Source organism: Stenella coeruleoalba (assembly GCF_951394435.1).
Source record: "Stenella coeruleoalba genome assembly, chromosome: 2".
Classification (NCBI taxonomy): domain Eukaryota; kingdom Metazoa; phylum Chordata; class Mammalia; order Artiodactyla; family Delphinidae; genus Stenella; species Stenella coeruleoalba.
In genome coordinates this window covers 72732813-72871843 of record NC_137147.1, presented here as the reverse complement: position 1 = coordinate 72871843, position 139031 = coordinate 72732813, and the positions used below count along the sequence as shown (strand labels likewise).

At 48.2% G+C, this 139031-nt stretch overlaps 8 protein-coding genes, 1 long non-coding RNA gene and 1 pseudogene across 18 annotated transcripts in view; 5 read left to right on the top strand and 5 right to left on the bottom strand.

Annotated features, from left to right (window-relative positions):
* The window catches only part of NFATC4 (nuclear factor of activated T cells 4), an 8840-nt gene extending 866 nt beyond the window's left edge, over positions 1-7974 (top strand). The window contains exons 2-10 of the mRNA XM_079912769.1: positions 401-1496; positions 2833-2995; positions 3591-3790; positions 4074-4246; positions 4725-4865; positions 5771-5826; positions 6108-6234; positions 6420-7001; positions 7736-7974. Of these exons, the coding sequence (XP_079768895.1) occupies positions 401-1496; positions 2833-2995; positions 3591-3790; positions 4074-4246; positions 4725-4865; positions 5771-5826; positions 6108-6234; positions 6420-7001; positions 7736-7803 (2606 nt within the window). The 3' untranslated portion in view covers positions 7804-7974. The remainder of the gene's footprint in view (positions 1-400; positions 1497-2832; positions 2996-3590; positions 3791-4073; positions 4247-4724; positions 4866-5770; positions 5827-6107; positions 6235-6419; positions 7002-7735) is intronic.
* An 18974-nt stretch (positions 7975-26948) lies between these two features.
* Positions 26949-48890, top strand: NYNRIN (NYN domain and retroviral integrase containing). 4 transcript variants are annotated; one of them, XM_079913975.1, is made up of 9 exons: positions 26949-27394; positions 35333-35976; positions 36081-37559; positions 38509-38639; positions 38780-38876; positions 40487-40588; positions 40810-40911; positions 42127-44202; positions 46998-48890. In XM_079913975.1, exons 1-9 carry the CDS (start codon positions 27197-27199, stop codon positions 47242-47244), a joined length of 5076 nt encoding a protein of 1691 aa, XP_079770101.1. In that variant the 5' UTR covers positions 26949-27196; the 3' UTR covers positions 47245-48890. The 4 variants fall into 4 exon arrangements, with proteins under 4 accessions (XP_079770101.1, XP_079770103.1, XP_079770100.1 ...); XM_079913977.1 differs by having other exon boundaries at positions 42127-42766; positions 46998-48888; XM_079913974.1 differs by lacking the exon at positions 46998-48890 and having other exon boundaries at positions 42127-46931.
* A 126-nt stretch (positions 48891-49016) lies between these two features.
* KHNYN (KH and NYN domain containing) lies at positions 49017-66216 on the top strand. 5 transcript variants are annotated; one of them, XM_079913982.1, is made up of 8 exons: positions 49017-49046; positions 59426-59646; positions 60464-61584; positions 61743-61873; positions 61958-62054; positions 64667-64774; positions 64983-65084; positions 65624-66216. In XM_079913982.1, exons 2-8 carry the CDS (start codon positions 59446-59448, stop codon positions 65874-65876), a joined length of 2013 nt encoding a protein of 670 aa, XP_079770108.1. In that variant the 5' UTR covers positions 49017-49046; positions 59426-59445; the 3' UTR covers positions 65877-66216. The 5 variants fall into 5 exon arrangements, with proteins under 5 accessions (XP_079770108.1, XP_079770106.1, XP_079770105.1 ...); XM_079913980.1 differs by lacking the exon at positions 49017-49046 and adding an exon at positions 58422-58628; XM_079913979.1 differs by lacking the exon at positions 49017-49046 and adding an exon at positions 58422-58763.
* On the bottom strand, positions 52302-58418 carry CBLN3 (cerebellin 3 precursor). The gene is made up of 3 exons (XM_079913983.1): positions 57267-58418; positions 56854-56973; positions 52302-56514 (listed from the first exon to the last, which is right to left on the bottom strand). The coding sequence occupies exons 1-3, from the start codon at positions 57564-57566 to the stop codon at positions 56317-56319; spliced, it is 618 nt and encodes a 205-aa protein (XP_079770109.1). The 5' UTR covers positions 57567-58418; the 3' UTR covers positions 52302-56316.
* Positions 66217-68458: 2242 nt separating the features above from the next.
* Positions 68459-71496, bottom strand: SDR39U1 (short chain dehydrogenase/reductase family 39U member 1). The gene is made up of 6 exons (XM_079911933.1): positions 71477-71496; positions 71063-71169; positions 70878-70960; positions 70384-70505; positions 69490-69633; positions 68459-69215 (listed from the first exon to the last, which is right to left on the bottom strand). The coding sequence occupies exons 1-6, from the start codon at positions 71490-71492 to the stop codon at positions 68803-68805; spliced, it is 885 nt and encodes a 294-aa protein (XP_079768059.1). The 5' UTR covers positions 71493-71496; the 3' UTR covers positions 68459-68802.
* Positions 71497-71740: 244 nt separating this feature from the next.
* On the top strand, positions 71741-114769 carry LOC307179475. 2 transcript variants are annotated; one of them, XR_013825392.1, is made up of 3 exons: positions 71741-71872; positions 75593-75783; positions 114617-114769. It is a non-coding gene; the product is annotated as an uncharacterized lncRNA (long non-coding RNA). The 2 variants fall into 2 exon arrangements; XR_013825393.1 differs by lacking the exon at positions 114617-114769 and adding an exon at positions 86312-86868.
* LOC307179467 (chymase-like) lies at positions 84065-86868 on the bottom strand (the record flags this gene model as incomplete). The annotated part of the gene is given in 6 exon segments (XM_079908661.1): positions 84065-84208; positions 84675-84739; positions 84742-84928; positions 85141-85276; positions 86015-86165; positions 86778-86868. Coding segments are annotated over 6 exon segments (741 nt in total). The 5' UTR covers positions 86836-86868.
* Positions 90850-92086, bottom strand: LOC307182213 (ras-related protein Rap-1b-like protein; annotated as a pseudogene). The gene has a single exon. The product of its transcript is annotated as a ras-related protein Rap-1b-like protein (transcript).
* CMA1 (chymase 1) lies at positions 99038-102530 on the bottom strand (the record flags this gene model as incomplete). Its single annotated transcript, XM_079912754.1, is given in 8 exon segments — positions 99038-99475; positions 99478-99514; positions 99952-100104; positions 100108-100154; positions 100157-100171; positions 100534-100537; positions 101779-101921; positions 102455-102530. Coding segments are annotated over 8 exon segments (579 nt in total). The 3' UTR covers positions 99038-99371.
* Positions 114770-135713: 20944 nt separating the features above from the next.
* LOC307179456 (cathepsin G-like) lies at positions 135714-138564 on the top strand. Its single transcript, XM_079908635.1, has 5 exons — positions 135714-135810; positions 136548-136695; positions 137143-137278; positions 137427-137681; positions 138129-138564. The coding sequence occupies exons 1-5, from the start codon at positions 135756-135758 to the stop codon at positions 138288-138290; spliced, it is 756 nt and encodes a 251-aa protein (XP_079764761.1). The 5' UTR covers positions 135714-135755; the 3' UTR covers positions 138291-138564.
* Positions 138565-139031: the final 467 nt, after the last annotated feature.

Sequence of the window (139031 nt, the reverse complement as noted above, 5' to 3'; positions counted from 1 at the left end):
GGTTCATGTGTGAGTCGCCCCCAGCTCAGCCCAATGCTTCCTTAAACACGCCTCCAGGCCCAGCTCCAGCCCCTCTCGACCCGCCTCCCTTACCTTGAGACCCGCCCCGTCTGGTACCCCAGGTCCCAGGGCCAGGAGCTCAGAGTGTGATGTTCTCTGCGTAGGAAAAGACCTGACACGTCTGGCTCCATCCATCTCCTCCACCTTCCCAAGGCCAACTTTGCTTTTGTCTTTGTGGCTCTGAAGGGCATCTCAGAGACCTCTCTTTACTGAGGAGGGGGCAGCATACCAGACTTGGGAGGCTGCCCGCTCAAGGAACCTAGACATCTCACCTGCTTCTCTCTCTCCCCATCTCCTGTGACGTCCCTCTCTCTGTCTCCTTCCCTTCCCATTTTGACAGAACTGGACTCAGAGGACACCCCACCATGCTGCCGTCTGGGCCTGGGGGAGCCCCCTCCCTATGGTGCTGCCCCTATTGGCATTCCCCGGCCCCCACCCCCTCGGCCTGGCATGCACTCCCCACCACCCCGCCCGGCCCCCTCACCTGGCACTTGGGAGAGCCAGCCAGCCCGGTCAGTGAGGCTGGGGGGGCCGGGAGGGGGCTCCGGGGGGGCTGGGGGAGGCCGTGTTCTTGAGTGTCCCAGCATCCGCATCACCTCTATCTCTCCCACTCCCGACCCGCCAGCTGCGCTGGAGGACAACCCAGATGCCTGGGGGGAAGGATCCCCCAGGGATTACCCCCCACCAGAAGGCTTTGGAGGCTACCGAGAGGCGGGGGGCCAGGGCGGGGGTCCCTTCTTCAGCCCGAGCCCTGGCAGCAGCAGCCTGTCTTCCTGGAGCTTCTTCTCAGATGCCTCTGACGAGGCAGCCTTGTATGCAGCCTGTGACGAGGTGGAGTCTGAGCTAAATGAGGCGGCCTCCCGCTTTGGCCTAGGCTCCCCACTGCCCTCACCCCGGGCCTCCCCTAGGCCGTGGACCCCCGATGACCCCTGGAGCCTGTATGGTCCGAGCCCTGGAGGCCGGGGTCCAGAGGATAGCTGGCTACTCCTCAGCGCTCCTGGGCCCACCCCAGCTTCCCCACGACCTGCCTCTCCATGTGGCAAGCGGCGCTATTCCAGCTCAGGAACCCCATCTTCGGCCTCCCCAGCTCTGTCCCGCCGAGGCAGTCTAGGGGAGGAGGGGCCTGAGCCACCTCCAGCACCCCCATTGCCTCTGGTCCGGGACCCGGGCTCCCCTGGCCCCTTTGACTACACGGGGGCCCCACCAGCCGAGAGCATCCCTCAGAAGACCCGGAGGACTTCCAGCGAGCAGGCGGTGGCCCTGCCTCGGTCTGAGGAGCCTGCCCCGTGCAATGGGAAGCTGCCTTCGGGAGTAGAGGAGGCTGGGGCTCCTCCCGGGGGTCCTCGGAAGGAGGTTGCCGGCATGGACTACCTGGCGGTGCCTTCCCCACTGGCTTGGTCCAAGGCCCGGACTGGGGGACACAGCCCCATCTTCAGGTGAGGGTTGTGTCTGACACCACTGCAGTCTCCAGTCATCTCACCCAGGAAGCAGGAGGGCCAAGGGATGGGTTCGAAGAAAGGTCCTAGTTCTGTGTCCTTGGCATTTCAAAAGAGAATCTGCTACCAGCTTGGCTGCTGGTAAACTACTCAGTTTTAGGGAGAATTTAAAAAACGCACCCCCTTTGGACAGATGATTTGCAAAAGGACAGTCACTCCCTGTGGATCAATTAGAAAAAGCGCCTCCAGCCCCAGAAGGACCATGTGGGTAAAGGAGGAATTCCTCTAGGGTGTCCTCCACCCCCAGCTCGGTGCTGGAACGTGGGCTGGATTTCAGCCCTACATTGGGCAGCAGCAAGTCTCCCTTCTCTAACTCAGTTTCTAGGGCCTGACTTGTGGCTTAAAAGTGTACCTGCTAGATTTGAATAAAGTAGCATGTATTTGCAAGTCAAAGGATTCATATTAAACCAAGCAGTTCTTGCTGTTCTTCTACACCTTCCACCCTCAAAGAACCTTGTCCATTTCAATAATCCTAAACCTTTGATGTCAGATCAAGCTGGCTCCATCCAGAAAAGTTTCCCTTAGTTGTTTCCAGACATTGCCAAGTATCACCTGGGGGCAATTACCGGTTGAGACTCCCTGGCCTAGGGTATCTGGGCGCTCACTACAGGAAAGTTGCAGATCCGTAACCCCCAGCTTTCTGGAACCCACCTGTCCAGCCCCAGCTAGTGGGAAGGGCGCTGGCCTGGGAACGGATGTGCTCAGTCCCGGCTCTGTCAGTTGCTGGCTTGCTTAGCCCTCTACGTTCCACCCTCAGTTTCTTTATTTGGGCTTAACAAATTAACAAAGGGGTTAATTTCTGAGACCTTTTCTGGTCTGAAGTTGTGCTTCTTTTTTTTTTAAATGTGGGATCTTAGTTCCCCGACCAGGGATCAAACCCATGACCCCTGCAGTGGAAGGGCAGAGTCCGAACCACTGGACCACCAGGGAAGTCCCTGAAGTTGTGCTTCTTTACTTGACTCTTCCTATCCAGGCTTGGGGGTTAAACTGGGCTTGGGGTTCCTCTGTATCCAGACCCTGTGTTCAGAGCTGGGAAGAAGGGGGTCTCAGTCCTGGTGCCCATTTACATACCCTCAACTCAAGGGGCTCTGAGGGGTCTGTCCCCCATCTCCCCTGCTTCTGGACTTGTGGACTGTTTTACTTCGGCTATAATTTTCTTTCTCCCATACCCACTGCCGCTTCCTCCTTCACATCCTGGGGAGCTGGGACCCAGGGCTGCCCTGATTGGGGTGTGAGGCTGCGGGTGATCAGTGCTCTTCTCTCTGTCTCTGTCCAGGACCTCTGCCCTCCCCCCGCTGGACTGGCCTCTGCCCAGCCAGTATGAGCAGCTGGAGCTGAGGATCGAGGTGCAGCCCAGAGCCCACCACCGGGCCCACTATGAGACAGAGGGCAGCCGGGGAGCTGTCAAAGCTGCCCCTGGTGGTCACCCCATTGTCAAGGTAAGGGGCAGAAGCCAGGCCTGGTAGCCTTTCTCCTCTCCAGTCCCAGATCCCTGCAGATGGGCTCCAGCTGTGCAGACCCATGGCACTGCCCTTTCCCACACTCCCTCTCAGCAATGACCCTGCAGGCGGCCTGGGGGAGGGACTGGTGTTAGGGGAGGAAGGGTGCACTTCAAGGACCCGGATGTACTTTCTACTCCTCTGTCCCTCCACCCCCGCTCCACGCATCCCATGGGACACCAGCCTTATGTCTACTCTGGAAAATGGTGGCCTGCCAGATGTGGGGGAGGGGTCAGGCTGAGGCCAAAGTTCACTGGGAGTTAGGTTGTCTCTGTTGAGTTGAGCCAGTCTCCCTTGGAAGATTTTCCCCTTTGCCCAGCCCAGTTTGGGCCTCATTCCAAGAATAACACTGAACTCCAGGCCACGTTTTCGCCACAACTGGTGGAGAAACTAGTGCCCAATCTCCCCCTGGAAATCCCTTCCAGGATATCCTTTATCTTTCACTCCTCTCCAGGGGTGGACTGAAAACTTAGGGATGGATGAAGGATGAGACAGTGGGGATTTCAACTGGGTGGCCTTTGTCTCCCTCTGCCAGCTCCTAGGCTACAGTGAGAAGCCACTGACCCTACAGATGTTCATCGGCACCGCAGATGAGAGGAACCTGCGACCTCACGCTTTCTATCAGGTGCACCGTATCACGGGCAAGATGGTGGCCACGGCCAGCTACGAAGCTGTAGTCAGTGGTACCAAGGTGTTGGAGATGACCCTGCTCCCTGAGAACAACATGGCAGCCAAGTAGGTTCCAGCTCCCCTTCCCTTTATTCTGCGGGCTTGAGGACTAGCCTTTTCCATGGGGTCTAAGCTAGGTCCACTCTTCCTCTCTCCAGAAGAGTTAGACGTCATCCCTAGGAGGTGTCAGGCATTCTCACCATCTAGAAGAGGACTTTGGGGCTGGGGAGAGGCCACCTCTGGGTTCCGATAGCCCCCCATCGTCTCCCAGAGAAGGTCATTTAGGGCTTTGGATGGAGGGTGATTCTGGCATCAGCTGGGAGGGCTTGCCTTCCGTTCTTGGCTTCAGCATTGACTGTGCCGGAATCCTGAAGCTTCGGAATTCAGACATTGAGCTGCGGAAGGGTGAGACTGACATCGGGCGCAAGAACACACGCGTGCGGCTGGTATTCAGGGTACACGTGCCCCAAGGCAGCGGGAAGGTCATCTCGGTGCAGACAGCATCGGTGCCCATCGAGTGCTGTGAGCAAAGAAGCCCTGTAGCATCTCTCTGTCTCTGGCTAACTTCTTGTCTGTGTGTCTGTCTGCCCATCTCCTCTGCAGAATGTGCGGTGCCCTGCTGGTCCTGGGGACACCTGTAAAGGACCCAGCCCTTATTTCTATCATGGATGGGCTGGGGGAAGTGTTCTACTCTGCCCCTGCTCCAGATTGTGCCTCTGGGTTGGACCAGAGCAACCCTGTCCTCCATCTGCCCCTGGGTATCCCCCATGTATTTGTTTGCATAGATCTCAGGCCTACCCTGTTCATCTCTGTCTTTCTGCCCAGGAGTGGTTCCTTACATGGTCTGTGTGACCCCAGAGAGACCATTGTTTTTCTTGTGTGTCTGCTTCTGAGGAGGGCTCCTCCAGGGCCCTGTGACAGTTATTCTAGGGAGGGTTGGGGCGCAGGAGGCTGTCCTCTCCATACCAGCCAGCCAGGCCTTTCCTGCACTGCTCTGCAGCCCAGCGCTCAGCTCAGGAGCTGCCCCAGGTGGAGGCCTACAGCCCCAGTGCCTGCTCCGTGACGGGAGGGGAGGAACTAGTGCTGACTGGCTCCAACTTCCTGCCTGACTCCAAGGTGGTGTTCATCGAGAGGGGCCCTGGTGAGTATCTATGGGGAGGCGGGGAGGGCAGGCAGGAAGAGCTTGGAACGGGAGGGTGAATGATTTCTGGCACTGTCTCTAAACTAGCAAGTTGAGCCTCAATTTCCTTATCTGTAAAATGGGGCAGATAGACTGCCCGTCCTGTTATACTGTCTCCTCCCCATGTGTACTCTAGGCATCTGAAATGCTCAGGATGGCAAATAAATGTAAGAAATACACATTCTTTTATTGAGGAGTCAGCTTTGAGCTAATTTACCCCCATGTGGCTGGGGAAGATGAGAAGGAAAGAGGTGACTCGGACCCTGAGCCCCTCCTGAGTTATGGGACTGGCAGCACAGCTGTGATTACAGGAGGCTGTGAGGTGCCCCAGAATAGAGCTGCCGGGGTGGAGAAGGGAAGACTGAGGGGCCCAGGTATACTCACCAACCTGAGGCCTCTGCTCTCCCCAACCCTGCCCACCCAAAGCCCCAGCCCTATCCTCAAGTTTAGCGCCCTAGGACCATATCAGAGCAGAGTCAGAGGTTCTGGGTCATGAGACTTGGGGTCTCATAGCCTCCCTTCAAGCTGAGACCCTTTCCTACCCTTGAACTTCTTTCCGGCTCTGTCATGGGAGGGGATGTTTAGAGCTGCATGAGAGGGTTCCAGAGTTGTTTCTGGTCCCTGGACTGGCCCTGCCATTTCTCTTGGCCCCAGCTTGTGGCTCTAGATCTTGGAGACCGCTTTAAACCCTGCCTGTCCTATTGGGTTGAGTAAACATGCAGCGGGCTCCCTGTGAGCTAGGCCTTGTCAGGACCTTCTGAGTCTGGCCGTGGCTGCAGCAGGAGGGGAAATGGCGGAGGCCTGGGCACGGGGCAAGGGGTAGGGGCCGTGCGGCTGGGCTGGAGCTCCCTGTTCTTCCTGCACAGACGGAAAGCTGCAATGGGAGGAGGAGGCCACAGTGAACCGGTTGCAGAGCAATGAGGTACCCGTGTTACTAGGGTCCCCCCTGTGGGTGGGAGTAGGGTGGGAGAAGTCAGGAGATTCTCAGCCGGCTCCCTTGTGCTTGGGAGTGGACTCCAGCAGCTACCTGTCCTTTTCTAGAGGAAGCAACCTGGCCACTCTGGAAGCAGGGACACCTCTAGGGAATGAACTTTGCTCCTTTGTAAATGGAAAAAGCCAGGAGGTGGAGTTAGGGTACTTGGAAGGGCTGGGCTGAGCCTAGATCCCTGAGGGCCCCCTGCCTCATCCTCTGCTCTTCCCCAGGTGACGCTGACCTTGACCATCCCTGAGTACAGCAACAAGCGGGTGTCCCGGCCAGTCCAGGTCTACTTTTACGTCTCCAACGGGCGGAGGAAGCGCAGTCCTACCCAGAGTTTCAAGTTCCTGCCTGGTGCGCTCCGGAACAGCCCATGGTGGGGGGATGCGGACGTGGGGACTGATGCAGGGGCACAGGGATGCAGTGAGAGGTCAAGGGAGGGATGAGACCTAGGGATAGAAGAGACCTAGGGTTGGAGAGTGCGCTTCGGGGAGACTGCCAGCCCTCTCACCAGCGTGTCCTCCTTCCCATCCGTCCAGTGATCTTCAAGGAGGAGCCTCTACCGGATGCATCTCTCCGGGGCTTCCCTTCAGCATCGGGCCCCCACTTTGGCTCTGACATGGACTTCTCACCACCCAGGCCCCCCTACCCCTCCTATCCCCATGAAGACCCTGCTTATGAAACTCCTTACCTGTCAGAAGGCTTCAGCTATGGCACGCCCCCTCTGTACCCCCAGACGGGGCCCCCGCCATCCTACAGACCTGGCCCGCGGATGTTCCCTGAGACTGGGGGTACCACAGGTTGCGCCCGCCCACCTCCAGTCTCATTCCTTCCCCGGCCCTTCCCTAGCGACCCCTATGGAGGACGGGGCTCCCCCTTTCCCCTGGGGCTGCCGTTCCCTCCTCCAGCCCCCTTCCGGCCTCCACTACCTGCATCCCCACCACTTGAAGGCCCCTTCGCTCCCCAGAGCAGTGTTCACCCCCCACCTGCTGAGGGTTACAGTGAGGTAGGGCCGAGCTATGGCCCTGGGGAGGGGGCTCCGGAGCAGGAGAAGTCCAGGGGTGGCTACGGCGGCAGCTTCCGAGACAGTGTCCCTATCCAGGGTATCACGCTGGAGGAAGGTGGGTGTGGGACCAGGGGCTGCGAGTGTGAGTGTGTGCAAGAGATTGCTCTGCATGTTTGCTGAGGGCTGGAGCTTGGCCTCGCAGAGGCTGGGCCTCCGTGGTCCCTCAGGGCCAGCTGGAGGGCCTCAGGAGGCCAGTGCGTGGTGCGTGTGGCCAGTTGAATCCAGTTGAATTCTGAAGGGGGCACGGAGTACCTGCCTAACCTTTCTGCTGCCTCGGCCCTTGGCCCCAGATCACTGAATCTCAGGGCTAGAAGTACTTGCAAGATCATTCAGTCTAGCTCCCTCATCTGCAGACCCAGGCAGTGAATTTCAGAGACGGGCAGTGGCTTGCTGGTGCCCCAGCCGAGCACGTTTTCCCTTGCCTCAGCTTCTCCCCCTAAACCTGGTGACAGTGGTCTGGATTGGTGATGAGGGGCCTTCCTATTTCGCCTCTCTTTCCTCCCACTGGCTACACCCACCTCCGGCCCTGCTGACAGCGACTGCCCTGACGCTGCAGGCCAAGCCAGCAGGAAGGGGGCCTGAGAACCCACGTGGATGGAGTTCAGCAAGATTTGATTGAGAGCAGGGGTCAGGACACAGTGGGGAAACTGAGGCCCAGTGGTAGAGAAGCCAGTGCAGGAGGAGCCTGGAGGCGTCCTAGACGGAGGCCTGCCTGGAATGGATTGGGGGTCTCTGGAAAAGGAGGCGACCTGACCCTTGCCCAGTCTCTCAACTGCCCCTCCTTTACAGTGAGTGAGATCATTGGCCGAGACCTGAGTGGCTTCCCTGCACCTCCTGGAGAAGAGCCTCCCGCCTGAACCATCGCCTGGCCCCCGCTCCCCCCTGCCCTGCCCACTTTCCCTTCATCCTGGGATGGCGGTTCCAGAGGCTTGGGGGCCAATCTGGTTCCTCTTTCCCCAGTTTCTTGCCTGCTCTCCCCTACCCTCCCTTCCCTCCCCTAGCTGAGGTGTGGCCCCCGGGGCCTGGTGCTGCCTTGGAGGGCTGGGGGTGGGGGAATGTGGAGGCCTGGGATGGGGGTGGACCCTGGGGGGGTACTGGGAGCGAGGACTGGAGGACTGCCAGGAGTGAAGGCCGTGTCTAGATTGTGTACAGCCCACGGTGCTGGGAGGCTGGGGCCAGGTTGATGGGTAATAAACTGCTCGCTGACTAGTGTTTCAGGCTCCAAAACTCTTTGGAGAGAGACATGGGGCAGCTTACTCTAGCCCTGGCCAGAGGAGGCTTAGAACCTGGGAAGGGATGGGATGTGGCTGGGAAGATTGCATCCCAAAGAGTATCAGTGCGAGGGGGTGGGGAGGGTTTGAAGGGTCGCAGAGGCTCCCTAACCCGGGTGAGGTCGGGAGCCAGGGTTTGTAGACCTCTCCTCCCTGGGGATTCAGTTTCCTTTAGGAGCTTTGGGAAGATCTGTGTATTTTCAAGTTACTTTCTCTTGCTACCACCGAGATTCTGATTCATAGTCAAGGTCAGGAAACACCAGTCTAGTCCCTCTCCCTCATTTACAAAGGAGGCGTCTATGGCTCAGAGAGGGAAGGGGGCTTGCCCTATGTCACACAGCTAATCAATAGCAGGTTGAACGCTGCACTTCTGGGCTCCTGCCCCCAGCCCACCCTCAGATATCCTAACCCATGGAGGTCAGGCCCCTGAAGCTTATCTCCTTGGAGCAGGGTAGGAGATGAGGGAGGGCTGGCATGGGTCCATCCACACTCTGGATTCTCCACCCTTTGGGGTCTGTGAAGACATTCTGGAAAGATCTATGTTTCAGAGGTAGACTGCAGGAAGCCAAGCAGCTCCCCAGATGCCCTGACATTGCCTGAGCTCCGGCCTTTCCCACAGGTATACCCACATATCACCACTGACAGGCCCGGCCTGGAAACCTGGTTTGCCCCATGTCTTGACAGCCTAGGGGGCCAAGTCCCCAGTGGGTTGGGGAGAGCCTGGCATACAGGAGGCACTGACGACCACTGGCCCAGCTGCAGGGGGCCGTACCCCAAAGATATTCCGGGTGTTAGCACTCGGGAGACTTGCCTCCCCTCAAGGCTGGTATGTCCAGTGCGTCTAGACAGGCCTGGCAAGTGCCCATGTGTTCAGCTGTGGGTGTGACAGAAGCTGGCTCTGGAATGGAGGACAGGAGAACGAGGATGACCCCTGGTCTTGTCACTGCTGCTTTGCAATGAATTTCCTTTATCTTCCTGAACACAAACTGCTGCGAACCAGACTGATATCAGGTGATTGGCTCACTGGGCCATGGCTGCTTCTCAAAGGTACCCTCCAGCAGGACTAGAGTCATCACCCACAGCAGGAGGGACCCAGGGCACACATGTCCTGGCCAGCACCCTTCAGCTCCCCCTCCAAGATCTCTGACAGGCGGCGAGTCAGCCTCCGTGAATGAAAAGCTATAGTGATGGGGACTCGCTGCCTCCCAGGGCAGACCGTTTCACTCTCTGCAATAGCACTGCCACTCATTCATTGCCGGGCATTTATTGAGCAGCTACTAAGTGCCAGCCAATGCGTCCTGGAGGACCTCATAGCCTCATGGGGCGACAGTAAGTAAACACACATTATAACTCAACAATTCAACTCAGTAAATGTTTCTTGTACAGAAAATATGTCAGGTCTTGGGCGGGGGGAGTAAACAATTTTAATATGGGGAAGGAGCAGAGCACAGGGGCACTCCATCCAGCTGTGGGGGTCAGAGGGAACTTCAGGGGTGACTTCTAGACTGGGATCTGAAGCATGACTGGGAACTGACTGGGCTGAGAGTAGGGGAAGGGCAGGCCAGGCAGAGCCACCAGATGGGCCATGTCTTGGAGGAGAGAGGCAAACAGGGAGGGCCAGCAGATGGAGGGCTTGGCACGCTCGTGGGACTGGTGAAGTTCTGGAAGTGGGGGCGCTGTGAGTGGGGACCAGAGAGGGAAGCAGGGGCTGGGTTCTGCGGAGCCTTGTAGCCATGCTAGGAAGCTTAGTTATCCAAGGATAATGGGCGCTTTCCCACTAGATGGTAGGGCTTAAGCTGGGGTTGATACAATAGATTTGCCTCACAGCTCTTCCTTGGGTAGAGCTTCCATCTGCTTCCCTGTGACTGCTCTTCCAGCACAGTGTTCTGCCCTGTGGGCCCATACTTCACACGCCTAATCCCTCTTCCCATTAGAATCCTGAGGTGGGCAGGTCAACTCCCAAGGTCATTGTCTCTTCCCAGGTTCCTACAGACATCCAGCTCCCTGAGGCTGGAGTTGGGAGAGGGAAGAGAAGGAGGCTGGATCTTCGGTCGGTGCCAGAAAAGACTTTCTTGGCCACGGTTTCTCAAAGTGTGGTCTGAAGATAACTTGCATTTGAGTCAGTAGGGAGGTTTTTTGGTTTTATTTTATTTTATTGTTTGTTTTTGTTTTTAATACAGATTTCTAGGCAACCCCTGACCCACTCAATTGTATTCTCTGGGGGCAGGCATAGGTTTCTGCATTTTAAACAGCACCCTAGGTCAGGGGTCCCCAACCCCCGGAACGTGGACCGCTACCAGTTCATGTCCTATTAGGAACCAGGCCACACAGCAGGAGGTGAGCAGTGGGCGGGCGGGCGAGCGAGCAAAGCTTCAGCTGCCGCTCCCCATTGCTCCCCATCACTTGCTCACTGCCTGAACCACCCGCCTCCGCCCCCAGCCATTGAAAAATTGTCTTCCATGAAACTGGTCCCTGGTGCCAAAAAGGTTGCGAACCGCTGCCTTAGGTGATTCTCCGGCACAGGAAAGTTTGAGAACTAGAGTCATCTGTCAATTAAAGGTCTTTCCTTCCCACTCCAGACTCTAAAACAGCTCCCTGCCCCCTTCTCATAGATCTAGTCTGGGCTGCTCTGGGTGGAAGGTCACCTGCAAAAGTGCACTTAAGGGAGGGGAAAGGCACACACATTCCTGACATTGCAGCTCACCTCTCCCCTCTCCTTGGCTCGGTCTTGCTCCATGGACAATCTGAGATGGTCTCGGGGCAGCCTGGAGCTCTGGTGCAGCAGCAGCTGCCCCAGAACTTTTGAGTCTCCTTCTCTGGCTGGGTCTCTGACCTCTGAGACACCTGGGGAGGGCACACTGGGTAGCCTTCCAGGTGAATCTGGGCTCTGCCTGGAGCAGTTCTGTGATGCCTTGGTGCACCCCCTGCCAGACTTTCTAAGTGTCGGGAAGAAGGCTGCAGAGGAGTGGCATCTCATGGACCCCCTGGAAACTCCAGATGTGGGAAGCGCGCAGGGGTTTGGTGCTTTTTTGGGAGCTGGTTTTAGTGGCCTCAGCATCTGGTTGCTTCCACAAAACATCCCAAGAAAAGAAAAGGGAAAAAAAAAGGAGATGGGGAAGGAACCTCTAAACTCTAAGAGACTTAAGGACATATCAACAGTTTGGCTATTCCTTACCACATTAAGCATAGACTTGTCATGTGATACCACCAGCAATCTCTCCCCTACGTATTGACCCTGGTGAATAAAAAATTATGTCCACACAAAAACCTGTTCCCAAATGTTTACAGCAGTTTTATTCATAATCAACCCAAACTGGAAACAACCAAGATGTTCTTCGGTAGGTGAACAGATTAACTGTAGTACATCCAAGCAGTGGAATACTACGTAGCAATAAAAATTAATGAAATATTGATGCATGCAACAATATAAATAAATATTAAATGCACTTTGTTAAGTGAAAGAAGCTAGACTCAAGTGGCTACATTTTGTGTGATTCTATTTACACGACATTCTGGAAGAGGCACTGTGGTAGAGACGCAAAACAGATCAGTGGCTGCGGGGGGAATGCTTAGAGAACAAGGAGTAGTTGACTGCAAAGGGATAGCACATGGGAATGTTCAGGGTGATGGGACTGTTTTGTGTGATCTCACGGTGGTGAACACGTGACTCTGTCCCACTGTCAAAATCTATAGAACTCTACACAGATGGAAATTAATTATATACAAAATTTTAAAGAGTCATTCAATCCTAGGATAGAATGTAAAGTGTGATATATGAATCTAAATGTATTATGAATATATATGGAAAAGGTGGTGGTGGGTGGGAAGGAGCTAAAATCAGTAATTTGGGGAAACAATGTTTTGACTGGGTACTGTAAGGCTAAAGACAAAAGGAATCATACGTACAGATTATAGTTGGTAAATTTGTTACAGGTTAATGATTCTGAAGCTACTTAACCTATATACTAGTGTTGAACAGTAAGTAAATACATTGTAGTGAGGTAGGTTTCTCACTGTCAGAGAAAGCAGGGGCTGGTTATCATGGTGTGGGCTGGAAGGCTAGGAGAAACCCTGTGGTGCCGGATTCAGATTGGAGATATCAGTATGAACTCATGCTCGTTTTACATATATCTATATCCATGTCTATATCTACATAATATTATATATAGAATATTATAGAATATATACTAGAGCTATATAAATATCTATATAGATAGATCTATAATCCATAGATATCTGTTTTATATAAGTATATATAAAATACATGCACATACACACAAATAGATACAGAGACAAATATAGATATGGTGTGTATAGGGGTTAATATACATACGTATATTTGCTAGCTTTTTCTGCTAAGAGAGCCTAAAATGAGTGGCACCCCATTATCAATGAAGACACCTAGCATCCAGATGTTGGCTTCTAAAAACCATTCTCCAATAAAAAGAACCAGGGTTCCTTGGAAAAATGGCTAATTCTAGAGCTAGCGCAGGGAAAATACAAGGTAATCCTGGAGCAACTTGCATTACCAGAAAGTAAGTGCAAAAAAAGGGGAGGGGTGCATATCAAAAGGACACAAGAGACAACTCAAAAGATGTTCCAATGGCCAAAGCTGAAACAATACGAGCAATGTAATAAATAATGATAATATTAGACTGTAATTCAAAGAATAAAATAAATCTCTGTTAAGTCCACACTGCTGCAAATAAATGATTGAATAAATAACTAACTGGGGGAGAGGGACAGATCTTTACAGAAGAATTCCTGTTAATAAATGTAGAAGGAATGAGGGAACTAGAAAATCTACTATGGTAGATGGTCTACTATAAGACCATCATAGTAATAATTGCTATAGGCAAGATGCATTGATGAATGCTAAAATCAGTAGGTAAAACTTTAAGGAAGAACAGGGTATTTGCAAAGCCTCAAAGTGTCTGCTCCAAAATTAGCCCTACTAATTACTGTGAGGGTTTTAATGAACTGCCCCAAATCCTTTGCTACCCCTTGCTCTAGAAGATGGAGCTTAATTCCTTTTGTCTTGAATGTGGTCTGGACTTAGAGACTTGCTTCTAACAAATAGAGTATGGAAACGGGAAAATTAGCAACTTTACCCTAGAGAAGCAGGCAAACACCACCTTAACCAAGCGATCAAGGTTAACATCACCAGCAATAAGTCATTTGATATCAGGTGTTCCCTGATATGATGCATTAAGAATCTCACATAAGCTCTGTGATATTCTTCCCCCAAACCCATAACCTCAGTTTATTCATAAGAAAGCAACAAACAACACTTGGCAAACGTTCTACAAAATACAGACCACGAATCTTGAAAAGGGTTGAGATGTTTATTTTTGTTATAAGGAAAAACACAAGCATATTTAGGTACTGATGCCAGTGAGGGAGTGAAGCTGAAGCTAGTAGGGGGAGGGGCAATCCGTGCTAAAGCTCCGTGATCTTGTAACTTTTGGAGACACAGCCTCTGCATCTACTGCTCTCAGGCCCTGCATCCATTTGGATGTGTCACAGGCACTTTGGATGCACTTTCCACCGTACAATAAATTCCTGGTTTTTTCCCTTCCTTCCATCTAGGCAGTTGCTGTTTGTGTCCTTGTCCAGGCTGCAGAATCTGAGGAAAAGAGACCCCTTCCTTCCCAGCAGAACCTAGCTGAGTTTCAATCACGCTTGGCAGTGTCCTGGGGTAGGTGGGAGCCCCTCCCTCCAGAGCGTCCCAGGAGTGAACAGCGCCTGGGTTATCACCCAGGAGTGCTAGGAAGGTGACGGACACCAGGGGGCAGCAGTAACAAGGTGAAGGGTGGGGTGGGCAGGTGGGAGGAGGAAGAAGGTTAAGAAAAGCAAGACCCTGTTCCTGCTCCTGTGAGCTGTACATCCCATATCCTCTTCTGCAATTTCACACACCACCCCTTGAAGATCAGTTCCCCCTTCTCAGGATTATCAGTCATGTGGCCTCTAGTAATCATAGATTTATTTTTAGGGAGCTTTCCCTGTCTCCTCTACTAGATTCTAAGATCCTAAAGACAAGGGTCAGTGTTTATAACTCTTTGTCTCTCCTTGTGCAGTGAATGATAAAAGCTGCCAGTTTTTTGTGTGATGTGTATTAGGGGCATGCTTTATGTGTTTTAACTCCAAGTTTTCTGCAACCCCAAACCAAGGCTCAGAAATATGTGCTAAGAACAGCAGCAACAGAAGTAGATAACACTTGGGTCCAGCTCACCTTGATCCAAGCGCCTCATCAAGCCCTTCGCAAAGCCCATCTCATTTAATCCTCTCCCGACAATCCTGGGAAGTTGTTCCTGTTACTCTTTCCCTTTTCATAGATGAGGAAACTGAAGCACAGAGGGCTTAAGTAATGCCAGGAGTCACACAGCTCCCCAGGGACAGAGCTGGGATTCTAAGGCTATCTCCTAACTCCAGGTCAAGCAATCTTTTCCACGGTACTGCAGCCAATTCCTTATCACATGGGTGAAATCAGACAAAAAGTAAACATGCAGGGTTGCCTTCAAATGAGGCAGAGAGACAGTCCGGAGATTGAACTTCAGACTTGGAATCGAAGGCCCTGGGATTCATGCTCCCGTTTGGATATCGCTCACTTCTTAAGTAGTAAAATGCAGGGGTTGGGCTGGTCCAAACAGTGTCTGAGGTCGCTTCCAATTCTAACGTGCCAGGGGGTTATGTAACAAATGGCAGCATAAAGAGGAGACTGCAGAAGGTGACCTTCCTTCTCAAGGTTGCTAGATAAAATACGGGATACAAGGGTCCAAGCCCTCAGTCCCTCCCTGATAGGGTGGCGTGGAGATGCGATACGGGCTGGGTGTCTGTACAGACTAGGGGTAGAACTTGTTTTGAGCTCCCACTGTGCCCCCTCCCCCTCCATTCTTAGGCCCTTTAAGGACGTTGCTCAGTCTCAGAGAAGTCTCCTTTGTACCTTGTCCCTCATGGTGGCAACAGACAGAGGAAGAAGGCTGGCCAAGGCCTTGGCCTGCCCTCGTACTTGGCCAGCCCCCCATGCCCTGGCTGTGCAGAAGAAGTCATAGTACTTAGATTCAACCAGGCGCTGAAACGTTTTATTACCCTTGACGTGAGTCAAGATATAGAGCATGAAATGTTTTTCCAAGGCAGAGGAGATTAAGTTCCAATTCCATTTTGGGTTGTTTTGGTATTATTTTCTCCATCCTGAAAATTTTAGCCCTTCCTAACTTAGCACCCCATTGGCTACTGACCACAGTCTCACCTGGTTTTGGGGTCTCCCAGTTTTGGGTGGCTCTGGCTATGCTCCATCTCCTGTCTCCATCAAGACTCCTCATTTTTTTCTCTAGGGTTGTAGTCGGTCAGGGTGACCTCTTGTTCTCCCATATGTAACACTGTCACCAAAATCTGCTCTGGCTTCATGGCTCATCAGCCATTCCCAAATTCCATTCTATTATGCAATTTGCATTACTAATTCATTATCTAACAATCACTCTTTTTGTAAGGAATATAGAACTGCAGGGGAAAGTGTTGGTCTCTGCTGGGATTGAAAAAGCATGTACAGGGGCTTCCCTGGTGGCGCAGTGGTTGAGAGTCCGCCTGCCGATGCAGGGGACACGGGTTCGTGCCCCGGTCCGGGAAGATCCCACATGACGCGGAGCGGCTGGGCCCGTGAGCCATGGCCGCTGAGCCTGAGCGTCCGGAGCCTGTGCTCCGCAACGGGAGAGGCCACAACAGTGAGGGGCCCACGTACCTCAAGGAAGAAGGAAAAAAAAAGAAAAGGCATGTACAGCAAAGACCTATCCTCACAGATACTGCAGCTGTGCAGGAGTTTGCCACATAGCTGTATTTATTGTTCTCAAAGCAGTGATTAAATAGTATCAGGTAATGGTAGGCACTGAGGACATCGAGATGGTTAAGATATGATTTCTGTCTTCCACGGGTTCACGTTTAAGAGATCATTAACTGGTGACGGAGGTATTTGTTTGGTTGGCATGGTGCTTTAATAATCCTGCCTGTTTAATATAGGGATGAGAGGAATGTGTGGCCATTGCAGTCTACCAGAGTTGCCAAAATAAAAAAAATTCTATTTCACATAAAGATCAGCTTTACTATTTTTTTTTTCTTGAAATATAGGCAGATTTGGGCTTCCCTGGTGGTCCAGTGGTTAAGACTCTGCCCTTCTACTGCAGGGGGTGCGGGTTCGATCCCTGGTCAGGGAACTAAGATCCCACACGCCGCACGGCAAAAAGGGGAGATTTGGCAGCAAGCCGCGAGAGCTGAGTACCGACTGGCCCATTTAGACTAGACATTCCATCTCCAGCTCATCAGAGCCCCCACCACTCTCTATTGCTTATCCCAGGCTCTGCTCAGCCAGTAGGTCTCCTGCTGACCACTGTTTGTGACTGCTGTCTCCTAGAATTTTAGGCGATAACCCTGGAAGACGGTATGTGATGAGGTCAAATGCATCCTATAGATCATTCGACCACTTGCCACGGTGGGGAGACCTGAGGCCTTATAAAGGGGCACACAAATTTTTTTTGTTACTAAAAGTAGTTTAAATGTTGAAGCTAGTTGCATTAGTTAGTTCCCTGTGGCTGCCTTGACAAATTACCACCAACCGAGTGGCTTAAAACAACACAGATGTATTCTTTTACAGTTCTGGAGGCCAGAATTTCACGGTGTCAGCAGGGCCATGCTCTTCTGAAGGCTCTAGGGAAGAATCTTCTCCTCCACGTGTCTCCTCTGTGTCTCTGTGTGTCCTCTCCTCTTCTTACAAGGACACCAGCCGTTGGATTCAGAGCCCACTCTAATCCAGTAAGACCTCATCTTAATTGATGATGTCTGCAAATAATTTCAGACGTCATTTCCAAATAATATCATATTCTGAGGCTCCAGGTAGGCATGAATTTTGGTGGGACACTATTCAACCCACTACACGAGTGAATAATGCTTCTTGATGAAACAGAGCATCTTTACGTGTATGCCTGTAAAAACTGCCACTCCCACTCACTTGCATTCTAATATACCTTACTGAGTGAGAGACCAGTAGCAGTGAGAGACCAGTGAGAGACCAGACCATTCCTATCGTAACTAGGAACTTTGCACAACTGTGGTCATACTCAGAGTGTATATCTGGCATGTGAATTCTCCAGGGTGGGAGGAAGAAGAACAAGAAGGGAAAGGTTGGAAACAGCTGGTAAAGATAGTGAGTGCTACTTGGTCAGAGAAGAGGTTGGAATGGCCAAGAGAGTCTTCAGAAGGAAGTGGGAAGTAGTATTTGATTGAGACCTCAGATTGTAGATAGGGTTTTGATGGGTAGAGAGGAAGTGAAAGAACAGCATGGACCAAAGTTCAAAGAGTCTATGACATAACTGTGCAAAGTGAATGGATCAGTATGGTATGAATGTTTTAAAGGCGAACAGTGAATTTGGGGATGGAGGGGTATCAGACTGGGCTGAGAGATTAGTCCTGCAGGCTGGGTAGAACCATGGTGTTCAAATCATATGCACTGATTTTTATATCTCATATTTTAGACTTCCTTTAAGATTTCCTATGAGCAGTAGTAATAACAACAACACTAAGAGCTAATATTATCAAGTGTTTATTCCATACTGTAGTAAGCACTTTGTGTTTTTTTTTTTTTTTTTTTTGCGGTATGTGGGCCTCACTGTTGTGGCCTCTCCCGTAGCGGAGCACAGGCTCCGGACGCTCAGGCTCAGCGGCCATGGCTCATGGGCCCAGCCGCTCTGCGGCATGTGGGATCTTCCCGGACCAGGGCACGAACCCATGTCCCCTGCATCAGCAGACGGACTCTCAACCACTGCGCCACCAGGGAAGCCCACTTTGCGTGTTTTATCTCACTTAATGCCCCACAATCTCCCCTCTCCTTGACCAGGTAGTATTATAATCCTCTCTTTAAAGATGAAGAAATTGGGATTCTTCAAGCTAGAATGTCATCTCTGGGCTACAGATATCAGAGCCTATGCTTTTAATCACTATATTCTACTGTCATCGCCAAATGGGTTCCACAGATAAGAATATTGGAAAACCACTGGTAAAGAGTTATTGAAAACGTCTGAGCAAACTCACGCCACAGAGAAAGTGGTATTCTTCTGTTACCTGGGGAATCTGGATTCTGAGTCAAATCAGGGGTGAAGGTCGGGGGGATGGTCTGGTGACCGGCGGACTACTTTAAAAGTCATTGCAGTAGCCTGGGCAAATGTAGTCTGCGGCATCTAAACCAAATAAATCTCAGAAGATAAGGACACATTCATGGGTGAGACAAGAAGAAGCAGTGAACGAATTGTTCGTGCAAAACAGTAATCTAAGCATACCACTTCCTTCTTAGAAAGTGCTTAGGCTTCCTACTGCCTGCAGCTGTGAGTCTCAGTGTTATTGCATTGTTATATCTATATTTTAAAATAGGGCCCTAATGTAAACTATGGACTTTGGTTGGCAATGATGTGTCCATGTTGATTCATCTATTGTTACAAAAGTACCATGTGGGATGTTGACAGTGAGGCAGGCAGTGCATATGTGAAGAGAGGTGACGTGGGAACTCTGTACTTTCCACTCAACTTTGCTGAGAGCCTAAAACTGCTCTAAAAATAAAGTCTATATGTACAAAATAAGGGGAAGTGGTAATTTCTGAGGTCAGTTTAGGAAACACAGGCAAATAAGTTAATTAAAAAAAACCTGCAGGACTTTTAGTACTCCTTTAGTTTCATAACACTTAATACAGTTACAATGAAATCATTATGTCTTTTTGTTGTTGTTGTTGTTGATCTCTAGAAACAGGTTCCATGAGAGCAGGGACCACGACCACTGATGTACCTCCAGCACCCAGAACACAGTGTGGCACACGGTAGGCACTCAATACTTACTGGTTGAAGAAAAGAGAAATCAATCTACAAGACTTGATGATGGATTGGTTGGGAGAGGCCAGGAACTGGGAGGTGGTCATAGCTTCAGAGTGGTTTTAATTAGTCATAGCCTTGTTAGAGACCCCGCCTCAAAGCTCCCCACAGCCTATCCTGTTTTGCTTGACTTGTGATGGCCTCTGACCACTGGAGTCCCGCTTGACCAGCTGTGCCCCCCGCCATCAGTGGCCTCCAGGCAAGTCTGCATTTGCCCCAGCACACACTGTGCTGTTTCCCCCGCCAGACCTCCAGCCTCTCTATAGCTGCTCACCCTAAAAATCCTTCCACCAGCCTCAAAGCCATAGCCTCACACCCACAGAGCTCTTGGTATTTTGCAACAATTACCAAAAGTGCACCAGTGTCTCATGGCCATAAATATGGGGAAAACGTGGTAGCCACCAGGGTCCACCCGTGTCCCTGGGAAGCTAGGGAGCAGATCCCCAGGAGCCCCGCCCCGGCCTTGTTGTAGGAAGGGCTGGAAACATGCCAGGATCGAGGCAGGCAGAAATTGCCGTATCTGGAATGATGTCGGGGACAGAGACTCTCTTTGCCAGCTCAAGCCAAGATAAACAGTAATCCTAAAATCTTAGGGATGATCTCTGTTTCAGAAGTGAGTTTGAGAGCGAGATGTCCTATAGAACATTCTTAATAACAGAAGGAAGATTCTCCTCCTTAGGGAGTGATATATTTGTATAACAACAGATATGCCTTCATCCAGTTAATATTTTAAAAATTATAAAGGCAGTACCTGCTCATTAAAAAATATTTTAAAATATTGAAAAGAGGTAATGGACTCTGAAGCAGAAAGTGGACATTTTCTGCCTGCCTGCCCTCACCCACCCTCATTTTAAAATCATGCTCTATGTTTTGTTTCGCAGCCTGTGCCCTGCTTCCCGACTTTGAGGAATTGGTCAATCATCTACCTCATTATTTTTCTTGGCCACATAATTTTCCATGGTTTGAGTGCACCATAATTCTGGAGAACAATGTAAGCAAGCACAGCCTTTAGTGTAGCAATTCTGTTTCCAGGAATCTGTCCCACAGAAATACCAGCACCCGCTGAAGGGTTGCATTACCTGAGTGTTTGCCAACAGTGAAACACGGGAGATAGTCTGTTAATTTGTAATGTAATTGAGGAGAGACAGGGAGCAAATGCTTTAGGTATGAGAAGCTTGGCTTTGGGGAATCTGCAGGGGAGACAAAGGGCCGTTATCAAATAGAGGACATATGTTTCCTGCTGATAGAAGTTTCCTTTTGGGGGGTCCAAACAGGTGGTATCAGGCTACCTCGACTCCTGAGGTCTAAGCCAATAGAAAGGACACTCCGGACAGTAGACTTTTTCCCCCTAAAAATAGAGGTTAGCAAGGGATTCAGCATTTTGCTTTTAATTTTGGTACAAAACATAGAAAAATCAAGCTAAATTGCGCATTTTAAAAAACATAAATATCACAAACGCTGTGATATTCAGAAAAATATGGTATTTTAAAATTCTTACTAATTGCTTTATGTGCAGTTTGTGTGACCTATACCTTGGTGTGACCATCCTAGATGAGGTGACACAGCGGGCAATAGGAATACTTCTGGAGGCCATTTCAACACTGGGACAGCAAGCAATAATTTGACTCTGTGGGGAAGTTACTGCAAGCCACATAAATCTGTCCCATCAACCTGAAATTAATGTGTCTCCAGCCGACCTTCCCCTTAGCCAGATCCCCCAAATGCCCTTGGCTGTACCAATGTCACCTGACTCAAGGGGAAGTGTGACAGAGGGAAGTGTGAAAGGAGAGACACAGTGGTCTTATCAGCTGGGGTTAAAATATTTTTGCAGATTTTACAAAAACACAGGACTGTGTGAGCACGTGGCCAGGGCCCCTCCCAGGGCCTTGGCAGGGGCCTACGTGAGGGAAGAGCCCAGAAGCCTCAGCTTCCTTAGGGACACGGTGAATGTACGTCTGGGTGTGGGTGCTGGCTGGTAGACTGGGGCAGCCAGCATCTGATGGTTCCCTCAGCCCTCCTTCCCTTGCACTTGGCTTTATAAGTTCACCCTTATACGTCTTAGACATAGTTCCATATTAGGACAAATAGAGGAACTTAATTCTACCCCCTGCTTTTCTGAATGACAGTATTCCATTGTGTGAGTCCACATTTAGATTATTTCTGATCTGCCATGACACTGCTGCAGAGTATCTTTGCTCATATATATATTTTTAAGCACATGTGAGCGTATATTTGTAAATTACGATCTTAGAGTGCGATTGTTTGGCCACAGAGTATATCCAGTTAAAATATTGCCAGTTGGGCTTCCCTGGTGGCGCAGTGGTTGAGAGTCCGCCTACCGATGCAGGGGACATGGGTTCGTGCCCTGGTCTGGGAAGATCCCACATGCTGTGGAGCGGCTGGGCCCGTGAACCATGGCCACTGAGCCTGCTTGTCCGGAGCCTGTGCTCCGCAACGGGAGAGGCCACAACAGTGAGAGGCCCGCACACCGCAAAAAAAAAAAAAATTGCCAGTTGATGGATTTTACCAATTGTTCTCTCTGGGGGTTGTGTGGACATGCCAGCAGGATAAGAGAGTGGCTAACACCGCGTGTTAGCAAACACTGCTGATCCTTGCCACCCTGTATGTGAAAAATGCTGTCTTGCTATAGTTTTAATTTGCATTTCTCTTGTTAAGAGTGAAGAGAAGCATCTTTTTATATGTTTAAGAACCATTTATATTTCCTCTTTTGTGGACTGTTTACAGCCTTTTCCACTTTTCTGTTGAATTAGTCTTTTTCTTATTAATTTGTGAGAGCTGTTTTAATATTAAGGGAATTAGCTCTTGGTCTGTGATATAATTGACAGATATATTATCCCAGCTTCTCATTTGTCTGTTGACTCTGCTTATGGTGTTTATTTTCCCATGGGAAAAAAAATTCTATATTTATGTAACTGAACATATTAAGCAAGTTTTTAATGACTTCTGCTACGGTGTCATTCTTAGAAAGGCCTGCCTCTCCCAAATATAACAATAAAAAATTCTCCCATGGTTTGTTGTAGTAGTTTCATGATGTCATTTTTAATATTTAAATATTTGATTCTTCAGGAATTGTTTTGCCATATGGGGTGAAATATGCATATTTTATTTTATCCCAGAAGGCTGTCCCATTGTCTCAAGATTATTTATTGAAAAATACACGGTATTCTCCACTGATTGAGAGGCTATCTTTGTCATATACTAAATTCCAGTATATGCAGCTGCTCTTCTTTTCTAGGTTTTTAGTCTGTTCCATTGAACAGCTTGTCTTTTCATACACCAGTTACATATAGTCAGTTGCATATAGTAGCTTTGTATATATATATATATATATATATATATATATATATATATGTTTTTTTTTTTTTTTTTTTTTTTTTTGCGGTACGCGTGTCTCGCGCTGTTGTGGCCTCTCGCGTTGCAGAGCACAGGCTCCGGACGCGCAGGCTCAGCAGCCATGGCTCACGGGCCCAGCCGCTCCGCGGCGTCGGCAGGCAGACTCTCAACCACTGCGCCACCAGGGAAGCCCAGCTTTGTATATTTTGATTAGAGACTTCTAGCTTACAGAACTTTTTTCTTTTTTTAAAATATTTATTTATTTATTTATCTGGCCTCACCGGGTCTTAGGTGTGGCATGTGGGATCTTCGTCGTGCCCGCGGTATCTAGCTAACTGACCAGGGATCGAACCCTGGCCCCTTGCATTGGGAGCGGGGAGTTTTAACCACTGGACCACCAGGGAAGTCCCTAGCTTCCAGAACTTTGAGAGAATACATTTCTGTTGTTTTAAGCCTGCAGGTGGTGTAACTTGTAACAGCAGCCCCCCAGAAACTGATGCAGTGACAGACCTGGGGTTTGCATGTTAGTCTTTGTAAGTCCTGTGTTCTGAATAGGAGTGCAAGGATATTCATCCCTGTTCCCGAGAGAGAAAGTGTTGGTGGGGAGAAGAGTAGGGGAGATTAGTATCATTGCAGTTTCCTGACACCTCATCAGCCTGTGGTTGCTAAGAGACGAAGGGGTATGCCGACTATTCTGTGTCCCTTCCAGTCTCCCTCTTCGCTCTTCTCCACCCTGCCCTGTGTCCTGGAGGCTGACCTCAGTGGCTGGCCTTGACCCCACTGCCCTTTGGCTTCTGATGGGGTTTGGCCAGGGCTAGGCACTGACAGGAAGTTGGAAGGCAGCTCCCTCCCACTGGCCCAGCTTGTCAGTGGCTGTGCATCTTTCCCTAAGGCCTTCGACAGCTCCAGCTCTGGCCCATTGGTTGGCTCCAGTAACCACTTCCTCCCTGTTCCCTTTTCGGCTTCCAGGTGTTAACAGCTTCCCCTAAACTAGCCCGAGAGTACTACATCAGTCTCTTATAGGTTTTCCTTAATCCTGCTCACATCCCCATAAAAGATCCATTCTTTTTTTTTTTTTTAATTTATTTACTTTTGGCTGTGTTGGGTCTTTGTTGCAGCGCGCGGGCTTTCTCTAGTTGCGGTGAGTGGGGGCTACTCTTCCTTGCGGTGCGCGGGCTTCTCATTGCGGTGGCTTCTCTTGTTGTGGAGCACAGGCTCTAGGCGTGCGGGCTTCAGTAGCTGCAGCGTGTGGGCTCAGTAGTTGTGGCTTGCGGGCTCTAGAGTGCAGGCTCAGTAGTTGTGGTGCATGGGCTTAGCTGCTCCACAGCATGTGGGATCTTCCCAGACCAGGGCTTGAACCCGTGTCCCCTGCATTGGCAGGCGGATTCTTAACCACTGCGCCATCAGGGAAGCCCTAAAAGATCCATTCTTTAAACTTCCTTGAGCCACCACTTTTGAGAGGATCGTGTGTTTCCTACCCAGGTCCTGACCAATATGGGGAGTCCCCTGCTTAACTTCAGTTTCCTTGGCTGTTGTCTCCACCTGCCCATTTGTACCACCTTAAGTCCTGACCATTTCATGTGCCTTTGGGAAGCCATTTCTGCTCTGATGGGAGCTTTCCAGGAATGCAAGCTGCTCAGGCACTCTGGCAAAGTCAAGGAGAATTCTGTCTCCCCTCTGGGTCACTCCCTCACAAAGGTCCCAAGCAGTCCAGCTGGGTACCAGGGCTCCCCACTCTCTATCCCAGGAACTGGGCTAGTTGTGTATCTGGGCTAGGCGGGGAGGTATTTGAGAGACAAAACCTCCTCTTCCAGTAGAGCCTTGGAGGGATAAGAATCTATTACTCTGTCAGTCTCACAGGGAAGGCCCCTCCTTTAATGAAGATGAGCTTTCTCCTTGGAGGCTTCTCATTCCTTAGGCAAACAGGCTCCTGGCAGGGTGTGCTACCCTGTTGCCAGACATGCCTAGACAGATCTAATTCTACTTAGACTTGAGCTGGGATCCTTTTGTACAAGGTTGAGAAGGTAGATTAGGACCTGGGAGAGGAAGGCCTCCAACACAAGTTTTAACCTAATATTCCAGGCAAGGATTCACTAAATGTATCTGAGTTGGGGAGAGAGTTGGATAAAAAATTGTGAAGAGCTTAGTGCGTTGCCATCTCAGTGGCCATGTTCTTGCGCTCCCTCTAGCTGAAATATCACCTCACCAGAGAGGCCCCCTCAGGGAACTCTCCATCACCACACCTTGTTTTATTTCCAGCAGAGCATTTCTCATTCCCTGAAATCAGAGCTGTTTTCTTCTTTCTTCACCCATTCCATGAGGGCAGGGAGATATCTTTCTTAGTCAGTGCTATACTCCCAGGGCCTGGGTCATAGTAGACACTCAATAAATATGTGTTGAATTTGTTGAGTGAGTAAATGAATTTGGCCCTATGAACGAATTTAGATGAGGAAGACTGGAGAGGTCAAGGGAATTAGTTACCTGCTTAGGGCACACAACTCATCAGGGGCAAGGCTGGGACTGGAACCAGGGTATCTAACTAAATCTGCTATATCCCGGTGATAGGAAGGAGTAGGGGGGATGGGTTAGCAGGAAGGGTGAGGAGAGGCTGATCTAGGAGCTGGGCTGGTGATAGTGAGATGTAAAAGGATGGGAAAGAGGGGACCTCTGGGAAGGTATTGTGATGTACTGGCCAGAGGTGAGGTGGGGAGAAGAGGCAAGATCAAGGAAGGGAAAATGAAATGAATTGGGTGCCTACTCTGTTCCACGTAGTGTGCCAGGTGTGATACCTGGGTGGTCTGATTTGTAACCTGTGTTATAGATACCATCATCCCCATTTTTATGAGCTAAGGAAATGGAGGCACAAGAGTTCAAATAAATTACCCTCTTTTGCCCACTTATCAAGTACCTGATGCCTAAGCTTGACCTCTTCCCACCCTCCACACTGCCTCTTTGAACATAGGGTTAAACCTGAGAGTTTTCAAGATGCCACTGCGCATGGAGTCCACCGTCAGTTGGAAGAGGGCAACAAGACATAAGTGCTTATTCAGGGAAGGAGTAGGGAGCACAGGTACGAGACTCTCATTTGCTTCAGAGGAGAAACTGAGGCACAATAAGGCAATAAGGAAAGAGCTTCTTCTGATAAAGGGAGAACAGCTAGATGTGGGAAGACTGGAGACAGATGGAAGCTCCTCCAGAGGGTCTTCTTCTTCAAGGCGCTATGGAGGGGCAGCACAGGGACACCAGAGTGGGCAGACCTTGGAGCCAGAGGTGACACAGATACCCTTTTCTTCTTCTGGACTTCAATCTATGGAGAAGAAGCAGGAGTGGAAGTGGGTGGCACAGGAGGGGCTGAGTCCAGGCCAGACTAGGACTCAGTGTGAGCCCCTCTCCCCTGCCCCAGTTGGACCCTTTCCTTGCAGTGGGGTGCTCCTGGCTTTCTGCCTGCACCTGCACACAAACATGCCATGGCCCCTGCAGCCCAGAGGTGCCAGGGCGGAACGAATTTGAAGTCCACTGCCCTTTGTCCCCATAGGTACACTTGTCCCTGTCAGACAGCAGCTCTGAGTTTGGGTTTGGAAAAGAAAGCTCACCGAGGCCCAGGATGCAGACTCTGCCCTCCACAGAGCCAGGTTCTGTTCAGGCCACAGGGCTGCAAAACGTGTTCTTTGTGCTGGGGATGCCTCCAGGGCAGGGTGTTGGAGGCGGTCCCCCAGTCCAGGGCTGGTGTCTGACCACCGATGCCAAGCAGCGGACTGGCTGTGGGTCGGGGGTTGAGGGAACCCTTATAGGTTGTCACCAACCAGACCCTTACTCCTATCCTAAAGCTTTCCCTCTTGGCTTAGCTCAAACTTGCTCAAAAAGGCTTTCATAAACAACGCAAGTCTGAAAACTCGGGCGCTCTCCCCGCCCCTCCAGCCCTGGGGGCTTCGGGAGGGTCTGGGCAGCCTGCCAGCCCCGGGCTGTCCCCAGACTTGGGGATGGGGAGTTGGGGGGCGGTGCTGTTACCCTCTCCTTCCTGCTCGGTCTCCGGCCCAGAGTTTCCACAGGCCCCAGCCTCCCAGGCTCCCCACCCTGCTCTCCCTTAACCCTTTCCTCAGAGGGAAGGAGGGGCGCAGGTCTCTGTTCTCCAAGGAGGCCTGGGAGGCGTCAGGGTGGGCAGGAGGAACGGAGAGAAAGGCCGGGTCCCTGAAACCATACCCCCTCTCCCCCCACCCGACTGCCCCTCCTTCCCTTTCCCTCCCACTGGGGAAAGGGGAATGTGGAAGGAGATTAACTTTGACCCCCGGATTCTGGCTCTGGGCCCAAAACTCGAGTGGGAGGCAGAGGTTTCCAAGACCCTCCCCACCCCCATCCCCGCCGCCTCCCTCCTCCTTCCGCGCCCCTTGAAGCTACCCAGCCGACTCAGCTAAAGTTCATCCTGGAGGGGCTGGCGCAGTGGTGAAGGGGGAAGGCTGGGGGCGGAGGGAAGGGAGCCCGACTGGTCCCACCCCCGGCTGTAACCCCTGGCAGGAAGAGATTGTAGCGGGAGCCGCCGCTGAAAGGCTCGGAGCGCTGGAGGAAGGGCGCCCGAGCCGCGGCGGGTGGGTCCGCGAGCCGGGAGGACCCGCGCCAAGGCGGGGGCGCGCCGCCGGGAGGAGGGGGCGTGGCCTAGGCGCCTTCGGCCGGGGGACCCCGGTGGCACTGTCGGCTCCCTCCTTCCTGGGGCGGGCGAACCAGCCATGCTCCTGTCCGGGGGCGACCCTCCGGCGCAGGAATGGTTCATGGTGCAGACCAAGTCGAAGCCCCGGGTGCAGCGGCAGCGGCTGCAAGTGCAGCGCATCTTCAGGGTCAAGCTGAATGCTTTCCAGAGCCGCCCGGACACCCCCTACTTCTGGCTGCAGCTCGAGGGGCCCAGGGAGAACATGGGCAGAGCCAAGGTAAACAGCTTCTCCCCACCTATCGCTTCCAGCCAGACCCTTCTCTCGCTCCTCGCCCCCCCGCCCCCTCAGGGGTCCCCTGAGGTCCCCCGACCTGGATTCGGCAGTATGGCGGGCAGGTACTGGGCCATCCTCTTGCCTTTCCAGATCTGCAGCCTTGGGTCCTTCCCTCTGGTTCCTTCTTTCTTTTCTGCCCCACCCCTCTCCTGCGTGTCACTTCTGTCCCTCCAGTGCGCTGAGAGAGGCTCGGCGTCGTGTGACCCCCCCCCCCCCCCCGTGAGCCTTCCCTGGCCAGGGCCCCGCACTTACAGCCTGCTCCTCCATCTGGGGAGCAACTTAAGGTCCTGTATTTCTGTAGTCTGTGCAACATACCTCTTTGTTCTCCACCAAGAGCCTGGAAGGCCCAGGTCTTTCTGCCGCCTTTTAAGTCTCCTTAAATCCTGGGCTGCCCCTTGGAGCCTCTCAGAGTGCTGGGACTGGAAGGGCCATTAAAGATGCTTCTAGGTTAATGCGGGCACTTTACAGATGAGGAATTGGGGGCTGGAGAGGGTAAGGGGCCTCCCTGAGCACTCAGGGTCGGGTAGGTGGGGCGTGGCAGGGGCTGGGACCAGAACCCAGAGCTCTGGGCTCCGCACCCCCCACTCTTGATGCTCTAGGCAGCCTCTTGCAGGGGCTCAGGGGTGGGGCTGCAGCAGCCCTGGAAGGCAGCAGCCCTAGGGGATGGGTGGGAATCTGGGAGGAGGGCTGTGGGCTTTCAGATGAAAGGGCTTGCTGTGTGGGGCTGGACGCTGGACAGGCCAGGTCACAGTGTGCCTCTATCGCATGTGCCCTGGCTTCTCTCATAAGCTTCTCCTCCGCTTGGGCCTCTCAGGTTCCCTCTGACTCCCCAGTCGTGGCCAAGGTCTCCCTCTTCCCCTAGATTCCCTTATCTTATCATTTCCTGGTAGGAATGCTATAGCCTCCCTCAGCCCCAGACCACCTGCTCCCCCATGCACCCACCCACCCCAACACACACCCCTTCCCTAGCGGGGTCTCTATCAATCTCCTAATTTTGGTCAAGGCCATGGGTGGGGGAGGCCCAGAACACGCTGGCCAGCGGGCAGGCAGGCTGGAAAGTTCCTCCCTCAGCCCCTCTGTTAGGCTGCTTCGTCAGCAGTTTTTCCAGTTCTGACAGAGGTACTGGGGGAGGGGAGGGGTTTCTGCCTGGAGAGCAGATGTGCAGGAACCCTTGAGATGGAGACTTTTCAGTAGCTGGCATAGGGTAGGTTAACAAGAGGAGCCTTTGGATTGTTTTGGGTTCTTAATCTTTTTTTTTTTTTAAGTAAGAGTGATTTTGTTTATTATTTATTTATTTATTTTTGGCTGCGTTGGGTCTTCGTTGCTGCACGCGGGCTTTCTCTAGTTGTGGCGAGCGGGGGCTGCTCTTCGTTGTGGTGCACGTACTTCTCACTGCAGTGGCTTCTCTTGTTGCGGAGCACGGGATCTAGGCATGAGGGCTTCAGTAGTTGTGGCACACAGGCTCAGTAGTTGTGGCGCACGGGCTTAGTTGCTCCGCGGCATGTGGGATCTTCCCGGACCAGGGATTGAACCCGTGTGCCCTGCGTTGGCAGGCGGATTCTTAACCACCGCACCACCAGGGAAGTCCCAGGTTCTTAATCTTTTTGTTAATTTGAAATACACCTGCTCACCCTTTTATGGGACTGGTGCTTTCTGAAGTGTCTAGCTCGCCTGTCCCCCGCTTACATCCTCCATCAGCTTCTCCAGGCTTGGCTACTCCTGCTACCACTGCTGCCTCAGAGTTCCTGGGCCCACCGGCTTTCCCTCACACCTCAGGCCCTGCTAGTGTAACCAGTGGCTTTCTCCGTTCCCCCCATCTTTTTTTTTTTTTTCGGTACACTGGCCTCTCACTGTTGTGGCCTCTCCTGTTGCGGAGCACAGGTTCTGGACGCGCAGGCTCAGCGTCCATGGCTCACGGGCCCAGCCGCTCTGCGGCATGTGGGATTCTCCCGGACTGGGGCACGAACCCGTGTCCCCTGCATCGGCAGGCGGACTCTCAACCACTGCGCCACCAGGGAAGCCCCATTCCCCCCATCTTATCATCTCTTTCCCCTCTGTCTTCCCCCGGGGAAAAGCATGATTTAAGATGGAAACAACATGAGGGGGTCTGGGTAACTCCCTCCCTTACTGCACAGAATGAGCAGAAAGAAGAGATTTTTGGAGCTTTGGAGCAGGAGAGCAGGGAAGGTGGGGAGGATCAGGTTTTGTTCCAGAAGTTAGGAGATCTGGGTGTAATTTGCTGTCACCAAGTTACTGCTGGAACAGAGGGTTGTGGTGGAGAGAGTTGGAGGTTGGGGTTTGCTACCTTCTAACTGGCTGACCTTGGTCAAATCATTGACCTTCTCTTAAGCCTATTTCCTCATCTATAAAACAATATAATAATACCCACTTCATGGCAGAGTTGTGAGAGTCAATTGAAATAAGGCGTTCTTATGGACTTGCACAAACGTGGAGAGTTACAGAGTAGAGATATCAGTTATTGTTTCTGTAACTCGCTGTATAACTTAGAATGAGCTCTTTTCCCTCTCTGAGTCTTGGTCTCCTTGTTTGCAAAGTGAGAAGCTTGGATTAAATGCTTTCTAAGGCCCAACAATCTGATACAGGAAAATTTCCCATGTATAAGGATGTCTTGTGGTTTCCATGTGGAGGTGCTGTGGCTGACCCCAATCCCAGCTGTAGGGGCACAGAATCACACACCTGGATAATGGCCTAATATACACAGGCCAGCTGGCAGAGGGGGCTCAGTGAGACTGGAGGTTGTAGGATGGGGAAGGGGTGATGGATGGGGGTGTCTTGTCTGTGAGGGGAGGAGGGGTCAAGAAGGATACAGGCTTCTCTGGAGAAGAGCCCGGGTGTTTTCTACATTATATGCACTGGTTTTCCAGGAAAAACTCTGTAGAACTCGGAAGTGCCTTTAAGTAGTTTTCTTGTGGTGGGATTTAAAAAATAATGAGGACATTGCTGGAAATCACATTCCTAGGCAGCAAAAAGAAACACTGGGGAGGCCTGGCCTTTCTGAGGTGAAATCAGCCTCACCTCAGAGTGGAAAGGAGGGTTTTTACTAATGATCAAAGTTGCCCAGAGACGAGCCCTGCTCAGCTCTTCTGTCCTCCTTGGCAACGATGTAAAGAATGGTCCGGTGCAGAGAGGACAGGTGACAGCTTGATTCTCCCCTTTTTGGACACGATGGAGGGAGGGAGGTGATGGGGAGCCAGAGGTTGGGGTGGGGAGCTGTGGGACAGGGTGTGGTTTGCTGACTTTGGGCTTTGCTGTCAGGTGGAAGTTGATCTGTCCCTGGCCCACAATGACTGAGCAGTACCACGGAAGCTGGTAGTGGCCAGGGTTGTGCAGGAACCAACTCCTGCTGACCCATCGTTGAAAATTCAGGAAGTTTTTGAGCCAATGGAGTCCTGCTGGTAGTTTGAAATCAACCATGGAAGGAGTATTTACACCACAGAAATTGGCAAATGCTACAAATCGGGACTATTTCCCCCATAACTGGATGATTGTTAAACACTTACCAGCACATCTAATTGTGTTGTGGGCACCTTATACTTCTCCTTTATTTCAAACTTAATTTTTCTTTTATCAAAATAATACATAATTTAAAAGTCCAATAATTTTTAAAAAGCTTACAGTATAACGCAGTGATTCCTTGCCTTGCCCCTGCCAACTCCCTCTTCAGTGCCCTTCCCCGTAGAAAATATCTACTCTGGCATTTCTACACCTCCACATTCCTAAAAAAATAAGTAGCTACTATATCTTTTGATTAATCAATTTTAGATATCATTTTACTTTCTATTAATTATAGATGAGGATTTATCTCCCTTATATTGCCATCCCTTTTTTCTTCCCAGTATAGTTATATTTCATTTTTCTGTTAAATCTGTATTTAGTATTTGCAACATTATGCCCTTGCAAATATCATTTACATCTAAGTGTTGAAGTGCACTATGATTAGGTCTTTTTTTTTTTTTTTTTTTTTTTGCGGTGCGCGGGCCTCTCACCGTTGTGGCCTCTCCCGCTGCAGAGCACCGGCTCCGGACGCGCAGGCTCAGCGGCCATGGCCCACGGGCCCAGCCACTCCGTGGCATGTGGGATCTTCCTGGACCGGGGCACGAACCCGTCCCTGCATTGGCAGGCGGACCCTCAACCACTGCGCCACCAGGGAAGCCCCTATGATTAGGTTTTCTCTCTTACTTTTTGAGTTCCCTGAGGTAAAGAACTCAACTCCTTTCCAGTTTGCTTGTTTTCCTTCGTACCCATTGCTAATTCTTATAACTTTCAGTAGCTTCTCACTACAGTTTTCTACAAGGACAATCTATCGATTCAAGATGGTCTGTCAGTTCCAGATTTTTTCCTGGGGGCAGCCTTCTTTCTGTCTGGTCAGGACCGCACAGCTGTCATCCTGAGACTCCTGTTTGCTGTCATTCTTGGCATCCTCTTGCCTTTTTTCCTCGTTAGATACCTCGTTTCCTGGACGCTGTGTCTTTGTCTTGAGTTGGTGGAGCACGTCCTTCAGTAGCGTCATCAAGTTAGAAAGATGGTGCCGAAACAAGCATGTTGATTCTGGAGTTCACTCTCCAATCTGAACTAGTCGTCCTCTGTGCCTCCTAGAACAGTGCCTGACAGGTAGTACGTGCTCAGTAGTGTTTATTGAATGGATGAATACATTCTGAGATTTCTCTCCACAGTCTTCCTGGAGATTGTCTTTGCTTTTTTTTTTATGTTGGGTCTCCTTTCTTGGTTTCTTTCATTGATTTGCTGGAAAATGCTCTCTGGTAGCTTCCTGAGAAAGGTTTTATAGGAGGTAAACTCTTGGGGTTGCATACATGCATGTCTACATTGCATATCTGATGGTCATTTGATTGACAATTTGGCTGGTATCAAATTATACATGGAAAATTATTTTCCTTCAGAAATGAGAAGGCATTGGGCTTCCCTGGTGGCGCAGTGGTTGGGCGTCCGCCTGCCGATGCAGGGGACGCGGGTTCGTGCCCCGGTCCGGGAGGGTCCCACGTGCCGCAGAGCGGCTGGGCCGGTGAGCCATGGCTGCTGGGCCTGTGCGTCCGGAGCCTGTGCTCCGCGGCGGGAGGGGCCACAGCGGTGAGCTGCCCGCGTACCACCAAAAAAAAAAGAAATGAGAAGGCATGAATCCATTGACTTCTTGCTTTAGGGATATCTGAAGCTATTCTTGGTCCCTGGTCCTTTGTATGAGAAGTTTTTTTTCTCTCTGGAAGCTTGTAGTTTCCCCCACTGCTCTGAGGTGCCCCAGTGAGACCCCTCTGTGTGAGTATCTGTCTTCATCCATCATCAGTTACTATTGCGGAGTCTCTATATGGGAAGAATGAGTTTCTCTGCACTCAGCACTCACTGTAGACCTCACTACTGGCCTTCCTCTCTTCCTTCATGATTTTTATGGTACCCACACCCTCAGGTATGCTGATCAACCTCTGATCCTAAGACCTTGTCTTTTACTTTCTACAGAACAAACTCCAGTGGGTAGGGAGGTACTTGCTCAGCCTTTGTGTAGAGGGGTGGGTGGGCTCCCAGATCTAACTGCTCCTCAAACAACTTTATCTTAGTTCACCTTTTAAAAAATGTTCTCTTTCATTCCCAATTCCAGAGTTTCTTGGTGCTGCCGTTTTTTTGAGCTTTTTGAGTATCCTGCGGTGTAATGTAGGGTGGTTCTGGAAAGCAGAAGGGAGAATCCTAAGTCAGGATTGATCAAGTATAGAGCAGTAGTAAACCACCTGGTGGTATTGTTTTTATTTAACTTACAAGTTGAAAAATGACTTGCGGGACATCGGGCAACATATCTTAACAAATGCACATTCTTCTGTGCTTATTTTGTTCCTGCCTCTTCTCTATTTTTTCTCCTTTTGGAGAAAAAGGTCTGGGTGGGCTTTAAGCAGGAAAATTGCTTCAGATATTTTCTGGATGTAAATGCCTGTTGTTTCCATATCGGTTTTTGCTCTAAAGTATAGACAGCATCATGGTTAAGACCCCAGACTTCGGAGTCAGAGTGCCTAAGTGTCCCAGCCTACGACCTGTGTGACCTCGGACATGTGCCCTCCCTTGCTCACCTAAAATGGGGATAATAGTAATTTCCTTATAGGGCTGAGAGAGGAATCAATGAGCTGATGTATGTAAAGAGCCTGGCACATAGTAAGTATTCAATAAATAGCAGTTTTGAAAATTACCTCATTTCCAATATATCTTTTTGTTTAAAAATATGGACGGTTAATGGAACAATGAATATTTTAAGGTCTTTGCCGAAGTAGAAAGAAACCACCCACCATCTTCTTGCCGAGCACCTCTCTTCATTTTTACATATTGTTTTCATGTAGTTAGAACGTGGGGTGCATGGGGTGGGGGAGTTTGTTCAGGTCTATGAGAGTTATTCCACCTGGTCAGATTCACCCTTGCCAGGCAGTGCAGACCAGCTGAGGTTCTGGGTGGGAGGGGTTGGCCTGGGATGTCTGTCAGAGTTTGAGCTGATTTTGGACTGACTGAAAAGGGGTTAGACATGGGCCTAAGTGCCTGGGTGTACCTTAGGCCCTTTGGGGAAGGTGTTGGAGGTCCATAGCCTGGCCATGTGGCAGAGATGAGCTTAAGCCTGAGTAGGGAGGGATGGCCTGGGTACTGAGCAGAGGGGCCAGAACGGTCTTTGGGCTGGCTGCTGGAGATCCAAAATGGAGCGTTTGTTCCATAATGGAACTGTCATGGGGAAGCGGGAAGAGGGATGACTATCACTGACACAGGCATGAGGAGGGACTTGAGGGCTAATACAGTCATCAAGGGTTGGCTGATTAAGAGGCAGTGCCCATGGCTCCTTGGAGCTCATGGGGTCATGCTGGTGGAACTCAGCCATAGGGTGGAGGAACCCAACCTCTCCTGTCCCAGTGACTGCTAAAGACTGAGTGTGTGAGCCCTGGAAACACAAGGACCTGGTGCCCAGAGGGCCAGAGGCTTCCCTTCTGGTTCAGCCATTGTGCGTATCTGTGGGGATCCCCTGGATACTGGCCCAGCGACTTACCTTTTCCTCTGTCCCCTCCGGGCAGCAGAGTTACCATGGTTACAGGTACAGGTGGTGCTGGAGACCTTCTGCAGGGGGATTAACCAGAATCTCAGTGGATTATCCTGGAGTCACTGTGTAGTCAGCCCAAGGACGTGCAAAGAGCTCTGCTTTCGGAGTCAGATGGATGTGGGCTGTGGTCCTTACCCAGTCACCCTAGCTGTGTGTCCTTGGGTCAGCAAGAGAGCCTTTCTGAGCCTGCAAAATGGGAATAGGCTGTGCCAGGCATAAGCTAAGCACTTCTTTTGTATTATCTCACTGAAGCTTCATAATAGCCTAATGAGGTGGGAACCATTATCCCCATTTTACAGATGAGGAAACATAGGCATAAGGACGGTAGATAACCTGCTCCAGGTCACATAAGCTCCTGGCACGTGGAGGGTACTCAGTAATGTGCCACCCCCCTCCCCCCAGCTAGTTCACAATTCTAGAACGCCAGGGTAGGACTGGACCTTAGGAGTATCTAATTTAATCCGTCATCTTATAGGTGAGGAGACTGAGGCCCTGAGAAGATGACAAATTTCCCACAGTAACCTTAACGTACTGAGGTCAGGTTGGAACTAGAACCAGGGCCCTTGACTCTAAGCCCAGGTGCTCGCCCTCCCTCCGGCCCCCCACACCTGTCAGAGCTCCCTGGAAAGAGATGAGTGTGTGAGGAGTCAGGACCAGGGAGAGAGTGTTGGGCCGGGGGCGTCATTTGGCTTATGGTGGGCGGGGGCAGGGCATGTGCTTGTGAGGGGAGTGAGTGCCAGTGGCAGGCCCGTAACGGCTGGCTTCCTTTGTGCTCTCCCCACCGGCTTCAGGAGTATCTGAAGGGCCTGTGCAGCCCGGAGCTGTGGAAGGAGGTCCGCTACCCGGCGGCCCTGCACTGCGCCTTCCTTGGGGCCCAGGGCCTCTTCTTGGACTGCCTGTGCTGGAGCACGCTGGCCTACCTGGTGCCTGGTCCGCCGGGCTCCCTGATGGTGGGCGGGCTGACCGAGTCTTTCATCATGACCCAGAACTGGCTGGAGGAGCTGGTAGGGCGGCTGCGCTGGGGCCCTGCCCCTCTGCTCACCCCCCGGGGCATCTGGGAAGCCGAGGTGACCCGGGCTTTTGGGGCTCTGGTCTGGATCCGTGGTGACCAGTATGCAGGGGACCTGCTGCAGCTGCCCGCGGCAGTCCAGGAGCTGCTGCTGAGCCTGGTGCGGGACGCTGCGGGCAAGGAGGACATCATCCAGTGGCTCGGCTGCATTGGCGCCTCCGACTCCCGCTCGGACCCCGAGCTCCTGATCTGCCCAGCCCACCAGCAGAAGGAAGGTCCAGCCATGGTGTCCATGGGAGACGGTCCCGGGCCTTTTCTGGAGATGGGGAGCCCAGAAAATTCAAAGAGGTTAACCAGCCTAGGCGCCATGGGGGCCCTCATCCCAGGCCAGAACGCTCAGCTGGAGACAGCAAACCAGCTGGTACGGTAAGTTCTGGAGAATCCGTTTGGCTTCTCTGCCCAACCCCAGGGAAAGAGTTTGGGACCTAACTGGCCTTACCACCTTTCCAACAAACTTGGGTTTCCTCCAGGGTTGGTTCCAACAACCAAGGTGGTACGGACAGTGCTTGTGAGGAAGGGTCAGTACAAGCCAGCGGCAGCCAGGACCCTGCGGACCGCACACAAGCCTCGTCCCAGCAGCGGCAGGCCCGGAGGGGGGAAGATAAGCTCCCTCTCCAGCCTCCAGTGTCAGCCCTGAGTGTGTGCTCGCCCTGGAAGTCCTGGACCCCGGGGCCAGCCTTCGGGCCCTTGTGGCCGGGGACTATTGCTGCAACCTTCTGGAGGATCAATGAACTGCATTCTCTCCACCTGGCCTGGCTCCTGTCCCAGACTTGCTTCAGTTTCCCTTTCTGGCAGAGGCCACTGGGCCCCATTCAGTTCAAGCTGCCAGGGCAGAATCCTTTGCCCTTAAATCTGGGATGGAAACAGAAGGAGCTGGTTCCTTTGCCCAGTGTGGAAAGCCCAGATTGTAGACCAGATGGGGGGCCAGGAGGAGAGGCAGCCCTACGGAATTGCCCAAGGCCAGAGACCCCTAAAAAAGTAATGAGTTTATTGGTGGTCTCAGGAGGCTCGGGGGTAACGGACAAGGCTAGCCCAGGACTTCCACAGATAGGGCCACCTTTGACCTCTACACCCCAACTCCAAGCTGGAAGTGAGCCGGGGGATCGAGGAAATATGCAGTGGGGTTGTAAGGAACCCGAAGAGAGGCTGTTTCCAGGGCCCTCCACAGGGCAAGGGGTGCCTACTGCTCAGGGGAGGCCCGCCACTCAAAGGGGGCTGACAGCTCCTTCAGGACCTGAACCTCAAACAGTGCCTGAAACTCTCAAAGTGCCCATGGCTGCAGCAGTGCCCACAGCTCAAACCCCACCCACAAATCCCGTGCTGCCTGAAGCCCGCAAAGTGCCTGAAACCCAGATTATGCCGGCAGTCCGTGAAGAACCTGCAGCCCCCAAAGTGCCTTTGGCTCCCACAAAGCCAGCCGCTCAGATGGGGCCTGCAGCTCCCCAAACTCCCACAACTCAGAAAAGGCATGCAGCAAAAACATCGCCTGCAGGTCCCCAAACGCCCAGAGCCCAGACCGGGACTACAGCTAAAACAGGGTCTGCAGCTCCCAGAACTTGCCGAGCTCCGAAGATGCCTGCAGCTCAGAAGGCACCCACAGATCCAGGGCCAGCCCCGGACGCAGCCAAATTCCCAAGTGAGGGCCAGCCTTCGTCAAGGGGCAGTGCTTCCCTCCTGAAGGGCCAGGGGGAAGCTGGAAGGCAGGGGCCCCAGTCCAGCGGCACTTTGGCTCCCAGTCGTAAGCGCCAACCTCAGGTGGAGGGGCTCCTAGGGGCTCGGGAGGGGGTTCCGAGGCAGCCGCCTCGCCACCCACAGGCGAACAGCACAGTAACCAGCTTCCAGAGGTACCACGAGGCCCTGAATACACCCTTTGAGCTGAACCTGTCAGAAGAACCGGGGAACCAGGGGTTGAGGCGAGTGGTCATTGACGGCAGCAGCGTGGCCATGGTGTGAGTAGCCACGGACCTGGGGTGGGGTGGGGATACTGGGGGGCTCGGGCAGGGTGTCCCTGAGGTGATAGACTGTGGGCGTCCTTTCTTGATCGCTGTATACAGGTGACATGGGGTTCAAATGGGGGAAAGATGGGAGGGAAGTGGTACATGTTGAGGGGCTACTGCATGCTGGGTGGTGGTCATGGCATCATCCCGGCAGCCTTCAAAAGTAGGTTTCTGTTCTCCTTCCCTCATAGAAGCAGAAACAGGCTCAGAGAAGCGATTAATCTTGACCAAGGTCCCAGAGCCAGTAAGGGGCCCAGCTGGCCTTTGGGTTCAGATCTGCTCACTGCCCAGGCCCATGCTCTTCCCATTTCAGCCTGCCTCACATAGCATGGGGTCTGTCAACCTCAGGCCAGTTTTCAAATGTTTAGCCCAACCCTTAAGGTCCAGCACTGATCTCCCCTGTGAAGCTTTTCCCAACCATGCCAACTCTCAGAGATCACTCTCTCTGCACAGCACTTACTGCTGTATATGTGCTAGCAGAAATACATGCAGGATGTCTTCATTTGCCCACACAGTAGACTAGTTATCTGTGCTGAGCACACTCCCAGCACACAGTTGGTCAGCAAATGTTTGTTTGCTTCCAGTCCTAAACTGAGCTCTTCTCCTTCCTTTTGCCCCGGAGGCCCCTATACACACACACACGCACGCTCATACACACACACGCACACACACACACATGCACACAGCAGGTGAGTGGACCCAGTAGGTGCTCACTGTTTGATGATGGTGAGAGGGGAGGGGGCATTGTTGGTGCCCGTGGTGCTGATGCCCTGACATTGCCAGATGTGCTGCCCTAGGCTGGCTCTGAGGGAGGGGTAGAGAGGCAGGGCCATTCCTAGGGCAGAAAATTGCTACCTCACTAATTCCCCCCATCTCCCCACCCGCCACCCCCCAACCCCAGGCATGGCCTCCAGCACTTCTTCTCCTGCCGGGGCATTGCCATGGCAGTGCAGTACTTCTGGAACCGGGGACACCGAGAGGTCACTGTGTTTGTACCCACCTGGCAGCTTAAGAAGAACCGGAGGGTGAGAGGTGAGCTGTCCCCAGCTGCCCAGCCCCTCCAGTGGGCTTACTCCCTATGCCTTACTTTTCCTTGCCTTTCTGTCCCCACCATGGCCTTTTCCACTTAGCCCTTCCTCTGACCGTCGCTGTCTTCTGCCTTTCACCTCCAGAGAGCCACTTTCTGACGAAGCTACACTCCCTCAAGATGCTTTCAATCACCCCCTCTCAGCTCGAGAACGGCAAGAAGATCACTACCTACGATTATAGGTGTGCTGGCCTGCAGGCCTTCTCTTGTGGGGCCCTGGGGCTTGGGCTGGGCTGGTGTGTCAGGTGCAGTCTTGCCGCATTTGCTCTGGGGAGATGGAAGCAAATAAGTCAGAGGGTCATGTCAGAGAGGGTGGTGTGGTGCACCAGCCCTCTAGGCAGAGGGAGAGACACAGAGAGGAGAGGGCTCCAAGGTCGGCCCTATTCAAACCCAAGAGGTGCTCCTGAATTTGGGACTCTGCAGCCCAATTTACCTGAGCTAAGAGGCTTTCTCCCCCGTGAAGTATGGGGTGCTCTGCTTTCTCTGGATGGGACTAGCCCAGGTGACTCCTGGTGCTTCAAGCGAGCTGCTTCCCCCAGCAGCTGATTTGGGTGCCAGTTTGGGTTGAAGCTCAGGTTTTTTCAAGGAATTGCTGCAGTCTTTTCCTCCCACCCGCCCTGGCCCTGGGAGGAGGTATGTGTGTGGCTGTATGAGACTGGAGCCCTGGCTGGGCTCTGAAAATGGAGTCAGATTGGCCCTGTCTCCTAGCTAAAGCCTGAATGCCTCCCTACTTGCCAGTCCTCAGCACCCACTCCCCAGCGTGGCTGCAGGACCAGTGCGCATACGGGTGCCTGTGATGCTGCCTCTGATGGGGCCGAGAAGGCCCTGTCCAGGTCACTGACCCTGTGCTGGACTCGATGTCCAGCAGGCCAGGTCTTGCCTCCACTTAGGCACCTCCCATGCCAGGCAGGGAGAAGTTCTGTTCCTCCCCAAGACCTGGCGCCCACTCAGCCTTCAAGCCTCGGAAGGTCTGGGCAGGGCAGCTCAGGCATCCTTCCTTCAAGAGCTGGCCCCCCTGGGTAAGGTCTTTAAGAGCCTTTAATTCAGGCCTGGGTTTGAGGGAAGGTAGCTTTCCTGCAGAAGGCCCCTCTGCTGGTCACTTGTGGAATTGCATGCTCGTGGCTGCCAGAATGGCACTCTGCAGGGAATGCCGAGAAGTGGGTGGCCTTTGCTTTCTTTCCTGGTCACAGCCCTCTTTCGAGAAGTGATCCTTGGAAAAATGGATTTGTTTATTCAGGTATGTGTTTTTATACGTGTATACACATATCCGTATGTATGTATGTGTGTCTTGGCATGTACCTGAATGTTGTGCATTGGTGAAAAGTAATCATGGAATGCTTGACACACGCCGTGTGGCAGGCACTGAACTAGACGCTTCAGTGTCTAGTGTATTGTCTCATTCAGTTTAATCCTCGAGGGTAGGTATTTTATGTTAGTTTGACAGATGTGGAAACCGAAGAAGTAAAAATGCATGTATGGATGTGGACAAGTGCATGGCTTTCTGTGCGCGTGTCTGAGCCTGTGTATGTGAATGCCTATGTGTAAAATAGGGGCCTGTGTTTGCATATACAGTTGGGGGATGTGCATCCCAGTTCACCCTCCCAGGGGCGAGTGGACATCCCAGTCGGCTGCATAGACGAGGATGGGCTCTTGAGTCTTGGCTCCCCGGCTATCGAGGGCAGCGTTTTTGTCCAACACACCTCAACAGCAAGCTGCAAGTTCATTTTCTCAGAGGACTGGGGAGGTGAGGGTCTGGGTACTGGGTCGTTAGCGACTTCCCCTCTCCCTGCAGGTTCATGGTAAAGCTGGCAGAAGAGACAGATGGCATCATCGTCACCAACGAGCAGCTCCATGTCCTGATGAATAATTCCAAGAAACTTATGGTCAAAGATCGGTGAGGCAGCTCCCAGGGGATTGGGCTGTTCCTTCCCCTCGGGTGCTGGGCAGTCCCTGGCGGCAGGGGTTTGGGCAGGGGGAAGGGCCTTGGAGCGGTGCTCATCAGCACCTGCTGGGAGGAGATGTGGGTCTCAGCCCCTGTGGAGCTACCAGGTGGCAGTGGGGTGTGGGTGGGTCAAGGGCCCCTCTGTGACGTTTCCTCCTCCATCCCGGGTCCAGCCTGCTGCCCTTCACTTTTGCGGGGAATCTCTTCATGGTGCCCGACGATCCTCTGGGCCGTGATGGCCCCACTCTGGATGAGTTTCTGAAGAAGCCAAACAGGTAATGGACCAGGCACCCCCCTCCACACCCCGCCTCCCAGCCGCTCCTGGGGCTGACTGGAAGCTTCCCCTTGGTGCTAGCCAACGTTTGTCTAGTGCTTAATAGTGAGCAGAGTGATTTGAGTTTTTCAGGTCTTTGCACTTCCACCCACATCTGCACATCCGTAAACCACTTACAATACAGTTTTACAGTTTCACAGTCTTGCACACATGCTTCAATACTATATGTAACATTCCACAACTGGCATTTGTCGCCATGTTTTATTGTTTTTCCCAGAGGTATGCCATGTTAGTTCCTGTGGCTGGCTTTAATGTCCATGCTCTGTTCCATTATGTGAGTACCCAACAGGTTTATGGGGTCTTTTGTGGAGGGCCATTCGACAGTTTCCATGTTATGCTGTTGGTACCAGTGCTGCGGTGAACCGCCTTGTTCTTGTTTCATTGTGTGCAGGGGGAGCTGTGTCTGGAGTATATACCAAGCAGAACTTTTTCCACATTTCTTACCCACTTTGATCCTCACAGCTCGAGTTAGACATACGTGACCACTGTCCTCGTTTTACAAATGAGGAATCTGAGACTCAAGTACTTTCCCAAGGTCATTGTGCTGCTGCCGGCAGAACTGATTTGCAGTAACTCAGTTCCTCTGGCTTCCACCCACTCTGGGCCGCCTTGCTGCTCACCTCCCAGTTCCCTGGGCCTGGCAGGGACCTTCTGGGCAGGGCACTGCTTCCCGGGCCAGGTCCCCCAGTCCCATCTCTCCAATTCGAAGAGAAGTGATGTGGCCGAGGTTTGTGTGCTGTGTGCTCCCAAGCCCCATGTCAGGCCTCCTTTCCTCTCTTGACCTCCCCCGGCTGGCTCATCCTGGAGTCCGATTGGAAGTACCAGTCATCTAATTCTTATCAAACCATTGGCTTAAAACTGGTTGGACATGTCACTTGGTCAATGAGGTTTTGATTGGATAAGCCTTCAAAGCCCAGATTAACCTCTAACACTGCCGTCCGGCACATGCTGGGAGTGGAGGGAATATCTGCGGGCAGGTCCTCTCTGAGGCTGTGCCGTGTTGGAGGCGGGCCCTCGGCCCAGCCTCAGGGAAACTCAGCAATGGGGTGAGGCTCTGTGGGCTTCTACAGATGTGGTTTCGCCTTGGATGGCCTCTGGGGGCGGGCTGTCCCCCACCTCCTCCATCAGACTCCTCTGTCCTGCTGTTTTGGTGTAGGTTGGACACTGACATTGGCAACTTCCTGAAGGTGTGGAAGACCCTTCCTCCCAGCTCTGCCAGTGTCTCTCAGCTGAGTGAGGAGGCTGACCCTGGGCCCCCGGAGAGTCTGCAGAATGTGGAAGAAGTCAGGGAGGAGAAGGAGGAGAGGCAGGGAGAAGAGCAGGAGATGCAGAAGCCGGCCGAGAAGGAGGAGGACCTGGACTCTTCGCTGATGTCTGTGTTCAGGGCTGAGTGCTCTTCCCTCTCAGAGGAAATACTCCGGTGCCTCAGCCTGCACGACCCCCAGGATGAAGCCCTCGACATCGATCTCCTGCCGGCGGTACCTTCTCCCTCCCTGGGCATCCCCTGGGATGGGAAGGCTCCCTGCCAGCAGGTTCTTGCCCAGCTGGCCCAGCTCACCATCCCCAGCAACTTCACCGCGCTCTCCTTCTTTGTGGGATTCATGGACTCCCACCGGGACGTCATCCCTGACTATGAAGCCCTTGTGGGGCCCCTGCACAGGCTCCTCAAGCAGAAGCCGGACTGGCAGTGGGACTGGGAGCATGAGAAGGCCTTTCTGGCCCTGAAGCGAGGTCTGGTGTCCGCCCTCTGCCTGACGGCCCCCAACCCCCAGCTGCCCTTCCGCCTGGAGGTGACGGTGAGCCAAGTGGCCCTGACGGCTGTCGTGTACCAGGAGCGCTCAGGGAGAAAGCACCCCGTAGCCTATACCTCGAAACCCCTCCTCCCCGACGAGGAGAGCGAGGGCCCGCAGTCAGGGGGAGACAGTCCCTATGCCATGGCCTGGGCCCTCAAGCATTTTTCCCGCTGCATTGGAGACACCCCAGTGGTCCTGGGCCTTTCCTATGCCTCCCGGACCACTGTAGACCCTGGGGCAGGGGACGGCCGCAGGGTTGCCAAAGCATGGTTGATCAGATGGTCCCTCTTGGTACAGGACAAGGGCAAGAGAGCACTGGAATTGACCCTCCTCCAGGGCCTGCTGGGGGAGAACCGGCTGCTGACTCCTGCGGCTTCCATGCCGCGTTTTTTCCAGGTTCTGCCTCCTTTCTCCGACCTGTCCACTTTTGTCTGCATCCACATGTCGGGGTATTGCTTTTACCGGGAGGATGAGTGGTGTGCTGGCTTCGGTCTCTACATTCTCTCTCCCACCAGCCCCCCTGTCTCCCTTTCCTTCTCTTGCTCCCCTTACACCCCGACCTATGCCCACCTGGCGGCCGTGGCCTGTGGCCTGGAGCGCTTTGGCCAGTCCCACCTGCCCGTGGTTTTCCTCACGCACTGCAACTGGATCTTCAGCCTCCTCTGGGAGCTCCTTCCCCTCTGGAGGGCTCGGGGCTTCCTCTCCTCCGACGGGGCTCCGCTACCTCACCCAAGCCTGCTCTCCTACATCATAGCCCTCACCTCCGGCCTCTCATCCCTTCCGTTTATCTACCGAACCTCCTACCGGGGCTCCCTGTTTGCTGTGACGGTGGACACCCTGGCCAAGCAGGGAGCCCAGGGGGGCGGCCAGTGGTGGAATTTGCCAAACGATGTGCCAGTCCCTGTGGTGTCTCCCCGTACCACGGGCAAGAGGCTCAACTTGCTGGCGTTACAGCTGAGCGACGGCACCCTGGCTGATATCATTGCCAAGCTGCAGGCCGGGCAGAAATTATCCAGCTCCTCACCCTTCAGTTCTGCCTTTAACTCCCTCAGCCTCGACAAAGAGAGTGGCTTGCTTATGTTCAAGGGAGACAAGAGGCCCCGGGTCTGGGTAGTCCCGAGGCAGCTCCGGAGGGATCTGATTTTTGCTGTGCACGACCTCCCCATGGGGGCCCACCAGAGGCCCGAGGAGACCTACAAGAAGCTGCGGTTGCTGGGATGGTGGCCGGGCATGCAGGAGCACGTGAGAGATTACTGCAGGAGCTGCTTGTTCTGTATCCCCCGGAATCTCACAGGCAGTGAGTTGAAGGTTATTGAGTCCCTGTGGCCGCTCAGGTCCACCGCTCCCTGGTCCAACCTGCAGATAGAGGTGGTGGGCCCGGTCACTGTCAGCGAGGAGGGCCACAAGCACGTGCTGATTGTGGCTGACCCCAACACCAGGTGGGTAGAGGCATTCCCGCTGAAGCCCTACACACACATGGCTGTGGCCCAGGTGCTGCTTCAGCACTTGTTTGCGAGGTGGGGTGTTCCGGTGAGGCTGGAGGCCGCCCAGGGCCCCCAGTTTGCCCGCCATGTCCTGGTAAGCTGTGGGCTGGCCCTGGGAGCCCAGGTGGCCTCCTTGAGTAGGGACCTCCAGTTCCCCTGCCTGACGAGCTCCGGGGCCTACTGGGAATTCAAGAGGGCCCTCAAGGAGTTCATCTTCCTGCATGGCAAGAAGTGGGCAGCTTCCCTGCCCTTGCTGCACCTGGCCTTCAGGGCCTCCTCCAGCCAGGCCACGCCGTTCCAGGTCCTGACGGGGGGCGAGGAGAGGCTGACCGAGCCCCTGTGGTGGGAGATGAGCAGTGCAAACATTGAAGGGCTCAAGATGGATGTCTTCCTGCTACAGCTGATGGGGGAGCTGCTGGAGCTCCACTGGAGGGTGGCTGAGAAGACGAGTGAAAAGGCTGAGAATAGGCGTTTCAAGCGGGAGAGCCAGGAGAAGGAGTGGAATGTGGGTGACCAGGTCCTCTTGCTGTCCCTCCCCAGGAACGGCAGCAGCGCCAAGTGGGTGGGTCCCTTCTATATCGGGGACCGGCTAAGCCTGTCCCTCTACAGGGTCTGGGGCTTCCCCACCCCAGAGAAGCTTGGGTGCATCTATCCTAGCAGTCTGATGAAGACCTTTGCCAAGAGTGGCACCCCGCTGTCCTTCAAGGTCTTGGAGCAGTGAGCTGGAGCTGTGGGGGAGCCCCCCGCCCCAGGGTCCTGGGCTTCTGCTGCTAGGCCTCCCCTTAACCCCAGCAATGCTCTCACAGCCCCCTGGGGGCCCTTCATTGTGCCTTTTGTAGAGAAGTTACTTCATAAAGCTTTGCTGAACTGTCTTGAACTGGGGACCAGCGTCCCTATGGAAACATGCCCAGTATGGGGTATTGGGAGAATCTGCTAAAGGCTGTCAGATGTGGGCCTCTGACAATTTTACCCTGGCAGGTATCCCTTCCTGGGGCAGGCCAGGTTCAATGTCTCTCCCCAGGTGAAAGTGTACATATACACACGTAGCCCAGAATCTTATTTCTGGCTGTCTTTACCATGAAACAGTGTGGCTCTGGACCTCAGAATCAAAACCACATTCCCCTCTCAAACAGAAACCTCGATTGTGGGCTCCTCCCCCGATTGCTGTCCCTGACTGGGGACCCTTTGCCCGTGAATCTGTCACAGCTGACCCAAATCCACGCGGGCTGCGGAGAGGCAGCCCGTCCCTCATCTCATGGTTCGCTTTCTCAGGCCAGGCTAGGCCTGCCCAGCTGTTAAGGAAAGGCTGGCAGTCCTGGGCCTCGAGGCTCGGAACCGGGGTGGGAGGACGGCCGGCCAGCCATCCTGTAGGTGCATCCTGCCCGTCAGCGTGGGAAGGGCAAGGGGGAGACGGAGTCAGCCTACCTCATTTGACTCCAGCCAATGGAGATGCTCCCTGACCCCGGCTTCGATGATCTCGAGCCCACAGGAGTCAAGGATCTCGATGCCAAGTGTGGCGTCTCTACCTGAAGAGCTGCTTCGACTAGACCGAGGGGCCCAGGCCTCGGCTTCAGGGGGAGGGTGACTGAAATGAGTGGTCTGGCACCGGGTGAGGTGCTGGCGTGACTCTACCTCCCAATCCCACCCCGCAGCCCGCAGCCCGCTCCTCTCACTGCCACTGTACCCTGCATCCCCAGACCCTACATGGTGTACGACTGCTCTGTTTGGATTCACCAGACCCCACCCCAGTCCCCTGGACCCTGCCTTCTGGGTAGAGAGAATCCCGGCCTCCCCCAGAGCCGCTCTGCAAAGATCACTCGCTGCAAGGGTGTGTTTCTCACAGGTGTGTGTTCCTTCACGCTCCCTCCGAATGGCTGCTGCCGCCGACAGAGGCGGGTCCAGGTGGAGACCAGCACTGGGTCACTCTGGCTGGGCCTCTAAGTAGTTTTATTTCTCCAAAACTGAGCCAGTCTCCTGGCCTAGCTCCAGTTGCAAAAACGCTTGACATGGCTAGAGCCAGAGTAGAGCCTGCCACTGAGTCCAATTAGCTTGTTTTACAGCCAAGGAAAGAGGCCCAGAGAGGGCAAGTGACTTGCCCGAAGTCACAGAGATAGTTGGTGGCTGAGCTGGGACCAGGATTAAGGTTCCTGATTCTCTGTTCACCACAGATGGGGTTCAAGTGAGAGAAGGTCTCAAAATCTTATACCCATCTTCCCTCCAGCTCATCTCCCAGATCTTGCAGATAAACCACTTAGGTGTTGCCCTCAAACCATTTCTAGCTGTTAATTCTGTCCAGGAAAGAATGATTGGGTGACAGCTGACAAATTGAAAGGTGAGTGTGGGGTTTTTAGCAGATACCTCTTTCCCCCTCCTCCCTCTGATGGTCTGTTCAACCTCATTCTCCCTCCTCAGTGCTGTATCCATTCCCCGTTAACCACATTTATGACCTTATACCCCTTTTGGTGACCTTTTTTCCCCCATTTGATTTGTCAATAAACGGATCAAAATGGAGCTAATATCCAGTTTAAAAAAATTTTTTTTTCTTTTAGCTGTAGCCTCAATTATGAGGAGGGTGGGAGGCAGTTGTGGGGCATGGGGGCTGCATGTTTTCCAGGCAGACTTGCAGATTTGACGGCCTGGATAGTAACTTTCCAAGTACATCTGACCTGAGCTCTTATTTATTTTTATTTTTATTTTTTTGCGGCACGCGGGCCTCTCACTGTTGTGGCCTCTCTCGTTGCGGAGCACAGGCTCCGGACTCGCAGGCTCAGCGGCCATGGCTCATGGGCCCAGCCGCTCCACGGCATGTGGGATCTTCCCGGACCGGGGCACGAACCCGCGTCCCCCGCATCGGCAGGCGGACTCTCAACCACTGCGCCACCAGGGAAGCCCCTGAGCTCTTATTTTACCGAGGAGACCAGCGCCCAGGTAGTGATACAGCTCAAACTCTCTCTCCCTACTGGTTCATGGCAGGGCTGTGAGGAGAGCCCAGGCTGAGGGCTTACATGCTAGTGCTCTTTCCGTTCACGCCTTAGAAGTGGGCAGGGTGGGAATGAAGATGAATGAAGGCTGGTGTAAGAATGGCATCAGTGCTGGACCAGCTTGGCTCTACCGGAAACACAATAGAACCAGGTTTGAATACTGAATCCATGGCTGCTACCTATGAAGCCTTTTCCTGGGGCCTTGGTCTCCCCACCTATCAGGTGCAGGGTAACAATTCCTAAATTATGGATGGTGCGAGGATCTCATGAAATAATCGCGCCAAGAGGCTACTGTGGTGCCGGGTATGGAGTAAGCCTTCATCACTGTGATGGACTGCATGTTTGTGTCCTTCCAAATTCATATGTTGAAACCCTACCCCCTAGTGGGATGGTATTAGGAGGTGGGGCTTTGGGGGGGTTAATCAGGTTTAGATAAGGTCGCGAGGGTGGAGCATCTAAGATGAGATTAGTGTCCTTATAAGAGAAAGAAACTAGAGCTGCCTCTCTCTTCACCACTTGAGGGTACAATGAGAAGATGGCCATCTGCAAGTGAGGAAGTAGGCTCTTAACAGACACTTGATTTGCTGGTACCTTGATCTTGAATGCCCAGCCTCCGGAACTAAGTTTCTGTTGTTTAAGCCACCCAATCTATGGGGTTTTTGTTACAGCAGCCCGAACCGATAAAGACAATCACATACTAGCTAACGTTGCTTTTCTTCCTGCCCCTGGAGTGCTTGCTGTTATTGCTCCCTAGGCTCAGAAACCTTCCTAACCCTGGCCAAGCTTCCAGACTTCGGGTGTCTGCTACTTGCTGTTTTCTCACCTGACGGAATGTCTGTTCAGCACTGGCAGGGGGATGGAGTGGCGGGAAGGAACTGTCCTTCCTGAGAACTCCCCGGCTCACGTGCACATGGTCACTTAGTATTTATAGAGCACCTACTGTGTGCCAGGCCCTGTCTAGTGTGGAGTGGATGGCAGGTAATGGGAATGGCATGGTGCCCCTCTGGGGCCCACTGTTAGGTGAGGGAGGCAATTCAACAAGCAAATACAGTGCAGGGTGGTAAGGGAAGGAACACGGCATAGGAGCCCACAGCACAGGGGTCTGAAGCCTCCGCTCACGTGCAGTCCAGCGAGGTCTGTCTTCCTGACCCCCTTCACTGAAAACAATGCACATGCTCTTAGGACAGGGCAGCAAGTGAAAGGTTCGGAACTCCTAATTGAAAGATTGATCAGGAAGGTGGCTTAGCAAAACCTCTACTTTCTACTCAAGAGAACTTTAAGCAATACTCAGAATTTATCCACATTGGCTTCTGAGCCCTCTGTTGGTGAGATTTCTCTTCTTCACGGCTGAACAATTTACAAGGCCTGATTTGACATATTTTTAGCGGAGTGAATAAAGATGTGTCCACAGTTGAGCACCATGGGCAGTGCAGCCTACTAGTCACTGCTTCTCTCCTTTATACCATCACGATTTCCCCTTCTCATTTGGGGCACTGGCAGGTGAGCTTCCCAAGTCTCTGACAGAGAAATTATAAAGTCACCAGTAGGCAGACAGTCCCAGACATAAGCAAAAATATTATATAAAGAACGTCCTGCAGTGTATCTCATTCTCATGTTAAAAAGTACATAAACTACTAACACAATCTTGTAAATCAACTACGCTCAAATAAAAATTAAAAAAAAAATGTACATTAACTATCTGGTGAGATGGGGACCACCTAAGCTTTGCTATATCATGTTTTCCTAGGGACCGTTTATGATGTCCTTGTGTTTCTGGGTAGAAGTGAACACACCTGAAAGAAAGCAGCATTATAACAGGTAAATGGCTACAATAAAACAAAACAAAAATCCTACTCACTTTTTTTTTTTAACATCTTTATTGGAGTACAATTGCTTTGCAGCGTTATGTTAGTTACTGCTGTATAACAAAGTGAATCAGCTATATGCATATATATATATATATCCCCGTATCCCCTCCCTCTTGTGTCTCCCTCCCACCCTCCCTATCCCACCACTCTAGGTGGTTGCAAAACACCGAGCTGATCTCCCTGTGCTATGCAGCTGCTTCCCACGAGCTATTTTACATTTGGTAGTGTATATATGTTCATGTTACTCTCTCACTTCGTCCCAGGTTACCCTTCCCCCTCCCCGTGTCCTCAAGTTAGAGGTGATACAAACAGATGGAGAGATATACCATGTTCTTGGGTTGGAAGAATCAACATTGTGAAAATGACTCTACTACCCAAAGCAATCTACAGATTCAATGCAATCCCTATCAAACTACCACTGGCATTTTTCACAGAACTAGAACAAAAAATTGTACAATTTGTATGGAAACACAAAAGACCCCGAATTGCCAAAGCAATCTTGAGAAAGAAAAACGGAGCTGGTGGAATCAGGCTCCCGGACTTCAGACTATACTACCAAGCTACAGTAATCAAGACAGTATGGTACTGACACAGAAACAGAAATATAGATCAATGGAACAGGATAGAAAGCCCAGAGATAAACCCATGCACATATGGTCACTTTATCTTTGATAAAGGAGGCAAGAGTATACAGTGGAGAAAAGACAGCCTCTTCAATAGTGGTGCTGGGAAAACTGGACAGCTGCATGTAAAAGAATGAAATTAGAACACTTCCTAGCACCATACACAAAAATAAACTCAAAATGGATTAAGGACCTACCCACGTTTTAAAGATCGTCCAAGAATCCTTGGGACATGTACCAGTTTTAACTTGTTTCCTAATTCATATGGTAACAGTAACTTACATATAGTGGGTACTTGCTCTGTGCTTTCCAACGCTGTGGGATATATACCATGTTTCTCTTCATTGTCTAGAGGAAGAAAATGAGGCAGGGGGAGTTTGAGTTATTTGCTGAAGGTCACATGCAGCTACTAAGTGAGAGGCTCCAGTGCCCACCACCTTCACCGCTATGCTCACTCCTTCTCATGCGAGTATATTCACTTTGTTGCTAGAGTTACTTTCTCCCCACTAATCTATGGCCTCTCTATCCTTTATTAATGTATGATATTAATATACATTAGTATACTGTATATTAAGATTTCTCCATTTCAGTTTGGTCCAGATTAAGATGATTTACAAACTAAAACAGAGCCTGGTTTACCTCAGTTGGGTCCAAGAACAATTCTGTTGGCCCTGATAAATTTTGACGCGAATGCCATGCCCTCGTTTTCTGAGCTATAATGAGAAAATCTCTATTTTGAGTTGCCGCTTAGGCATTTTACAGTACAATGACCCTGCTCACACCCAGAGTCTGGACATTTAGATAAGGACCTGAGTTTAGGACTCCTGCCCCAAATTCTCACTTGCTTTTCCTGGGGCGCCCTTTGAAATGACCACTTATAGTTGAGTCCGGGTAAAGTTAGTGACCTGCACCCCAACCAGCTTACACATAATAGGTTCTTGCTATCCTGCTCACACGTGAACTGGGACAGAGGACTGCCCTTCTCCTGGCTCACTGCTTCCCTTTCCCCCCTCCTGGTTTCTGGGGTCTGTAAGTAATAAATCTTTAAACTTTACTTCCTTTGTGTGAGTGTGCTACACCTTCAATCAAAATGACTACAGGGTTCTTACTTCCCCAGATGGGGAACCGAGGGAGCTACCTCCTGACCCCATGTGGTGGCCTGTGCTTCCGCATTCAGCAGATCATAATCTGCATATCCTTAAGTTAATACACCAGCTATGGGTCCCGCAACTCACAAGGGGGTACCATTTTCCCTCAGCTAATAAATAGTGCTATTTTGTAAGTTTTCATGTTCCCATAGACGGTGAAAAATGAATCAGGGGAGATCGCAGCAGCTGGATTGCAAAGGACCTAAAAAAAAAAAACCACGTTAAGCAATACGGATTTAATCCTAGACCCTCTGCCTTCCCCACAATACCCTAAAGGGCTTTAGGCAGTGAAGTTGCCACTCTGGCAACCCCTGTGTGGAGAATGGACTCAGAGAAGCAAAACTGGAGGCCAAGGGGCCAATTAGGAAGCTTTCGTAGAACTCTGAGATATTGGCAGCCAGATGGATGGAAAACAATGGATGGAACTGATTTATGGGGGTTATGGGAGAGGGAGGAATCGAGGAACATGGCTGGCGTTTGGTTAGGGCAACAGGGACGTTCCACTTTTAGACACAGAGAATAAGGGAGAAAACAGATTTCGGGAGGAAAGACTCTAATTTTAGCAGGTTGACTTTAAGGTGGGCTAGGCAAAGTAGGAATCTGACATTTGGGAGGGAGGTCCTGGATAGAGATAAAAAATGTGGAAGTTGTCAGCATATGGATGGAGATTCAGGCTTTTGAGAGTGTGTCAGGATGAAAGGAATCCTAGGGCAGAACCTTGAGGGAAACTGACATTTAGGAGATGGGCAGAGAGGTACAGGAGGCTGAAAAAGAAAGTGGCCTCAGCAGACAGGTGGAAGCAGAGCCCAGAGCATGTGCACAGTCAGGGAAATGAGGGCAGGGAGTGCTTCTAGAAGGAGGGTGTGGCCGACAGGGTGAAATGTTAGGGAGAGCCTGAGTGACAGAAGACTAGATGATAGTGACATTAGTGACGAAGAAGTTGTGAGTGATTAGCTTGAGGGCAGTTTAGGTGGGGTAGCAGAGGCTACAGTTGACTTAAGGGGTGAGCAACTGGTAAGCATAGATATTTGGCTCTAAAGGGGAGGAGAGGTGACGCTAACCAGCATATAAAGCTGAGGGTAACCATATATCTACCACTGTTTCCATATCCATCTGTTTTTTGTTTTAGACTTAAGAGACTTGAGTCTATTTAACTGCTAAACAGAAGGAGTGAGTAGGGAGGGAGACACTGAACATACAGGAGGGAGGAGAGGCAAAGAAAAGAGTATGTTTCCAGGAAATGGAATCCAAGACTGGTGGATGAAGATAGCCGCCTTGACAGAAAGGACACGATTTCTACTGAGCCAGACAGGAAGGAGAGATAAGGAAGGTGAGTTTTCGGATGCGCTGGTGGGAAGGGTTCCTCCTGGGGTTTCTGCTTTCTCAGTGAAGTAGAAGGTGAAGAGTCTGCTGCTGGCAGCGGGGGGCAGTTGGAGGAGTAAAAGTTTTAAGGAGAGAACAGAAGCCTTCAGCTGGATTGGGGGAAGATGAGGAAAGAAGCTGACAAAGGAAACCACAGAATTGCTTGGAGAATTGCTCCAGGGGTGGCTGGAGACCCTGGATTTAGATACACAGCATATCCTTCAGCAGGACTTTGTAGCAATCAGCTACCAGGGCGTGGGTGTAGGGAAGGCAGACAGTTGGATTCTATTCTTAGCATCCTTAGAGTCCTAGGAGATTTTCGTGCCTGGAGAGGAACACTAGCCACCATCTGTGCTTTATTTATTGTTTAATTTATTTACTTCATAAATCTACTTAAGCAAAAAACTGTCTCAACATTTAAACACTATATAACCAAGTCAAAATCTACACATTTTACAAATCAAATTATTTAAACATTGATTGCAAACTTAAATCTTCCTATACATTTCAATCAAATCATCAGTATCATATGTCAGCTCCTCTAAAAGCATCAAGTATTTTGGTAAAGCACACACGTCTTACAAGGATTATAAAATTTTTCACACACGTCTTACAAGGATTATAAATTTTTTTACACCTACTCTTATACTCATTATAAAAATGGGTTTGTAGACCCAAGAGAAGGACACTATCTCAGTTCAGACCAATTTTTGAATTTGGATATCCAAAAGAAGAATATATCTCAGTGCAGATGAAGTTTTGAATTATTAATCAATGAATTCTTGGTTGGGACCTGGGAAACACTTTACCTTCTAAGATGATGAAAATCTGAGCCAGTGCTTACCTTATATATCACTGGAACTTTTCAAGTCCACACTTTTCCCATGGATTAGTGTATTGTAACTGGATGCCTTTTCTTTAAACGATGTCATCTTTAAGTTTAACGACTATGATATGCAGATGTCCCAGAGATGTCCATGCCCAAACCTCTTATGTTTAACGGTAAAGGGACATTTTCTACGTAATTAAAGTTATGGGCCCTAAAATAGAGAGCTTATCCTGGATTATCTGTGTGGGCCCAATCTAATCACAAGAACCCTTAAAATCAGAGAATTTTTAAGGTCAGAGACGTGACAGAAGGGTAGGTCAGAGAGGTTCAAACTGTGAGAAGGACCTGGCCTGACGTTTTTGGCCCGGAGATTGATGGCAAGGAACCTCAATCCTACAACCATAAGGAACTGAATTCTGAATGAGCTTGGGAGTGGATTCTTCTACTTCAGTAAGGAAGGCAGCCCTTCCTACACCTTTCTTTTGACCTAATGAAACCCTGAGGAGAGAATCCAGTCATGCTCTGCTGGACTTCAGACCTACAGAAACTGAGATAATAAATAGGTCAAAGTTGTGTTAAGACACTACTTTGTGGTAATTATTACACAGCAATAGAAAAACTAATACAATAACTTTACTGACATTATTTACAAATTTATCTAGCTCATTTTCATTTTTACAAACTTCCCCAATATTGTTGTTTTCCCCAGTATCCAGTCTCCTCTTCTTCCTTATTATATAACTCCTGACTTTTAGCTGGGCATAGCTGCCTGGAATAAAGACTCTATTCCCTAGCCTCTCTCCCTTGCCTGGTGTGGCTAGATATGACTAAATTCTAGCCAATGAGATGCAAACAGAACTGTTGGAGGTGCCTCTCAGAAAGCTTCTTTAAAAGGAAATGGGTGTGCCCTTCCTTCCTCCTTTCTGGGACTGTAAGGGTGAAGTAATGGCTGGAGCTCAAGGAGCTATCTTGGGTCAGGAGGTGATATGCTAAAGGTGGTAGAACAGCAAGAAAGGAAACTGGGCTGTGGCGATCATAAAACTGCCATCCAACCCTGCAGTCTTTATTTGCAGATTCTTCTATGTGAGACAGAAATAATCTGCCACCTTGTTTAAGCCATTATTATTTTGGGTTTTACTGTTCCTGTAATCTCATTATAATTAGTAGGGTAGTAGAGAGGCCCCCTTTCCCAAGAAATGAAGGATCATGTTTGAGCAGTGAGCAGTTATCTTTTGGACGTTTGCCTAATTCATGTTCATGTAACACACTGTGGGAGCTTCTTTCTTCCTAGTTGTAATATATGACCAGATGGTGCCAATCAGTCTCTTTCATTTTTGGTACAGTTCCAACGTTTTCTGGAATTACTGAGAGCTCTCTGGATCCACCCCTCCCTACTTATGCAGATAAAGAAAAATAAATGCACCTTATGCATAGATATAATATCTGCTCTACTTATACTCTTCTACTTATCAAAATTAACTAAAAATATCCTATTATAGTCATACTTCTTCGCTCAGTAGACTAACTACATTTTTGTACATTGTATAGTTACTTCTTCCTTTTTGAAAATCACAACAGAGTTGTGGATTTTAAAAATTCACCTTGTTCCAATTAACAATATTATTTTCCTTTTGATTATCAAATTGTCACAGAATGTCAATTTGTGGAAGCCTATTAAGATTGGTTCCTTTGCCTTCTCAGCTCTACCCTACATTTAAGAAAGCATCTTTGCTTTTTGTCTTCACCAATAGGTTCCAGGCCTAGAGTTATTTATGACATGGAGCTATTCTCCAAGGGACCTTGAGTCCTTTTAAAGGAGAATAATATCTGAGGCAAAGCTTCAGGTGCTAAGAATGCATATCAGATTTTTTCCTGATGTTGTTTCTATGCCGCTTTAGTGACAAAATTTGAAAAAGTTATTTCTTTTGAAAACCACAAATTCACAATTGGTATTTCCTATTTAACTCAGGCACTACCAAATCCTTTTTTATTTGACTCTGACATACAGTTTTACATTTATTTTCCCTACAGCATACCTGCTTGTATCCTGTAACCCCTGAACCCAGTTGTAATGTCGTGTTCTCTCTTTAGTGATCCTATAGGGTCTCACTGAGCATCATTCTCTAATTACTTTATTGATAGATTCATCCATGCTGGGCCAATGGGACAGAGAGGTGAGACACAGTTTATAATACTGGCAGGAGAGTGGTTGAAAGGATGAATTATGGAATCCAAGGAATTTTAAGGAGGAGGATAAGACAGCACAAATCAGGAGAAAGAAGAGAGGTTGTGGGATAGTGTGGGACAGGTACAGTGAAGGTCCCTGAGAGAGCTGGGAGGAAGGAGGTGGTGGTCAGAGCATGAAGTGATTGAACTTGAGACTACAAAGGTGGAGCAGTTCTAGGAGGGGGCCACGGTCATTGATGTGTTCCATGCCTGGAGATCTACAATTGCCCACATGTGACCTACCTCCACCTCCAGCTGCCAAAGGAACCTTTGTATACCCACTCTCGGCCAAAGCAAACATACACACCCATGTCTTGGGTGGGGAGATGAGGGCCAGAGTCCATCTGGGATCTTCCACAAATAGATGCTGGGTTCACCGTCGGCTGGCTGCCCCAATGTACGTGAAAAATGTATACCGTGTTCAGGCTGGGTGCATGCCCCCTTCCTGCCGCACCAGCCACAGGCTCTGGGCTGCTCTGTGGCCCTCCCCACAGTTCTGCTACTGGCTGAGTCTCCCTCCTGCTCTAGTCCACACAGTGCTGGCTCAGCTTCTGACTGTGCTGGCCGAGATCTGTGATGCTGGCACTCCTCACAGGAAGGAGCCTGCTGGGTATGCTGAGGCTGGTCCATCTGGTCCCCTGTAGGGGCCTGTCAGGCTCACCTGTACCACCTGTTCCCCAATAGCACTGAGCAGGAAGCTGGGTTGGAGTTGGGGGGACAGGAGGAGCAGAGTCTGCAAAGTAGCACAGGCCTCCCTACCTGCCAAACCCTGCCCTGATCCTAGGGCTGCAGGCAGAAAGAGATGCAGTGAGAGGCAACTGTGAGGGGCAGGTTAAGAGGGGCAGGTCCCGAGACACCAGAGCTCTACTCTTCACCTTGGATGTTTGGTACAGGGTCCCATGCAAGGACGTGGAATAATAAAGGCAGCCAGAGGGAGTCTCTCTCCTGCCCTGAAGATGCTACTTCTGGGGCAGGAGAGGGCAGAGGGCAGGGGTCAGGGGCTAGATTTCCTTCCTTGAAAGGCTTGAGTCCTCAGAGTGGGAAAATGAGGAAGCCAGAGAAGCTTGAATATTTCCAGCCACCCAGCAGGTTCCCTCGACGCAGGCGCAGAGATACCCGGTCCCCAGGGTCCAGGGGCAGTAGCACAGAGCTGGTGGCTGCCTCCCGGGTCACGTCTGGGTCGTTGGCAAAGGCCGAGATGACAGGCCATGTGTTCAGCATCAGGCTTACCTGGGGAGGGAAGCCCAGTTAGCACCTCTCCCTAGTCCTTGTCCCGGGACCCCCACTTTCCTGAGGGCTTCCTTCCTTCTCTGCAGCCCCAGAGGGACACTCTGGAACCTGGGAACCTGAGGCTCAGAGCACCCTCCTGGGAGGGCTGAGAGGTGGCCGGTGTTGCACTCTGTGCCTCCTTCACAGTCTCTGCTAGGCGGGCCCTTTCCCGCCTTGCTCCTGACCCCCCAGGATGCAGGCCAATGGAGGTCTGCCTGCGGATCCCCTGGGCTCCACTTATTTCCCCCTTCCCTTCCCCTCCTGAGCTGGGGATGGGACAGGGCCTAGGGTTCAGGTCACCTGGACAGTCTGGCGGTTGTACACCTTCACCACATGGAACCGGAAGCTGTAGACGCCCCGGACGGGGGCCACGAAGGAGCCTGAGGCCCGGTCAAAGCCACCGCCCTCGTTCACCAGGACCTGTGAGAAGCGACCCTACTGAGTGGGGCTTGGGGATGCCTGGGGCTAGGGGAAACCAGGATTAGGGGGAAGGGGCAGTGAGTAAGGAAAGGAAGGGGTGGCAAGTAGACCAAACAGGAGGGATGCACGGATTCAAAAGCAATGGTGAGAAAGGGCAAGGAGGGTGTGGTGGGAATGAAGGGAAGGGAGACGGGAAGAAGGCTTGGGGGCAACTGGCCACAGCAGGGCTGTTTCCTTAGCAGCAGAGTGGGTTTGGACAGTGATTCCAGGTCTTTGCAGGGTAGAGGGATTACCTGGTCGAAGTATATGGCTCCACTGGTGCCATTGCCGATCTCTCCTGCTGGCTCGTGGTGGTGGCTTCGGACTGCAGCAAATGCCACTCTTCCAGGGGGTGCCTCTCCCAGGGCTGCTCCCCCTGGCCCCCCTGCCGCAGCTCGGCTGGGCTCACAGACCACCAGGCACTCACCTTCCAGGAGGACTGGCTCTGTCCCCTCCTGGGCCCACCCTGTCCTCAGGGCCATAAGTGTCAGGGCCAAGGTCAGCCAAGGGCTGAGTGAGGGACCTGGTGGCCAGTGTCGCTTTGCTCCCAGCATGGTTGAGTGGCTCTGTGACCCACAAGCCTTCTCTGTTTGCTCCTTGGTTTTGTCCACCTCTCCTCCAGGCTCTCACCACCCCTCACGCTGCTTCTCAGCCCTCTCTGGGACTCATGGTCACCTGGTCTTGGCATCTCCCTCTCCATCCCTCTCTGTGCCCCACGACTCTGTCCTGCCTCTCACTCCTGCTGTCACTGCAGTTCCTGCCTCCTACTCCTGCTGTCACTGCAGTTCCTGCCTCCTCGGCAGGGCACAAAATGACAGCAGCTGGGCTCTGGGAGGGAGAGGAGAAATGAGGCAGCCATACAGGAGGGCTACAGCCAAAACCCCAGGGCAGCCCCTCCCGAGAGCACTGAAGGCTGGAACTGGGACGACAGAGAACATGGGTGTCTGTGTGAGACTGTGAATTCTTGTATGTGTATGTGTGTGAGTGTGTGCGTATGTGTGAGACAGCTCCTACAGCTCCTCCCCTCACTCCTCCCCTCTTCAAAATCCGTCGCAAGTCAGCAGCCCTCTTAGCAGCATCTTTTCCACCGTTGGAAAAAAGGGAGTGTCCTTGTGTTTTCCCTGCAATTGTTTTGGTGGAAAGTGCTTGGCCCAACAGTGTCACTGTCCTGTGACCCTGGGCCCGTCTCTTTCTTTCCTTGGTCTTCTATATCTTCATCCGAAGGGACTGCATTAGTCCGTTTAAGGCGCTCTTCACCTCCATCTCTCCATGAAGTGGTTCCTCATTCCTGAGAAACAACTCCGTGGAGCGATTGAAAACTCAGAAGAGCGCGGAGACGTGACCCGCAGGCTTGGAGCAAGAGCGGGCGAGAGGGCGGGGCCGGGGTGGGGGGACGAGTAGGCTGTGGGCGGGGCCGGGGGCGGGGACCCGGCTGGGGCCTGGGCCCGGGCCGAGGCTCCGGCCGCCGGCGGAGAGCAGCCTGCAGCTGGCGGGGGCGGGCGCGCGCCGGGGCTCGGTGCAGGCCCAGCCCCGGGAGGGGCCCAGCTGACTCCGCCCCCGGCCAGGAAGTGACTCAAAAAACTGTTCGTGATGTGGGGAAGAGAGGTCCCCGTTGGGTGAGGAATCGGGAAGGCCCGCCCAGATTCGGGCCCCCCGCCTTTCTTCCCTGGGCCGGGGGCGCGGGCGAAGCTGGGGCCGGCGGGCACCGAGCGGCGCCGGCGGGACTGAGGCCGCAGCGGGCGGCGAGGCGGGTAGGCGCGCTCTCCCCCGCGCCCGGGCCGCGGGAGCCAGAGGCCGCAGTGCAGAGCGCAGTCGGAGGGCGGCAGCCGCCAGCGGCTATGGGCGGGGCCCGGTCCGACCCCTGGGCCCCGCGTGGGGCTCGTGGCCCGACCGGGGGGTGTAGCAGACTGCGGAGGAAGGGGGAGGGGTGGGAGTGGCTAGAACCTTGGAAATGGCTGACAAGGGACCCAGAGGACAGCCCAGTTCAAGCCCTGGTGAGGATTCATCTTTAAGAGGCCGTCTTGGACTCGGAGATTGCAGAGACCCGGAGGAGAGGGACTCTTTCGTCACCTGTCCCCTCCTTCTGGCCTCCAGACCCAGCTGGACCTCCCCCCCCCCCGCCGCCCCGCCCCCGCTTCCTGCTCAGGGCTGTGGTCATTTTCCAAAGGCCACACACCCATCCCAGAGAGACAGCCTTCCTTGTTTATCCATGACTTGTCTCCGGAGAGAAGGCCCTTGTGTCCAGATAATCTGACATTCCCTCCCTATCCCCAGGCTGTACTGAAGTGCTGGTTACCTCTTGGGTTTACCAGTTTGGTAACTAGGTGCGACCTGTTGATAGCTGGTGTAGGCCAGGAGACCAAATTTGGGTTGAGGGGACATTGAGGCTCTGAACTGCTTTCCCTCCTTCCAGGGCTGGGCGGCCAAGGAGCCATGCCTACCTGGGGGGCTGGCTCCCCGTCCCCTGACCGTTTTGCGGTGTCTGCGGAGGCTGAGGACAAGGTGCGGGAACAGCAACCCTATGTGGAGCGCATCTTCAGGGTGGGGATGAGCGTCCTCCCGAAGGACTGTCCTGAGAACCCTCACATCTGGCTGCAGCTGGAGGGCCCCAAGGAGAACGCCAGCAGAGCCAAGGTGAACACCTCTCCCTGACCCTTCTGGGAAAACAATGACTCCCTCCCCCGAGGAGGCAGAAGAGAGGAGGGGCTGGGGAGGATCTCCACTCTTTGCTTGTCTCACTGGCCCTGAGCTTTGAGGAACTTCCAAACTCTCTATTTGTCAAGAGTTTTGGTTTCATTTCTGCTGCGATGACCCAGATTCTGCCAGGGCTTGGAGATTAGTGACTCAGTTCAAATCAGTTTTTACTCTTTGGGGGAGAAGAGATAATTTGGTTGGGCAGGCAGGCTCCACCAAGGAATTCACTGTGGGGTGGGAGGCCACACTGATTCCTTTGGAGTTAGTCAGGACTTACAGTAAGGCACGACCAAATACCATCCTTGTGGTCCTAGTTTGTTTCCTTATCTATAAAATGTGAATAATAACAGTACCCACCTCACTGAACTTATTGTGACTTAGATAAAGCATGTAAAGCGTGAGTTCGGTAAAAGTTGTCAATGATGATTGTTATGATGGAAATATACAACACGCATACACACACATAAATGTTTAGAAGAGACAGCCTTTTAACCAATTAATTATAACAGTTTCTTAAGTTGAGGCAAGTTCTAAATGGAAATTCAGCCACGGGCTGTCAACTGAAAAGGCAAAGAAGTGAGTTTCTCGCTCCCCTCGTAACCACCACGTTTTTCAGGATCTGTAGGGCTCCATAGCTCTCCTCAGGCATCCTGGAGCTCAGAGGAGAGCAGCGGCCCCGAAGGAGCTATTGGGCCACTTAGGATTCCAGCAGTCTCTTTTTTTTTTTCCTACCTCCCCTCCCCACCTTTTCCCCCAGGAGTACCTGAAGGGTCTCTGCAGCCCAGAGCTACAGAATGAAATTCATTACCCACCCAAACTGCACTGCATCTTTCTGGGAGCCCAGGGCTTCTTCCTTGATTGCCTGACTTGGAGCACATCAGCCCACCTGGTGCCGGGGGCGCCCGGCTCGCTGATGGTCAGCGGCCTGACCGAGGCCTTTGTCATGGTCCAGAGCCGAGTGGAGGAGCTGGTGGAGCGGCTGAGCTGGGACTTTCGGCTGGGGCCATCCCCTGGAGCCTCCCAGTGTGCTGGAGTGCTGAGAGAATTCTCTTCTCTGCTGCAGTCCCGGGGGGATGCCCACACAGAGGCCCTGCTGCAGCTGCCCCTTGCTGTCCAGGAAGAACTGCTGAGCCTGGTGCAAGAGGCATCCAGGGGGCAGGGGCCCCAAGCATTCCCGTCCTGGGAGTGGGGGAGCCCAGGTCTGCTGGGTGCTCAGCACCAGGGAGTCAGGAGTCCCCTGAGTGACAGCAGGGAGTCTCTGGACACAGGACCTGCAGGGTGGCAGGAGTCACGGGGAGAGAGATGTGCTATGGAGAAGGAGGGGACAAAGCACGGTGGTCCCAGGGAGATGGATTTGGGGTGGAAGGAGTGGCCCGGGGAAGAGGCCTCGGAGAGACAAGTGGCCTTCAGGCCACAGTCAGGAGGAGGAGAGGCAGGGCAGGCAGTGCCTCTGAAAGGGAAGGCCCTGGGGAAGGAGGGGGTGCCTCAGGAAAGAGGAAGGTTCTGGGTCCAGGGCGCCCCTCCTGGCACCCAGGGCCCCTGTCAGAAGGCAGCCCAGCCCCGGGGAGCCTCCCTCCTGCAGCGGCTCCATAATGGGGAAGCCTCACCTCCAAGAGTGCCCAGCCCCCCACCGGCGCCTGAACCCCCTTGGCACTGCGGAGATCGAGGGGACAGAGGAGACAGGGCAGACAAGCAGCAGGTCGTGGCTCGAGGTCGGGGGTCTCCGTGGAAACGAGGCACCCAGGGGGGTAATTTGGTGACTGGCACACAGCGTTTCCAGGAGGCCCTCCAGGACCCTTTCACCCTGTGCCTTGCCAATGTGCCAGGCAAGCCAGACCTTCGCCATATTGTCATCGATGGCAGCAACGTGGCCATGGTGTGAGTACCTGGTGGGGCTGAGCGTCCTGGGGAGGGGGATGAGATGACGAGATGGGCAGTTGCATTCACCTTGGGGATATGTGCGAAGTGGGGGGCAGTACAGCCAGGCTGCCAGGCCCCCCTGGGGGTCCCAGAATGCTGACCCCTTTCCACTGCAGGCATGGCCTCCAGCACTACTTCTCCAGCCGGGGCATTGCCATTGCTGTGCAGTACTTCTGGGACCGTGGCCACCGCGACATAACTGTGTTTGTGCCTCAGTGGCGTTTCAGTAGGGACTCCAAGGTCAGAGGTGAGTTGGGACTGGTCTTTTGTGTCCGGGGATGGGCCCTGCTTCCACCTTGAGGATAACCCCATTCTGCTCCTCTTTCTCTAGAGAGTCACTTCCTGCGCAAGCTGCATTCCCTCAGCCTGCTCTCCCTCACTCCCTCCCGGGTCTTGGATGGCAAGAGGATCTCTTCCTATGACGACAGGTACTTGCTTCTTTCTTGGTCACAGGCTGGACATTCAGGGAGCCAAGTGGGAGACTGAGGGAGAGACAGAAGCTCCTGACCCTTCACACTGTCTGTAAGCCTGAGTCGTGGGACAAGGGTCAGTTCTCCTCCGCGTGCCCCTATGACTGGGGAGGTAAACCTGCCCCGCAGGCAGGATGAGATGGATGGTGGACAGCTCTGTTTGTCCACTCATCCTTCACTTTTCACTCATCAAACTAAAGGATGCCTCATATTTATACAGTGCCTTACTGTCTAGAAAATACTGGTTTAATGGAAAGATGGGAAAGCCAATGACGTGAATAGCTGACAAATGCCTCTTACAACCTAGATGTCCAAACACATAGAGAAATTCCCCAACCTTCTGGAAAAACCAGAATCAATGTTCAAAATAACGATAAATGAAAAAACACATTCCATGCATAGGAAGACTGTACAAAACATGGTATAATAAAAGACAGTGAAAGATCACTGGTCTTAGAATTTGCAGGTCTGGATTTGAGTCCCAGGTTGCACAGTCATTGACTGTGGAGTCTCTTAGTGGATTAATCTCTTTGTCTCAAGGTCCTCTTCCATTTATTCATCCTCCTTGTGAATGTCAAAAGAAGCTAAGGTATGTGTTTGTCTCACTCAAGGTGCTGGGCAGGAGGGCAGTGATGTTCCTTAGTTTTTCATGGATCCAATCAAGTGTGGCAGAGGGCCTACCTCTTGTACAGAAGTGGAGACGGAGGGTCAGAGTAGTTAATTTTCTTGGCAAAGGCTATGAAGTAGCAAAGGGAAAATGAGAACTTAAAGCTGCTAGCTGGTTTAACTGAAAAACACGGGGCACATTCCCTCCCCAGTGTGCACACAGTGTGGGAGATGGGCGGATTTTAAAAGCTAACTAACCGATTTAAAAAAACTAGTGACAAGTTCTTTATTCTCTAGGATTTTCGGTTTTAAATTAAAAACAAGTTTCCAAACTGAAGTGATTATATATTTTGTTTTTTCAAACACTTAGCTCTTACTCCCTAACAGGAAAATGGTATTCTACAAAAAGTTCACGTTCTCCCGATGCTATTCTGTTTTATGTCTAGATTTCACAGGTTATCTGCGCTATGGAATCTTCTTTACACGCCAGCACTGACACAGTTAAAACTGAAGGTTGAGTCAGTTGTAATACATTTTGAAGGCACATGTCTGTACAGTGGTGTACGTCCTGATAGGCAGACAGCACAATATGAATTTGGAATTTTGCCTAGTTACAGTGAAAAACACAGTGGCACGTAGCACAGGCCTACTGAATACTGCGGAACAACGTATGATGTAATGTGATAATAGTAAAATATGCTTAACTTGAAAATACCTTTTGTACCTTATATGATACCATATACATTTTTATGTCATCTTCTTAATTTATTTCCCAGACAGAAACTCAGAACCAGACACCTGTCACACCGAATCCTGATTACTAGTCCCCTCTATACCACAATGTTTTTCAAATACTGACTGCCTGCTTAGTACTAGCCGAAGGAAGCAGGAATGCAGGGAATCAGGGAAGACCTGATTCTCGACTTCAAAGAGCCCAAAGAAAATGTAAACCAACAGTACAGAATGGAGAGGAAAAGGATCCCCCTTCTGGCTGGGGTTTTGTGGGAAGAGAAAGCTTTGAGAGCTTCTGTTGATTGATTGACAAGGACATGGGATGCGTTGGAGCTCTAGGTTTTAAACCTGTTAAAAAGGACTCACCTCCTGAGTCCTACCCCAGTCCTGTGGAATCAGAATTACTAAAGTGGGGCCCAGGCATTTATTTTTTTAAAGTTCCCCTGGTGGTTCCGTTCATCAGTGAGGTTGGGGAAGTACCTTCCAGATGGAGGGAATAGTTTGAGAAAGATGGAAGTCGGACAGCACGGGGCATGTTTGAAGAACAGGGTGTAATCTGATCATTGATTTTGGCAGGAGCTGAGTACAGCAGGGAGTATGGGGTGAGATAAGGCCATAAGAGTGGCTTGGAGCTGGGTTCTAGATGGCCTTGGCTGCCAGGCCTGGGCATGGGGAAATATTCGGTAGATAAAGGGCAAGTTTGGAAGACTTTTGTGTAGGAAGAGCATATTCTCTTGGGGGAGGTCAGGAGAGACTGGAGGGTGGTAAGTGGCTGGGGGCAGGGGACCCCCTCATCAGGAGGCTATGCAGTAGTACCATGCTTGCAATGTCCAGGTAGCTCAGATGGTAATAGTGGGACTGGAAAAGAAGGAAGCAGAGTGGAAAGCCTTTCAGAGGAGAAGCATGATGGATCTGTGACTGATTCATGGGGGCACGGTGGAAGAAGACAGAGCCAGAGCCAGATCTTTCTGTTTCATGCTATTGAGGCACGAATTGTTGAGTGGAGGATTGTGGTGACTTGAGGGGATGCTATTGGGGAACCACCATGGATTCATCTTTCATGAGTTTCCTTTCTAACCCGTGGCACCTGTATGCAGTCAGTCACCTGGGGGCTGGATCAAGGTGAGGGGGCCAGAACTCCATCACCGGAAGTGGGTCACGGGAGTCAATAACGCTCTTTGGGGTTGGGACCTTGGAGAGTCCCAATATGGCGGCCGTGGTTTTCGTGACAGGTTCATGGTGAAGCTGGCTGAAGAGACCGATGGGATCATTGTCTCCAATGACCAGTTCCGGGACCTGGCAGAGGAGTCTGAGAAGTGGATGGCAATCATTAGAGAGCGGTGAGGGAGCCCTCCCCTGAGCACAGGGCACGGACTCAGACCTTTCTCTAAAACCAGCTCTGCTCTGCCACCGGGTGAGGACTCTGGGAAGGGGCTGACGTTGCTTTGCGAAGGATGGTAGCTGGCAGCTTCTGATGGTGTTGGTCTTAACTGTCCGGGAGGTGGGCAAAAGCCCCTCTGTGACCACACATTCTCTGTGCCCATCCAGCCTGCTGCCCTTCACCTTCGTGGGAAACCTCTTCATGGTGCCTGATGACCCACTGGGGCGAAATGGCCCTACACTGGATGAATTCCTGAAGAAGCCGGTCAGGTAATGCCTCAGACTCTCCTAGGCAGCCCTAGCTTTTGCTCTGCAGGAGCCTTGCAGGCCTGGAGAATTGGGGGAAGAATGACCTCAATCTGGGCCAGCTTTATTCTGTAGTAGTTCAAGTTGCCTTGCGCTTGGCCCAAGGAATCCTGACTCAGACCCTCCTGGCTGGGAGGGAAGCTCCTGTTTCCTGTTTTCCCTGATCAGTGTGTTGGACGGAGTTATTTGGAAGGTACTTGCTTTTACTTATAGCCAGCTGCATTGAGCATGCCCTCTGTTGGACATAAAGTGATTAATTTATTAGACTAGAACTAGATAGTGGCAGCTTCACCTTCCAGGTTCCAAAGGAACAGGCCATCTTCCCTTCAGTAGTGGGTTGATACTGCCCCTCAGTGGTCAGTTTCTGGAACTTCAGGGTCACTCCCCAGAGCCCAGACTAGGCAGGGCAGTTGACTGGGAGTGGAGAGCAGGGAGGCCCACTGGGCTCTCACCTCCCTCGAGGATGCTCATCAGTTCTTCCTGTTCCCTCTGCTTCTTCGCAGGGCACAGGGGTCTTCTAAGGCGCAGCATTCTGCCAAGGGCTTCACAGAACACAGTAATCAGCAGCAGGGGAGAAAAGAAGAGGAGAAAGGCAGTGGTGGCATTCGGAAGACGCGGGAGACAGAGCGGCTCCGGCGCCAACTGCTGGAGGTGTTTTGGGGCCAGGATCACAAGGTGGACTTCATCCTGCAGCGGGAGCCGTACTGCCGGGACATCAACCAGCTCTCTGAGGCCCTGCTCAGTCTCAACTTTTGAGCCTCACCTGTCTGAGTGACTGCCACCCCGTCAGCTCCAGCTTCATCCAGCTCAGCTCATTCTGTGAGGGTCCCTCTGCTGCTCAGACCCTGACCCAGTCTCACCCTGAGTTGGTGCTTTGTGTCAGGGAAGCACCAAGGAAGTGCATTCGTGTGTGGGGAATGCTCTTGCCTGGGGCACTTTGGGGACAGGTCTGTAAGGTGACCTGATCTCACCTTGAGTCAGGACCTCAACCAGCTCTCAGGAGGTTCTGCTCAGCCTTAACTTCTTAACCTTGCTTTATGCAGGGTTTCTGTAGGGAATGGGGGCTGCTGGGAAGGGTGGGTCACGGAGATGGGGACTGTCGGCCCCTCCTCCACGCTGAGCTGGGGATGGAGGCTAGGGTGGGTGGGAGGGAATGTAGAACAGGTGGCCAGGAAGCTAAGCCTTTCCTCCTCCTGGCTGCTGCTCTGATGGCCAGAGGACAGGACGAGTCCCAGGCCTGGCTGGGCTCCTGGGCGCATCAAAGGGAATGCTGGGCCCTGGAAAGGCTAGTGTTATGGGGTCTGGGTCACAGTGGGGCAGCGGGGAGCTGGTGGAGAAGGCAGAGGGAGACTTGGCTTCTGGTCTCAGCTATGCCTGCCTGTGACCTTGATTGATCTTGGTCTTTACTTCCGCCTACAAGTCAGGGGTAAAAAAGCCTGTTGGGAGGAGAGATGAGAACGTGGAGGAAAGCTCCTTGGAGGAAAGGTACTTGGACCAAGCCTCAGGTGTGTCTGTCTGTGGTTGCACAGGCTTCCTAACCAAAACCTCACTTTTAGAGAGCTGAGGGTCCTCTGTCCCCAGGACCTGTGCCCTAGATGTTTTAACACTGCATCCTCAGTATAATGAGCCCTATAATGGCTGCGTCCCTTTTGGGCAACCCCCCTCCCCCGCCAAATCCACATTTACAAAAAGGTTAATTAGGGGTGACTGTTTGCATTACCAGAAAACTCTCAGGGTTCCTTCCTATCAATGGCAGCTCTCCTGTTGCATTCAGGTGTTTGTTTACAGTTGAACGAATGTGTCAGAAAGTCCGCAGTCCCCAGTTGATGCACTTGCTCGAGCGTTGAGCAGTCACCAAACCAGTGAAGCCATGTTCTGCGAGCAAAACGTTCATGTGACCTGACCCTAGCATCTTCTTTACAGAACATATATGTTGCATAAAGCGAGACCCACTTCTGCTCCGTGTGTGCGTGTATGCGGATGGGAGGGTTTATAGAGTTTGTATCTAGAGGAACCAATCTGGAAAACGAAAATTGAAGAATCAGAGTCAGAAGGTACTTAACTGGCCACCAGACCAGCTGCTGTCACCTCAGGACATTCTCTTTCCTCCTTGATTCCTACAGGTCATTGTCCTGTATCTGCTTGAAATCCTCCTGTACCAGGGAATTTACTACCTCCGAGGCAGCACATCCATCCGTGGACAGTACTAGGCAGTCCTTCCTTTAGTGCATCCCCAAATATGCTTTTCTGTTACTTCTACCTTTGAGGCCAGTCATTCCATCAGGAACAGTACAGAGCCAGTCAACTTCCTAAAGAGTCCAAAACCAGATAAAGAAGTGAGACAGGTGTTCCTGGATTCTGTGCTGTCTGGGCCCTGCAGCAAGTCCCTGGACATGGCCCTCTTTTTAGGCTGACTTCTGTTCCCTGAGTGGCACAGGGAGTTGAAATCACCCCAGATCCTTGTATCAGCAACTAGCATGTGGAGCTGAATGATGATGGAGAGGGTCTTAGGGTCCCAGTGTCTTTGCCCTTCCCCATTGGTGAGGTCCACCACTACACTGCACTGAGCTGGGCTGGGGGGCAGGCGAGTTGGAGAGGCTAGTCGGGGTGGTAACAATGATTCAAGGACAACCTGTAGTCTCCTCAGAAGAAAGGAGATTGGTTAATATGGCCTGAATTGGGGGCTAGGGGAACTGCTTCTGGTCAAACTGTGGCAGAAACCAGGGTCGAGAAAAAGGGGGAGGCTCCTTGATGAATACTTGGGACGCTTTTTCCCGGAAAGGATTGAGTTTGTAACTTTTGATAGGTTCCTTGTACCTTTCACTTTCAATGCTGGTGGGTATGCAGTGGGCTCGAGGTCTCTTCTGCTCTTTTGTGCTAGGGATCCTGGTTGACTTAAGTGGCCCCAGTCAGATGAGAGGCAAGTCCTTATCTTTTGACAGTCCTAAGCTTTGCACAGCTTTGTCCCGCTGCAGCCTGATGAACTGGGGCCAGTGTGTGATTGCTTTATCAATTCGCTGTTCAGTGACAGGCTGAAGGCTGTCCTGGACTTGGACCTTGTCCCTTCCTGTGCTGGCATCCTAATGGCACTGCGTGAAACAAGTATGCAGGGTGACCACAGAGCCCACTGGAAATGGATCACCATTCTTCTTGCCTCTACCTTTGTCATAACCTCGTGCCTCAAATTTGTTGCCAACTCTTTTGGCAATGGAGGAGGGACCAAGAAGGGAGATGTTGCACATTATAACTTTCAAAACCCCATGTAAAGTAAAGGGTCTTCTAGGATGGCACTCCTTGAAATAAATTTCAGAACCTAGGCCAAAGAGATGAGCTGAAGCTAGTGAGATAATTTACCTTTATTGCCTAAACTGCGGAACATTCTCTACACAGCAAAAAGGAGAAATGGGCCAGGAACAGGACATGCAGGGAAACCAAACTTGGGAATTTATTTAGGAGCAGTTGAAGAGGTTAAGGTCCCAACTCAATGAGACTGCAGCCTTGAAACAGCAGACAGTCTCTCAGTTAAATAAGGTGAGGCAACAGGACAATGAGAAAGAAAGAGGACTCCCTAAGAACCAGATGGTTCAGGTTTCAAGCAGAGGAGAACCTGAGTTCATAGTTTCTCATTAGGAAAGCCCCCGCTGAGGGACAGGCCTCAGGCCCTTCCTTGAGCCTCCCCCACCTAGGCTATGACTTCCTTCAAGGCGGCCCCCAGCTCTGGGAAGGAATACTGGTAGCCAGCAGCCAGTGTCCGTCTTGGGACTACCTTCTGGCCCTCCAGCAGCATGACGGCACGTTCTCGCCCAAAGACAGCTTGTACCACCGTGCTGGGGAGAGGGATGAGGGCTGGGCGGCCCAGGGCTGCGCCCAAGGCCCGGGCAAACTCAGCGTTGGTAGTGGAGGAGGCTGGAGCCACTCCGTTCAGGACCCCTTGCACGTGGCTTGCTTCAAGGGCGTGGGCTAGGATTCCTGCCAAGTCTCTGATGTGAATCCAGGGGAAGAACTGGTGGCCTGAGCCGATGGGGCCCCCCAGGCCCAGGCGGAAGGGCAGCAGCATGTGACCAATGGCACCGCCTCCACGGCCCAGCACAACCCCTAGAGCGGGCAAGAAGGACGGTACAGGAAGGCCCCTTAGCCTCCAGGCAGTCTCACTGTTCCTCCCTGCTTCCCCTTCCTCACCTTTTCCCCATGCTGACTGCTCTGTGGCAGGCAAGGGGTGTGGCTCTCTTTGGGATGTCCCGCCCTCCCACCTGTAGGTTAGCTAGAAGTGGAGGCATCCTCTGTAAGCCCAGCTCCCCTTATCCCCCCACCCTCCCAGCCCAGAGAAGGCATTCCAACCCTGTCTGATACCCAGGGCCCTGGTTCTCACCAGAGCGCACCACCACTTGGCGTGTAGAATCTCCAGGAAGCCTCGCCGCAGCTTCCCATTTGGTTACAAGGTTGGAGAAAAAGTCAAAATCCCCTCCTGGGCTGTCCTCATCGTACTCGGCAGTCAGGCTGGGCTGGTAGTAAGCTGCCGGTGGAACAGCACTTGTTTGCTCTGCATGTCCTTGGTCCTGTCTGGCCCTTTGCGGTCAGGGCTCCCCTTGGCCTCACCCTCCTTGGCCCTTGGGATCTCCCCACGGGAACTCAGAGCCATGGATATTTTCCCCTTGATCTTCTCCATGAGCTGACCTGTTCTGGCCCTGGAGTCATTCTTATCTTTCGTTATGGGGCTAAGCTGAGGTGCTAGAGTGAGAAGCTAAGAATAAAGACTTGGGTGCCAGACTGCCTGAGTTTTAATCTCAGCTCCACCATTTATTAACTCTGACTAAAGGCAAGTTACATAACGTCTCTGTGCAGAATTTTTGTATCTTTAAAATGGGAATAATAGTACCTACTCCATAGGTTTCTTGATTAAATGTAATATGTGCAAATCACTTAGAATAGTGGCTAGTGTGTGTGTGTGTGTATTTGTTATTTGGTCCCAAAGGTAAAATACAAGAATCAAGAATTCTGTTCCTAAAGAACTGTACTATAAGAAATAAGGGACCTGGAAGTAGGTGGGACTTTCCCTGGCACTGGGAGCAGTGCCACTCCCTTCACTTTCTCTGAGGTCCCCATTTCTCAGTGAAAGTACACAAAAGTCAGGAGAAATATGCATGGAATGAGGGCCTAGGTAGATCCGTGCTTGGAAAAGACCAGCACTCTGGGGCCTGAGCTGCTCCTCACTGTGCTCCCTCCTTTCCCTGGCTAGTCTAAGGGTTGGTGGTGTGGGACATACCTACACCTGTGACTAAGACCCAGACTTGGGGGGATTGTGGGGCTTTGGCAATGGCTCTAGCCAGCATTTGGGTGGTCTCCAGGCGGCTGCTGAGAACCTCTTTTTGGAAGGCTTCATTCCACCTGCAGGAGAAACGGGAAATAAAATGCCACTAAATGCATGTACATACCCTTCCTTTCCTCTCTTTCCCTGGGGCCCATCCATATCCATTTCTAATAAAACCCTGCATTGCAGCTTAGAGGAATGGTCCATCTCTTCTGTAGAAGGAAAAGGCACATCTACTTTGGGCATCCTGAGTGGGGAGCAAGGTCCACCAGCTGAGCGGGAAGAAGGGCAAGTGGCTGTGGAGGAGTGGGGGTGGGGGAACGAGCAGTCCGGTATACGGGCTGAGTTCTCAATCTGGCAGTCCCATTCTTCACAGCTCACAGTAATCCTCAGAGTCGGCCCTCTCCTCCCTCTGCTCTGAAGGATGTCAGCTTCAGGGCCCGGCTGACCTGCGGAGAGGGTTGAGGATGTTCTCTCCCGCCAGATTGACGGCGGCATCGCAGCGGGGCAGCCCCGACGTAGCGAGCTCATCCTGTTGGAGAAAGCACACAGTGCCCGCGAGCCCTCGCCCTCGCCCTGCGCCACCAAACTAGGCCCCAGCCCCACGCCCCATGCTTCCAGAATTTGGACATACCCACGTGATCCGACCGGCCCCTGGCTTTCGGGAGACCAGCGTCACTTCGTGGCCCCTGGCCTTCAGCAGCTGGGTTAGGGCTGTCCCAATGAAGCCCGTTCCGCCACCTGATCAGAAAATGAGAGGTGTTTATCCTCCCGGGGGCGCCTTCCGTCCCCACGTGGCCCCCTCTTCCGGTGCCCTCCCATCTGACGCCAGACTTCTCCCCTCCTCGCCCCCTCCCCGCGATGCAGAGGTGACACAGGTCACAGAGTTTAGGGAGATTCGGCTTCTAGGGCTCTGAGGCCAAGGCCAGGTTGCCTGTGCACGAGACGGTGCCCTCTCTCAGAAACGGCCTCCTAGCCCTCAATTTCTGGCTATGTTTTCTTCGTATAAACCGGCCTCCTCCCACTCCCCCTTCCTGCCCTCCCTCACCCACAAGAACCCTCATAGCGACAAGGACCTAACGCGCCTGCGCAAGATTTAGAGTCCACCTCTAGGATGACTGCAGCCTTTCTGCGCATGCGTCTTTCGGGAAGCTCCCTCCACTTGGGGGGCGGGTAGGACTGGGCGTAGTCCTGCCTGGCGACCCGGAAGAATTCGTAGTGAAGCCTGTATATTTCACTGCAAGGAGAGGCGGGGATCTTAGCAAGGAGGCCGGGGGGTGGGGAAATAGACTGAGGGGGCGGGGAAAGAAGGGGAGGAGGCGGAAGAGGGAAGGTTTTAGTGTAGAAAAAGCCTTTGACCTAAAGCCCGAAGCTGCTCAGTCCTCCGAATTATGGCTGTCACTTCAGTTTGGTGGATACGTAGTACAAGAGAATCCGTCCAGAGGTACAATGGATTTCTCTCTACCCGGCCTATTATTTCACCTTTTCTTCTCCCTGTTCCGGCTCCTTCCTGTCGGCATTTCAACGTTCTCAAGTTCCCCTCGACTTAAAATAACCCTTCTCCAGCCCTCTTCCTCCGCTAATGTCCTATCTTTCTCTTCACCTTCATAGCCAAACTTCTTAAAAGAGTGGTGTCCATTTTCTACTTCTACTTCACATCCATCTGGCTTTGCCTTTATCATTCATTGCGCCTCTCGCCAATATCACTAATTTCCCACGTGTCACCAAACCTAACGCCTAGTTTTCAGTCGTTTTTCTTGACCTCTGTATCACTGGACACTTGCTGACTCCTCCCTCCCTTTGGAAATGCTCTTTTCTCGGCCTCAAGGAAAGCCACACTCTCTTCTGGGTCTTTCACCCAACTTTATTCAGTCTGTGTTGCTTGCTCCACCTCCTCTAAGGTCTTACAATGTTGATATTCCTCAAAGCTGGGTCCTACAGATCTTCCTTTCTTCCTATTGTGCACTTTCTCCCAAGAATCTACCTCGGTGAATTCGGTTACCAGTTTTTTCAAAGAAGACTTCCCGAATCGCCTATGAACTATAGGAGAGCCTCAGAGCTCCTGAATCCTATAAAAACTTCCCACTGGATATATCTTCTTGGATATCTAAAACACTTTTGATTTTACTTACTAAATATCTCCCAGATCCATGTATTTCTATCTCTGCCACCATGACTGTTCTTCAAGTTATTATCCTCTTTGGTCTATTTTCTGCAGTAGTCTCTTTAATAGATTTCCGCTTCAGCATGTTTTTCTCTCTCCAAACTGTTCCACACACTGCAAGTGGAATGGTCTTTTAAAAATACGTGGGGAAAATTCCCTGGTGGTCCAGTGGTTAAGACTCTGTGCTCCCAGTGCAGGGGGCCTGGGTTTGATCCCTGGTTAGGGAACTAGATCCCACATGCATGCTGCAACTAAGAGTTAGCATGCCGCAAATAAAGAATCTGCATGCTGCTACTAAAGATCCCGCATGCCTCAACGAAGATACTGCACACAGCAACGAAGATCCCACATGCCGCAACTAAGACCCAGCGCAGCCAAATAAATAAATATTTAAAAACATATATATATAAAGAAATATGTGGGAGGAATACTTTGTGGCATATGTATCCTGAAACACTCCCGTTACAAATGGATATGCTGGATAGAATTGAACACATCTTCACTTAAATGCATTGTCGAGTTAGCTAGAAAATAAAAGAACTCTCCAGAGACCAAAAACAAAGTGTGCTTTGGGACTGAGGCTATCTTGTGCTTTGTCAGTCAGTCTTTGTAACCCAGAGGCCTGGTTGACAGGAGACAGTACCTGGGACAGTGCGGGGGTGGGGAGTTGTGGGGAGAGGGGGAGGAGAGTCTGCTAAATCAGATGCCTTTAGACCACAGATTCAGGAGCGTGGAGGTCCATCGGTATCCTCATGGAAGTGAGGTGGGAATCCCTTCCAGAGTTTTGTGCCCCTTGTAAGAGGGGACATACATAGGGACAGCGCTCTGATCCCAGCAACCACTCCTCCTCCCCTGGGAGGCTGATGGAGAGCAGGTTTGTAATGCCTTAGAGTCTTTTTGCTCTGGGGTTTTGGAGATGGGTGGGTCAGCTTCTCCCTCCTCCTCAGCCTCTCCTTTGACAACTAATCTAGTTAAGTTAAACCGTTCGCAGATCTCAAAGTCCATCTTACACTTTGGGGTTTTTTTTTTTTTTTTGCGGTTCGCGGGCCTCTCGCTGTCGTGGCCTCTCCGGTTGCGGAGCACAGGCTCCGGACATGCAGGCTTAGCGGCCATGGCTCACGGGCCCAGCCGCTCCGCGGCATGTGGGATCTTCCCGGACCGGGGCACAAACCCGTGTCCCCTGCATCGGCAGGCGGACTTCTCAACCACTGCGCCAGCAGGGAAGCCCCCATCTGACACTTTGGCAGTTAAAACGTTCAAATCCGAGCCAGGCAACAAGACCTGAGAAATTTCTGTCTGCACATCTGGGTGTAGGGCCAAGTGCAGCTGGTGCCCTTCAGGAAGACAAGGGTTCCTCCTGAGTCTATAGCAATCACAAGGACTTCTTTCATTGAAATGGGACAGTTTCCTCCACAGCTGCTTCCTGAAACAGCAAAAGGAGTTGAGCACAGTCCCTCTGGGTGGTCAGGCCATCACTGTGGGGCGGGACAGGAAGCCAGGACTCAGGGAGGGATCTTCCTCTCAGCGTGGGCTGGGGCAGGGCAGGATGAGGGGTTTGCTGGCAACTCTGCACCTTCCCCTATGCCAGCTCTGTGTGAATGCCCCCTGCTTCATTTTGCTTGGGCAGATCTTTACAACTTCTTTCAGGCTCTGGCATGTAATTTGCTAAATGCTATTCACATCATCATTTCACATAGTTTCTAATTAAAGTATGATAGGACCAACCAACCAATCAACCAATCAACCAAGATCCTAACATGGAGATCCAACAGATAAAGGAGCCTAGAACCCCTCTGGTCCCCCTTTTTAACATAGTCTCCTTAGACCCCAGAGTTTGTGGACATAGAAGTGAACTTGGGACTTGAACCCACGTGCTGGGACTCGAACCTGGCCAAAACCTAGATTGGGACTTGAACCCATAGACTTTTTAAAAAAATTAATTAATTTTTATTTATTTTATTTTTGGCTGCGTTGGGTCTTCATTGCTGTGCGCAGGCTTTCTCTAGCTGCCATGAGCGGGGGCTACTTTTCATTGCGGTGCGCAGGCTTCTCACTGTGGTGGCTTCTCTTGTTGTGGAGCACGGGCTCTAGGTGCCCAGGCTTCAGTAGTTGTGGTGCGCGGGCTCAGTAGTTGTGGCGCATGGAGCTTAGTTGCTCCGCGGCATGTGGGATCTTCCCGGACCAGGGCTCGGACCCGTGTCCCCTGCATTGGCAGGCGGATTCTTAACCACTGTCCCACCAGGGAAGTCCCGGTTGCATTGTAGTTTAAATTTGTATTTTCCTGATTACTAATAAGGTTGGGTACCTTTCATATGTTTATTGGCCATTTGGATGAATATCTTATTTTGTGAATTTCCTGTTCAAGTCTCTTGTCAGTGTTTCTTTAGGGTTGTCTTATTTTTTTTCTTATTGATCGACAGGCATTATGTATAAATTCTGCATGTGAGCCCTTTGTTGGCCTATGTGCTGTAAGGATCTTCCTCCACGGGGTGGCTTGCCTTTTCACTCTCTTAAAGATGTCTTTTGATGAGAAGTCCTTCTTGTAATCCAATTTATCAAATCATTTTTCCTTTAAGACAGTAATTCTCAACTGGGGGTGAATTTCAGATAAAATACAGGACCTCTAGTTAAATCTGAATATCAGATAAACAATGAAAAAATTTAATTATTTCCCAGGAAATTTTTGGGACACACACTATTTTTGTTGTTGTTGTTGAATCTGAGATTCAATTCTAACTGTGTGTCTGTCCCCCCTCACCAAACATGGCAACATTTCCCCCAGGGAACATTTGGCAATGTTCTGGAAACATTTTTCGTCGTCATAACTGGGGCACTGGTGGTGGTGCTACTGGCATCAGTGGGTAGAAGCCAGGGATGCTTTTAAACATCCTACAATGCACGGGACATTCCTCCACAACAAAAATTTATCCTGTTCAAAATATCAATAGTGCAAGGTTGAGAAACTTGTTTTAAGGTTAGTGATTTTTTTTTTTTTTTCAGTACACGGGCCTCTCAGTGTTGTGGCCTCTCCCGTTGCGGAGCACAGGCTCCAGACGCGCAGGCTCAGCGGCCATGACTTATGGGTCCAGCTGCTCTGCAGCATGTGGGATCTTCCCGGACAGGGGCACGAACCCGTGTCCGCTGCATTGGCAGGCGGAGTCTCAACCACTGCGCCACCAGGGAAGCCCAAGGTTAGTGATTTTTGTGTGCCTTGAAGAAATCTTTCTAAACCCCAAGGTGATAAAGATACTCCTGTCATATTGTCTAGAAGTTTTATTATTTTACTTTTAATGTGTGGGACACCTGGAACTGATGTTTGTGTGTGTGTGAGATAGGGGTCAAATTTCATTTTTCCCCATGGATATTCACTTGACGCAGCAATATGCACTGAAATGAGTGTCCTTTCCCACTGCCCTGTATTTCCTCCTTTGTCATAAACCACGTGTCCATGGATGAATGTGTCTTTTTCTGGACTCCTTCTGTTTAATTGCTCTAATTGATTGTCTTTGCATCAACATCACATTGTACTAATTATAGTAGATTTAATAAATCTTGATTTCGGGGGGTATCTTAGTTTGGGTTTTCCCAGAAACAGACCCTGATAACAAAGACTTGAGTGCGAGTGATTTATTTGTGATGTGATTCCTGGAAGGGGTGTGGCTTTAGGACTGTCAACCAAAGACGTGAGAGACAGAACAGGCCAAAGGACTCAATGGAAGGTTCTCTTAGGGATTGGGTGCAGACAGGAAAAAGGCCCTATTCTCCACTCACCTCTTCAGATCCACCCTCCTCCCTGCTCTGTTACCCACCTTTTGCTTCATTTGTATCATTTTTTTTTTAGATTCCACATATAAGCTGTATCGTATGATATTTGTCTTTCTCCGTCTGACTTACTTCACTTAGTATGATAATCTCTAGATCCATCCATGTTGCTGCAGATGGCATTATTTCATTCTTTTTAATGGCTGAGTAATATTCCATTGTATATAAGTACCACATCTTCTTTATCCATTCCTCTGTCGATGGACATTGCTTCCATGTCTTGGCTATTGTAAACAGCACTGCAATGAACATTGGGGTGCATGTATCCTTTTGTACCATGTTTGCAAAGAGCAGATTTTAGTTCGAGAACTTTCTTATCTGAATGGTTAGAAAGTGGAGTAGCCACCTTGCTTGGTGATCACCAGATGAGGATGAGGTAGGAGGATTTAAGCATTTGGTTAGAGTGGTGGGTGGGAAAGTTAAGTTCCTTTGAGTGAATTTTCTAGTTCCTAAGAAGATCAGTGCCAGAGAGAATAGAACCTTGGTTAAGGGTCAGAAACTTTGTATGACTGTAGAAGTCCTTTTACCTTTCTGGGTTCTAATTACACAATTAGGAATTTGGATTAGCTGATAGCAATGATAGCTAACTTATATTGAGCTCTTCTGTGTTTTAAGCAGAATATTGGTTCATTTAATGCTAACAACAACTGTATGATTTGGGAACTATAATTACCTGTATTTCAGACATGAAGAAACCGAGGCATAAAGACATTATTTTGCCTGTGGTCGGTACATAGCTACTAAGTGGTGGAGCTGGGATTTGAACCTAGGCAGTCAGTTCCAGAGCTGGCATGCTTAACCACGAAACCATACAGCTTTTCAGCGATAAGTCTTAGTGTTCCAGCTCTAATCATACTCTGATTTTGGGGTTAAACGAAATCATATTTGTGAACTTTGCATTATTCTATACAAATGACACTTCACATCTTGTAATTTTCCAAAATGAGATTATTACATAAATCAGGCAAAGCCTCATAGACTGTGAGCTCTGATAGGGCAGGCACTGGACCTGTCTTATTTGCTCTTGTCTCCCTGTGCCTGGGACACTGTAGGTGCACGGCACAATTTGTTTATGGATTGAGGGCAGGACCATGGCAGAGAGGCACATTTTTGCTCAAAAGGTGGCCAGCTGGGGGAGTCCTAGCCCCAAGTCCAGGGCAGGCTGAAGGAAGCCGAGGCTGCCTAGTGACTGGACTTCTAGTGGGCTCTGAGTCCAGCGGGAGGCTGGGCTGGATGTGAAGGGTTGAGCTGCTTTTGAGAAGAGGCCCTGTCTAAATCAGGGGTCTGATCCCCTCTCAGCCAGGCTAGGGGACATTGCCCTACTAGTGCCCTACTGCCTCTCTCCTCCGTGCCTCCCCACAAGTGCTGGGCATTGTTGAGATCACACAGACTTGGGCTTGCGGGGTGAGTGTCAGTGCTTCCCTTGGGACCTGGGCTGGACTCTGGGGACCTTGAGGAATGCCTCTTGAGGGCTGCACCTGGGGACCTTGAGGACTGCCTGCCCAGCCCTGCCTGGCACTGAGCCTGCTTTTCCTTGGCTTAGGGCTGACATTTTTTTTTTTTGTCACAGATAGAGAAACTTTATTCAATATTTTATAACAATCACCATGACAACAATCAGTAATAATAACAGTAACAACCACAGTAATGACGACTAACAACATTGATGATGCTCGATATGATGATAAATTATCATAATAATATATTATAATTTGATATTATAATATCAATACTTACAGGCAGATAGGCCAATCACACATTCCGCTGTGAGTGAATGACCAAGTGCCCTTATTGAGACTCATGGGTTGGTTTGGCGTCCGAATCATATTTTTCACCTTGAATTGGGTTCTGTGAAGACAAAGGCCAAGCAGCAGAAGGAAAAAAGCGGGAGGAAAGGAAAATAGCAGGAGGAAAGGAAAAGCACTGTAAGTTGAGTGTTGAGCAAGGCGGGGACTCCTGGGACGACATAGGAGGTGAAGCCTGGCAGGGAGAGGAGACCAGGTCAAACAAAACCTGCCTGCTTGCACCTCCTCATCCTCTGCCCTGAGCTTGGACATCTGGCTCTCCAAGCCAGGTGGTGCTGGCCTCCCTGGAAGAAGGTGGGACAACCCCCCGCCCCGCCCAGGTTGACTTCTGTGGAGGCATAAAGTAGCCTTCCAGCCGCTCTTGGTTTGCAGCTCTGTGCAAAGGCCATTGGCTGCTGACGGCACCGCCTACAGCAATCATTACCCGCGTCTGTGCTGGTGATGCACAGACATGTCTTCCCACCAGATCTAAAATGAGAACCAGGTAACCTTGCAGTGCCTGGAATGCCTGTCTTCTATCACCATCCACCCAACATACAAGCTCTTTCGGTTGTCTCCCACGCTGTCTTGCCTGCTGCTCAGTGGTGCCATCTGCTGGACATGTACCCCTTCCCAGCCCTCTTCATTTGGAATGCTCTGTTCCCCAGTAAATAGCTACTCGACACCTGCCTTTCGCGTGCTTTATTATTATCAAATGTGCACGCAGATAGTTAAATCGTTAAGTGATTCTGCAAGAACGTTTATGAAAATACTAGCCCCATTCCGCACTTTTGATTTTTCCCCACACCAAAGGCTGTCATCCTGGGATCTCTCTTCACTTCTTGGTTTATTCTCTTGTGTTGGTGGAGCACATCCTCCAGTGCTGAGAAAGGGGACTGGGAAGTAAACTATTTGAAAATGTTTTAATTTTATGTTGACGCAAACTTCTGTTATTCAGGTGTTGAATTTCCTAGACTGGTGCTCCAATATTCTTTTTATTTCTCTAGTTTTCGTCAGTCTTTTTTTTGCTCTAATATCTGGGAGATTTCCTTAGGTTTATCCACCAATTCTCTATATCAGGCTGGATGGCGAGGGCGCCACAGTAACCAGGGGAATGATGGGAGGCAGAGAGGGAGGGAGACAGCTCCCGTTGCCTTAGATGAAGGCTCAGCTCTGGGTGGAGGTACACTGTTTAGCCTCCTCACTTCTTTTTTAAAAATTTAATTAATTTAATGTTTTGGCTGTACCTCGCGGCACGCGGGATCTTAGTTCCCTGGCCAGGGATTGAACCCACGCCCCCTGCAGTGGAAACGTGGAGGCTGAACCACTGGACCGTCAGGGAAATCCCTAGCCTCCTCACTTCTGTCCCTGCCTTTTTGGTAGAACCCAGGGAAGCTGTCTGCTTTGGACTGTAATTGTGTAGTGTTTGTGCTGGGCAGGTCCTAGGCTCTTCTTTTCCATGGCATGGGGAAATCCTTTTATATTTGGGCTAATTCTCCTGCAGATGTTGTAAAGTTTTCCTTCCTCTTATCAAACCCCAGCATCCGACAGCTGGAGCCATGACTTTCTCTGCATCTCCGAATCAAATCTGCACTGGTGGTTGATCTTGTCTTTTCTGGGTGAGCTGGTTGAAGAGATCAGTGTGGCATCAACAGCTTTTTTCACACTCTGTGTCCAAGAAGAGCTTCTTATTTTCTGGGCTCATGGCCCGGGGCAGACCCAGACACTGCCTTCAGGGCATCCTTAAAGTTCTCCCATAGGTGGTCCCTTCCAGCACAGCCTCTGGACAATCCTGAGGAAGTCTGCCCTCCCCCATCTTCTTTCCTGGACAGCATGGCACTGTGTCCTGTGGTTTCCCTGCTCCCTGGGGACTGTGCTGTGTATGGGAGTAACAGGGATAAGATCATTCGCTGAGCATCTAAGCAGTTTCAGAAAGCACTTTTGTTTCTCTGCATTTTTCATGTTATGGTCATTTGTAAAAATATAGAAATAATTTTATAGAGAATGGATAAGCCATTTATTTAATTATAATTCCGACACAATTATCTCCATTTTTGAAGAATTCTGTCCAGTTTTCTCCCCAAACGTACAGTATTCCACACTGTTGCAGTCAAAGTGAATATACATTTTTGATTCTGCTTTCTTCAATTCACATTGTATTGCATTTCTAACTAGATTTGGAGTTAGGACTCCCAAGCTGTGAGGCAGGAGCAAGCGGGAGATGTTGGCAGTCCCTCAGTGTAGGCAGCCTAGGTGTGGGAGGCTATGGAGGCAGGAGAGTCACTTCAGAAGGAGGAGCCAGGCAGGAAGGCCTGTCCTCCTGTCTCCTATAAATTAGAGTGAAGTCTGTTTGATGATCCCAGAACTGTGGCCCGGCATTCGCCGTAGGCTCTTGTCAGGTATCCTGGGACTGGAGGGCTTCTGTGCTGGTTTCCCAGTCCTGGTTCCAGCGGTAGGTGGTGATAAGCATCAAGTATGTGGCAAAGAATGTTAAGAAAAGGCTTGGCTTAATTTCAAAAATTCTGCCTAGAATTCTCTAGAAATTTGGGGTCACTCTGGTGTTAGTGGCAGGCTGGATTTCAGGTGCACTCAGAGTTGGCTCTAGGGCCAAGTTTGGCTGAAGCCTAAGCATCCCTTTCCTGGCTTGGAGATATCCTACCCTGTACTGGCCTCTCATTCATTGGCCTGATACCTTTCATTTACTGTGGATGACTTAATTAGACCTGAGATTCCAGAGACCTGTAGGCCCATGATGCTTCCCACTTTGTCCTAAGACCTTGGGCTCAGGAGAGCTCTCTGTTTTTTTTGTCACAAACATGATTTTGGTGTAGATGAGAGGGTATAAGGGATAGAGACTGCCAGAAGCCATGGGACTGAGGATCACCTTTAGGGACACTTCTGATGAATTGATATTGGCTTATCTGTGACCTGGCCTGGTTTGGGTAGGTGTGGGGATGGTGGAAGAGATGGAAGGAAAGGAGAAGGTGGATGAAAAGTTAGAAAAGGAGTAGGAGGATGAGAGAGGGCACTCACTTCCATAAAGCATGGCTCTTTTAGTTACTGCAGCTTTCACTGGAGCTACGTGGAGTGAGTGAAGTTAAAAGCCATGTTGCTGTGAGTCCGAATTTTTAGGAAGAAAATGCTTTCACCAAGGGAGGTGGTAAAGGCTCCGTGAACTGGAAGTTGTGACTATCCCCTGGCCATTTTGGGCTCCTCATATCAGTGGACCAGCAGGCAAAGAAAGGAGGTACGATACTGGCTGGAGTAAGTGACCACGCTGCCTGTGAGAAGCTAGGGTTGTTGCCGTACAAAGGGTGAAGAGAAGAGTATGACTTGAACCCAGGGGATTCGCTGGGGACACCCCTTGTACTTTAGTGCTCAGTGATCATTACAAATGGGCAACAGCAACTAGTCAAACCTGTCAAATATAAGGCAGCTAAAGACTCAGCCCCCTCAGGGTTAGAAGTCTGGGTAACCCCAGCAGACATATAACCCAGGCCAACTCCAGTGTTGGCCAAAGGGGAGGGAAATCTAGAATGGGTGGTAGAGGGGTGAGATGAGAAATATCAATTAAGACCCGGGAGCAGCTGCAGCACAGGACCCTGTATCTTGATTTGCCAACCCTCTTTAAGTCTTTTTAGGAGACTGTGATTGGCTATTAAACTGAAGGTTTGAACTTGTACCTTCCCTCTCAGGAAAGAAGGATGGGCATCTTGGTCTCAGGCAAGGTCCAGATACTGTAAGAAGGTGCAAGTGGATTTGGGTGGCATAGGGAAGGCTTCGTCAGGACCATTTTATCCACTACCTCTGATCAGCTCAATCAACTATACTTCCCAGCTCACACCATTCCCATGGGTATAAATCCCTAGCCACCACTACCTTTGCTAAAGGCAAAAGAACGTCCATGCGAGGCACTAATTGGCAAGGAGAGACCACCATGCCTGTGCACTGACCCAAGGGATCCCATGAAGGCTTAGCTTCTTTAGCCACATCCTGGATGTGGCTGAGTGATGCGATCTGGAAGTGCAAGGATATTTACCCCCAACAGAGCAAACCTTGACCAGCGGAAGAATGAATGGGTGTATGTGCTTATGCATAGGTAGGTCCATGTGTGGTACTGAGTCAGCAATAGTTAGAATACCAGGGGTTTGGAGCCAGCATATAAAGGAAATAAAGATAGTTGTTAATCCTAGCATCTAGAGTAACCACCATAATTATTTTGATGTTAATTTCTTCTAGTTTTCTTTCTATGCACACATATAATATATAATTACAAAAATTGAGATGCTACTACAGGGAGATGTTTATGTTGCTTTTAAAAAGCATTCTGTTATATTGCATTTTCCTACATGATTCAATGTTTTGAAATAAATTTTTAATAATTTCAAAATATTCAATCATATGAATTTATTATTTAAACTTTGTTCCACGGCTGGGAATCTAGTTTTTCTACTACTGAAAATGCTGAGATTAAAATTTTTATTCATAAACTTTTGTGTATATCTCTTTATTAAAGATGAATTTCTGGAAAGAGTTCACTTAATTGAAGGGAATCACCATGCCCTCAGAAGCGAGGAGTGGTATCAGCCACAGGCTCCGGTTGTGTCTGTCCCTGTCCCGCCCTTTTTCTCTCCTCCGGCCAGTCCCTCAACTGGCAAGAGTTGGAGGCCAAGCAGGCTCTAGGCCTTCACCTTCCTGCTGGTTACGGAGCAGCCGTTTGTGGCTGTCGTTCATGCAGAACTTGTGATGCTGTCCCTCCTCTTATCTGTTCCATGTATTTGTTTTGCAGAAGTGAGTGACAGATGGTCTTCTCTGCGTCTCAGATCAAAGCTCCACAGATGGTAGATCTTTTCTTATCGAGGTGGACTGTGAGGAGGGCCCAGCGCGCTGCCAAATGCATCTAGCCTGGGGGTTCCCAACGGAGGGTGATTCCTGCCCAGCTCCCTCACCCCTCCCCAGCCACACCCCCAGGGGACATACAGCAAAGCCTGGAGATGGTTTTGATTCATAAGTTGGTTGAGACGAGGCTGTTGCTACTGACGTCTAGTGGGGAGAGGTCAGGGGTGCTCTAAACATCCTACAATTCAAAATGTTCTTAGTGATTCTGAATATCCCTAAAGATAAATCAGAGTTGGTGTTGAGTTGACGTTGAAGGCAAGGAAGGATCTGGTGTAGTTTCTTCTTTATGTTGGAAATACGGGTCCTGCCTCTCCAGGGAATCCCTTTCTTTTCTTTCTTTCCTTATTTTTCTTTATTTTTTTAAAAATTAATTTATTTATTTACTTTTGGCTGTGTTGGGTCTTCGTTTCTGTGTGAGGGCTTTCTCTAGTTGCGGTGAGCGGGGGCCACTCTTCATCACAGTGCGCGGGCCTCTCACTGTCGTGGCCTCTCTTGTTGCGGAGCACAGGCTCCAGACGCACAAGCTCGGTAGTTGTGGCTCACAGGCCCAGTTGCTCCGCGGCATGTGGGATCTTCCCAGACCAGGGCTCGAACCCGTGTCCCCTGCATTGGCAGGCAGATTCTCAACCACTGCGCCACCAGGGAAGCCCTTTCCCTATTTTTCTTCACCGTTTCCTCTCTGTCTCTGTCTCTCTCACACACACATCACACACCCACCCCTTTCAAGGCTTACGGAATGCCTGACGCTGGCAGGAGACAGCAGCAGAGAGAGGAGACACACACTCAGTTCTGGAAGTGGGGATTTATTGGGAATTATTGGGAATTCTGTGATCTGGAGGAGCCTTCCTGAGGCTTAGGGGTGTGGTGGGACTTGAGCAGGAACCAGAGGCAGATCCAGAGTGAGTGGCACAGAGAACCTGCTTGGGTCCAGTTCCAGATTTCCCTTCAGGCTGGCCCAGGTTCCAGGTTAATTCTCTTTCAGGACCTTATTGATCCAGGGCCAGTAATGGGAGATCCGGGTGAAGATGGCAGGGGGCTTTGCATCCCACTGTCCATAGGAGACAATGCCCTGGGCCACCCCAGCGCAGAGAAGAGGGCCCCCTGAGTCTCCCTGTGGGACAGAGAGGGAAAGGGAGAGAGAGAGAGGAAAGGTGAGCCAGGGAACCACCCACTCCTCCCCATGGACGAACTCTGAGTTGGTCAGACCTATTGGGTTAGCCAAAAAGTTTGTTCAGATTTTTCCATAACATCTATGGAAAACCCTGAATGAACTTTTTGGCCAACCCAATAGCATCAGCGGCGAGAACCCTGGTTCCTCATGAGGTTCTATGTCTCTGTCTGATGCTGCTTCTTGCTTTCCTTCCTGGCACCCCATGACCCTGTGTAGCAGCCTGGGAGGGATAGTCAGAGACTGCCTGGGGCCGCGGGAGGATGATCAGCCCAGGGACAGTTCCAGCTCCTCAGTCCTATGATCTCAAACTTTGTCACTGGCTGACACTCTGCTGACTCCATCTCCTTCCAGGAGATGTCTGGACCCTGAACAGTGATTGTGGAGAAGACCCTAGTCTGAGGATCACCTTAAGTGCAGATTTTGTCTTCTGGGGATTGCCCACGCACAGCGGGAGACTGTGGTCGAAGTAGTGAAGTGTCTGCAGGCCTGGGGCTCCATGAGTCTCAGCTTCACCTCTTGCAGAGTGTTGGAGCCCGGCTCCTGAACATTTGTTCTTCCCCAGCCAGCCACCCGGCCCATTCTCCCGGGTGGGATGAAGTTGAATTGGGGTGGAAGGGGGAGTGTCCCCACGGCCAGGGTCAGGTTGGCTTTCCCCTTCAGCTGTGAAGGAAACGAGGGCTGTCAGAACTAGAAATGGGCTTGAGGGCAACTGGAGACAATCAGGGAGGAATAGGGCGACTTGCTTCACATTACAGCCACTTCCAAGGGGAGAGTTGAGGGGTAGAGGCAGGTTGGGGAAATGTCAGGGCAATGGGACCTGAAGGAGAAGCCCTGGAGAACAGGAAGTGGAGAAGGGGAAGAAGAATTTCCACCTTCAGTAACATGATGTCATGGCGAACAATAGAGTCATTGTATTTTGGGTGAGGGAACTGTTGTACGACTTCAAGCTTCTGCCATGTGTCTTCTTTCTTTTTTATGTTATGGGCTCCAAGGGTGACCATTATAGACCTTTGTGAGGGAGAAGAAGGACAAGGTAAAACAGTGACAGTGTGATTTTCTCCTGAGATATGCCCATTCTGAGAAAAGGGGACAGAGTCTCTCCCAGGGTCAATGGTTTCTTCCCAGCCTCCTTTATCTGGGCCACTTGTGGTATTGGAGGGGCTCAGGTTTTACTCAGGGAAGAACTTTCCCAGGGAACAGAGACAATTTCCAAGACCCTTGGGACTTGCTGGGGACTGAGCAGGTCATGGAGGACCCAGGGGACAGGATTGGCATTTCCCAATCAGGGCCAGCCCTTTGGAGCCAGAGGTGTCAGAGGGAAGGGGGAAGTGCTGGTCTCAGGTGGACGCTGTTCTCTGTCTCCCATGGAAAGGATGGGTTCAGGTCCCTGGGAACTGAAGGCCAGTGTTCCTGAAAAGGACATAGAGGAAGTGGCCCAGAGAACTGGGTGGGACCCTGAAGAGTGAGTCCATATCTCATGTGCTGGGGTCGGGGAGAGGGAGCTACTTTTGGAAGAGGGGTGCTGGGATGGGGTCTCCTTTCCTTTGAGGAGAGCTGAGCTCACAGTGACTGAGTGTCAGGGGAGCTATTCAGTTATGAGACCGATTTCCTTAAGCCCAAGTCTTGCCTCTCCTTAAAGAGACCCAGACCCAGGAGGTCCCCCTCAGGCCCCCCAGGGGGTGTCCCTGGTTGCCCCTCTGGCTGTTTACCTCCCATTCGGAGATAAACAGGACCCTGTTGTCTCACCTTCCTGCACAGTGAGCAGCCGTCAGGGCAAAGTCCCTTCTCATCAGGAAATCACCAGAAGCCACCAGCATGTCCTGGGGAGTGACAAGTTCCAGGTGGGCCATGTAGGGGCGGGAGTGTGGCTTGCTCTCTGTGCCCCCGATGATGTCCCCTGGAACAGAGAACCCCAGGGCTTGAACACAGAAAATGCACAAGCTGGGTTAAAGTTGGGAGAGGCTTCTTTCTAATGCATCCTCCTCCTGTGATCTGCCCACCCTCCCTCTCTGGTGCCTCTGGTACCTGCTCTTCTTCCTCCAGGCACAGCAGCCAGCTCGGCCTCAGATGCCATGCCGTCGTGTTTCACCTCGGATTTCCCCCACTCCCATTCTGCACCTGCTCGACTCTCCTCTGTCACCGTGCAGGACAAGCTCTCCAGGTTCCTGTCTCAACCGTCTCCATATCCCATGAGTGCTCACAGATCGGCCAAATTACAAGGCCAGAAGGCGAAGGCAACACAGGACTTTAAGCAGTGTCACACGTTATATAAAGAGAAGACACCCTCTTCATCCTGCCTGCTCTGGGCTTTCCCCCGATCAAAGTGGGGTTCCTCGTTCCTGGGAACTACCACAGGCTGCAGAGAATGGGTGACCACAACCCCAGTGGAAATTCACTCTGGGCTCTTGGGGAGAGATCTGGGGTTCTGTTTAAGAGTCAGCTACTTTCAGACTAAAATCTTATTTAGTCTTGATGCTGCAGCTTCCAGATGGAATGACCCAACACTCACCAGCTTCAGCTCTGGAGCAGAGGAGGAAGAGCAGCGAGGGGAGAGGAGGATGATGCATCTTCTCAGAGAGGCTGTCCAGGACAGGTGCCTCTTCTATTTTCCAGTCTTGGGTTTATAACTCCCAGCAAGTGAAGGCAGGGCAGGGCTGGTACCCACAGGAACTGCATGGTCACCTTTTCTTCTCTCATTCTGAGCTGGTTATCTTTCTAATCAGAAGTTTCCCCAGAGATGCCCTCTGTTTTGCTGGAGACAAGGTTGAGTCCTGAACTCCTGAGTCGTGGCTTCAGGGATGAGCTCTCGAGCCTGGTGCCTCATCTGTGGTGGGAGATGGAAGGATCATGTCTTTCCCAGGTAGGGAAGCTCATTAAAGCCCCATCAGAGACATGGGTGGGGGAAAGGCTTTACACTGCGCATTCAGAAAGCACGTGCGCTTTTATGGCCATGACCCACAGCAGGAAATACATTTTGCAGAACGACCCAATGCGTATACTATATTTATGTGTGAGTACATGAACATAAACTTACACACGTGTGAATGAATCAAGAGTTTCAGGAAACAGTATTTATCCTTATGTGCAATGCTCTCCATTAGTTCCCACTCCATTCCATTCCATTTTATTCCACTCCATAGTAAAACAGAAGCTGCACCCCGCTTAAAGGATGATTACCTGCCATTTGAAAAAATATTGATGTGGATCTCTCTCTTCCTCCAAATCAAAACTTCACTGGAAGAAGAGAATGATACAAGAAGATTAGATGCGGGAAGTGGTCAAACCCTACGACTGGACTTTACATACCTTATCACAAGAGCAAAGGGGATTGGAATTAGCATTTCTTGAGAGAGTATGCATATCATTCATTGTCATAATCTTAGATATATTAATATTTTCATAACAACCCTGTGAAGTAGGTAGTATTATCTCAATTTTATGAATCTGTCTATCAAGGCTTACGGTTCAGAATCAGACTTTCCTCATTTCAAATGAAGGGCCCTTTCTGTTCTACCACCAAAGACAAATAGAGAAATAGAGTCCTGCTAATGGGAATGTAGATATAGAAGGATGGTTTGCTCCTGGGGTGCTGGGGTTTCCTACTCTCACATTAGGAATCAAGCTTGTTTGATTGAAATAGAATATACACAGATGTCAGTATCTGAGGTTTGACTCTTTTCTTCCCCACCACAACCTTGGGAATTACCATTACTGTCACTTTACAAATGTAGAATTGAGAGTCAGACACATTAACGTGATCCATATCACACAACTCGTAGCTCTCATAACTGGGTTTCAAGCACTTCTGTTGTTTTCCCCAGACTTCGAGAAGCAGCGAGTCCAGGGAAGAGTGGGATAACTTGGTGGAGTGTCATTTCTCTTGGAAATTTATAGGGTATTTAGTTCAGAGATGGTGAAGCACAGGGGATGAATACTTTCCCCAGATCATTCTGTCATGCCCTTGGTCTCATCTTGGGCTTGTGGCTGAGGTGATCCATTCCTTAGTATGTACTGGCTGGGTGCTCTGTTGCCCTCAGCTCTGACCATCTCTAGAGTACAACATTTACACATATTCCCAATGTCTGAGGAGCCTCTGCACCAATTCTTTCACTCTCTAGAGTTGCCAGATAAAGAGTGCCAGTTGAATTTATATTTCAGATGAACAAGAAATCATTTTTCAGTACACGTATGTCCCAGTATTGAATGGGACATACTTATAATAAAATAAACTGTTGTCTCTCTAATATTCAACTTTAATTGTGGGCCCTGTATTCTTATTTGCTGAAGCTGTCAGTATTACTCTGGCATCAGCGGAACAGAGGAGAATCTGGATGTGGAAAAGTTCTGTTCCGTGGCCATGCACCCCATAGACCAAAAAGTGGAGGTGTAAACAAATGAAGGATTCCTGTTTTTCACTCATGCAATTAGAAATTGAGAGGTAGGTAGTCCAGGGCTAGTCAGATAGCTTCATAGCATCATTAAGGTTCAGGTCCACCTATACTCAAGTTTTGTTTCACCTGCACTGGCTGAGGGCAAGGGAATGGAAAAGATAGAGCTTCAGAAATGAAGTCTGCACTATTCGCCCGTATCTTCTTCCTGCTCTGTCCTGGTTGTTTTTGCATACTTTAACAGATTTCCTTTTTCTCTCTCCTCTGTCGTCCTTCTGCTATTTTATATGTGGTATGTTGTTGGTGGTGAACTTTACATTTAGTCTATGGTTTAGGGATATCAGTTTGGGAGTGTGACTAAGTTAGAGGTGGAATGGCTATCACCTAGAGATCCTGAACTTGGAGTTGAAAGTGGTAACTTAAGAGACTGGGTCATTTCAGCTCTAGGGAGAGTTAAGCCTCATTTTCCTTTGTACCAAAGGTAGTGAAAATTATGTTCAATGGGAGAATTTTTGTTTTTAGGAGGATTAGGTGTGAAAAAATAGTGCACATTCATGTTGGGCAGCCAGTGATGGATTGTAGTGGACATTTACCATGTACGTGGTGGATCCTTAGTGTCTTTTGAGCACCTTTCCTGTATTAGAGGAATTCCCAGTTATGATTCTTGCCTTCCTAAGGTAGAATCCACAACCTCCTTCCTCAGATTCTTTTGCATCTAGGGCCCAATCATGTGACCGAGACTCTGCCAATCTGATGAATGGGTATAAAATTTGATTTAGGAGGGGGTAACATGAGGGAGGAGACATCGTGTGGGATTAACTTATTTATTTATTTATGGCTGTGTTGGGTCTTCGTTTCTGTGCAAGGGCTTTCTCTAGTTGTGGCAAGTGGGGGCCACTCATCGCGGTGTGTGGGCCTCTCACTGCCGTGGCCTCCCCTGTTGCGGAGCACAGGCTCCAGACGCGCAGGCTCAGCAATTGTGGCTCACGGGGCTAGCCGCTCCGCGGCATGTGGGATCTTCCCAGACCAGGGCTCAAACCCGCGTCCCCTGCATTGGCAGGCAGACTCTCAACCACTGCGCCACCAGGGAAGCCCTGGGATTAACTTTTGGAGTGAGGGTGAGTGGTAGAAAGTCTGGCTTGGGGGGAAGAATTGGTTATGGTTCAGTTGTCTGGTGTTTCCTACAATGCCTGGGTCAAGCCAACAGTCCTGTGGTGGAGTTGGGACATTGTTTCTGGCTAGGTAGCCTCCAAATCCAATTCTGCAACATCTTAGGAAGCAGATACTGACTCTATAGGAGGGAGACTATACTAATAATGAACTGTTACAACATGAATGTGTGGTCAGGGGAGGTAATTTCCCCATTGATGGAGATATTCAAGTAGAGGTTGGATGGAGTCTTGTTTAAGATTCACACTTAGTGGAAAGGAAAGAGTGGACTTGATGTAAAAGCAATGGCATTTTAATTATGGCAGTGATTCTTCAGCTACTAAATGCAGAGGGATCATCCCTTCTCTGAATTTCTGAAACATTTATTATCTGTGCTGTTATTCACTTTGACATTTAAGTCATGAGGCTGGCTTTGCAGTTAGACGGGGTGAGCTTGAATCTTGCTTCTGCCACTTAACGATCTATTGATCTTAGGAGAGTTCCTTAGGTTCTCAGCCTTAGTTACTGCATCTGTAAAATACGAAGAATGATATGAAGCAGGTTTTTTGTTTTGTTTTAGAATTAAATGTGGTGCTAAGTATAAAATGCCACATGGTTGGTCCTTAATAAATGCTGGTTTGTTCTTTTAATGGTGTCATACCTTGTGCTGCCGTATAACCGTTTGATGCACATATGATGCATATGTCCTCAATGAGGCTATATATTTATTTGGGTAAAGAATAAATATTATACTTCATTTGAATTCCCCTAAACACCTTCCGATTAGTCAGATTTACAGACTTCAGTTATGGTATGTTTTGCACAGCATCTTGTTTCTATTCATTGAACTTCAGGCTGCCAGGTTGTTTCTTAACCTTGTTCTTTGAGTAATGGCTTGTCTTTTTCAATTGAGCACATGTCTTAAAAGTGGTTTTACCCCTAGTTTGCCATGTAGGGATTTAACACCTATAAAGTTTCATATATGTTGAAGTGTCTTTTAAGAAATACAACGCATAAAGGAAAATTGGCAGGGACTTGTGCCACCTTGCGTTAGATTGAGACAGCAGTACAGTGGAGCCGGAACAGCACATGGGCCGCATTTTCCTAAGTGGACTGGAGCTCACTCTATGCTTTCCCTTACAATAAGCTCTATATGCTTCTGTAGTTGATGTTTCCAAATGAGTATGTTTTCCTAAATTTAAAGTCTAAATTTAACAGCTTACGTTCAACATCTGTAAAGTAATTTGCAAGGATAAAGCTGATTCGTTTTACGATATTCTTTTTTTTTTACCCCCCTTTGGACTTTCTTTTATTATGCTAAAATAGTGGTACTTTTAGGATTTACATTATTGTACTCTCCAATACAAAGTACGCAGTGTGTTAAAGTATACAGTACACCATTTTCATACATGTACAACAATGGTGGATGAAAAATGTCTCTTAGCAGTAATACTGGATTGTAGCCTCTGGTTTTATCAGCTGCATACTCTAGGACTATTATATAAGTAAAAATCTCTCTTGTGAAACTGGAGAGTGATTAGACTGTGCAAATTGATGTAGTAGCTTTCATCCGCCTCTTAAAGGGTGCCACCACGGAAAGTCCATTTAAGGTGTTGGTAGGTTTAACAAAGTTGGAATGCTGGCACTGTTGAATTGAGCAGCAGTTCTTCAGACCTGGCTCAGAGCTACAATGCATTTAATATATTAAAGCAGCTCACATGAGGACTTTTTGCGGGCCTTCCCAGGCACTGGAGTTTTTCTGCTAATTCGCCGCACTAGGTCATAAAAGATCTCATTAACATTTATTTTTGATTTTGCAGAGGATTCTAAGAATGCACAGTTGTTTCATTGTCTTGCTAAATTTTGACCTTGTTCCTTTCCTACAACTCTTTCATCTTCCAAGTCACACTTATTACCAACCAGAATCATTGGAACATCATCAGTGTCTTTAACTCAAAGAATCTGTTCTCTCGGATCTTGTAAATCATTAAATGTGGACTGTGCTGTGACGGAATAAACTAATGCAAAACCTTGTCCGTTTGTCAATCCCTCATTGCTATAAATTGTTCCGTTCCTGCAGTATCCAAGATTTCAAGCATACACTGTTGTGCATCTACTTCAACTTGCTTTCTATAAGAATCTTCTATCGTAGGATCATATTCTTCAACAAAAATTCCTTGAACAAATTGTACAGTCAGAGCAGATTTTCCAACTCCTCCCGAGCCAAGAACGACTAGCTTTATACTCACACATGGTGCAAACTTGTAAATTCTAGTACCTCTCGCGCTGTCACCGGGTCCCCGCAGCCAGCGTCGCCTCGTGCTCCCTCCGGCTCGCCGCTACCCGCTGGCGCTGCTCCGGCTGGCTTACACGCCTGACTCTGGGCGAGGTTTGGCGGTGTCGCCTTGACATCAAGCGTTCAGCCTCGGGGTGCGCGGGTGCGCCTGTTTTACTATATTCGTGCTTTAACTCCTAACACGGTAGTTCCTTTTAGAATTCCTGCACTCTGCACATTTGTTTTTTTAAAGTAGACAGAGTATCCAGGAGAAGGATGAATAGAGAGGTCCTCTGAGATGATCCCAAGTTTTGGATCGGGAGGAAGATATGTCATGGTTGTGTGTCCTTACTTCTGTCCCAGCCTCTTCAGCAAGAAACCCCCAAATCATGCTTTTTTGGAGTTTCTTTCGGATATTTCTCTTTTCCATTCACCATTCCTGCAATAGGCTCTTATTTGAGGAGGGAAAGTCGGAGGGTGCCCCTTCTCATGAGTTTGAGCAAAGATCTTTTACCTGGACAGTTTCTCCTATAGACTCTGTGATGCTACCACTCAATGTTCGCACTGTCAGTCAGACAGGCCCACTTCATGGGCCATCACCTTCTGCATCTCAAAATTAACACTGTAGCTATGATGATCTGATCTTTTTTGCATGGGCTGTAGGGGAGACTGGTGAGGCAACAACTGTTACTTCCAATCCAGGAATCCACATGATTTTTTAAAATCTATGGTTGTTGCCAGTGGTAGAATCAGCACTTTCAGGTTCAGTGCTGCTCGTCACAGTCTACACCCCTGCTTTACACGGGTCATACTATCAGGGAATAGTTCCTGGATTGGGAGAGACTTGTCTTCTAGGTGGTCCTAGAATGGCCTGTTATTCTCCTTCTACTGGGATTGTTGTACTCTGTTGAGGCCTTATAAGGATGTCTCCTTTGTCTAGTCATTTCTCCACATCCTACATTCTTGGTTGCAAGGATATTCTTTTGTTTCTAGAATGGCAAATGCTGTCCAGCTGCAGATACGATTTTGGTAAGGCAGTTGGGAAAGTGTGAAGGGGCAAGTTATGTGAGATGAATGAGACAGATAGTGTACATTTTCCACAGTCAGAGGGTTGGACCAACCCTCCACGTGTCATTTAGGGATTTTTTTCAGTAGAACTCTTTTCAGTAGAGCTTCCCCAAACCACATTTGGGGAAGGGTAGAGGGAGGAAATCAGGACCACGGACAGCGTTAATGCTTCTTTTCCTGGGGACCAAAGCCAGGTTGTTCAGAGAGAAGAGAAAATGAATGGGTTGGCATCTGGAGGAAGTGTGGTGGGTGGTCAGGGAGAGATGTATACATAACCTTGTATCTCAATTGTATATTACTCTGAATTACCGCTAGGAAAATCTCTCTCTGAATCTCTCTCTTTCCCTCTCTTCCTTTCTTTCTTCCTCTCTCTTTTACTCTCCCTCTCTCTCCTTCCTTCCATTACTTCCTTTCTCCATCCTCAACCTGAAGTTCTTTTACACAAGGGTTGAGTGTAGGGAGATGTGACTATAAAAGAATAGCGTGAGGGAGTTTGGGGAGGTGATGAGACTGTTGAGTATTTCAATATTGGTGGCGGTTACATGAATCTATATGTGTGTTAAAATTCATAGCACTATATACCAAAAGAAGTCATGATGATTTAAAAATAAAAAATTTCTTACCATAGTTCACTGTCGCCACTGTTCCTCAGATGAGGAAACTGGGCTTAAAGAGGCACAAAGTCAGAAAATGGAAGAGCATGGATTCAAACACAGGCTCATCTAATTTTTTTTTTTTTTTTTTGCGGTACGCGGGCCTCTCACTGTTGTGGCCTCTCCCGCTGCGGAGCACAGGCGCCGGACGCGCAGGCTCAGCGGCCATGGCTCACGGGCCCAGCCACTCCACGGCATGTGGGATCTTCCCGGACCGGGGCACGAACCCTTGTCCCCTGCATCGGCAGGCGGACTCTCAACCACTGCGCCACCAGGGAAGCCCCAGGCTCATCTAATTTTAAAGTTCAAAATCTTTGCACTCTTTTTTTTTTTGGGGGGGGGTGCTGTGTTGGGTCTTTGTTGCTGCACGTGGGCTTTCTCTAGTTGCGGCGAGTGGGGGCTACTCTTGGTTGCAGTGCACGGGCTTCTCATTGCGGTGGCTTCTCGTTGCGGAGCACAGGCTCTAGGCGCGCGGGCTTCAGTAGTTGCAGCACGTGGGCTTCTGTAGTTGCGGCATGCGGACTCAGTAGTTGCGGCTCGCAGGCTCAGTAGTTGTGGTGCATGGGCTCAGCAGTTGTGGCTCGTGGGCTCTAGAGCGCAGACTCAGTAGTTGTGGCACACGGGCTTAGTTGCTCCATGGCATGTGGGGTCTTCCTGGACCAGGGATAGAACCTGTGTCCCCTGCGTTGGCAGGTGGATTCTTAACCACTGCGCCATCAGGGAAGTCCAAAATCTTTGCACTCTTTATTGCTGCATGCCTTGAATGTTCAAATGAATAGTCCAGAAAGCATAGGCAGGATCTGTTATCCATCACTATAGTTTTGCCTTTTTGGGAATGCCATATAAATGGAATCATACAATGTGTGACTTACTGAGGCTGGCTTCTTAAACTCAACATAATGCCTTTAAGGTTCATCCAAGTTGTTGCATGAGCAATAGTTTGCTTCTGTTTATTGCCGAGTAGTATTGCATTGTATGCATGCATCACAGGTTGTTTATTCATTCACCTGTTGAAAGACATTTGGTTTGTTTCCAGATTTTTATAATTATGAATAGAGCTGCTATTAACATTTGTGTACAGATTTTAGCATGAACTTAAGTTTTCATTTCTAGAAGGTAAACATCTAGGGGTAGGATTCTAGGTCGTATAATAAGTGTATATTTAATTTTGTAAGAAACTGCTAAACTATTTTCTAAAGTGACTGTATTTTGCATTTCCCCCAGCAATGTATGAGAGTTCTAGTTGGTCTGCATCCATGCAAGCCCTTGGTACTTTTGGTACTTTTATTTTTAGCCATTCTAATAGATGTGTAGTGGTAGTTCATTGTGTTTTTAATTTGCAATTTCCTAATGACTAATGAAGTTGACATCTTTTCATGTGCTTATTTTCCACCTGTAAATCCTCTTTGGTGAAGTGTCTATGTCTTTTGTCCATATTTTAATGGAGTTGGGTTTGTCAGTACTTAATATATTCTGGATACAAGTAATTTGTCAGCTTTGTGATTTGTAAATCACACCCAGGGGTCTTTCCTGACTCACTCTGAGGCAAGTTTCCAGCAGGGTGGCAGTTTCTTACAGGGAAAGGTCTTAGAGCTGGAGCAGCCCATGGGGTGGGCTCAGGAGCAGGGAGCAGTGGATTATGAGGACAAGGCAAGAGTAAAGTCCTGGGCCTGTTATTCTAATTACAGTAAAAAAAATTTTTTTTCTCAAGCAAGCTGGAGTTATACCCTATAAATGTGGTTTTAATGACCTCTTCACCCCACTCATCATAGATCCTTTCCTTGATGATGTTTGAATGGCAAAGCTTTTTATGAATTTAAAGCCTACTCAATATAAATCACTTATTAAAATAAATAGCAATTTTTGGAGAAAACCTTAAATTCCCAAAACTCTGCCTTGACTCTCGTATAAGACTCCAAAAGTCACTATAACAAAGTACCACAAACGAGGTGATTTAAAACAACAGAAATTTATCCTCTCACAGTTCTGGCGGCTAGTCTGAGATCAAGGTGCTGGCAGGATTGGTTCCTCTGAGGGCTATGAGGAAGAATCTGTCCCACACCTCTCCCGTATATTTTGTTTACACCTGTCAATCCTTGGTGTTCCTTGGCTCATAGATGCATCACTCAATCTCTGCCTCTGTCTTCACATGGCCTTCTCCTCGTGTGTCTCTCTCCTCTTCTCTTTTTTTTTTGGCTGTGCCATGCGGCTTGTGGGGTCTTAGTTCCCTGACCAGGGATTGAACCCGGGCCCTTGGCAGTGTAAGTGCTGAGTTCTAACCACTGGACAGCCAGAGAATTCCCTCTTTCCTCTTCTTTTTTTAAAAAAAAATTAATTAACTAATTTGGCTGCATCAGGTCTTTGTTGTGGCGCGTGGGATCTTCACTGCGGTACATGGGCTTCTCTAGTTGCGGCGTGTGGGCTCCATAGCACAGGGGCTCAATAGTTGCGACATGCGGGCTTAGTTGCCCCACGGCATGTGGGATCTTAGTTCCCTGACCAGGGATCAAATCCACGTCCCCTGCATTGGAAGGCGGATTCTTTTTTTTTTTGCAGTACGTGGGCCTCTCACTGCTGTGGCCTCTCCCATTGTGGAGCACAGGCTCTGGACGCGCAGCCCCAGCGGCCATGGCTCACGGGCCCAGCCGCTCTGCGGCATGTGGGATCTTCCCGGACTGGGGCACGAACCCGTGTCCCCTGCATCGGCAGGCGGACTCTCAACCACTGCGCCACCAGGGAAGCCCTGGAAGGTGGATTCTTAACCACTGGACCACCAGGGAAGTCCCCCCTCTCCTCTTCTTATAAGGACAGCTATATGGAGTAATTACATTTGCAATGGCTCTATTTCCATATAAGGTCACATTGTGTGGTACTGGGGGTTAGGACTTCATTATATAGTTTCTAAAGGATGCAGTACAACCATAACTATTCCGTCATTATACCCACATGCCAAGCCACTACACAGGGTATGACTATGTGAGGGTAAAAGTTGTCAGAGGAGCTGTGGGTGTGGGAGACACAATCACCAGGTTCCTGGGGAAGGAATGAACATTGGGGTGGGGTGGGAAGAGCAGATATTTTCCTGTTGGGCTTTATGACCTCGGCCCCGACAACTGTGACCCCAGGAGGAACTGGCTCTGTAGCACTTCCCTATGTGCTGGCATCAGCTGTACAGAGGCCCTCTTCCCATGAGTTTGAGCAAAGCCCTCTTATCTAGACCGTTTCTCCTTCTGACCCTGTGGTGCTGAGACTCTCTTATTGCTCTCAGTGTTGGTTAGGCGGGCCCACTCCTTGGACCCTACCCTCTGCATCACAGAATAAACATTGCAGTGATGCTGATGTGCTTATCTTTTTTTGGGAGGCTGGGCCAGCAACTGCTATTTCCGTGTCAGGGGTCCATGTGATGCTTGTTTGGTCTGCAGTGTTGGCCAAGCTAGAGTCAGTGCTTGTCAGCCCCTGGGGGTCCAGTTCATCCTGTGGGTTCAGTCCAGCTCCTTGCAGTCTCCACCAGCCCTACCACTTCTTGGGGGCCAGGCTGGCAGGGTGGGCTGACTGTTCTCCCCATGTCTCCAGTTGTCCAGCTTCCTGGAAAGAAGGGCTGCCCTGTGGATGTGCTGTCCTCAGGATCTGGGGGTCAACAGTGGGTGGGGCCCGAGCTACAGCTCAGTATGTGTGCTGGTTTCCCAAGCAAACATTACCCATAGGGCTTCTGCTCCTTGTATTTCACATTTAAAAACTCTTATTTAATTACATAAATATAAAACAAGAGTTAGGGCGTAAAAATTGTTTATTGTCATTCCAGCATAAGTTCTTTCATTTCTGAGATCCTGCCAAGATTTTTCTTTTTTAAAAAAATTTATGTACATATATCTGTTTTCTACATAGGGTTAGTGTTTATAATCAGATGGTTATGTTTATCACGTTTCTTTATCTTACGTCTACATTGATCAGTGGCAGAGCTGGAAGCCCAGATCTGTGGGCTGACAGGCAGTGGGGAAGATGGAGCTATGGGTCCCTGGTCTGGGCCAGGAGTAGCAGCTCCTTCTTGCACCGGCCAGGCCTATCTTCTTAGGCCTCTTCGGGACCATGGTGAAACCTGTATGAGGGCCCTTTGATGGCAGGCTTCTGAGAGTTAGCTGGAGTTTATGCTCCATTTGCCTGTATTCGGGTATGTATGGCTGCGAGTGCACTCTTCCATCTCAGATGCTGGCGGGTCCGGCATTCAGAGCATTGCAGTTCACTTGCAGGAGGAAATTTTGGAGAACTTGACCTAACTCAGATTTCTCTTTTGGAAGACTGGAGACACCGTGTCATTTCCAAAGGAAGATGACAGTTGAATTGGGTGACTCTGATGTAGTTCAGGGGCCAGACTCACTCTGACATTCTAGGGGAACTTTCTTCTGGACTGGCATGGCCCTACTTCGTGGTGACTGTTGCAGTTGACAAACTCGTCCTGAAGACTTCCAGGGCTCATCCCTCCCCGCTGTCCTGAGCTCTTGTACTTGGGAAATTTTCCTTTTTCACTTGACAGATGCTTCTCTGGCTGCAGACACATTATTATTATTTTTTAAATTAATCAATCAATCAATTAATTATTTAAATCCTGAGAGCAACAGGAAGGTGCTCTAGGGTTACCTGTTGGTAATGAACATACTCAGATTTGCATTTTTATAAAGTATTATTTATTTATTTATTTTTGGCTGTGTTGGGTCATCGTTTCTGTGCGAGGGCTTTCTCTAGTTGCGGCAAGCGGGAGCCACTCTTCATCGCGGTGAGCGGGCCTCTCACTATCGCGGCCTCTCTTGTTGCGGAGCACAGGCTCCAGATGCGCAGGCTCAGTAGTTGTGGCTCACGGGCCCAGTTGCCCCGCGGCATGTGGGATCCTCCCAGACCAGGGCTCGAACCCGTGTCCCCTGCATTGGCAGGCAGACTCTCAACCACTGCACCACCAGGGAAGCCCCAGACACATTATTGAGAGGGATGAATGCAAGGTATCAACAGCCCAAGCCTGGGACCGTCTCCAGAAATAGTTATGGAGAGTTTGCTACGGCACATCTATGCCCTGAATTGTACTGGCTGAGGCACAAGGTTTGTGGGAAGAGAAGGGAGAGGAGGAGAAGGAGGGAGGAACAGGAGAAGGAGGAAGAGGTGGTGGTGGAGGAAGAAGGTAAGTCAGTGCTAGTATTACTCTGGATGGTAAATGCTGTTGTGCAGGTGAAAATGTTTTCTTTAATAATTCTTAACACCACACAATGGACAAGGGAATTGGTAGGAAAGATTATTACTTAGCAAGAAGGGAGCCCAGTGCTAGTGTTCATTCAAGCTAGAAAGGCGGAGCTGGACTCCTCCTTGCAGAGCAGAGCAGCTCTGGGGGGAGAGAGGAGAGTCCCACAGACACACTGCAGGCTGCATCCTGATTGAAGTTTGCTGGGGATACAACCAGCAGGGGCTTTGTTGTTCTTGGAGAGCCTTCCTGGGCACAGGCGGGGCCAGGCTCCTGTGGAATGCAGGGACTACCAGGGAGGGCTCTGGCTTTGGGGTTCTCCTGCAGACTGGCCGGGCTTCTGTGGCTAACTGCCATTTAGGACTTCGTTAATCCAGGACACATATGGGGAGATTCGAGTGAAGACACCAGGAGGCTTTGTGTCCGTACTTCCATAAGACTCAGTACCTGGGCCACTCCAGCACACAGAAGGGGGCCCCCAGAATTGCCCTGTGGGTTAGAGAAAGCAGATCCTGAGCAGCAGGCATTCTTCTCTCCTTTCTGTCACGTCATCCTGGTTCTCTCAGCACCCCAGTCAAGATACCCCAGAATCTGGCTAGGGATCCTGGCTCCTCACGGAGTCCTTAGACAGGGGTTTCCTGTCTTCATTCTCTCTCTGGCATAGAACCACAACTCTAGTCCTGTCCCTTCCATCTTCTTCACTTCTCTCCTGGAGCCCTGTACGGCAGGATAGACGGGAGGGTTAGAAGCAGGACGTGGCTATAGAAGGATGGCACCCGGAAGGAGGAGTCCAGTTCCACAGTCCTAGAAACCCATGAACTCAGACATGTTCACTGTACTCGGGACTTCCTGACCCCATCGCCGCCCAGGAGGACGCTGTCTCCCAAGTACTGAGTTGGGAGACGGAGGTGTAGGTATGTGGTTACCTTGTATGCTGATCTTCTCTTCCTGGGATTGCCTGCACAGATTTGGAGGTTATGACTGGGCAAAAGAAAGTGGTTGCAGGTCTTGTCATCCAGGAGTCTGAGCTTCACCTCCCTCAGAGTATGTGACACTGGCTCTGTCACCCTTGTCTTCCCCTAGCCAGCTGCCTGGCGCATCCTCCTGGGTGGAATGAAGGTAGATGGGTAGGCAGGGGGATTGTCCCTGTGGTGTGGGTCAGCTCGGCTCTTGTTCGTAGCCGTGAGGGAGGAAGAGCAGGTGGATTGCCAGTCCCAGGGAGAGTGGAGGGAGTGGTGTGGTAGAAGGTCCCCAGGCAGGGCCTAGAGCTTCTCCCCAGTGGGGTGGTGATGACATGGAGTGGAGGGGGCCCCAAGGAAATGGGTTGGCATAGAATGAGAAATGCACAGCTCAGGAGAATGGGTAAAGGAGGGGCTGAGAAGTGAAAGAACGATGGCACCTTCAGTAACATGTCACTGAGGTTGCTGAAAAAGCTGTTCTTCGACCTCCAGCTACTGCCATGTGGATTCTTTCTATTTCGTGTCATGAGCTCCAAGAGTGACCCTAACATGCCTGCAGAAAGGGAGGAGAGAGGCAGGAAAAGGTGCTGGTCTCTGGAGAAGGGACCATTGTGAGCAAAGAGACCGCAGGCCCACTTGTGCCCCAGTGCAGGGCCACCTGAGGAACTCAGATCTTGCTCAGGGCAGAAGCTCCCCCCAGAGATCATAGCCGTTTCAGGAAGGCCCAGGCCCAGGCAGCTACATGGACTGCGAGAGCTCTGCCAGCACCAGGATAAGGAGGCAGGGTTGGCATGCCTTGACCCGGGCTGCCCTGAATGATGCCCTGGCCTCTGGAAATGGACATGACAAATGAAACTGGCCTGGCTCCTCCCACTGTACATTGCTGGTCATCCTGAGATGAGCAGGCACAAGAATCCCTGCCTTGGTGTGTATAACTCTGGTTCTTACAGCTCCTCACACGAGAAGAGAGCTATTCAAAGTTTTCTTACCTTCCTTAACAGTGAGCACCTGTCAGCACAAATTTTTTTTTTTTAAGATTTTATTTTATTTATTTGGCTGCATTGGGTCTCTGCTGCTGCATGTGGGTTTTCTCTAGTTGCAGCGAGCGGGGGCTACTCTTTGTTGTGGTGCGTGGGCTTCTCATTGTGGTGGCTTCTCTTGTTGTGGAGCACAGGCTCTAGGAGCATGGGCTTCAGTAGTTGCGGCACTTGGGCTCGGTAGTTGTGGCATGCGGGCCCTAGAGTGTGCAGGCTTCAGTAGTTGCGGTACGTGGGCTCAGTAGTTGTGACTTGCAGGTTCTAAAGTGCAGGCTCAGTAGTTATGGCGCACAGGCTTAGTTGCTCTGCGGCACGTGGGATCTTCCCGGACCAGGGATTGAATCCGTGTCTCCTGCATTGGCAGACGGATTCTTAAGCACTGCACCACCAGGGAAGTCCCAGCACAAATTCTTTTTTTTTCTTAAATTAATTAATTAATTAATTAATTTTTGGCTGCATTGGGTCTTCGTTGCTGCGCATGGGCTTTCTCTAGTTGTGGCAAGCGGGGGCTACTCTTGGTTGTGGTGCGCAGGCTTCTTGTTGCAGTGACTTCTCTTGTTGTGGAGCACGGGCTCTAGGAGCGTGGCCTTCAGTAGTTGTGGCTTGCGGGCTCTAGAGCGCAGGCTCAGTAGCTGTGGTGCATGGGCTTAGTTGCTCCGCGGCATGTGGGATCTTCCCAGACCAGGGCTCGAACCCACGACCCCTGCATTGGCAGGTGGATTCTTAACAACTGCGGCGCCAGGGAAGTCCCCAGTACAAATTCTTGACTTATGAGGAACCCACCACAGGTGGCAACGTATTCCTCGTCAGGGATTATTTCCAGATGGGCCTTATAGGGGCGGGAGTGTGGCTTGGACTCAATGCCACTGATAATCTCCTCTGAAACAGAGAATCCAAATCCTGAAACACAGGCTCACCGAACTGTCAGACAGAGCGTTAGGTGGGAAAAATGAGATGAATGATGTGCGACAATCCCCTGCATCCTCACCCTTACCTCTGAAGTAGCTCAGGCCTCTCCACGTGTCATTCTGTTGGCTTCCCCTTCTCCAATGCACCCTGTCAGTCCTCATCATACTTTTGAGAACACAGTGGCTGGTCTTGATTCTGAGCTGTTGTGAAACATTTCTTCATCCCCATCCTGACGTCCACATGAGAGCAAGGCCAGAGAAGGACCATGAATCAGAATCATGGATATTTTGAGGAAAGGTAGAGAGGAACTTCCAAAGCCATTTTCCTGTTCTTCCTCCACCCAAGACTTCCCGTCCCTGGGACACTGTCCTCATCTGCAGGGAAAGGGTATGACTCTTCCAGATAGAGATTCCCCCCTGGAACGCTTGGAATAGGATCTTGCAGGGTCAATTTAGGGTCCTCTTTGATTCAGCTTAGTAAGTTAAGAGTACCCAGAGGACAGAAAAGTTCCACCCTGGACTCACCAGCTCTAGCTTCAGGAGGCAAGAGAAAGAGCAGTAGAAGGAGTAGGACCTGCATTTTCCCAGGGATGCTGCCCATTGTAAGCTGCTTCTGTCACTCCCTCCCTCGCTCCTGCTTTTATAACTCCAGAATTAAAAGAAAAGGGGAGGGTAAACAACAAGGTCCTACTGTATAGCACAGGGAACTATATTCAATATCCTGTGATACACCATAATGGAAAAGAATATAAAGAAGAATGTCTCTGTGTGGGTAAGTGAGTCACTTTGCTGTAAGCAGAGATTGCCACAAACTGCACTTCAATTAAAGAAAAACAAGAGTGTTAAAAAAAAAAAAACGAGGGAGGACTGCAAACCACAGAAACAACATAATCACATCTTTGCCTTTCACTCTGGCCTGGCTGTTTTCCTCATCAAAAATTCTCTCAACTATCCTCTCTGCTCTGCTGGTACTGAAGCTTCAGTCAGAGCCCAAGAGTCCTGACTCCTCGGATGAGGCATTCACTTTCTCATCTAATGAAACTCTCTTGAGCCAGAGAAGTAACACAAATGGAGGGGAGGTGGGGATTTTTAGATGCTGTAAGAATCTAAATAAGGATGAGCAAACTTTTTTCTGTAAATAGCCAGATAGTAAGTATTTTTAGCTTTGCAAGCCATACTGTCTCTCTGGCAACTATTCCACTCTGTTGTCATAGCACAAAAGCAGTCATACACAATATGTAAACAAGCAAGTGTGACTGTGTTCTAGAAGATCCATCCTTCCTTCAGTCCAAATATTCAGTAGAAGAATAGAATGTGGCAGTAAGAGAAGGAAGGAAAAAGGGAGAATTTGTTGACTACCCACAATATGTTTGGCACTGATAGGACTTAACACACATCATCTCATTTAATCTTTTTAACAGTCCTTTTGGGTAAGTAGTAGTATACAAAATTATGGAACACACAACTGAAGCTCAGAATGTCACATAGCAGCAAGATCTAACATTTAATATGTCAGATTCTGAAACTCATATTTTCCATTTCACTAATCTGAATAATGAGAAATGGGAGTTGAAGGGTTAGTCCAATGACTGGGGAAAGGAATGCAATGTATGAAGGAAAACGTGTGTTCTCTAGGGGGTGCTGGGGTTTCCGCTTGTGCACTGAGGGTCATTTTTAGTTGCATAATAAAGTGATACCTGCACCTGCATCATTTGAGTTGTTACTCTGGGCTTTCATTATTTTATTTGACACTGAGAAAGGGAAAAACTGTTCTCAATTAGACGATAACATGCCATTGATTACAAGATTCATTACTGTTGTAAAGAGGTTAAGATGTGAAATATTGTGCATCTTGGAATCAATGAAATATGGTATACTATAGGTGGAAGCTTTGTCCCATTCACCCTAACATCAACCCTGAGAAATATTATTGTTTCCATTGTATAGAAGAGGAAACTGAGGCTCAGAGAATTTGAGTCACTTGACAAGATTTCATAGCCATGACTCCAATCACGTGATCTTTCCATATAACATCTGGCTTTCCTGGACTGTAAAAATAAATCAAAAGAAGGATCAAGCATATCAAGAAGGATCTAGAGAGGATTTCTTCACCAGTTCCCATAATTTTATAAGATACAATTTTTATAATAAATCCCTTATTGTACATCACTCATAGTGCTTCTGCTTCCCTAATTGAACTCTAAATAATAGAGATATTTGTTTTGAAGAGGACGCAGGGAAACCTAAACTTAGCTTTTGAAAATTGGCCCGGGTTATCTATTAGTTCTCTAATCTGTTAAATTTAAAGGTACTACTTACCCTGTTGTAAGTGGTTAAAAATATTAGTTATAAGTTGTAAATGCTCATTTATGGCAAACAGCAGCAAATCTGTTACTTAAATTATTACCTACTGTAGATATCTGTAATCAATGGGAAGACTTTAGATGACCAAGTACTCTCTTCAATGGAACATATTAGTGGAAATAAGGAGTATAATGGGGTTGATTGATTGATTCTGAGAGTTCTCCCCAGAGTCATGATTGGAACCTTGCTCTCCCAACTGCCAGGCCAGTACTCTCCAAGATGTAACCCCTAAGAGCAGCAAGAGGGTTTAAGTTCACCTAGCCAACTTCTTCACCAGCAGCTTGCATCCCAACATCTGTGGCCAAGTGGCCATGACTACTCAGATGGCAATGTGGACAGAAAGTACATAGAATTCAACCTCTTCCCTTTTCTGCCCTACATATAAAACCACATGCACAAAGAAAATACATACCATATGATAGTTCATATAATGCTTAAAGACAGCTGTCATGCACAGCTGCTTTGTTGCAACCCAGGGAAATTCCACTGTAAGTTAAGTCCCCTCACGCCTGACCCTGGTTAGTTCTTCATTTGTTCCCCATGAGATAGCTGGTAGTCTGTTCACCACACAAGACCCTATCCTCTGTGAACTCTACTCAGAGCCTGGGGCTGGGATCCTCTGTGGACCAGGTTCTCCTGAATTCTGTCCAGCCAGTGCTGAGATAACCAGATAAGGCAATGAAGCAAAGAAGCTCAATGGGAGAAAGGCCCATTCTGTGTCCCAGAGGGAAGCTTAAGTAAAGATCAGGTCCAAGAGTGAGCTAAGGGACCCATCTTCCTAACGCAGCCAGCATTCTTCTCAGACAGTGAGTTTTGAACAAAGGGTCGATGAGGGAGTCACAGGCCTGTGGTGTCATCCTTATCTTGAGACTGTTTTATGTTTCCTTTAGGAAGAAATGTGACCTTCTTTATCAGCTCTCCAAAACAGCTGATTGAGAGGATAGAGAAAAGAATACTTCTGTCCAAGTCAGAAACTTCCACGGCCTTGATGAGGCTCGTGATGAGAAAGTGATGAAATTGGAGCAACCAACATCCCTATCTGGGTTTCATTTCATTCTAAGTTACTCCCAGGATTCCCCACAGTTCAAGAAGGAGTCTAGAGAAGGCTGGCCACTCCCACCCTGCAGTTTGTTAAATGCAAATTGTTAGGCTAGTCAGTACTTCCCCAGTCTCCACCAGGACTAAAAATTCCCTCAAAACAAGGGAACGAGGGCAGCCTTATTTCTTTTACTCTAAACAAGTAGCAGGTAGGAATGTCATTGCACACATTCAGATGGTAGGAAAACCCATATGATGTATTTGCTTGAAGGCAATTAGAATCTGAGTCTAAATGCTCATCTAGCTGGACGGGGCAGAAACACGATCCCTGTCATGACTACAAGCTCCTGCCTGTGCAGAATCAAACTGGAATCAAGGAGGCCCACGTGGTCTGGACAAATGGAGAAACGTCTCTGCTATTTGAGCTGTCAGGGTTACTGCTGCCTCCACTTTGTCCAAGACGACCTAGACTTTTCAACCTTAGAGAGGTCTTGGCTGAGAGGCCACATGTAGAGTGTGTGATTTTTTGCTGAGCAAGGACCGCCCTGTGCTGGGCTCACCTCACCAGACACTCCCAGCAGCCATCCCTCCAAGGTCTTGCACTGCTACGCTGCACTGCCTGGGAGCTGAGTGTGAGTTCCAGCTCTGTGCAGGTGCCATCCTGGCCAAACACACGGCACCATGTTCTTCTGTGGCACGGGGTCCATCCTCTGGGATCATGTAACTCTCAAAAGCACGCCTTTTCACATCTTATTGTGCAGAAATCATGCAGTGGCACAATCTCCTAGTGACTTGGGGCACTTTTACAAAGGAAGAGTGATGATGTCACACAGCTTCTGATTTAGAGCTGAAAAAAACCCTAAGACATACTAAGGACCTGGCTCCTTGATTGAAAAAGACGAAAAGGAAAATATAGAAACAAAACAAAAATAGCATTTAAAAAAGTTGTCCAGCCACATACGTGTTCAGTGTAAGTATAACATTTATTTTGAGGAAATGGTTCTGTGGCTTGAAACAGGTTTAAGAATCTTTGTTGCAGACCCTCATCTTCCTTTGAGTGATGAGGGAGACAAAGTCCCAGGAGGCTGTAGTGACTGACGGGAGGCACCACAGAGTTAGGACAGAGCGTGGACTGAGCCAGGCTCCCTGACAGCCAAGCCAGCAAGAGGCCTTCCATGTTTTCTTTCTTTCTTCTTCTTTTTTTAAAAAGTATTTTATTTATTTAAAATTTATTTTATTGAAAAATAGTTGATTTACAATGTTTTATTAATTTCTACTGTATAGCAAAGTGATTCAGTTTTATATATATATACATATATGTATATATTCTTTCACTCTCTCTCTATGTGTGTGTATATATATATATATATATATATATATATATATATATATATATACACACACACACATACACATTTTTTTTCATATTCTTTTCCATTATGGTTTATCACAGGATACTGAATATAGTTCCCTGTGCTATACAGTAGGACCTTGTTGTTCATCCATTCTATACGTAATAGTTTGCATCTGCTAATCCCAAACTTCCAGTCCATCCCTCCCCCACTACCCTTCCCCTTGGCAACCACAAGTCTGTTCTCTATGTTTGTAAGTATGTTTCTGTTTCATAGATAAGTTCGTTTGTGTCATATTTTAGATTCCACATATAAGTGATATCATATGGTATTTGTCTTTCTCTGTCTGACTTACCTCACTTAGTAAGATAATCTCTAGGTCCATCCATGTTGCTGCAAATGGAATTATTTCATTCTTTTTTTATGACTGAGTAGTATTCCTTTGTATATATGTACCACATCTTCTTTATCCATTCATCTGTTGATGGACATTTTGGTTGTTTCCATATCTTGGCTATTGTAAATAATCCTTCAGTGAACATTGGGGTGCATGCATCCTTTTGAATTATGGTTTTCTCCAGATATATGCCCAGGAATGGGGTTTCAGGGTTATATGGCAACTCTATTTTTAGTTTTTTGGGGAACCTCCATACTGTTTTCCATAGTGGCTGCACCAATATAGATTCCCACCAACAGTGTCAGAGGGGTGCCTTTTTCTCTACACCCTCTCCAGCATTTGCTATTTGTAGACTTCTTAATAATGGCCGTTCTGACTGGTATGAGGTGGTACCTCACTGCAGTTTTGATTTGCATTTCTCTAATAATTAGTGATGTTGAGCCCCTTTTCATTGCCTGTAACCATCTTTCTTTTCTTTTTTTTTTAAAATAAATTTATTTATTTATTTATTTTTGGCTGCATTGGGTCTTCATTGCTGTATGCAGGCTTTCTCTAGTTGTGGTGAGCGGGGGCTACTCTTCGTTGTGGTGCTCAGGCTTCTCACTGTGGTGGCTTCTCTTGTTGCGGAGCATGGGCTCTAGGTGCACAGGCTTCAGTAGTTGCAGCACGCGGGCTTCAGTAGTTGTGGCACGTGGGCTCTAGAGCACAGGCTCAGTAGTTGTGGTGCACGGGCTTAGTTGCTTCACAGCATGTAGGATATTCCCGGACCAGGGCTTGAACCCATGTCCCCTGCATTGGCAGGTAGATTCTTAACCACTGTGCCACCACGGAAGCCCATATTTTCTTTTTTTAAAATATTTATGTATTTGGCTCTGCTGGGTCTTAGTTGTGGCACCCGGGATATTTGTTGCCATGTGCGAGATCTTCGTTGCAGCATGCAGGATCTTTAGTTGGGGCATGCAGGGCCTTTAGATGTGGCATGTGGGATCTTTTAGTTGTGTCATGCGGGCTCTTAGTTGTGGCATGCGAGATCTAGTTCCCTGACCAGGAATTGAACCCGGGCCCCCTGCATTGGGAGCACAGAGTCTTAACCATTGGTCCACCAGGGAAGTCCCTGCCCATCTTTCAATGTGTTATTTTTTTTGTTATTGTGTTGTATGAGCTGTTTGTATGTTTTGGAAATTAAGCCCCTTTTCGGTTGCATCATTTGCAAATATTTCCTCCCAGTCTGTGGTTTGTCTTTTCATTTGTTATGGTTTCCTTTGCTGTACAAAAGCTTTTAAGTTTGATTAGGTCCCATTTGTTTTTTTTTTTTTTTTTTTTTTTTTGCTTTTATTTCTATTGCCTTGGGAGACTGACCTAAGAACATTTTGGGTCGATTCATGTCAGAGAATGATTTGCCTATGTTCTCCTCTAAGAGTTTTATGGTGTCATGTCATATATGTAAGTCTTTAAGTCATTTTTTAAATAAATATTTACAAATGTTATATCCTCTTATTGGATTGACCCCTTTATTGTTTTTTTTTTAAATTTATTTATTTATTTATTTGGTTGTGCTGGGTCTTAGTTGTGGCAGGCAGGCTCCTTAGTTGTGGCTCACTGGCTCCTTAACTGCAGCATGTGGGCTCCTTAGTAGTGGCATGCAAACTCTTAGTTGTGGCATGAATGTGGGATCTAGTTTCCTGACCAGGGATCGAATCTGGGCTCCCTGCATTGGGAGCACAGAGTCATAGCCACTGCGCCACCAAGGAAGTCCCAAGTCTTTAAGTCATTTTGAGTTTATTGTTGTTTATGGTGTGAAGGTGTCTTCCATGTTTTCTAACCCCTGCCTTTGTGAGTATTTCCTGGCATCCCTGAACAAGACTTGAGCCTCTAATCAGACACCTACCTCCCCAGAGAGAAAAGCTCTGGGCTCCTGTGGCAGGCATTCTCTGACAAGTATTCAAAACACTGTCCTGGTGAGCTGGTCTGTCTGCTCGTGGGCACATTTAGATGGAAGTAGGTAAGCACCTTAAACATGCTGATTCCTTCAAATCTTCTTGTCCATAGACGTATCCTCCATCTCCTACCTTCAAGGAAACAATCCTTCCCTTGTTTAAAGATCTCTGTAATGGAAATAAAAAAATAAAATAAAACATCTCTGTAATGACCACCAAGGAAATGCCTCTACTCATCAAATGCCTCTCCCACCACCCCTTCTTCCCTCAAGACCCATAAGAAGAGACAGGTCCCAGGGTGGCTAGGGAGGGAATTGCTCAAAGCACTCAAGTTCTTGCTAATTTGTTTCAAGAATGTGTATTGGGATGACTCTGCCTTCCCTGCCCACCACCATACTTCTGCCAGTACCACTCCTTGTAGACTTGCAGACCTTCCAGTGTTTATTTCCTGTCTGGGTAGCCCACACAATACTGCTATAAACTTTCCTCTTAGAAATGCTTTTGCTGCATTCCATAGTTTTTGGATCATTATCCTTTCATTTTCAGTGTCTCATGGCATTTTAAAATTTCCTCTTTGATTTCTTCAGTGACTCATTTGTTGTTTATAGCATATTGTGTAGCCTCCATGTGTTTGCATTTTTTGCAGTTTTTTTCCTTGTAGTTGATATCTAGTCTCATAGTGTTGTGGTTGGAAATGATGCTTGAAATGGTTTCTATTTCCTTAAATTTACTGACACTTGTTTTTTGGCCTAGCATGTGATATATCCTGGGGAATTTTCCATGTGCACTTGAAAAGAATGTGTATTCTGCTGCTTTTGGATGAAACGATCTATCTATCTGTCTATGAAGTTCATCTGATTTAATGTGTTATTTAAGGCCAGTGTTTCCTTATTTATTTTCTGTCTAGATGATTTGTCCATTGATGTAAGTGGGGTGTTAAACTCCTCTACTATTGTGCTACTATCGATTTCTCCCTTTATGTTTGTTAATATTTGCTTTATGTATTTAGGTGCTCCTATGTTGGGTGCATATATATCTACAATTGTTATATCTTCTTGGATTGATCCCATGATCATTAAGTAATGTCCTTATTTATCTCTTTGTTTTAAAGTCTGTTTTATAAGTAGTGTTTATTTTAAAGTCTATTACCTCTGATATAAGTATTGCTATCCTGGCTTTCTTTTTGTTTCATTGGCTTGGAGTACTTTTTCTATCCCCTCACTTTCAATCTGTGCGTATCTTTAGATTTGAAGTGAGTCTCTTGTAGGTAGCATATAGATGAATCTTGTTTTTCTATCCATTCAGCCACTCTGTGTCTTTTGATTGGAGCATTTAGTCCATTTATGTTTAAAGTAGTTATTGATAGGTATGTACTTATTGCCATTTTGTTCATTGTTTTTGGGTTTTTTTCATGGTTCTTTTTTGCTCCTTTCTTCTTTTACTCCCTTCCCTTGTGATTTGATGACTGTCTTTAGTGTTATCTTTGGATCCTTTTCTTTTTTTGTGTGTGTCTATCTATTATAGATCTTTGATGTGTGTCTCTTTTTTTGTGTGTATCTATTATTGATCTTTGATGTGTGGTGATTTGTAATGCCACCTTAGTATAAACTGCATTTCCATATGTAGTTGGGTATGCTTGTGAATTTTCTATTCTGTTTAATTGGTCTCTCTGTCTACTCAGGAGTGGACATTACACTGTTTTCAGAAAAGAAGTTTTATAGGATGTTTGTAATATCTGACTAGCTATTCTTTCATGCTTATTTTCCACATAAATTTAAGAAAGTATCTAGAACTTGTATAACACTAGGAGAAAAAAATAATATTTTTATTGGACACATTAAAATTTTATATTGACTTTGGGAGAATCAGTGCCTTTTTGGTGTAGATCCACCCTATTCAAGAATTAAGAATATCCTGCTATTTCTCAGGTCCGTTTTTGTATTTTTCAGGAGTACTTTAACGTTTTGCTTGAATAGGTTTTTCACAGTTCTGATTAAGTTTTTCTTAAGAATCTTATGTTTTTTGTTGCTACTGCAACAGATATTTCTTTACAGTTCGTATCTTCAAACTGGTTGTTCTTTATATATGTGAAGGCTATGGAGTTCCTTCTAATTTTGAAACAATCTCAAGAATAAAGAAAAGTTGCAATTATAATACAAAAAACTTTTGTTTTCCTGAACTATTTGAGACTAAAGTTACTGACATGGTACTCCATCAACTTCCCAAATACTTTAGAGTGTAATCCCTACAAACAAGGACACTCTTACATAACCACAGTCCAATGATCAAACCTAGGGAATTAACATTGATGCCACCAATACCATCTAATCCTCAGACAGTGAGAAACCTGGCTCACTAGCCTTAATATGTTTACATATTTGATGAATCCCCACAGAGATTTATATAACAGATCTCTCACTCATCTTCTCCAAGTGTGTTCCCTGCTGCCCACAGCCAGGCTCTGGTGATCCACATCAGGCAGCCCCCTTGTACCACCCACCTGACCCTAGTTGGCCTGCTCTGACACATCCCACCAGGTCATTCACTTCCGATGGACCCAGGGATGGTTTGTTTTGGTCCAGTGAACATCAAGCCCAGGACTTTCATTCAAAATTGTGGGATAAGAAAAACTCTTTGTTGCAGAATATTTACATTTAAAGAGGCGATTCTAAGCACTTTAAAAATACAACACTGAAGTGGTGACAACATAGGAAATGAGGTTGCCGTTTGGGGTACTGGGGTGTGTCCAGGTCTATCCGCCCCTAAAGCAAGTCCAGCCTCTACCTCACAATGGCACCAAGCAGACTCCCTCCCCAAAGTTCTTACCATCCTGTTCTCTTACCACAGATTCTAGGTCTAGTCCAGCAACTGTCAGCTTCTCAAGGGCAAGAGCTGTGTCTTTCATATCCCTGGACCTAGCCTTTAAAATATTTATTCATGATTTCATCACAATGAAAAAACAGCCAAAAATGGAGAAATGGAGATATTCTTGATTCAGTCACTGAGGGGCTTCTGGGGATCCAGCCCCTCTGCTGGTGTAATAGGGAAGAGCCCTTGTATTCTATTAAGTTAGTCACTAAAGGGATGTTACCTGTGAAGTTTTAATTATACATAATGGCCTATGTCTGGGGATGCTGCCTCTCAGGAAATGAGCATTAAGCTAAAATACCTTTGTTTAGCTCACCGGAAACATCCTGACCAGGCCCACCTGTGAAAGATTGCAGAACGGAAGAAATTAACACATCCCTTCCAGAGGCTGACTGGAACCAAGAAATGCTTGACTTCACTCCCTCCCATTTTAGTATAAAAGAAACCTGAATTCTAACTCAGGCCAGATGGGTCTTTGGGACATGAGTCCACCATCTTCTCAGTCTGCTGGCTTTTCAACTAAAGTTGCTATTCCTTGCCTCAACAACTCATCTCTATATTTATTGGCCTGTTGTGCAGTGAGCAGTATGAGCTTGGACTCGGTAACACTGGCTGCATCACAGCCTTCACTTTGTTGTTCTTTCTTCTTACTTTGTGACTCGGCAATGGGAGTACAAGTGTGGTGACAGTGCCATTCTCACCTAACCCATGGCAGAGAATGTGGATGACCACACTGCATGCTGACACCCTGCTCGGGGGAGCACCAGTGTGGGAGGTCTGTGTGGGCACTGAGCCTCCCCTACTTCCTTCCCCTGTGTTTTGTGTCTGGAAAGACAGCAGCTCTGACATGGGCAGAACTTTGGGGATGTTGCAGCCACTCCTGCTGCTGATGGCCTTTCTTCTTTCCCCCGGGCTGGAATAGGTGAGTGACAGTCCCTATTCCTGAGCCCATCTCACTTAACCCCCTGTACTCTGACCCTTCTGCCCAACTCAAATTTCTGAACCTCAGCTCCCTTCCCAAACCCAGACTAACAAGTTCGATGCTGCATAGACACTCAGCAAAGATGGATGGCAGGAAGGAAGGGTGTTCACTAAAAGCTCTCGTGGGTCTTAGCCTCTCTCTTACCACTGGGAAAGTGCGTTGTGCATTTGGCAGAGGATGTGAAGCTACAAAACACAAGGAATTAAAATCCCTCACTCCATCCCAGGAAAGGGCAACTCAGACAAACCGTCTGCAGTATGGGAGTTGTCAGTGGACCCAGCTTAAGAACCAGTGAAATTTCTCAGTGCCCTCTACCCCTCACTCCTGCCCAGGAGCAGAGCTCAGGGTGCGATTGTTCAGAAGTGGCTAGATGACAGCACCCAAAGCTCTCTGCGTGCCTTGACTCTGCCCCAGTCCCCAAGCAGCCCATTTTCTGCCCAATCTCCCCTGCCTCCCAGGCCCTCGACTGCCCCACTGCCTTTGGCAGTGCCATTCCCCCATCCTTGTGGCCTTGAATCCCACCTGCACTATCCCCACCAAACCTTAGCCAAAAGCTAATTGGACGCTATTCACTCTTGCAGCCAAAAAATCATTTACTGAGATCCTAGGTTGTGTTAGGCCCTAGGACAGGAGGATTTCAGAAGATCCAACTCTATATGCTCCTAATGCAAACTCAGGTTAATTTCACGACATTGGTGAGAAAGCTCCCAGGAGCTCTGCCCTCATGTCATTGAAGAGCACAGGGAACAGTGTCACTCAGCCCCAGGACCATGTGTCGCCTCAGTTCGCCCTCAGCTGCAGCCCTGCCTCGTGTCACCTGCCTGTCACAGCTCCTGGTCCGTGTCTCCCGTGACTCCATGCTCCCCACACCCCTACTCTGCTCTCTGTGCAGCTCAATCATTGTCACCTTGGGGGCCCACAACATCAAGAGGCAGGAGAGGACACAACAACAACAGGGTCAAGTTTTTTTCCATGTAGAAAAAATGTGTCCTTATAGGACACCATAGAGACATTTATTGTCCTTGCACCACTTATTGAGAAGAAAAAAGAAAATAGTCTTTCCCCTAATTTCTGCCGTGAAACTTCCATCATAAATCAAGTGTTCATATATGTATGTATCAGTGTCCAAATGTGTGTGGGATCTCTACTTCTTATCCAGTAGTCTATGTCTCTATGCCCCCATCAATACCACACTGTCTTCATTACTATGACTTAATTTGCTAAAGCAAGACCTCCCATCTTCTTCTCATTCTTCACGACTACTTGGCTAATGTTCGCCATTGGTTTTTCCACATCTATTTAGAACCAATTAAGTTCTGTTAAGTAACTCTTGGGTGCAATGAATCTGTAGATCAGTTTTTGGAGAATTGACATTTGAAAAGTATTTTCTCTTCCAAATTTGAACATGGAATATCTTTATGTTTAGGTCTTCTTAGTGTCTCTTAATACAATTCAGTAGTTTTCACCAGAGGTCATGCACATCTTTTTTTAGATTTATGTTTAGTTATTTGATACTTTTCATGATTTAAATGTTAACGTTTTCAAAATTTCATTTTAAATTAATGTGTTATGTTACATCAATTGTGTTTTGAATGAAAAGCCACTCGTCCTAGGATAAACCCAAATTAAAATGATATAACATTTTTGCTTATTGACTGATTTGACTTACATCAATATTCAAATAACATTAGCCTGTAATGTTCATTTCCCATATTGGTTTTTTTTTCTTTTTTAAAAAACTTTTTGAAGGCACGGAAGATGGCGAAAGAAGGCACGGAAGATGGCGGAAGAGCAAGACACGGAGATCACCTTCCTCCCCACAGATACACCAGAAATACATCTACACGTGGAACAACTCCTACAGAACACCTACTGAACGCTGGCAGAAGACCTCAGACCTCCCAAAAGGCAAGAAAACCCCCGTGTACCTGGGTAGGGCAAAAGAAAAAACAGACAAAAGGATAGGGACAGGACCTGCACCAGTGGGAGGGAGCTGTGAAGGAGGAAAGGTTTCCACACACTAGAAGCCCCTTCGCAAGCAGAGGCTGGGGGTGGCAGAGGGGATAAGCTTCGGAGCCACAGAGGAGAGCGCAGCTACAGGGGTGCCGAGGGCAAAGCGGGGAGATTCCCGCACAGAGGATTGGTGCCGACCAGCACTCACCAGCCCGAGAGGCTTGTCTGCTCACCCACCAGGACGGGCACGGGCTGGGAGCTGAGGCTTGGGCTTCGGTCGGATGCAGGGAGAGGACTGGGGTTGGCGGCGTGAACACAGCCTGAAGGGGCCTAGTGCGCCACAGCTAGCCAGGAGGGAGTCCGGGAAAAAGTTTGGAGCTGCCAAAGAGACAAGAGACGTTTTCTTGCCTTGTTGTTTCCTGGTGCGCGAGGAGAGGGGATTAAGAGCGCTGCTTAAAGGAGCTCCAGAGGGCTTCCCTGGTGGCGCAGTGGTTGAGAGTCCGCCTGCCGATGCAGGGGACATGGGTTCGTGCCCTGGTCCGGGAGGATCCCACATGCCGTGGAGCGGCTGGGCCCGTGAGCCATGGCTGCTGAGCCTGTGCGTCTGGAGCCTGTGCTCCGCAACGGGAGAGGCCACAACAGTGAAAGGCCCGCGTACGGCAAAAAAAAAAAAAAAAAAAAAAAAAAGGAGCTCCAGAGATGGGTGTGAGCCGTGGCTATCAGCACAGATCCCAGAGATGGGCATGAGACACTAAGGCTGCTGCTGCCGCCACCAAGAAGCCTGTGTGCAAGCACAGGTCACTCTCCACACTGCTCCTCCCAGGAGCCTGTGCAGCCCACCACTGCCAGGGTCCCGTGATCCCGTGATCCAGGGACAACTTCCCTGGGAGAACGCATGGCGCGCTTCAGGCTGCTGCAATGTCACGCCGGCCTCTGCCGCTGCAGGCTCGCCCCGCATCCATACCCCTCTCTCCCTCCGGCCTGAGTGAGCCAGAGCCCCCGAATCAGCGGCTCCTTTAACCCCGTCCTGTCTGAGCCAGCAACCTACATGCAGAGGCGGGGCCAAATCCAAAGCTGAACCCCGGGAGCTGTGCGAACAAAGTAGAGAAAAGGAAATTTCTCCCAGCAGCCTCAGAAGCAGCAGATTAAAGCTCCACAATCAAACTGATGTACCCTGCATCTGTGGAATAGACAGCGAATCATCCCAAATTGAGGAGGTGGACTTTGAGAGCAAAATAGATTATTTTTTCCCCTTTTCGTCTTTTTGTGAGTGTGTATCTGTATGCTTCTGTGTGAGATTTTGTCTGTATAGCTTTGCTTCCACCATTTGTCCTAGAGTTCTGTCTGTCCGTTCTTTTCCTTATTACTTTTTAGAATTGTTTTCTTAATAATTTTTTTATTTTAATAACTTTATTTTATTTTATCTTACGTCATTTTGTTTTCTTTTATCCTCTTTCTTTCTTTCTACATTTTCTTCGGTTTATTCTGAGCCGTGTGGATGAAAGGCTCTTGGTGCTGGAGAGTCCCATACAGGATAAATCCAAGGAGAAACACACCAGGATACATATTAATCAAACTATAAAAAATTAAACACAAAGAAAACATATTAAAAGCAGCAAAGGAAAAAGAACAAATAACACATAAGGGAATCCCCATAAGGTTAACAGCTGATCTTACAGCAGAAACTCTGCAAGCAAGAAGGGAGTGGCAGGACATATTTAAAGTGAGGAAGGAGAAAAAAATACAACCAAGATTACTCTACCCAGCAAGGATCTCATTCAGATTTGATGGAGAAATTAAAATCTTTACAGACAAGTAAAAGCTGAGAGAGTTCAGCACCATGAAACCCGCTTTACAACAAATGCTAAAGGAACTTCTCTAGGCAAGAAACACAAGAGAAGGAAAAGACCTACAATAACGAACCCAAAACAATTAAGAAAATGGGAATAGGAACATACATATCGATAATTACCTTAAATGTAAATGGATTAAATGCTCCCACCAAAAGACACAGACTGGCTGAATGGATATGAAAACAAGACCCATATATATGCTGTCTAAAAGAGACCTACTTCAGACCTAGGGACACATACAGACTGAAAGTGAGGGGATGGAAAAAGATATTCCATGCAAATGGAAATCAGAGGAAAGCTGGAGTAGCAATTCTCATATCAGACAAAATAGACTTTAAAATAAAGACTATTACAAGAGACAAAGAAGGACACTACATAATGATCAAGGGATCGATCCAAGAAGAAGATATAACAATTGTAAATATTTATGCACCCAACATAGGAGCACCTCAATACATAAGGCAAATACTAACAGCCATAAAAGGGGAAATCGACAGTAACACAAGCATTGTAGAGGACTTTAGGGAACTTTAACACCCCACTTTCAACAATGGACAGATCATCCAAAATGAAAATAAATAAGGAAACACAAGCTTTAAATGATACATTAAACAAGATGGACTTAATTGATATTTATAGGATATTCCATCCAAAAACAACAGAATACACATTTTTCTCAAGTGCTCATGGAACATTCTCCAGGATAGATCATATCTTGGGTCACAAATCTAGCCTTGGTAAATTTAAGAAAATTGAAATCATATCAAGTATCTTTTCCAACCACAATGCTATGAGACTAGATATCAATTACAGGAAAAGATCTGTAAACACAAACACATGGAGGCTAAACAATACACTATTAATAACGAAGTGATCACTGAAGAAATCAAAGAGGAAATCAAAAAATATCTAGAAACAAATGACAATGGAGACACGACGACCCAAAACCTATGGGATGCAGCAAAAGCAGTTCTAAGAGGGAAGTTTATAGCAATACAATCCTACCTTAAGAAACAGGAAACATCTCAAATAAACAACCTAACCTTGCACGTAAAGCAGTTAGAGAAAGAAGAACACAAACCCCCAAAGTTAGCAGAAGGAAAGAAATCATAAAGATCAGATCAGAAATAAATGAAAAAGAAATGAAGGAAACGATAGCAAAGATCAACAAAACTAAAAGCTGGTTCTTTGAGAAGATAAACAAAATTGATAAAGCATTAGCCAGACTCATCAAACAAAAAAGGGAGAAGACTCAAATCAATAGAATTAGAAATGAAAAAGGAGAAGTAACAACTGACACTGCAGAAATACAAAGGATCATGAGAGATTACTACAAGCAACTCTATGCCAATAAAATGGACAACCTGGAAGAAATGGACAAATTCTTAGAAATGCGCAACCTGCCAAGACTGAGTCAGGAAGAAATAGAAAATATGAACAGACCAATCACAAGCACTGCAATTGAAACTGTGATTAAAAATCTTCCAACAAACAAAAGCCCAGGACCAGATGGCTTCACAGGCGAATTATATCAAACACTTAGGGAAGAGCTAACACCTATCCTTCTCAAACTCTTCCAAAATATAGCAGAGGGGGGAACACTCCCAAACTCATTCTACAAGGCCACCATGACCCTGATACCAAAACCAGACAAAGATGTCACATAGAAAGAAAACTACAGGCCAATATCACTGATGAGCATAGATCCAAAAATCCTCAACAAAATACTAGCAAACAGAACCCAACAGCACATTAAAAGGATCATGCACCATGATCAAGTGGGATTTATTCCAGGAATGCAAGGATTCTTCAATATACACAAATCAATCAACATGGTACACCACATTAACAAATTGAAGGAGAAAAACCATATGATCATCTCAATAGATGCAGATAAAGCTTTCGACAAAATACAACACCCAATTATGATAAAAACCCTTCAGAAAGTAGGCATAGAGGGAACTTTCCTCAACATAATAAAGGCCATATATGAAAAACACACAGCCAACATCATCCTCATTGGTGAAAAAACGAAATCATTTCCACTAAGATCAGGAACAAGACAAGGTTGCCCACTCTCACCACTCTTATTCAACGTAGTTTTGGAAGTTTTAGCCACAGCCATCAGAGAAGAAAAAGAAGTAAAAGGAATCCAAATCGGAAAAGAAGAAGTAAAGCTGTCACTGTTTGTAGATGACATGATACTATACATAGAGAATCCTAAAGATGCTACCAGAAAACTACTGGAGCTAATCAATGAATTTGGTAAAGTAGCAGGATACAAAATGAATGCACAGAAATCTTTGGCGTTCTTATATGCTAATGATGAAAAATCTGAAAGTGAAATCAAGAAAAAACTCCCATTTACCATTGCAACAAAAAGGATAAAATACCTAGGAATAAACCTACCTAAGGAGACAAAAGACCTGTATGCAGAAAATTATAAGACACTGATGAAAGAAATTAAGGATGATACAAACAGATCGAGAGATATATCATGTTCTTGGATTGGAAGAATCAACATTGTGAAAATGACTCTACTACCCAAAGCAATCTACAGATTTAATGCAATCCCTATCAAAATACCACTGGCATTTTTCACAGAACTAGAACAAAAAATTTCACAATTTGTATGGAAACACAAAAGACCCCGAATAGCCAAAGCAATATTGAGAACGAAAAACGGAGCTGGAGGAGTCAGGCTCCCTGTCTTCAGACTATACTACAGAGCTACAGTAATCAAGACAGTATGGTACTGGCACAAAAACAGAAATATAGATCCATGGAACAGGAATGAAAGCCCAGAGATAAACCCACGCACATATGGTCACCTTATCTTTGCTAAAGGAAGCAGGAATGTACAGTGGAGAAAGGACAGCCTCTTCAATAAGTGGTGCTGGGAAAACTGGACAGGTACATGTAAAAGTATGAGATTAGAACACTCCCTAACACCATACACACAAATAACCTCAAAATGGGTTAAAGAACTAAATGTAAGACCAGAAACTATCAAACTCTTAGAGGAAAACATAGGCAGAACACTCTATGACATAAATTGCAGCAAGATCCTTTTTGACCCACCTCCTAGAGAAATGGAAATAAAAACAAAAATAAACAAATAGGACCTAATGAAACTTCCAAGCTTTTGCACAGCAAAGGAAACCATAAACAAGACCAAAAGACAACCCTCAGAATGGGAGAAAATATTTGCAAATGAAGCAACTGACAAAGGATTAATCTCCAAAATTTACAAGCAGCTTATGCAGCTGAATAACAAAAAGACAACCCAATCCAAAAATGGGCAGAAGGCCTAAATAAACATTTCTCCAAAGAAGATATACAGATTGCCAACAAACACATGAAAGAATGCTCAACATCATTAATCATTAGAGAAATGCAAATCAAAACTACAATGAGGGGCTACTCTGGTGGCGCAGTTGTTGAGAGTACACCTGCCGATGCAGGGGATGCAGGTTCATGCTCCAGTCTGGGAAGATCCCACATGCCGCAGAGCGGCTGGGCCCATGAGCCATGGCCGCTGAGCCTGTGCGTCCAGAGCCTGTGCTCTGCAATGGGAGAAGCCACAGCAGTGAGAGGCCTGCGTACCACAAAAAAAGAAAAACAAAAACAAAACTACAATGAGATATCATCTCACACCGGTCAGAATGGCCATCATCAAAAAATTGAGAAACAATAAATGCTGGAGAGGGTGTGGAGAAAAATGAATCCTCCTTCACTGTTGGTGGGAATGTAAATTGATACAGCCACTATGGAGAACAGTATGGATGTTCCTTAAAAAACTACAGGTAGAACTACCATACGACCCAGCAATCCCACTACTGGGCATATACCCTGAGCAAATCATAAATCAAAAAGAGTCATGTACCAAAATGTTCATTGCAGCTCTGTTTACAATAGCCAGGACATGGAAGCAACCTAAGTGTCCATCAACAGATGAATGGATAAAGAAGATATAGTACATATATACAATGGAATATTACTCAGCCATAAAAAGAAACAAAATTGAGTTATTTGTAGTGAGGTGGATGGACCTAGAGTCTGTCATACAGAGTGAAGTAAGTCAGAAAGAGAAAAACAAATACTGTATGCTAATACATATATATGGAATCTAAGAAAAAAAAAAAAAGGTCATGAAGAACCTAGGGGTAAGACGGGAATAAAGACACAGACCTACTAGAGCATGGACTTGAGGATATGGGGAGGGGGAAGGGTAAGCTGTGACAAAGTGAGAGAGTGGCATGGACATATATACACTACCAAATGTAAAATAGATAGCTAGTGAGAAGTAGCCGCATAGCACAGGGAGATCAGCTTGGTGCTTTCTGACCACCTAGAGGGGTGGGATAGGGAGGGTGGGAGGGAGGGAGACGCAAGAGGGAAGAGATATGGGAACATATGTATATGTATAACTGATTCACTTTGTTATAAAGCAGAAACTAACACACCACTGTAAAGCAATTATACTCCAATAAAGAGGTTAAAAAAAAACTTTTCAGTTTTTATTGGAATATAGGTCAGCAACAATGCTGTGTTAGTTTCAGATGTACAGCAAAGTGATTCAGTTATTACACATACATGTATCTGTTCTTTTTCCAATTCTTCTCCCATTCAGGTTGTCACATAATATTGAGCAGAGTTCCCTGTGCTATACAGTATATCCCTGTTGGTTATCCATCCTAAGCATAGCAGTTGTACATGTCAATCCCAAACTCCCTAACCATCCCTCCCCCCACCCTTCCCTCCTGGTAGCCATAAGTTCCTTCTCTAAGTTTGTGAGTCTGTTTCTGTTTTGTAAATAAGTTCATTTGTATCACTTTTTAAGAGTCTGCATACAGGTGATACCTGTCCTTCCTGTTTGATTTACTTCTCTCAGTTTGACAATCCCTAGGTCCATCCATGTTGCTGCAAATGGCACTATCTCATTCCTTTTAATGGCTAATATTCCATTGTATATATGTACCACATCTTTATCCATTCTTCTGTCAATGGACACTTAGTTTGATTCCATGTCTTGGCTATTGTAAACAGTGCTGTAATGAACATTGGGGTGGATGTATATTTTCAGATTATGGTTTTCTCCTGATATATGCCCAGGAGCAGGATTGCAGAATCATATGGTAGCTCTATTTTTAGTTTTTTAAGGAACCTCCACACTGTTTTTCATAGTGGCTGTAGAAATGTACATTCCCACTTACAGTGTAGGACGTTCCCTTTCCTCAACACCCTCTTCAGCATTTATTGTTTGTAGATTTTTTGATGATAGCCTTTCTGACAAGGGTGAGGAGATACCTCATGGTAGTTTTGATTTGCATTGCTCTAATAATTACTGATGGTGAGCATCTTTTAATGTGTTTGTGCCCATCTATGTGTCTTCTTTGAGAAATGTCTATTTAGGTCTTCTGCCCATTTTCTGATTGGGTTGTTTGTTTTTTTGATATTGAGCTGCATGAGCTGTTTGTATATTTTGGAGATTAATCCTTTGTCAGTTGCTTCATTTTCAAATATTTTCTCTTATTCTGAGGTTGTCTTTTCATTTTCTTTATGGATTCCTTTGCTGTGCAAAAGCTTTTAAGTTTAATTAAGTCCCATTTGGTTTTTTTTGTTTCTTTGTTTTTATTTTCATTACTCTAGGAGGTGGTCAAAAAAATCTTGCTGTGATGTATGTCAAAAAGTGTTCTGCCTATGTTTTCCTCTAAGACGTTTATAGCATCTGGTTTTACATTTAGGTTTATTCCATTTTGTGTTTATTTTTGTGTATGGTGTTAAGGAGTATTCTAATATCATTCTTTTACATGTAGCTCTCCTGTTTTCCCGGTACCACTTATTGAAGAGACTGTCTTTTCTCCATTGTATATTCTTGCCTCCTTTGTCATAGATTAGGTGACCATAGGTGCGTGGGTTCTCTGCACTTTCTATCCAGTTTCATTGATCTATATTTCTATTTTGTGCCAGTACCATACTGTTTTGATGACTACAGCTTTGTAGTATAGTCTGAAGTCAGGGAGCCTAATTCCTCCAGCTCCATTTTTCTTTCTCAAGATTGCTTTGGACTCACTTGGAAGATGGTGGAAGGGTAAGATGCGGAGATCACCTTCCTCCCCACAGATACATCAGAAGTACATCTACATGTGGAACAACTCCTACAGAACACCTACTGAATGCTGGCAGAAGACCTCAGACCTCCCAAAAGGCAAGAAACTCCTCACGTACCTGGGTAGGGCAAAAGAAAAAAGAATAAACAGAGACAAAAGAATACGGACGGGACCTGCACCAGTGGGAGGGAGCTTGAAGGCAGAAAGATTTCCACACACTAGGAAGCCCCTTCGTGGGCGGAGACTGCGGGTGGTGGAGGGGGAAGTTTTGGAGGTGCGGAGGAGAGCACAGCAACAGGGGGGAAGAGGGCAAGGTGGAGAGATTCCCGCACAGAGGATCGGTGCTGACCAGCACTCACCAGCCCGAGAGGCTTGTCTGCTCACCCGCCGGGGTGGGCAGGGCTGGGAGCTGAGGCTCAGTCTTCTGTTGGAGCGCAGGGAGAGGACTGGGGTTGGTGGTGTGTGCACAGGCTGCAGGGGGTTAGTGCACCATGCCTAGCTGGGAGGGAGTCTGGGGAACAGTCTGGACCTGCCGAAGAGGCAAGAAACCTTTTCTTCCCTCTTTGTTTCCTGGTGCGCAAGGAGAGGGGGTTAAGAGCACTGCTTAAAGAAGCTCCAGAGACGGGTGTGAGCTGCAGGTAACAGCACGGACCCCAGAGACAGGCATGAGACGCTAAGACTGCTGCTGCCACCACCAAGAAGCCTGTGTGCGAGCACAGGTCACTCTCCACACCCCCCTTCCGGGGAGCCTGTGCAGCCCGCCACTGCCAGGGTCCCGGGATCCAGGGACAACTTCCCCGGGAGAACGCACGGCGCGCCTCAGGCAGGCGCAACTTCACGCAGACCTCTGCTGCCGCAGGCTCACCCCGTACTCCATACCCCTCCCTCCTCACAGCCTGAGTGAGCCAGAATCAGAAGTTCCTTTAACCCTGTCCTGTCTGAGTGAAGAACAGACGCCCTCCAGCGACCTATACGCAGAGGCGGGGCCAAATCCAAAGCTGAACCCCGGGAGCTGTGCGAACAAAGAAGAGAAAGGGAAAGCTCTCCCAGAGGCCTCAGGAGCAGCAGATTAAATCTCCACAATCAACTTGATGTACCCTGCATCTGTGGAATACCTGAATAGACAACGAATCAGGAGGCACTATCTCAGGAGGCACTATCTCAGGAGGCACTATTGAGGAGGTGGACTTTGAGAGCAAGATTTATTATTTTTTCCCCTTTTCCTCTTTTTGTGAATGTATATGTGTATGCTTCTGTGTGAGATTTTGTCTGTATAGCTTTGCTTTCACCATTTGTCCTAGGGTTCCATCCATCTTTTTTTTTTTTAAGTTAAAAAAAAGTTTCTTTCTTAATAATTCTTTTTTTATTTTAATAACTTTATTTTACCTTACTATATTTTATTTTCTTTTATCCTCTTTCTTTCTTTCTACTTTTCTCCCTTTTATTCTAAGCCGTGTGGATGAAAGGCTCTTGGTGCTGCAACCAAGAGTTAGTGCTGTGCCTCTGAGGTGGGAGAGCCAACTTCAGGACACTGGTCCACAAGAGACCTCCCAGCTCCACGTAATATCAAATGGTGAAAATCTCCCAGAGATTTCCATCTCAACACCAACACCCTGCTTCACTCAACGACCAGCCAGATACAGTGCTGGACACCCTATGCCAAACAACTAGCAGGACAGGAACACAACGCCACCCATTAGCAGAGAGGCTGCCTAAAATTATAATAAGTCCACAGACCCCCAAAACACACCACCAGACATGGACCTGCCCACCAGAAAGACAAGATCCAGCCTCATCCACCAGAACACAGGCACCAGTCCCCTCCACCAGGAAGCCTACACAACCCACTGAACCAACTTTAGCCACTGGGGACAGACACCAAAAACAACGGGAACTACGAACCTGCAGCCTGCAAAAAGGAGACCCCAAACACAGTAAGATAAGCAAAATGAGAAGACAGAAAAACACAGCAGATGAAGGAGCAAGATAAAAACCCACCAGACCTACCAAATGAAGAGGAAATAGGCAGTCTACCTGAAAAAGAATTCAGAATAATGATCGTAAAGATGATCCAAAATCTTGGAAATAGAATAGAGAAAATGCAAGAAACATTTAACAAGGACCTAGAAGAACTAAAGATGAAACAAGCAATGATGAACAACACAATATATGAAATTAAAAATACTCTGGAAGGGATCAATAGCAGAATAACTGAGGCAGAAGAATGGATAAGTGATCTGGAAGATAAAAGAGTGGAAATAACTACTGCAGAGCAGAATAAAGAAGAAAGAATGAAAAGAAATGAGGACAGTCTAAGAGACCTCTGGGACAACATCAAATGCACCAATATTCGAATTATAAGGGTTCCAGAAGAAGAAGAGAAAAAGAGACTGAGAAAATACTTGAAGAGATTATAGTTGAAAACTTCCCTAATATAGGAGAGGAAATAGTTAATCAAGTCCAGGAAGCACAGAGTCCCATACAGGATAAATCCAAGGAGAAACACACAAAGACACATGTTAATCAAACTGTCAAAAATTAAATACAAAGAAAACATATTAAAAACAGCAAGGGAAAAACAACAAATAACACACAAGGGAATCCCCATAAGGTTAACAGCTGATCTTACAGCAGAAACTCTGCAAGCCAGAAGGGACTGGCAGGACATGGTTAAAGTGATGAAGGAGAAAAACCTACAACCAAGATTACTCTACCCAGCAAGGATCTCATTCAGATTTGATGGAGAAATTAAAACCTTTACAGCCAAGCAAAAGCTGAGAGAGTTCAGCACCACCAAACCAGATTTACAACAAATGCAAAAGGATCTTCTCTAGGCAAGAAACACAAGAGAAGGAAAAGACCTACAATAACGAACCCAAAACAATTAAGAAAATGGGAATAGGAACATACATATCGATAATTACCTTAAATGTAAATGGATTAAATGCTCCCACCAAAAGACAAGACTGGCTGAATGGATACAAAAAGAAGACCCATACATATGCTGTCAACAAGAGACCCACTTCAGACCTAGAGACACATACAGACTGAAAGTGAGACGATGGAAAAAGATATTCCATGCAAATGGAAACCAAAAGAAAGCTGGAGTAGCAACTCTCATATTTGTCAATTCCATGTATAATTTCAAAATTATTGGCTTCCCAGTGACCTGTAATGTAAGATAGATATGATTTATATATAAACATATATCTCCCAGGTATAAACCCTTTCTTAATTCTCCCACCCTGTGGCTTTACTTTTCACTATGTCAATAGTGTCTTGGATAGTCTCATCCACCAGAGGGCAGACAGCAGAAGCAAGAAGAACTACAATCCTGCAGCCTGTGGGAAAAAACCCACAACCACAGGAAGATAGACAAGATGAAAAGGCAGAAGGCTACGTATCAGATGAAGAAACAAGACCAAACCTCAGGAAAACAACTAAATGAAGTGGAGATAGGCAACCTTCCAGAAAAAGAATTCAGAATAATGATAGTGAAGATGATCCAGGACCTTGGAAAAAGAATGGAGGCAAAGATCAAGAAGATGAAAGAAATGTTTAACAAAGACCTAGAAGAATTAAAGAACAAATAAACAGAGATGAACAATACAATAACTGAAATGAAAAATACACTAGAAGGAATCAATAGCAGAATAACTGAGGCAGAAGAATGGATAAGTGACCTGGAAGACAGAATGGTGGAATTCACGGCTGCAGAACAGAATAAAGAAAAAAGAATGAAAAGAAATGAAGACAGCCTAAGAGATCTCTAGGACAATGTTATGTTAAACACAAAAACATTCACATTATAGGGGTGCCAGAAGGAGAAGAGAGAGAGAAAGGACCCGAGAAAATATTTGAAGAGATTATAGTCGAAAACTTCCCTAACTTGGGAAAGGAAATAGCCACCCAAGTCCAGGAAGTGCAGAGAGTCCCATACAGGATAAACCCAAGGAGAAACACGCCAAGACACATAGTAATCAAATTGGCAAAAATTAAAGACAAAGAAAAATTATTGAAAGAAGCAAGGGAAAAATGACAAATAACATACAAGGGAACTCCCATAAGGTTAACAGCTGATTTCTCAGTAGAAACTCTACAAGTCAGAAGGGAGTGGCATGACATACTGTGATGAAAGTGATGAAAGTGATGAAAGGGAAGAACCTACAACCAAGATTACTCTACCCAGCAGGGATCTCATTCAGAATTGATGGAGAAATCAAAAGCTTTACAGACAAGCAAAAGCTAAGAGAATTTGCACCACCAAACCAGCTCTACAACAAATGCTAAAAGAACTTCTGTAAGTGGGAAACACAGAGAAGAAAAGGACCTACAAAAACAAACCCAAAACAATTAAGAAAATGGTAATAGGAACATACATATTGATAATTACCCTAAACGTGAATGGATTAAACGCTCCAACCAAGAGACACAGGCTTGCTGAATGCGTACAAAAACAAGACCCATATACATACTGTCCACAAGAGACCCACTTCAGACCTAGGGACACATTCAGACTGAAAGTGAGGGGATGGAAAAAGATATTCCATGCAAATGGAAATCAAAAGAAAACTGGAGTAGCAATACTCATATCAGATAAAATAGACTTTAAAATAAAGAATGTTACAAGAGACAGCAAAGGACACTACATAATGTTCAAGGGATCAATCCAAGAAGAAGAAATAACAATTATAAATATATATGCACACAACATAGGAGCACTTCAATACCTAAGGCAACTGCTAACAGCTATAAAAGAGGAAATCGACAGTAACACAATAATAGTGGGGGACTTAAACACCTCACTGACACCAATGGACAGATCATCCAAGTAGAAAATTAATAAGGAAACACAAGCTTTAAATGAAACAATAGACCAGATAAATTTAATTAATATGTATAGAACATTCCATCCAATAACAACAGATTACACTTTTTTCTCAAGTGCACACGGAACATTCTCCAGGATAGATCACATCTTGGGTCACTAAATAAAAAAACCTGAAATCATATCAAGCATCGTTTCTGACCACAATGCTTTGAGATCAGAAATCAATTACAGGGAAAAAAAAAAGTAAAAAACACAAACACATAGAGGCTATACAATACGTTACTAAATAACCAAGAGATCACTGAATAAATCAAAGAGGAAATCAAAAAATACCTAGAGACAAATGACAATGAAAACACAACAATCCAAAACCTATGGCATGCAGCAAAAGCAGTTCTAAGAGGGAAGTTTACAGCGATACAAGCCTACCTCAAGAAATAAGAAAAATCTCAAATGAACAATCTAACCTTACACCTAAAGGAATTAGAGAAAGAAGAACAAACAAAACCCAAAGTTAGCAGAAGGAAAGAAATCATAAAGATAGAGCAGAAATAAATGAAACAGAAACCAAGAAAATAGCAAAGATCAATAAAACTAAAAGCTGGTTCTTTGAGAAGATAAACAAAATTGAAAAACCATTAGCCAGACTCATCAAGAAAAAGAGGGAGATGACTCAAATCAATAAAATTAGAAATGAAAAAGGAGAAGTTACAACAGACACTGCAGAAATACAAAGCATCCTAAGAGACTATTACAAGCAATGCTATGCCAATAAAATTGACAACCTGGAAGAAATGGACAATCCTTAGAAAGTATAACCTTCCAAAACTGAACCAGGAAAAAATAGAAAATATGAACAGACCAATCACAAGTAATGAAATTGACACTGTGATTAAAATTCTTCCAACAAAAGCCCAGGACCAGATGGCTTCACAGGTGAATTACATCAAATATTTATAGAAGAGCTAATACCCATCCTTCCCAAACTCTTCCCAAAAATTGCAGAGGAAGGAACACTCCCAAACTCATTCTCTGAGGCCACCATCACCTGACACCAAAACCAGACAGAGATACTACAAAAAAAGAAAATTACAGACCAATATCACTGATGAATATTGAAGTAAAAATCCTCAACAAAATACTAGCAAACTGAATCCAACAACACATTAAAAGGATCATACACCATGATCAAGTGGGATTTATCCCAGGGATGCAAGGATTCTTCCATATACACAAATCAATCAATGTGATACACCACGTTAACAAATTGAAGGATAAAAACCATATGATCATCTCAATAGATGCAGAAAAAGCTTTTGACACAATTCAACACCCTTTTATGATAAAAACTCTCCAGAAATTGGGCATAGAGGGAACCTACCTCAACATAATAAAGACCATATATGACAAACCCACAGCAAACATCATTCTCAATGGTGAAAAACTGGAAGTATTTCCTCTAAGATCAGAAACAAGACAAGGATGTTCACTCTCACCACTATTATTCAACATAGTTTTGGAAGTCCTAGCCATGGCAATCAGAGAAGAAGAAGAAATAAAAGGAATACAAATTGGAAAAGGAGAAGTAAAACTGTCACTGTTTGTAGATGACATGATACTATACATAGAGAACCCTAAAGATGCCTCCAGAAAACTACTAGAGCTAATCAATGAATTTGGTAAGTTGCAGGTTACAAAATTAATGCACAGAAATCTCTTGCATTCCTGTACACTAATGATGAAAAATCTGAAGGAGAAATTAAGGAAACACTCTTATTTACCATTGCAACATAAAGAATAAAATACCTAGGAATAAACCTACCTAAGGAGACAAAAGACCTCTATGCAGAAAAGTATAAGACACTGATGAAAGAAATTAAAGATGATACAAACAGATGGAGAGATATACCATGTTCTTGGACTGAACGAATCAATATTGTGAAAATGACTATACTACCCAAGCAATCTACAGACTCAATGCAATCCCTATCAAATTATCAATGGCATTTTTTACAGAACTATAACAAAAATCTTATAATTTGTATAGAGACACAAAAGACACCCAATAGCCAAAGCAGTCTTGAGGGAAAAATACGGAGCTGGAGGAGTCAGACTTCCTGACTTCAGACTATACTACAAAGCTACAGTAATCAAGACAATATGGTGCTGGCACAAAAACAGAAACATAGATCAATGGAACAGGATAGAAAGCCCAGAGATAAACCCACGCACCTATGGTCAACTAATCTATGATAAAGGAGGCAAGGATATACAGTGGAGAAAAGCCAGCCTCTTCAGTAAGTGATGCTGGGAAAACTGGACAGCTACATGTAAAAGAATGAAATTAGAACACTGTCTAACACCATACACAAAAATAAACTCAAAATGGATTAGAGACCTAAACATAAGACTGGACACTGTAAAACTCTTAGAGAGAAACATAGGAAGAACACTCTTTGACATAAATCACAGCAAGATCTTTTTTGATCCACCTCCTAGTGTAATGGAAATAAAAACAAAAATAAACAAATGGTACCTAATGAAACTTAAAAGCTTTTGCAAAGCAAAGGAAACTACAAACAAGATGAAAAGACAACCCTCAGAATGGGAGAAAATATTTGCAAATGAATCAACGGACAAAGGATTGATCTCCAAAATATATAAACTGATCATGCAGCTCAATATTAAAAAGACAAATAACCTAATCCAAATATGGGCAAAAGACCTAAATAGACATCTCTCCAAAAGAGACATACAGATGGCCAAGAAGCACATGAAAAGCTGCTCAACATCACTAATTGTTAGGGAAATGCAAATCAGAATTACAGTAAGGTATCACCTCATACTAGTCAGAATGGCTATCATCAGAATATCTACAAACAACAAATAATGGAGAGGGTGTGGAGAAAAGGGAACCCTCGTGCACTGTTGGTGGGAATGTAAATTGATACAGCCACTAGGGAGAACTGTATGGTGGTTCCTTAAAAAACTACAAATAGAATTACCATATGACCCAGCAATCCCACTCCTGGGCATATACCCAGAGAAAACCATAATTCAAAAAGACACATGCACCCCAACGTTCATTGCAGCACTATTTACAATAGCCAGGTCATGGAAGCAACCTAAATGCGAATGGATAAAGAAGATGTGGTACATATATACAATGGAATATGACTCAGCCATAAAAAGGAACGAAATTGGGTCATTTGCAGAGACATGGATGAATCTAGATACTGTCAGACAGAGTGAAGTAAGTCAGAAAGAGAAAAACAAATATCGTATATTAACGCATATATATGGAACCTAGAAAAATGGTACAGATGACCGGTTTGCAGGACAGAAATTCAGACACAGATGTAGAGAACAAATGTATGGACACCAAGGAGGGAAGGTGGCGGGGGTTGGTGGTGTGATGAATGGGGAGATTGGGATTGACATATATACCTTAATATGTATTAAATGGATAACTAATAACCTGCTGTATAAAAAAATAAATAAAATAAAATTCAATAATTCAAAAATAAGTGTCCTGTGCAATCAGAATTTCATCTTTATTCGTATATACATAACAAACATTTAATGTAGATCAATTTATGCATTATTATTGATGGTTAGTGCTTTGTATATTTTGTATAAAATTGTTTTCCCAATGTTAAATGTATAAAGAAATTCTCCTATATCCAAAGTTTTAAGTTTTTACCTTTAAATTAATTAATTTGAGGTATAGTGTTAAATAGTCAAGTTTCATCTTTATTCACATATACTCAACAAATTTTACTATAAATTATTTTCATCATTATTAATCATTTTGAACTCATTTTTTGTTTCCATTATGTTTTTACTCATGATTCATTTGGCCCTTGAACAGCGTGGGAGTTTAGGGGCATCGGCACTTCACCTAGTGGAAAATCCAAGTATAACTTATAGTTGGTCCTCTGTTCTGTGGTTTTGCTACCAACAATGGGTAGTGTAGTACTCTAGTGTTTACTACTGAGAAAAAGCCATGTGTAAGTGGAACTGTCCATTTCAAATGCCTGTTGTTCAAGGATCCTCTGTATTTAGCAGTCTATTTTGTTAGTTTTAAAAATATAAGGATTTTCTGCTCATATTTTTGTTATGAAATTCTAACTTAAACTCATTGTGGTCTATGAAAAATGATGCATCATTTTAATCCTTTAAACATTTTTGAGACCTACTCTATGGTCTAATCTATGGTCAACATCTATATGTGCTTGTAAAGTGTTTAATCTGCCTTTGTTGAGTAAGATGTTCTATATGTGTTCGTTTTTTCATCAGCTATTCATAACTTCTATAACATTACTAATCAATTTATAAGATGTACTTTAAAATCTTCTCGAATGACTATGAAGACATTTCTTCCTGAGTAGCATCCACTCACTGCTGCTGTTGAAAATTCTCCCTTTGCTCTGCCATTCATTTGAAAGTGTGTAATCTATTTTACTCTACTCGTCCTTAAGATTTCTGCTGTTTCTTTATAATATTGATTTCTAGGTATAGATTTCTCTTCTGTATTCTGCTTGAGATTTATTGGTATTTTTTTAACCTCTAACTGCATTTTTGTCATCAGTTTTAACAAAATCTCAACCACTATCTCACTATATATTACTTTTCTCCCCCATTCTGTCTCTCTTCTTCTAGAACTTTAATTCAACATATGTTCAACCTTCTAATTCTACTGTTTTCTATATTTTTATCTTTATGCCTGTCTGTGCTCTATTTTTTTTTTTTTTTTTTTTTTTTGCGGTACGTTGGCCTCTCACCGCTGTGGCCTCTCCCGTTGCAGAGCACAGGCTCCGGATGCGCAGGCTCAGCGGCCATGGCTCACGGGCCCAGCCGCTCTGCAGCATGTGGGATCCTCCTGGACCGGGGCACGAACCCATGTCCCCTGCATCGGCAGGCGGACTCTCAATCACTGCACCACCAGGGAAGCCCTGTGCTCTATTCTTGACAATTCTTTCTGAGCTATTTCAGGTTAGTAATTCTATTTTCATCTTTGTCTAATCTGTTATTAACTTTATTCACTGTGACTTTAATTTTGGTGTTTTCATATTTCTCACTTTTAGAAGTTGTATTTAGGTCTTTTTCAGATGTCATTTTTTTAAGGTTAATGTTCCCTGGAGTGCTTTTTTTTTTTTCACACACACACACACTGTATTTTATTTTTACAAGAGGTAAATAAACTGACACCAAGCATTGTAAATGGATGACCACAACAAAAGCAATAATGATTGCAATTACCAAACATGAAACACACTATGTCATGATATTGACATTCAGTCCAGGAATCCTCCACTGGAACAGCTCCTTTACTTTGCAGGAAAAATTGATTTGTATATTTTTTGCCTCTGAGTCCTTGTGAGATTTTTGTTTATTATTCAAACAGAAAGTCACAAAAATTATAATCATCCTCATCAGTTCACTCAGTCCCGTGTAATTAATTTTTTTTCATCTTGATCTTTTGTTAGCACTTTTATGAATTCATCAGCTTTCCGTTAGAGTTCTGAAAATGCTTATTCATTCAGTTCAGCAGTATAGTCAGTTACCAGAAACCTGTACTTGTCAGAGTCTTTTCCATGAATTCCTTGAAGATGAAATCCTTTTATAGGAACATATTTGCAAAAGCATCAGAGTACACCCAGAACTGTCTGTAAATGACAAAAGACTTAAAAATGACTACGGTTAAAGATTTGGTGAAAGTTCATAATAATGCAATTGACAAGGAAATTTAGTAATTTCTGAGATATACATTTTAAAGTAATAACTAGAATTATGACATAACATGGGAGTGCTTTTAAAGCTTGTTTTTATTTCAGCATAATGTTTTTTGCAATCTATATTTTATTTTACTAATAGTATTATCCCAATAATTAAAGTATTTTTTCTCTTATCTATTGTTTATTAGTCATGGTGTCTTATATCTTTGCTTGCTTGTTGATCTGTTTATATTTGACTATATGCTTGTCATTGTACTTGAAAAACAATATTTAGGTGTAATTCAAACACTGGAATTAAGTGAATTTCCTCTACATTTGCATTTGATTTTGCCAGGTACTTTAGCAAACAGTCCATAACAACATTAATCGAAGTTCAAGGTATGAGAGTCCATGAAAGTCCAGTACTATTTCCATCTTTCATGAAATTACATGCAAGCACTTGCCCATTAACTCTTCTTTGTTACTTTGAGTGTGTAAACTTTTCAGTTCCCAGCTTATTGTGAGGAGGGTTTGACTAGACCTGCTTGTGTGGGTCTTGGTCTTTGATTTGTTTTTTTTTTAATTTCTTTTATTTTTTAAATTTTATTTATTTTTTATTTTTTTAACATCTTTATTGGAGTATAATTGCTTTACAGTTGTGTGTTAGGTTCTGCTTTATAACAAAGTGAATCAGCTATACATATACATATATCCCCATATCTCCTCCCTCTTTGATTTCTATACCTCTCACTTTATATGCTCATTAAAACAGAAATTTGAATTTTGTGGGTTCAGCAAATTTCCACAGAACAGTAGTAACTGTCTAACTGGACACCCATTATTCCTTCAGTTTGGGCCTGGTATTCACCCCTACATTTGCATTTCTTCAAGGCTTTTAAGGTTTTTAGCCATGTTAAACAGGTTTCTTTCGGTTGTTTTTGGTGGGAAGATCGGCATGAAATCCTAGTCACTGTTAATGAAATCCCTTATCCACATCTCTATTAAGATCATTGGGAGCATATATATTTGACTCCCATTTCTTCGCATGCTACTCTTTATCCTTTACTTTGTAAAAAATTTACATTAAAGTTTTTAAAATAAAATAAAGTGTTGTAAAATGTTAATTAACAATAAATTAAAATTACCCAGATGCTAAGGCACTAATAAAGCTGTTATACTATTTTCGTTTCTTTTTCCCTGTTTTCTGCATATTACTTTTCAGATGCATGAAGAAATTTCATGAGGTTGCAGTCATAAACCGTGCATTAGAGGAAGGATTAAGTTCTTGGCAGCTCTGAAAATAAGCTATAACCTGTGTATATTTATATATAGGGAGAGGATCCTTAACTTTTATAACATTTTCAAGTGGGCTTATCATAATCCATGGAAGACTGAGAATTGTATTAGCTTTCAATTCTGATACTTTTGCAAAAATTTTACTATATTGTAGTGCTTTCTATGCCAACAGAGAAACTTTGAAGTATTGTGAAAACTGTCTCACAACCCCTTGTGTTTCTCTGCAGGACTCTGCCGTGCCTTTCTCTCAGTGATGAATGCCTGGGTCCACTTCTTCATGTGTTACAGGGAGCACAGCAGTGACGTACCTCCTTCTTAGGAGCTATCACCCCCGGGGCAGAGATGGGATTAAGTTGATGGGACTCTTATACCATGGATGAATAGGATTTGAGATGTTTTTCCACCAGGGTCTGATGGCTTGCAACAAAATCAAGTCACTAGGCCTTTTCTGCATGCAGAGAACCTTCTGGGACATAATTGCCTTGAGTAGGAAGCAGGAGAACAGAAGTCGTCCACAGTGTCAGGATTTCACTGAGAGTTTGCTGGGGCTCAAGAGACCTGAGAGCATAATGGTCAGTGGCAGAGCCTCATTCTTCCCTTTCCTTTCTCTGGCGGTGCCCTCCACACACTCAGGAGAGAGAGCTACTCAATCTGCATGACAACTTCTAGAAAGAAGTGGGAGCAGCAAGGGTCTCAACAGGGGGCTAAGGCCAAAGGGTGAAGACATGCAGGCTCCAGTCAATGAGGGAGAGGAAGGAGGAAATAGAGAGCTCCCAGCTTTGATGCTTGTAGGGATTATTGAATTCGGTGGGTTTGAGGTTCTGGGACACAGTGACCCGGTCCCCATCCCTGTTGCCCTGGGTTCCCATTTCCGCGGCCAGCAATGACGCAGCAGCTGTGCGGGATATTGCGCTGAAGCCTTGGGTTACTGTCTTCCCCCACATCACTGGCAGTTAGTGGGCAAGCCTCTTGGGCAGCCTTGGGTGATGAAACCTAGCACAGCAGCAGGAGAATGGGAATGCGAATTCTCAAGCCCCCACCCTCACCCTTCCTTCCTCTTTCAGGGGCTCAAAGTCTGGCAGGAGGAAGACCAGAAGCAACTGACTGGGCAGACTTCCCAGGACGATGCAGCCACTCCTGCTCCTGGTGGTCCTTCTCCTGCCTCCCAGGGCTAGGGCAGGTGAGTGACCGTCCCCATCCTCAGAGACCGACACCATCCCATAGACTCTGGAGCCAGACCACTCAGGCACTTCCTAACCCTGTATCATTGGGCAGCTTGTTTGAGTTCAGAGTTCCTCAGCTCCATCATCTATAAAACAGGAATTATGTCAGGCCTACCTCAGAGAGCTGACATGAGAGTTAAATGACTTAGTGTACATAAAATTCCTGGCGTCGTGCTGGCACGTACTACTTGCTATATAAACACGCTCTCTGAACTCATTCTGCAGCTCCTGTGGCAGAGCCTAGGAGATAAAGATACAGCAATAGCAGGCCCGCCGGCTCATCCTTAGAGCCTTAAATTCATGAGCTGGCCGTGAGCTGGACTCACAGGGATCTGGAGACTCCCTGAGGAAGAAAGTACCACGGGACTGCAGGGAGAGGCTGCTCAGAGGGCTCCGGATCTGCCATCCCCACAGCAGAGGAACCTTCCTCATTATGGGAGGCTGCAGCTGGCCTTGCCTTCTGGGGAGGTGGGAGGGAGCTGAGGCTGGGATGGGGAGCCAGCGGCGTTTCCTGCAGACTCCTGGAGCCTCCCCCAAGGCTGGTGCCCTGCAGACCCAGTTCTCATGAACCACCAGCTTCTCCGGCCCGTGTAGCACCTCTCCTGCCTCGCCATCTTCTAACATTTCTGGAGCCACCAAGCCGAAGCCCACACACCTGTCAGTGCAGAGATAAGTGCCTAATGCTTCCTTCCAGGGCAGATCATCGGAGGCCAAGAGGCCAGGCCCCATTCCCACCCTTACATGGCATATGTTCAGATCCAGACACCAGTGGGTCTGACCACTTGTGGGGGATTTCTGGTGCGAGAAGACTTTGTGATGACAGCAGCTCACTGCTTTGGAAGGTGAGTCACTAAGGGGCTTCTGGGCACCAGCAGAGCAGGTCCAGAAGATTTCATGAGAGGAGCCATTGAAAGCAGGGTTCTAGCAATAAAGGGGTGAAAAAGAGCCGCTAGGGCTTGGGGAGCAGGGAGCAGGCCATTGTAAATGGGGAGAAAGGAGGACCTGATCAAAAAGAGCAAGATGGGGAGATGGAAGGCACGCATTGGGGCTCAAAATATGAATTCAAGCTCCTTTTTTATTGTAGGGGAGGCCAAATATAAGGTCACTGAGTTTCCTGCCACCCACAGCTCAAGGCTGTGGAGACCAAGGGCATAGAGCCCAGCGCCAGAGCCCTCCTGTCCCCACCTCCCTCGGCTGAGGTCTCGCCACCCTGGGCTGTCACGTGACCTGCATCGGGGAGTGCAGTTCCTGCAGCTCAGACCTACTTCTAGGCTCCCTTTCCTTTGCAGACAAATAAGTGTCATCCTGGGGGCCCACAACATCAGGAGGTTGGAAAGGGCTCAGCAGCGCATACCGGTGCTCAGAGCCATCCCCCACCCCGGGTACAATCAGCGGAACCACCAGAATGACATCATGTTACTGCAGGTACCGACCCTCTGGTACTTCACCCAGGCGGCTCCCTCCCAGCTTGGGGGACCAGGGAGGGGGAAGCCGAGCAGACTCCCAGGGTGGTGGTAGGCATGGGGTGAGCATGGCATAGACAGTCCCTGAGTGCCTGCATGCTTCCTGCCAGCTGAGAAGCAGAGTCAGACGTAATCGAGCTGTGAGGCCGGTGGCTCTGCCGCAGACCCAGGACAGGCTGAGTCCTGGGACCCTGTGCACCGTGGCCGGCTGGGGCCTTCTCGGCCTGAACAGGAGAACAGACACGCTCCAAGACGTGCAGCTGACAGTGCAGAGGAATGGGGAGTGCGGTAGACGCTTCATGTTCTACACTGGCCGAACACAGATTTGTGTGGGCGACCCGAGAGAGAGGAAATCCGCCTTCCTGGTAAGACCACGGGCATCTGCCGACACTGTCCGAGACAAAGGGACGTGGGCAGACTGGGCAGTGGGGACAGACTACATCCCCATGGCCTCAGTCTGGGGCCCAGAGCAGAGTGAGGTGGGGGACTTTTCCCCGTCAATCCGGTCCCTGGGGGAATAGCAGGTGCACCAGACACGGGACGTACATGTGCAGCATTTTCCTGGGGCCGGTGAAGGTACCTTGACCTGGGTTGTTCTGGAGAATAACCATAGCCAGGGCTGAAGCCCAGTGATGGAAAAATCCAGAAGCTCGACTTCTGCTGCCCCTCACCCTCCCATCTCACACACAGCCAGCAGGGGAAGGAGCCCACCCACGCCTGTCTTCTCTGAGGGCGGGCCTTAGGGCCTCAGGAGGAGGAAGGCCTGGAGAATGGAGGCCCGGCTTAGTGTCCCTTCCTCTGGTTGCCCACAGGGGGACTCCGGTGGCCCTCTTGTGTGTAACAACGTGTCCCAGGGCATCGTCTCCTACGGAAACAGGTTTGGGACTCCTCCAGCAGTCTTCACCAGGATTTCCAGCTTCCTGCCCTGGATACGGAGAACGATGAGACGCTTCAAAGAGTGGGGGCTGGAGTGACACCCCCTGTCACTGACTCCCCTTCTCTGGGGCAGAGCCCAGATCCAGGGCGGTTCCCAGAGCCTTAATAAACATCCACATCTAGAGTGGAAATAACCGATTCCTCATTTGTTCATTAAACATGATTCAATACACAGCAAATGTGTGCCAGGACTGAGTGTGAGCTCCTCCAGGAAAATGGGGTCTCTTCCCCAGGACAAGTGAATCCCCGTCGCCCCCATCCTGGGAGTCAGGGTGAGCTTCTTCTCTCCTCCAAGCCATGCATTCCTCCATCTCCCCTCCACCCGCTCTGGGGAGTGATGGAAGGACCTATCTCTTCCCAGAGTAAGGCTCCTTATTCTCCACCCTACCAGAGACTCTCCTTTAGGTATTAAAGTGTACGCCAAAACTGTGTGCCACTGGCGTGGGTAGGACAGGCAGATCAAAGGGAGAATTGAAGTTCCATACATTGCCCAATTGAACATATGGTTAACAATTCTCAAATCACTGAGAAACAATTAACTTTTAATAGACGACATTGAAACAAAATAGAGAATCATTGGGGAAAAAAGATAAAGTTGGGTCCATACTTCTCATCATAATCCGAAATAACACTCAGATGGGATCACAGATCTAAATGTAAAAAAATCAATCCATACAAGTACTAGAAGAAAAAAAATAATTTACTTTCTTAAAAATATCTAACAAAACACCCATATCAAAGCTGTGCTATTCATAATGCCCAAGAGATGGGAGCAACCC

What these genes read in the sequence shown, in the direction of transcription:
- LOC307179456 (XM_079908635.1), top strand. Translation starts at nt 135,756, where the DNA reads ATGCAGCCACTCCTGCTCCTGGTGGTCCTTCTCCTGCCTCCCAGGGCT. An exon ending in GCAGCTCACTGCTTTGGAAG is followed by an intron (nt 136,696 to 137,142) that starts GTGAGTCACTAA and finishes TTTCCTTTGCAG; the next exon opens with ACAAATAAGTGTCATCCTGG. An exon ending in AGAGGAAATCCGCCTTCCTG is followed by an intron (nt 137,682 to 138,128) that starts GTAAGACCACGG and finishes GGTTGCCCACAG; the next exon opens with GGGGACTCCGGTGGCCCTCT.
- CBLN3 (XM_079913983.1), bottom strand. Translation starts at nt 57,566, where the DNA reads ATGCTGGGAGCAAAGCGACACTGGCCACCAGGTCCCTCACTCAGCCCT. An exon ending in GAGCCATATACTTCGACCAG is followed by an intron (nt 56,974 to 57,266) that starts GTAATCCCTCTA and finishes CGCTTCTCACAG; the next exon opens with GTCCTGGTGAACGAGGGCGG. An exon ending in ACAACCGCCAGACTGTCCAG is followed by an intron (nt 56,515 to 56,853) that starts GTGACCTGAACC and finishes TTCCCTCCCCAG; the next exon opens with GTAAGCCTGATGCTGAACAC.
- SDR39U1 (XM_079911933.1), bottom strand. An exon ending in ATCCTCAACCCTCTCCGCAG is followed by an intron (nt 70,506 to 70,877) that starts GTCAGCCGGGCC and finishes TTTCTCCTGCAG; the next exon opens with GTGGAATGAAGCCTTCCAAA. An exon ending in CCAAGTGGTGGTGCGCTCTG is followed by an intron (nt 69,216 to 69,489) that starts GTGAGAACCAGG and finishes TGCCCGCTCTAG; the next exon opens with GGGTTGTGCTGGGCCGTGGA.
- KHNYN (XM_079913978.1), top strand. Translation starts at nt 58,964, where the DNA reads ATGGCTGACAAGGGACCCAGAGGACAGCCCAGTTCAAGCCCTG. An exon ending in ACAGCCCAGTTCAAGCCCTG is followed by an intron (nt 59,007 to 59,425) that starts GTGAGGATTCAT and finishes CCCTCCTTCCAG; the next exon opens with GGCTGGGCGGCCAAGGAGCC. An exon ending in GGCAGCAACGTGGCCATGGT is followed by an intron (nt 61,585 to 61,742) that starts GTGAGTACCTGG and finishes TTTCCACTGCAG; the next exon opens with GCATGGCCTCCAGCACTACT.
- NYNRIN (XM_079913974.1), top strand. Translation starts at nt 27,197, where the DNA reads ATGCTCCTGTCCGGGGGCGACCCTCCGGCGCAGGAATGGTTCATGGTG. An exon ending in GAAGAACCGGAGGGTGAGAG is followed by an intron (nt 38,640 to 38,779) that starts GTGAGCTGTCCC and finishes TTTCACCTCCAG; the next exon opens with AGAGCCACTTTCTGACGAAG. An exon ending in ATCACTACCTACGATTATAG is followed by an intron (nt 38,877 to 40,486) that starts GTGTGCTGGCCT and finishes CTCTCCCTGCAG; the next exon opens with GTTCATGGTAAAGCTGGCAG.